This window comes from Ursus americanus, chromosome 2 (assembly GCF_024610735.1).
Source record: "Ursus americanus isolate L20-20 chromosome 2, mUrsAme1.1.p, whole genome shotgun sequence".
NCBI classification, from domain to species: domain Eukaryota; kingdom Metazoa; phylum Chordata; class Mammalia; order Carnivora; family Ursidae; genus Ursus; species Ursus americanus.
Window position 1 is genome coordinate 69,273,675 of NC_142128.1, and position 107,671 is coordinate 69,381,345.

A 107,671-nucleotide genomic window follows, 5' to 3' on the forward strand; every position below is an offset into this window, starting at 1 on the left:
TTAATTCTACCCAGTTTGGTTTAGCACACATTCCCTGATCACCCACCAAGGGTAGGGTGGTCTGCCAGGTGGTGAGAAATTAAAGAGGCCTAAGGCATGAGTAGGAGAAACAAATATAAACCCAACCACCTCCACACAAGGAGCCTACCACAGTCCACAGTGCCCCAGAGGGGTTTCATTCTGCCTGCACCCAGCCCCTATGCTTGTTCCAGCCACCAACGGCAAGTGTGGGCCACATCAAACCACTCCCAGGACACTTCAAAGCTGAAAGGGACTTTAGTATCCAATCAGCTAATTTTACAGATTAAGGACGCTGAGGCCCAGAAAGGGGAGGTGGCTCTTCCAGGGTAACATAGCTGCTTAGCGGCAAAGCCAGGGCCAAAGCCTAGGTGTCCTCACTGTGGGTCTGGTATCTAGGACTCAGACGGCTCCTCTTTCCCTCACAGCTGGCAAAAAGCTCCCATCTGCCCCTCAGCACCCCAGACTTCCCTCCCTCCCACCAGCTTCCCACTCCCCACTCCCCATGCGGGCCTTGCACACCTTGCCCCAGTCTGCCAGGTCCAGACAGCAGTGGGGCGGGGAGACCAGGTAAGCAGTGGCTGCGCAGGACCCTCCCAGGCCCAGCCTCGCTGCCACCCCTGGTTTCCTTCTCCTCGGGGCGCTGGGCGGGGGGGGGGGGGGGGGGGGGGGGGGAGCAGAGCTGGAGCCTGGTAAATCCTGTGCCGCAAAGATGTGCATCCCTAATTAACATTTCCAGATTGGGAGTGGGGACAAAGGCCTTTATCAGGTTTTTAAGGTTATTGTTGTTGTTACTAGCTTATTGTGTATAAAGTGCTTTCTCTTTATAAAACAACAAGATGAAACAAACTTAGCCCCTCTCCGGACCCCCGAGTTTTGTAATACGAAGAGGGGCGAAGCAGGGCTGTGGGAGTTTTACAGGCCACACCCAGGCAAGACCCTTCCCCGTTTCTGCCTGGAAGGTTGACGCTCCCTTTTCTTGTTTGGTCGGGTTTGAGAAATGCCTTCCTCTCCCTTGCGCGGGAGCCTCCAAGCCCAGGCGAAGGTGGGCCTTGTTACCTTGGCGATAGCGAGGTTGGGCGGAGAGGCGGCTCCCGCAGCCAATAGAGACCGGGAGGGGGCGGGACCAGCTGGTCTGCGGCGGCGGCGGGGCTCACAGGTTAGCGGACTGGGCGTTGGGGGAGGGGTACGGGGGTCTCGGGGGCACCCGGGGGTCCCAGGCCGGCCCGAGACCCCTGATTAGGGGGGCACTGGCCTTGGCTGTCGGACCAGGGCTCCCAGCCTGTGCACCGAAAGTTTTCATCGGGCCTTGAGCGGAGAGGAGCTGCCGGGCGGGCGGAGGCGGAGATGGCGGAGGGCTGTGGAACGCGCCGCGAGGGTCGGAGCCGGGCCTGGTCCTAGGAACTCGAGGCCCCCGGCGGCCGTGTCCCCGGGAGGTCCCCTCTTCCGGGCGCTCCAGGTGGCGATGGAGAGCCAGAGACTTGGAGAGGGAAGGCAGTATTTGGCCACAGGGTTTTAGGAGGCCCTGGAATGCTGAACCCAGCCCCTAATCCGATTCCTACGTCCCGGCGGCGGGAGGGCTAAAGGGCCGAGAGTGCTGGCTATGGTGTGGCCACCTTCCCCTTCCCGACTTCCTATCTCTTATGCAGGTGTCCGGTCTGGCTGGCCTCCCAAGCCTGATCAGCATGAAGCTCCTGTGTTTGGTGGCCGTGGTCGGGTGCTTGCTGTTGCCCCCAGCTCAAGCCAACAAGGTGAGGGGGGTGAGCCAGCAGCACCTCTCGCGCGACCACCCTGCCGGCAGACGGGGCTTCCGCAGAGGTGGCTGCTGCTCCAGCCCTGCCCCTCACTCATCAATGGACCGTAGTAGTTTGGGGAGTATTCTCTCGGGCGCCCGACTGCAGGCCTGCGTAAGGGTGGAGTGAGGGGAGAGGGGTGGAGCGCAGAGCACACATTCTGGATCAGACGAAACCTAGGTGAGATTCCAGCGAGGAAGTTTGTGTTTGGAGGAGTTATCTAAGTTCCCCATACCTTCCTTTGCTCCTGGGTTAAATCGGGGTGGTTATAATGTCTACTACTCTACTTAAGGAGAATCAAGTAATACAGTCTGTGGAAATGCTCCTTAAGTGTGAAGTCCTACACAGCTGGAAGTTTCTGTTACACGGAGGGTGACCAATCCAAGCGCTGGGACTCCTGAGAAATTTCCATTCTTTAGGGGTAAATGACCCAGAACTGCACTTGGGCAGCTCTATGGAATTTAAAATTCTGAAGGTCACCAAGGCTTTAAGTAAGATTGAGTCTGAGGGTTTGCTTCCAGCCCCTCTGGGGAATTCCTGATTGGAATGAAAGTATTTGTGGTGTTGTCTCTTAACCCATTTCAGAGAGGAAGAACTTTCTAAGGGTGTTCCCATGGAAATGATCCACTTTTTGTGTACCCCTGCCCTTTACCTTCCCCTAATCCTAACCTATGTAGTTGGAGATGGGATGGAGTTGGGAAGGGGCTCACCTTTGCTGGACAAAGGTGCGCACAGCAGGTGTGGGGCCCAGAGTCTAGAGCGCTGTCACTTTGCTTGCCACACACACCCCTGCTCCCAAGCACCCTACTGGGGAATGGCAGCCCTAGGCAGCTTTCTGTGAGTCTCCTTTGCCACCTGGACAGTTTCTGTCTTGAGGGTCCTGTGATATTAGCATCCTTTTTGCAGAAGTCATTCCTTGCTGAACTTGGGGATGGGAGAGGTCAAGAGCATTCACATATAGAACAGGGAACTCACAGTTGAAGGTGTTGCTAGAACCTTAAGCCAGGGGCCCTGCCTACTTGCCTACCATGTACTTTCTCTTCCAGAGCTCTGAAGATATCCGTTGCAAATGCATCTGCCCACCATATAGAAACATCAGTGGGCACATTTACAACCAGAATGTGTCACAGAAGGACTGGTAAGGCGCTGTGCAGGCTGGCTCGAGGCTGCTACAACTAGTTGAAGTTTACAGGTGTTTACTGGGGTTCCTGGACCTCTGGAGGATAAGCTGACTTCTGCATTCCCACTAGAGCCTACAAAGGACTTTTTGGTCCATGGTCACACAGCCAGTTGGGCACAGGACCCAGGTGTCTTGAACTCTAGCCTAGGGGTTCCTGGTCAGAGAAGTGGATTTTGTTATTTTGCTTTGATTTGGGTGTTTATGAATAATGCAAAATGGTAGCAGAAAATTAGGAGAGGTAGGTAGTATGCCCACATACGATGGAACCTTTTGTGTACTTTTGCAAAGCTCTGTTACGTGTGTTATTCTGTACCAGTCTCATTAACGCCTTGTAAGGTAGATGGGATAGGTAGTGCTCCCTTTTTAGAATTCTAGAGACTTCAGTTATTTATACTCCTGGAGTCCTGAATTCATTTCTGGATGTTTCCCTTTAAAAATGAGAAAAAGAAGCACAGATTTGTTCAGAGAAAGGAGACCAGCTTAGTGAAGGGAAGTTTCAACACCATATCCTAGAAGGAGTGGCTTAAGGGAGGCTTGACGAGGAGAGGGCTTGGGGACATCTGGTGGCTGGCAAAGACCAGGAGCAGGGCTGGCATGCTCTGGGAGGTGGGGCACATGGGAGTGGGAATCAGTTACGTTCAATGTGGTTTTTTGGTGTAGAATTGGAGCCAGTAGAAACAGCTTCAAGGGTAGCTTCAGGGAAACAGATACAAGTGCGAGCCAAGGAAGCATTTCTAATCCAGGCTGTTTTAAGAGCCGGGAAGCCCCATCCTGGGAGGGATCTGAGCACAGATGGGGTGATTCTTTGCTAAAGACACTGTGGAAGGGACTCGCATCACACGGAGGGGATGTCTAGGTCAGGGTCCCTGCTTGGTTGTGTGTCAATATCGTCAGGTGGGCTTTGAGAAAATACAGATTCCTAGCACCACCTGCTCCCAAGATTTGGGGTTTTGTTGTTTTCTTTCTTCCCAGCTTTTCTGAGATCCGTTAGACATAGCACTTTGTGTAAGTTTAAGCTGTACAACCTGATGACTTGATGCACATACGTATTGTGAAATGTTACCACAATAAGGTTAATATCTCTGTCCCTCACATAATTACCATGTGTGTGTGTGTGTGTGTGTGTGTGTGTGTTAAGAACATTTAAGTTCTACTCTCTTCACCACTTTCAAGTATATAATATAGTTTTGTTAACTATAGTCATGCTGCTGTACATTCAATCTCTTCCCCCTACAAATCGGATTCAGTAAATACTGGGGAGCAGGGGGGCAGGAGTAACATTCCCTTAACATTCCTTAGGTGATTAGGATGCGGTTGGTTCAGAGCAGCTTTTGGGAACTTGGAACTTCTCCAGTTCTGAGATAGTCTGAGTGATTTTCCGAGAGGCAGGCTAGCTAGATGTGCAGACTCGGGATCCGGCCTGCCTGGCTTCAGATCCAGGTTGGCCCCCTGTTCATTGTGTGACAGGTGACTTCTTGTCCAGTGTACTTCAGTTTTCTCATCCGTAAGATGGATGGCAGTATTTTGAGTATTTGTGTGTGTGTGTGTGTACGCGCGCGCGTGCTGGTACATGCCCTTGTCAGTAGGGCACTTAGGACAATGCCTGGCATGTCGTAAGTGCTGTATAAATGTTAGCTAAAATTATTATATATTATCATGCCTTGTTAGAGGCCGCATAGATAATCATTGTCAGACTTAACAGCACAGCCCCTGAAAACTGGAGCTCCTCCCACAGCAGAGACTGTTTCCCTCTGGTTTCGCCTGTCCTGATGGATTCACAAAACCCTAAGATGCGAAGTCCTGGGAGGAGCCCCTGTGACCTCCTTGTATCTTGCGGTTATAGCTCCAATAACATGAGTAAATAAATTGACAGACGGAGCCCGCAGCAGATAATAAGGCTACTTCCCACAGGCAACAGCAGGTTTTCGTACCCCTGTCTCTGGCTGGGGTGATAGGATGGCCGCAAACCCAAGCTTGGATGCCTGCGGAGAAAGGAGTCCCATCTGGACCTCTCAGGCTATAGTTTATCTTCTTCTCCTTAGAAGTCAGAATTAGGGGATTGTTTAATGAATAAGCTTAAGTTGAGAACTTGGAGACAGTCCCATTAAGGGTAGTAGGTGGAAACTGAGGCTGGGCAGGATTCTAGGACCCAGCAACAACATTGGGAACACCCCTATAGGGGTAGGGAGGGGGACTTGACCTGTGGTCTTCCAGCCCTCTGGCGAGGGCCAGAGGAGACCAGTTATGTCTTCAGGTCTCTGCCACTGTCGCCACTCTACTGTCACCTGGGTCCGTGGATGGGAGAATCCTCTTACCCTTTGTTCTGCAGAGCCAAGCCAGAACTGTCTGAGCTGCGGGACTCACAGGTCATGGCCTTTATGTTCCTGCGTGGCTGGTGTCTGCCGTCTATTGTGCTAGGGGTTCTTAACCGCATGCCCGTGGGAGGGCAGAAACCCTAAAGATGCTCTGTTGGTGGGTCTGCCGAGGAGATATGTTGCAGAGGTGGTCCCAGAGTAGGAAAGAACCAAGTAGGTTAGTTCTGTGTCTTTCCGACTTCTAGAGATCAAACCTTTCTAGAGACAGAATCTGTGTTGGAAACACAGCATGCGAAACAAAATCAGACCTGGTGCCAAGAGGGACTGGTCCCTCAGCCCCTCCCTCCGCCCCCTTCTTGCCCAGTGGTTCCTGGGGTGCCCAAGAGAAAACAGCCTGAAAGACACTGATGAATTCAGCCTCCGTTTATAAATGAGGAAACGGGGACCCGGAGGGGATAAATAAATTACTTACAATCTCAGAATACGCGGCGGAGCGGAGAACTAAACCCAGCTTATCTTTCTCTGTAGACCTCTCCCTTAATGTCCTCTGACCAGTCCTTGGAGTCTTTCGATACCACTGATCCCCAGAAAGGTAAATGAAATCCTTAGAGCAAGATCATGTTTAGGGTTTTACTGACTCTCAAGAGGCCAGAGACAGCAGAAGGATTTCAGCTTTTCATTTACTATTCCCCTAACCCCTTTACAGCCTATTCCCGTGAGTGGCAGGATTCCAGTTTGAAGAACCTGGGTTCACTCCTCCCAGCGGCCCCTGACACCCCACCTTGCTTGCCCTTGGCAGGGAGTGTGCACATCCCAGTACAGCGTTCGAGTGGCCTTTGAAACCAGGACCCCGTGTGCCTCAGAAAGGGAGGCATCTGGACCTCAGGAGGCTTGTGGGGACTTCCTGGAGAAGAGAAGGTCCCAGCAGTGATGACCAGTGCTGTCCGTGAACCTGGCCTTGTCCATCAGCTGCTCCCAGACATGGCAGCGTTCGGGGTCTGGAAATGGTGCAGTTAGTTACAGTGGACGATGACCCACTCACGCAGTGAGGAATGATGTGGTGAAGTTGTTACCCAGAGGTGGAACTGGAATCCTCAGGGGTTAGGGGAAATCGCGTATGCTACATACTGGATTTTTAAGGGAACCAGAGGCTTTTAGAGGACACCTCATTTTTATTTCAACACCTGATCTTCACATCACACATCTTTGATGCTTCTGCCAGAAACCCAGGCTGAGTCTAGAAGGACCCTGGGATAGCTCAGAATAGGCCTGGTTGTCTTCAGACACCTGAAAGACCTATAATACGGGTTGTTAACTGTAGTCACCCTGCTGTACATTTGACCTGCTGACCATAGGTCAAGCCCCTCACCCCCATCCCTGCAGGGGTGTTGCCAATGATGTCGCTAGATCCTAGACTCCTGCGCGGCCTCAGTTTCCACCTACTACCCTTAATGAAACTGTCTCCCAAGTTCTCCCCATTGACTCTTGCAGGATTCCTGTCAGAACTGGAAGGGCCTTAAAGGTCATCTGGTACAACCCTTGTATCCCAGAGAGGAGGTCATAGGCCCAGAGCCCCAGACCTGGATGTCCATTGCTGTGTAATGCCTGGTTTGCCTCTGCGCACCTCTGAGAGTGTGGTTGACTTTCCCCAGTGGTAATGATAAAGGTGCATTCTCGAGGTCATTTGCTTATTGTGGTCTGTGAACTGTACCTGTTGAAACCTGCTGATCCGAAGAAGGCTGGGACCGGTCAAGAGGCCCAAGTAAAGAGCTGAGCACAGGCCCAGGGCCCACGAAGATGGAGCGTCACATGGAAAGACGACCCAAGGATCGGGATTTGGGTCCTGACCTCATCGTGGTGGCGATGCCACTTTGCCTTCCTGAGCTCACTTCCCTCTTCCTATACGTGGCGCCTTTGATCTTTAGTTCGCCTTAGTCGGCCGCGTAGGTAAAGGTGGGCTAAGTGGGCATACCGTTAGAACGGGATGCATTTGGCAGGAGCTTGTTCCCTGAGCTTGTCCCCCCAGCCCTGCTCTGCCAGCACCGCGCTGGGTGCTGGGAAGATGGAGAGGACTTCTGTCCTCGAGGAACTTAGCATCCCCCAGGGGAGACCATACAAATAAAGCTGGGATTACAGTGTAGTGTGGTCAGTGCTGTGATAGAGGTGAGTGTGGGTGCTGGCTGCCGCGGGCAGAGGTCAGATCTTTGGGCTGGATCTCGAAGGATGTGTAGAGCTCGGAGTGTGGGAAGGGGAGGTGGCAAAGCCACGTATTCCTGGCAGAAAGCAGATGTGTCAAGGAGGGGAGCATGACTCATTCAGAGAAGAGTCCAGAAGATCAGCAGAACTGGAGGTTGGGGAGTGGGGTAAGGCATGGCAGGGGATGGGCCGGGACAGGGAGGCAGCCTGGAGTGAGGTGGAGCCGTGGGGACCCCAGGGGGAGCAGCTCATTTGGCCTCATGCTAGAGGCCCTGTGGAGGTCTTGACTAGCTTTGGGCTTTAAGCAGGGGGTGACGTAACAGGAGTTTACTTTTGCTGATACCACTCGGCTGCCTGGTGAAGGTAGTATAGACATAGGGCCAGATAAGAGGTGCGAGGGCAATGGGGAGTCCAGGGCATTGGTCCGAGGACAGAATGTTGAGACCTTGAGCTAAGACAGGGCAGTGGGAGGGGCACCTGGGTGGCTCAGTTGTTAAGCCTCTGCCTTCGGCTCAGGGCGTGATCCCGGAGTCCTGGGATCGAGCCCCACATCAGGCTCCTCCGCTGGGAGCCTGCTTCTTCCCCTCCCACTCCCCCTGCTTGTGTTCCCTCTCTCGCTGGCTATCTCTCTCTGTCAAATAAATAAATAAAGTCTTTTAAAAAAAAAGACAGGACAGTGGGAGCCAATAGAGAAGGTGGGTCTTAGACGGTTTTAAGGAGGTAAAATCACCAGCGTTTGGTGGATTCATAGGTGAGAGGAAAAGGGAGTGTCAAGGGTGATTACCAGGTTTGGACGTGGTCAGTGGAGTGGACAGTGGGGGTGCTCTGGGGACACAGCCCCAGGCCTGGGGAGCTGGGGCAGAAGGGTTGCCGTGGAATGCGTGGTCCCTGTGGGCTGTTCTGTGGTGACTAGCGGGCAGCTGGATGGAAGGGTGCCGGGGGGTGGTCCTGACAGGGATTCTAGCCTAAGACTCCTGTCTAAGCCTCACCAGTGCTGACTTGGAAATCTTTGGACTGGGTGAGCCCACGTGGGACCAGGGTGGGGGCGAGCACAGCACGAGACAAGAAGGCAGCTGAGGGCAGCTGTTTGGGAAATGTTGGCATTTTTCGTGGCCACACCGCAGGTGCACTTCAGAGAGCTGGTGCTGGTGGGTTGGGAGGGGGCTTCTCCCCATGCCCTGGGAGCCCCCTCACCTCTGCCCCACTGTCCCCTCCTGGGTTGCCAGCTGCCAGTGGCCCTGCTCCCACCGTCCCATCTGTCTCTGTTGCAGCAACTGCCTGCACGTGGTGGAGCCCATGCCGGTGCCCGGCCACGACGTGGAGGCCTACTGCCTGCTGTGTGAGTGCAAGTACGAGGAGCGCAGCACCACCACCATCAAGGTAGCCTGGGGCTCGGGGCACGGGCCCACTCCGCTCCCTGGCTGCCCGGCACTCGCGGTCTTTTGCTATATTCTGGAACATTCCAAGTATCGGCGGGACTGGCTTCTGGGCTGGCCTAGTCACAGACACGGGCCTGCTTCCCATACCGTTTTGGAGCCAGCTCTGTCCTTTGACAACTGTCCAGTGGCTCCCATTATATGGGGGGCCGGGAACCTGGGAGAGGTGCTTCATGTCACTTTTTTCCTTCTGTTCCTTCCAATTTTCCCTTTCTTCTTTCTTCCATTCATTCCGTAAGCCTCTTTCAGGTGCCTTTTATGGTCTGGGCACCATGCAGGATGCTGCTAATAGAGCAGTAAGCCCGCCCTCCCCGAACACCCAGTCTCACTGAGCTTCCAGAGTGGCCTCAGACTCCTGAAAAGCCCCCCAAGAGCTGTGCACCAGGGCTAGGTGTCTGTGTGGTGGGACCTGGGCAGGGGGCTTCAGCCCCAAACCTCGTTCTCATAGGCTGTTGGGTGAACTCAGGGGAGAAATAGTAAACAAGGCCCACCTTAGCGAGTGAGGGCAGGGGCCTTGTCCGTTCTTCTGCCACTGGGTGGGCTCCACAGGACCATGGCTCACGCTAGCAGAGCTCGTTCACCCGGAGCCTCCCCCCGGGGTTTCCTAGTCCGGGTTCTAACTCTGAGCCAGGCCCCGCGTACCGATTTCTAACTTAAGCTCTTTGTGGCCAGGTTTTCAGCTTACTTCCACTGGTCCTATGGAGAGTCTAGAAATAGCATCGAGAAAGGAATTGAGTTTATCGACACTGCCTAGTGCATCCCGTTTCTCCTTCTGAGGCTCTGCGGGGGAGGCGATGCTCCCTGCTGTCGTCCTGCCCAGACCAGGGAGCTGGCAGCTCCTTCCCTGTGCTGCGGTCCTCCGTGTTCTCACCTTTCTGATGGGAAGCAGCTGTCTGTCCCCTACCGCTCAGTCGTCGCCCCATGAAGCTGTGCAGACTCAGCTCCTTTCATCCTCCCGCCTGAGCCAGCCCCTCCTGGAGCGTCTTCCTCTTGCTCTGAACATGCTCCAGGGCCCCCACCCTCCGGGGACCAGATGGCTGAGACTGAATACTGAGCCAGGTGTCGCCTCTCCCTGTTTGGCAGAAAGGGACTTCCCGATATGGGGACCTCATCAGACATACTTCCTAATCCCTCAAGTTTCCCTCCAGTCCTCCTCCCTAGGAGGCTCTCCCACCCCCCAGCTTCAGCCTATTATAGACTCAGCCTCCATTCCCCTTGCCCTTCCCTGGTACAGGCAAGAGGGCTGACCATTCACCCTGTTTAAAGAGGCATGAACACTGGTGCCCCAGTCAGGGAGGAAGTTGGTCCAGTTGAACTTGACCCTTGACTGAGCTGAGCTGAGCTTTGCCTTGAAAATCCCAAGGTTTCTCTCTTCCTTTTATTACTCATCACAGTCCATTTGGGGCCAAGGCTGTGGATCAGAAGCCAGTGATGGCCAGGCATTGTGGAAGTAGAAAAAGCATGTGAGCCAGAGTCAGTAAATCTGAGTTCAGGTTACATCTCTACCGTTTGCTAACCTTGGAACTTAGGCTGAGTAGTTTAGGCTCAGGGTTCTCAGTCAGGTGAGTACTGGCCGGCCTGTGGGCATTTGGACTCGAGTGAAGGTGCTTCTGTGGTCCCAGTAACAGAGGTGTATTATGACACCATTATAGGGGCTGTGGCTGCCGAGTGTCTTGGAGAGTCCTGTCCTAAATGCCCAGAGTACCACACTGGGAAACATTGAATTAGCCTCACTGATTCTGTCTTTTCTGTAAAACAGAAGTTACTCCAGTATGAGGCTCTCCATGTACGTAAGAGGTTTGTCATTCTGCCACTGGCTGTCACCTCCATGCAGGGTGACTGACAGGAGGCGGAGATGTGTTCTCCAGCCATCCGGGCATACCTTCTTGCCAGCCTGTCCCCCTCCACCCATCGGCGTGCCCTCTCGGGACTGGCGCTCCCCACCTGTCCGTCCTGCACTTGGCAGTGGGGAGTGAGCCCTCGTTCCCTGGGGCTCGGCCTCAGGCCTCTCCACCAGCCGGTTCTTCCCTGCTCTGACTTTGTGTCCCGTTGCTTTCCACCCTTTCTTAGAGACAGCCAGGTAGGACCCACTTCCACACTCCCCACCCCAGGGAGCATCTTGGGGTGTCAGGATCCAGGTGCCTTCCTTCATGATCTGTTGTTTTTATGTCCACTGCCCTTGTGGGATCCCCTCAGTTTAGGGCAAAGCTGGTAAATATGTGGAATAGGGCCCCCGTGTCCCTTCTGTCTTTGCCTCCAAGCCCTCAGCCTCTGGGCCCTTCCCCAGTGCAGCGCTCGAGGTAGCCACTGCCGTCCTGGCCCAGGGTGTTGGTTCACAGGGCAAGCTGGCTCTCTCCCTCAGGTCATCATTGTCATCTACCTGTCAGTGGTGGGGGCCCTCTTGCTCTACATGGCCTTCCTGATGCTGGTGGACCCTCTCATTCGAAAGCCAGACGCATACACCGAACAGCTGCACAATGAGGAGGAAAATGAGGTAAGCAGGTTTCTGGGTGCCGGTACTTCTGCTCACAGGGGGTCCTGGGCTCCCAGCCTGCGAGTCCCCAGGGCAGAACCAGAAGAGCATGCTGGAGGCCTAGGTGGGGATCCGTGTGCCTTACCCCCCATACCCCAATTTGCTCTTCCCCTGTTCAGTGTCCTACACATCACCCAGGCTCCAGAGTTTTCCTCAGTGGGGAACCACCCTTTGGACTTCCAGGTGAAGCAGGAGGTGGCCTGATGTCTGGCATTAGGGCAGGAGGGAGCCATATGGTCCTGGTGGACTGCCTCTCTGGGCCGAGGGGAGATGGACCAACCAGGGCCAGGCACGTAGACATGCCTCATATCCTGGTTGCTCAGATACTGGTGTCAAGCTGGTGGTGGACTGGGAGAGAGCAGGTTCATTCTTTAGTGATTCTGTAGACCGCTGTTGAGCTTGGAAAAAAAAAAATCAAACCAAACTCAAGGGGTACATGATAGCAACCTCCCGATGTTGGTGGGAGAGAACTTAGTCTCAGCCCCGGTAAAGCCAGGGGTACAAGGACCACAGTTGGGAGTAAGAGAGGGAGATTGAGCAAGATCTGAGGAGTCTTCTTGCAGATGACACAGTTGATAATGGGTTGGGTGTGCTCCCTCGTAAGTGAGTGTGTTTGGGGTCACTAGAAATCACCAGGCATTGGCTAAACTGCCACCAGGAGGTCACAATTTAGAATATGTCAAGTGCTGCATTGGAGGTGGAAAAGGGCGGGTACCCCGCCCAGAGGGTCCGGGGCTCAGATCTCCGTGTGCAGCCATTGGGCGTCGTGGATCTGGGCCAGCACAAGCACGAGGACGAGGCCGGGGAAGGAGGGAGGCCTGGCCATCCATGGGCCCTGTTGCTTCTCCTGGGTATGTGGCTGGACCGTTCCCAGTCTGCGTGCAGTCTCCTGCTGCCATGAGCTTGGCCAGAGGGGGAGCAGAGAGGATGAGCCCTGGGAGCTGGGGCCTGGGAGGTGGTGGCGCTGGCAGTTGGGTGGTCTGTGTTCAGGAGGAAACCTTGCGTGCCTACCTGGTTATTAATGTACAGTAATAGCAGCTCTGATGGGGAGGGGCATGGCTAATAAACACGCGGTGATTAGGGGTAATGTGGTAATTGCAGTCCTGGCTGGGGGGTAATTGAGAGATGCGGCCCCGTGATTACACAGGCCGTGCTGCGATTTCTCTGGAATGCATGGCTCTTGGGCATGGCCTTGTTGTGTCTCCTGCCGTCCTGGATGTGGTGCCAGAGGGGAGGGCGGCCTGCCGTCTCTGGGTCTGGGCCCAGGCCCCTCTCCCCGAGGAGACCTGGGGTGCTTCCCACTTTGAGGCTTAGGTCAGAGCTGCCTCTGTGTGAGGGGGCTTTAAAGGGAGAGGGGGGGTTAGACGTGGCCCTCCAGTTCCTGAGAGTAGATCCCGAATCCAAGGCTGTACATTCCTTGGGTGCAGATTTTGGCCATGTAAGGAGGATTGTCCTGTGAGGAAGTGCTATCCGGCCCCATATCCTGGGGGCCTGCGGGGGCCGTGGGGGCCTCAGGCAGCTCTCAAGCTGAAGCTGGCAAGCCCACGCTACACACTGTAGGCGAGATTTCCTGCCCTGGGAGAGAGAGGTGGGAGGGATGACACCCCCTCACCTCCTACCCCGATATTCCAGAAAGCAGTCTAAGGTGTTCAGTCTGTGATGCCCTCACCCGAGGTGCAGCGTCTCTGCGCAGATATGGGGGGCGGGGCAGAGTGCAGCTCCCGGGCACCTGGAGGATGGTTAAGGGAACTCCTTGGGGCAGCCGGGGGTGGGGTCTGCTCACCCGCTCAGCACCGTTAGCACGCACTGCCCCCAGTCCTGGCGCCTGGCCCAGCTCCCCATCCCCTCACCCTGTGATTCTGTGTGGTGTCTCCAACCTAGCTGTCCCTAGGTCGTCCCTCCTGGGGGTTCAGCAGCTCCGTGTTTCTCCTGTGCACGGGGCTTCTCTTCTTCCTGCGGGCCGCGCTGCGTGAGTTACAGACCTCCTGTCTGCCCTCGGGGCTTGAAGCCCCAAGACAGAGCCCAAACCAAGTGAATGAGCCAGGACCATAAAGGCAGTGGGCGAGATCCAGTGTTAGGAGGTGGGCAGTCAGGGAGCAAGTTAGGTGCTTTGGGAAGCTCTTTGTTAGACAGGGGCTGGGGACTTCTCCTCTTCCTGTTAGTCTGGGAAGGAAGGCTTCTTGGCCGAGGCGGTCTTCAGAGCCAGCTCAGAGGATGCGTGAGAGAGTGACAGCTCAGGTGCTGTAGGGACACTGGGGTCAATAACGCCCAGAGATCTCATCTCTCCAGAGACCCGTGCCCCTAGCCTTGGATGGTGAGGGGGCTCTGCTGACCCACCTCTTCCAGTGCACATAGGGAAGGGGCGTGGGGTGGGGTGCAAGGAGAGCAGGTCCCAAGGCCACCTGGCCAAACAGCGGCAGAGCCAGGGCCGAAGCTGCATCTCTGGGTTTATTAGTGGTCTGGGGAGGGTTTCCCTTAAGAAGGAAGCAAGAAAGATGGGCTCTCCCCTGGGGTAAGGGATTTAGCTTTCACTCCAAAAGGAAGAAAGTTGGAACGGGACCTCTTAGGTTCTTTGGAAGTTTGCCTAGGCCCATATAACTCAGTGACCTTGAGGAGGAAACTGTCCAGGCGCCAGTGCCCCTGCCCCACCCCCTACCCCTCAAGTCTGGGATCCAATCAGAGATGAGATCTGGGGATTGGACCACTTCCCAGGTTTGGGGGCCCTTGGCTCCATTCCCCCAATTCCTGTAGCCAAGAGCTCTCATGCCCTGGGGCGAGAGGTCTGGAAGAGGAAGGGAGGCCTCCCCCACAGCCCCAGCCCCAGCGCCAAGGAGGGAGATGAAAGCCTGTCGTGTTCCCTTTGAAAGTGCTGGCAGGCCTCAGTGGGCCCTGATTGCTGAGCGCTGCCTCCCCTGGGATTCCGGCAGCATTAGGCTTAATCCCCAGGCTCAGACACCCTTTGAAAGGAGGAAGCAAGCGTGTTTGCTGGGACAGAAATGGCAAACAGAGCTTTTTAGATGTATGGGTTTGGCCCTCTTTGAAGAGGGAGAAATAAGGGTTTCCTTGAGGCTCTGGGTTTCTCTGCTACTTGCAGCATGGGCCCCCTGAGCTCTGAGGGGTCCTCAGAGATGTCAGCCCTCAGGGGCCTAGAGTTCTAGGGACATGCAGGGAACAGAAGAATGGTGGTGATGATGAGGGCTCCTGGGGTCGTGAAGGAGCCGGGGTGACGAGTGTCCTTTTCCTCCATCTGGAATGGCTGTAATTGTTCTCACCTCAACATCATTGTGATAACGTGTGTGTCAGCTTGCCGAGTGTCTGTTCGTCCTTAAGAACGAGACATCTCTGTGGGGTCTGAACACAGCAGCAGCGTGGTGATTATTGGAGGGAAGGCCTGGGGCAGCAGGAAGAAAGGCCTGGCGGTGAGGGGCCGCGTGTGGAGCAGGGTGGCTGCAGGGCTGGGGGGCGCGGGGGAGGTGAGACCGGGGCGTGTGCGCCTCAGCCAGCCTGGCGGCCTTGATGCTGTGCCCACACGTGTTCTGTCTGTGGTAGCTGAGGCAGCAGGCGGGGTGTCTGCGTGGGGGCACGGCGTCATGGGATGTCCTAGGAAGATGGCTGGCAGCGTGTGGGAGTCTGGGAGAGCTTTGCAGCAGAGAAGCGGTGGGGTTTGGCTACAGCAGGAAGGATTTGGGTTAAACCTGGAAAACTGAGGGAGGCCATGTAGTCCCCGTTTTGGAGGGGCTTTGTACCCGGGCCTTTCCGAGCTGTGTGACCGGGATTCTTTTCCTCTGGGCCATGTTGACGGTGGTTGTTAGCTCTGGCCTGTGCACACCAGGATTTGGGGCCTCCCAGGCCCGGAGAGGAGGGCCTGGCCTGAGGTCCCTGATTCCCAGTGCCTTTACAGGCACTTTGTGCTTACTCCGATCTCGTGGAAAGGTACCGGCTTGCTTCTTTGTTTTTGCATGTTGGCTCTCTCTTCGGAGCAACGAGCCAAAGAAGCAGCCAACAGAGTGCTGGGATAAGAGATACACAGACATGGGTTCCCACCCCCACGCAGCCCCTGCCGTGCTGTGTGACCTTGGGCAGCAAGAGGACTCCTCTCCCATGGCCTCAGTTTCCTTGTCTGCAGACAGGAGTAATGTTACCCAGGACCCCCAAGCCTAGGGATAATCCACGTAAAATACTTAGCAGAGCCCCTGGCACACAGTGACCCTTGTCATCGTCATGGTACTCTGGTCCCCGTCGGGACCCAGGCGCCTTCCTCCTGTCCAAGCTGCCCTGCCACCTCCCTGAGTCGCCCCGAGACCCCGCATCAGAGGGAAGGGGCTGGAAATGGTGTGATTTCTCTCCCGCCTCCAGCTGCTGTTCTGCAACAGATGAGGCCCCACTCCGGGCCGTCTCTAGAACAGACGTGGAAGCTTTAATACCTTTTAATCAGACTATTAGCAATGGAAACACGGAGGCTCTCAGCAGCAGCTTTCCCCCACTTAGGAGCTGTTTGTTAAGACTTTACATGAAGGGGAGACAAATGATACTGTGGTCATGCGGTGAATTTCAGCATGTTCCCTTAATGCTCTGCTCTTGGCTTCCTCTGGCTTCCCCTCCTCAAGACGGTCTCTTGAGCTGCGGAGCCGTCAAGGAGAAGCTGGGCTGAAGCCGGCCCATCCCTCCAAGCCTGCCTCGGGCTCCCACCCCCGCACTCCTCATGGGACCTGGCAGGGGCGAGATGAGAGGTGGGGAGGGAGAGAAGCCCCCTGGGCCCCCAAAGCCAGGATAGCCAGATCCCGGTGGGCCCACAGCTTCCCCAGTGGGGCTTCAGTGCCCACCTCCCCTACCCGGCCACGCGGAGGCTTGCCCTTGGGCCCTGGTAGCACCCAGCTGGTGCAGCTGAACCAGGAAGGGACGGGATTGGAAAGTGGTACTGTGCCATGGTCCTTTTTCAAAGGCAGCTCCCTCTGGCAGCAGTCTGCCAGCTTTCTCCCCCTTTCTCCCGCCTCGGAGACCCCAGAGCTGGCATCTGACGGGAATAGTTGCTGTGAGTTGAGCGCTTGCTAGCTGCCAGGCACCGCCAAAGCAGCCCCCATCTCACGGACAGGGAAATAGGTTACGAGCAGGAGCTAACTTGCCTGGGGTCATATTCCGGTAGGTGTCAGAGCCGAGAGTCAGAGCCGGGTTTGTTTGAGTCCACGGTGTTCTTAACCCCTGAGCCGAACTGCCGGGGAAGAAGAAAATGAAACATTTCTCGAGCTCCTACTCCGTGACGGCCAGCATACTAAGAACTTTATATATATGATTTTATTTAACCTTGCGTAGCCATCTCCTCATCCTAAACCATGTTTTTCAAAGTATGGGTCACAAGCCATTAGGTCATGAAATCTGTGTCATGAGTCATGACCCGCATTTTAAAAACTGAAGGCGAGCAGCGCAAATATCAGAATGCCTCCTACTACGTGTCTTATAAAACTTGTTTATTGCGCATGCATAGGTTTGTGCACGCACACTGGGCCATCAGGTACATGTTAACGCCTGCTGACAGAACAGTCAAAAAAGTCTGAAAAGACGGGCTTTATTAAATTGAAGCTTGGAGGAATAGTCACTTGGCCAGGGACCCAAAGCTACCAGGTGGCTAAGGCTGTCCCTCTGTCCCAGCTCCTACTGTAGGCCCTGTGGGGGAGGTGGGAATGTGAGGCAGGGAGACGATGGCCCCTGGGAGTCCAGGCCTGGAACCCAGGAGTCTTGACTTTGGGCTCAGTGCGCCCCCTTCCTGACGCTTTCGGCACCTGCGTCCTCGGTGTCACTGGGATCCTCAGCCTTGTGGGCTAAGGAAGCCTTCCTCAGGGTTCTGGACCCGGGCCCCTGGGGAGGCAGTGTCCCCCACGAGACAGTGACTCAGACCTCTACAGCGACAGTGAACTACCTCCCAGCCTCACCCCTAGCCGGCCACCTCTCTGCAACTGCCAGCTCTCTCTGCCTCCCCTACCTTCGTCTAACACACCCCTCCCTTCTCCCCAGCCTGGCAGCTGCGAGGCGACAGAAGCTGTGCCAGCGCGGGGCGTTAGAAGCAAAGTTGCATTTACTGGGCGGCCTGGGCTTAGAAAGGTGTGCTAATCCCTTAAGAGATGTGTGGCAGGAGATAAGAGGCAGGGAGAGCGAGGGAGGAAATCCCCACGGGGGTGTGGGCCTGGCCCTCGGCTCTAATTCCCCCCAAAGATCAGGTTGGGGTCCTGCAGGAAATGCATGGGCTCCGGAGCTTCAGAGGTAGAGAGGTGGTAATTAGGGGAGCTGCTGCCTTTGACAACAGAAGCGGTTCTGAGAGCAGAGGGAAGGGGATCGGTGGGGCACAGAGAGAAGGAGCCGAGCTATCCTAACCTGTCAGAGAAGAGTGGGCCAGGGCAGGCTCTGGAATGGGAGTGCCGGGTTTGAACTCTAAACTTCCATCCCTGCCAGACTCCCTGAGTGAGTGACATCCCTTCTTTCCCAGGGGCAGTCAGCTGGGTGTCCCAGCCCCTGGCAGAGCAGCTCCTGTGCGGACTTCTCGGTGGGCCCATCTTCCCCACTGGCACCCGTGTGCTCCCTGCCCAGGGCAGCCAGGCCCTAGCCCCTGGGTCTCCCTGCTGTGCCTGGGCTGTGGCTGGCAGGGCAGGGGGGTTCTGCAGCCTGATAACCACCCTGGGACACACTGATGCCTTTCCTCAAGCCACAGATGGCATCAGGGCATCTGCGCCGACCCATGAGGTCCTGAGGCCAACACTCAGTATTCCTCCTGAGGGCCAGAAATCAGCCAGTGGGGCAGAGCCAGGGACCCGACTTGAAGTATAGCTGTGTGGTAACGGCGACCCCAGATCATACTCCTCCCAGAGCTCCCCCTTTCCCAGGCCCCGCCCCACAGGTTCTCCAAACACCGAGGCTGCAGCTGGCCTGATGCACTGGGCAAGGCCCTACGGACGACAAGGCCAGGCCCTCAGGCAGCCCCCAGCCGTCGAGGAGGTCCAGCCTCCCGGTCTGTGGGGAGCTCAGCCTTTGGGATTGCTCTAAGGGTGTTTTTTCCGGGTCAGGTTTCCGAGACCCACCCTGGCTCACAGTGCTGAATCTATCTCCTTTTCCATCCCCCTGCAGGACGCTCGCTCTGTGGCAGCCGCCACTGGCTCTCTGGGGGGCCCCCGAGCGAACACCATGCTGGAGCGCGTGGAGGGCGCGCAGCAGCGCTGGAAGCTGCAGGTGCAGGAGCAGCGGAAGACGGTCTTTGATCGGCACAAGATGCTCAGCTAGGTGGGCTGGCAAGGTTGGGCCAAGGACCGTGGGCCGCGGCTGCCAGCTTCTGGGGCTGGACGGAGCCGCAGGCCCCTTCCCCACCCCTCGGTGCCACCCTCCCCAGGTTTTCTCTTTAGAAGCCCATGGCCTTTTTCCTTCTCCTCCCTCTCTTTAGAAAAGGTGTAGTCAGCTGTTTGAATCTGGGCAGAATGGTGGGGTCCCTGATCTCAGGTTTGCCTGCTCCAGTCTTAGGGCTGGAGGGGGTGGGGCAGGCCAGAACAGAGCAGAGACGCTTCAGGTGGCCTTGGGATTGGAACAGGCTGTACCTCCTTACTTCACCCCTGCCGCCCCTCCAGCTCCAAATCTTAGGAATGTTCTTACCCTTTGCAAGATGGAGCTGGGTCATCAGGAACTCAGTGTGTGGGAGGAAAGCAGTCAGCATGTGCTCCTTCTCTGCCGCCTTCCTCCCGACCCCCATACCTCAGCCCCAGCTCAGCTTGGTTCCAGCCCTCAGGACGGCTCTGATGGGACTGCAGACACAACTGAGCTGCACTGTCTTCAGGGCACACCCAGACACTTGTCCCCCCCCCCACACACACTCTTCCACCAGTGCACGGCAGTGCCGTTGCGCCTCCCTTCCTGTGGCCCCGGCCCCTCACTCCCACCTCAGGTGGCCTGGGCCATCCCCCCGCCTCCCCAGGTCTGCAGGTGCTGAGCCAGGCTGTTGGTGGGACCACGCAACCAGGAGGCTGAGCGGTGGCTCTGAATACCACAGCTCCTGTCCTGGGATTGCCACTCATCTCTGAATTTCATTGTACCAGTGCATGGAGAGAAATGTTTGTCCTTCCGTTGTCTGTAAACCAAGGAAGCCGTCATTAAATTGTCTTATTTCTCTCACTTTCTGGATTTCAAGAGATCTAGAGAGCTGGGAGTGTTCTGCAAGTGATATGAGAAATGCTGTGTCCCAGAGAGGGGACAGAGAACATGGTCCTTAATAGGCCCGGGCAGAGAAGCAGAGCCTAGACAGTCTTGGTGGCTGTGGCAGGGCCCACGGTGGGGGCCAGGCAGAGGCCCGGGGCTCGCCAGGAGTCCCACTCACTTGACCAGTGGGGCTCGGCTCATCACGAGCTCTATCCACTGGCCCTGGGGAATTATCCTGAGATGTGATCTGTGTTTCATCTTTGTGGGAGATCCCCCCTTAGACTCTGCAGGGTGCCTGATGTCAGTATCTTACAGTAGAGTAAAAAGTGCTCACTGCAAAATCCATACGTTTTCCCTAACGAAAACCCATGGCTGTTCAGAGAGGTGGGACAGCCAGGGAAACAGACCTGCTTGGGAGCAGCAAGTGTGCGTGCCATGAGGGGGCCCTCCATCCCCCCCCCCCCCCCGGCAAGTGCAGCGCGGGGTGCCTCCAAGACCCTGGCGGACACAGTGCACCTAGGGACCAGGTGGGTCGAATTGAAGTTTCTGCCCTCAGGGGTTGTGTGGACAAACAGGTGTTGAGAAGCTCCCTGCGGAGCCCCATGCTGGGTTCTTCCTGAGAGGTGGGGGCCAGGAGAACAATGTGAGGTAGGGATTTCAGTTTGCCAAGATTTGCCCAAGTTCAAAGTCCAGTACGCGTACTAAAGGGGATGGGAGGGGGTGACATGCAGATGGGGCTTCCAGGAAGAGCAGAGACTTGGGAGTTGGCCTTGGAAGCAAGCAAGGGACACAGCTGAGAAGGGACCAGAACGATTGTGGGATCCTGAGCAGATATGATGAGCCAGCATGAAGCCCGTGGTAAGTGCTCCTCAGGAGATAGCTGCTGTCGTGAGGGGCTGGGCCAATCTCTCCCCCTAATACCAGTCCTCCATTTAGTCAAGCAAGTGGGGCAGTTAAAAGCTCGAACTCTGAGCCGGTAGCCTGGGTGCCACCTACCGGCCAGACAACTGTGAGCACGTTTTAAAGCCTTATGTGTCTTTGTTTCCTCACTGTGAAATGGGGCTAATTACCTGCTTCCTTGGGTTATTGTAAGGAATAAATTGCTAATGCGTGTAAAACACTTAGGACAATCTAACAGTTCGCACGTAAATAAGCACCCAGTGAGTATTGGCTATTCTTAATCACTTCACTATCATTACTCATACAACATAACCCATCCATCCGGTCAAGGTTCTGTACATTCGGCAGGGAGCTCCTACTCGGTGTAACGGGGGCTCCTAGGGCTCCAGGGAACTCTGACCCCTTCAGCTAAATCCCACTCTTGAAGTTCTGCTCAGAACTCCCCGGGGGCGATTATTTGGTAGCTCCCTCGGCCAGTGACATCTCTGCTCCCTAGGCATTGAGCTGAGCTCGGAGTCAAGGCCAGAGGCAGGCCGACCCTGCGCGCCCCGGGCTCCTCTGATTACTGCATCGGGGCGGACACGGAGCGCAAGGCTCCAGGCTGGGTGTCGGGAGCCCTGGTCCCGCCCTGGCGCTGCTGCTCCTTGCTGGGTGACCTCAAACAGCAGGCCTCCTGTCTGAGCCTGAGCGTCTCCAGGAGAGTGAGGACACCCAGCCTATTGTTTCCTGAAGTACAGTTCACGTGAGCATGGCGATTGTAGGGGTACCCCGAAGAATACTTTTTATTCTAGTAGTTCCGTAATTATTTTAATGAGTATTAGGGAAAACACGCAATCAGCACATAAACTTCGTGAGTTCAAGGAAATTGGTGTTAAGGACAGGTGAGAAGGGGGGAAGCGAGTGCATATGAAGAAAATATTAGCAAAACACTCAGTACAAATGGCAGAAATTTGGAAGAAGCTGGGTGCTGATGATGCTGGTTTGGGCCCCCTGAAGTGGTCGCTGTCTCAAGCACCTTCAGACCTGACATCTGTAAACCACCAAATCTCCCTAGATTTCAGTCTCCCACTGGTTGAACGGGGTGGGGTCAGGAGGGGGGTGAATGAGCAGCGAGGGAGGGTCTTCTCCAGCTTCTGCTGGTGCAGTGGGGCCAGGGGAGCTCAGAGCAGGCACCAAGGGGACCCACGCCTGGAAACCCTGGACCTGGCCGCCACCGAAGGACACTATAGCGTAGTGGTCAGAGGCATAGACGCGGGAGCCAGGCCGCCCGGGTCCCAGTCCCAGCGCTGGCTCTAGCCAGCTGTGTGAACTTCTGCAAATTAATCTGTCTTCGTTTCTTCAACCAAGAAGTGGGAACAGCAGCTTATCTCACCGGGTGTTGGCAGTGCTTGGTTGCGTGTGTGAGCGGAACAGAGCCTGCAAGAAATAAGAGCTCAGGGGTGTTTGTAACCACGTGAGGGAATGGAGTGTCTTCCCCTGCTGCTGAGAGGGGTCCCATAGGCTCCCCAGGGACTTTGTGCAAAGAAACAGTACGGGATTCATGGCAGAGGTGAGGGGTGACGAGGCAGGGGCTTGTTTGCCAGAGCGGGGCACTTGCTTTGCAGAAGGCTAAGCTAGCTGGCTGTGTGTCTTGGGCAAACCCTGCCCTCTCTGGGTGCCAGTTTCTGTGGCCTGGGTGGCTTCCAAGAGGCCTCTCCGGCTCTGGCATTAGGCAGTTTTGTGGAATAGCCTTCGCCGCCCTGAAGTCCCCAGTGGACACACGGCAGCCCCCAGTCCGGCAATGCGAGTCAGCGGCCTGCCCAGCCCTGGAACTGTGTCCCTGGAGGGCCACTGCACCCCTCTTAGTCCCCATTCATCCCTAGGAGTGCTCAGTGATCACAACAGCTCCCAACACCCAAGCTGGTGTCATCAAACCACTCCAGAGAGAGGGGTGTCTTCCCCTAAGCATAAGGCTGCCCCCACGAGAAGAGACTCCCTGTGCCTTCCTGGGCTTTGCACCCTGCACATTCAGGAGGCATTTCCTAAGCTCTAATTCAAGTCCCTCCTGCGGCACTGATTTCCATTTTAGAGGCTCTCGGAGCCTCCCTGCCAGCGGGGGCCAGGTGGGCCGTCCCCCCCCTTGGCCCTCAGCTGGGCAGCACCCGGAGAGGACAGCATCTCCACTCGCCCTTGGCTCCAGCTGGAGCTGCATTTGTCTCGCTTGGACTCAGGGCAGCCAATCACAGGAGGCCAAGAGTGGCCCTCTCTCCTCCTTGGGAGTGGATCCCAGATCAGAGGAGCCCCCCACCTCCACCGCCCTCCTCCCTCCCCTTCTGGGTGTGTCGCCGTTTGAAGCTTAATCAGGAAAGTGTACCTGGCTCCTGGTGCTGTGGCAGGGAAGCCGGGCCAGAGGCTGCCGAAGGCACCGCAGGGCAGGTGGGCAGCACCGGAGATCCCTCTGTCCCCCTGAAGGCCCACGAGCCACAGATCTCTGTGAGCGGCAGCAGCGGTGCTGGCGGAGTGCTCCCCAGAGAGGTAACTGTGCAAAGGTCGGGGCTGAGGGATGTGTCTGAGTTTTGTCCCGAAACAGTGCCGGCCCCACCCGGCCTGGAGGAGTGAGGCTGGGAACAGTTTACTCAGGGCTTAGTCACCCCCGATGGCTTTCCTCCCCAAAGGAAAGGAAAGCAGAGCCAAGCCACCTGCTGGCTGGTGTTACGGCACCCATCTCTGAGGGGAGATTAGCTGTGTTGCCAAGGGCTTTGCCACCAACTGGGAATTTTTCCGTGGACTTGATCTTGGGAGAGTCTACTGCCACTAGGTTTAGCCCAATGCCTGATGCCTGCCAGTGCCCAGAGACTAAAGTATGGGTTTTCTGGGTGGAATCAGCTGGGGGAAAGGTCTCCTGGAACTCAGCTAAAATGTGAAGGGTCTGGGCAGGGGAGAGCTTGGTCCTGTGTCTGAACATGGGAGCAGGCTGGAGGTGGTGCAGGGCAGTGGTTAGGGGCATGGCCTAAGTCATGGCCTGAGTCAAATTCCAGATCCATCACTTAGTAGCTGTGTGGCCACAGGCCATTTGCTTATCCGGGTCTCTGCCCGGTCACCTTTGAAGTGGGTCAGTAATATCTACCTCACAGCACTGCTGTGAGAATCAAATGAGAGAAGTGCTTAGACAGTGCTTAGCACAGAGTAAGTTCTATAGAAGTATTTAGTTTTTTAAAAAATTCTGCTATTTCCTAGAACTGTGATCTCACTGAAGCTCTCCAAGCCTCAGTTTCCCTGTCTGCAACACAGGGAAGAAAAGTTAGCATGAGGGGATTAAATACATTGCTAGCACATAGTAGGTGCCCAATAAATTGCAGCCCCCTTCCCTGTGAAGTGAGCCAAGATCCTGTCCCTGTTAAACACTGTCTTTCTTCCGTTTGGCTCCTATGCTTTTTATCCTGCTGCCAGAGGAGCAGTTTGGACTGAAAAGTTTTGTATTTTCAGGCCCGGAAGGTCTGTATAGCTGCTCCACCACAGGCCTGAGACAAACTAGACTGGCCCGTGAGCGCCTGTGCCCCCGCAGCATTCTGTGGATCACGTGGGCGGCGTTCACAGATGACCACGTGCTCGGCCACTGAATCGCCCCTCCACTATTAGGCTCCTTCTGGGGCACCTCCCGGGTGTCAGGAGCAGCACTGGCCCTGCAGGATGCTGGGGTGCAGGAGGCACCATCCTGCCTTGCTCCTTGAGAGACCAAGATGCAAACATGGAGCAAGATCATCGGCAAGGTCATCAGCAAGCAGAGAGATTGGTCCCCAAACCAATGATGGCTACTGAGGGACCGACACGTAAAGGCTTCAGGATGCAGGGGAGAAAGAGAAAGACTAGAACAGAATGCGAGGGGCAGGAAAGTCTGCATGGACAAGGACAGACTCCAGCTGGTTCCAGAGGAGGAGTTGAGTTTGGATGGGTGGAAAGGCAGGGCTGATGCTCTGGGGCGGGAGTGACCTGGGCATCGTGGGGAGAAGGCAGAGGCTGGTGTGGAGACATGGGTCACACCGGCGGTGGGGGCTGATTGGGTGATGGGCTGAGAGAGAAGGTCGGAAGAAGAGGAGGACGGCACACTGCTGAGGACCTTCGGTGCTGGGCAAGGGAGTGTACGCTTGTCGGAGCCATACGTTGTCTAGATGGGGGCAACATGATCGAAGTCACGCTGAGGAGGCACTGGTTCTGTGCCCCTGGAGGATTTGCGTGGGGCAGGACTAGAGCCTGGAGAGCAGTTTCCAGCCACAGCGGCGGCAGCAGATGTCGCGGGGCACTGACCAGGCAGGCAGCACCCCACGACGTTCTCCCCCGGGGCCTCCCGGACCCGCCCAGTGACCCTAGTGACAGCCACCGCTGTCCCCCACCCACAGAAGAGAAGATACGACAGGGTGGCTCGGGCTGCTTGAGCTGGGAAGTGGCAAAGCCAGGATCCCAAGCCACAGTTGGCTGGCCCCAGAGTCCCTGATTGAACGCCAGGTTTTGACAGGATGCAGAGAGAGAGCACCAGCTGTGTCTAAGACAGGGCTCAGTGCGTGGAGAGACAGATCCAGAACCCTGGTGACCATGCGTGCCGGGAGACTTTGGGACCTCGGCCACCAGGGGGAAGAACCTGGGGTGGGGAGGGGGGAAGACACCTTCCTCGCAGGGACATCCCGACATCAATGAGATCCCACGCGTGGAGCATCGCCGGTGCAAAGCGACATTACTTTGCGTCCCCTCCCTCACTGCAGACCCTGTTCCTGGAGCCCGTGGCGGAAAGTCACTTCCCACCTACAAACTCTCTGAATCTGACTGGGAGGGGCATCAGGGAACCTCAGACTTTTGTTCTGTGGCCCGAAGGGATTTCTTTTACCCATGAAATACCCATCGCCTACAAGGGCAACTCTCTTCTGTGGCAAAGGGGACGAGAGTCTCTTTTTCCTCTGTTCCCTGAGTTGGCAGTGATAGGGGCCCTGAAGCCCAGGTCTCAGCCTGAGGTGGGTGCTGGGCTGAGGGCAGGCGGCCCAGGGAGGCGACCGCCACCCTCATGGCTGAGTGGGTGGTTCGGGAGAGCAGCCCTCTCGGGGGCATCCCCCGTGGTGCCCCCTCAGCCCGCGTCCCCAGCCTGCAGCCGACTCGTCCCCCTCGGGGGAAGCTCAGGCCCAGCTCCAATTTCCCGGTCCGAGCTCTCCGGCAGAATTGCCTGGTGGACGCTCCCCATGCTTTAAGGCATCCCTAGGATGATTTTCCTTCCTCGTTTTTGTCTCGGAAACGAGCACTGATTAATCACAAGAGTTCGGAGATGCTCTTGAGCACCTACTCGGTGCCGGCAACGGTCCGAACAGGAATCAGAGCAACTTGCATTTGGAAGCCGCTGGTTTTCCTTCAGCCGGGGGAATCAGGTTAAATACTGGGCTCCCATCAACATTTTGACCAGGGTCCCTTCCCTTTGCCTTTCATTCCCCAGCTGCCCTCCTGCAACCTGAACACCACCCCCACCCCCACCATGAGGTCGTTGGGCTCCTTCGAGCTATTTCTGCTCACACCCTCTCTGAAGGCTGGGCAAGGAGCAGCTTTGTCTGACGCTAAGGTTTGCCCACTAGTCACGTTAGTACCTATTAGTTGCTTTGGATGCGGAGGAGTCCAGATGTCCTGGCTTCTAGACTGTAGCGTCTTTCTTCTGCATTTTGGGTGTCACTGACAGCAGGGGGCAAGGGTGGGAATGTAGGTAGAAAGAGCAATGACTGGAATGCTCTTTATCTCTTTTGAATTTTGGTTTTACTCAATCTCTTAGGCTGTTAAAAGAGACTCACCCCTGGACAGAATGATGATGCCTCACCAGTCCCAAGGCGTATGCCAGTTTCTCTTAAGTGCCAAGTTTAATATTGATCAGCTGTGTGACCTTAGGAAAGTTACTTTACCTCTCTGTGCTTCAGTTTCCTACCTGCAAAATAAGGATTATTTGAGTACCTACCTTGAAGTGAGGATTAAATCACTGGCCGTGTGTGTGTGTGTGTGTGTGTGTGTGTGTGTGTGTGTAAACAAGTACACGTATCCGTGTCATTTACAATAGTGGCCAACACATGGAGGAAATCTTATATACAAGTTAGCTATTGTTTTCTGGTCCAGCTGTGCTCTGAGTTCCAAGCTCTCAACGGCTCCTGAGCCAGCAGGTCCCTGTTTCTGAAGGTAAATCTAGCAAGTCCCTTGCTGATAAATGCAAGAATGAGGTTTTCCCGAAGTTCATAGCAGGATTGCAAGGATATTTGAGAAATCTTCCCAACCCCTTAACTCTCGCCCTTCCAACATGTAGAGAGAGATGGTATCCAATTGGTGGCTGCTTCTTCTAAAATGACCTTTTATAATGATAATCCTTTTACATTTGTCTGGAACTTTATCGTTCACAAAGTGATTTTACAAACTTAGCCATTTGATCACCAAATAGATCAGGCATACATTCCTGCTCCCACGTCCCAGTTCTGGGAAAAATCAGGAACAGAGCTGAGGTTGTAGCACAGTGCGTTTTCCTTCACATCATGCTGGGTGTCTTTACCTTCTCCTCTCAACTCCTTTTGCTTTCACTTCTCTGGTGGGATTTCTCCTTGCAAGTACTGTAGTGAGTGGTGCTTACTCAGGAGCCCAAACACCTGGATATGAATCTCAGCTCTGTCCTGTACCAGCTGTGTTACCTTGGGCAAGTTACTTAACCTCTCTGAGCCTTCCCGTCCTCTCCTGTAACACAGGATATGGTCAGCGCTGGCCTTCCTGGCCTGTAGGGAGAGCACACTGAGAACCGTGTCCGGCACATGGGAGAGCGCTAGTTATGTGATGGGCCCTGTTACCGACATGCAGTCCTTCCTTCCTCTGCCAAACTGGGGACAGCAGCTGCGGCTGTCCTGTGCTGAGTGCCCCCTGACAGCAGGCTTCCTGGAAGGAGCTCAGGAGATGTTCGGGGGTGAATTGACAGGTAGTAGGACACATGCTGTACCAACCTCACCCAACCCTGGTACATTGCACCCAAGCTGTGTGACACTGAGCAGCTCTCTTCTCCTCTCTGAGCCTCAGTTTCCTCTTCTGGAAATAGAAGTGTGAGGGGGCGGTGAGGGTTACACAAGACAGGGAGAGCAGAGCAGCAAGCGAAATATCAGACATCAGAAGGCGCCTAATCCCCGTTAGGCTTCCTTTCTGCACTCCTTTCCTCTTCTTGGAGATCCCCAGCCGAGTGACGCCATGCTTGAGCCCATGGCTCCGTCAGCCCGTGCCAAAGCTCTGCCATGCTGTTCTCTTGCTGGGAGTGGTGCACACAGGTTGCTCGGGAGCAACCAGAGCTTTCCAAAACCTGGGGCGGGAATGGTGGCGTGGTGGACAGTGTGAGGCTAGGCCACAGCAGCACTGCCTTGTCCGGTACCGGGGGGGGGGGGGGCCAGAGGGGCTGAGATCAGCCTGCACAAGCTCCGCTTCTGCCCAGAGGATAAGGCCATTTCCAACCCTCCAAAAGCACTATGAGGGTGTGTGGTCACTGGGCCTGGCTGCCCCTTCCTTGGTCAGATCCAGTGAAATATCATTGAGATGCTGAAATGATACGTTACACAGGTATTTGGGGGTGTTGCATATGAATATGGTGGGAGTGGTGAGGTTATCCTTCTAGAAACAGTTATAGGCTATAAGACACACTTCCAAGGGAGGTTATGACATTTCTTACTGAAAAAAGACAAAGTACAGGGATGCCTGGGTGGCTCAGTCGGTTAAGTGTCTGCCTTCGGCTCAGGTCATGATCAGTGGGGAGCCTGCTTCTCCCTCTGTCTGTTGCTCCTCCTGCTTGTGCTTTCTCTCTCTCTCTGATAAATAAATAGAATCTGAAAAAAAAAAAAAGACAAAGTACATATTTATCCTGGAGATTTAAGGTACCATTCCCTGAAATGTATTCCATTCGATGTTAGCAGGCTTGAGGGAAAAAGAAGTGTTTTGATGTCCATTTGGGAATTTCTGAGTTAACCAAAAACAGCTTTCTTTACTGCAGGACTTTCTCTGGGATGCTAATGAACCCTGCGAATCTCCCAGAAAGGGAATGAAGGGGGCTGCATTTCTCAAAGTATTTGACCATGGAGCTTCTGGGAAAAGTTTTATTGACAGCCTTGCTGGAGGCTGGAGAATGTGCAAGACGACAGCACAAAGCCAATGAGTTCTGTCATTAAAAATATTTTTTTAAATTAACTCGTGTCTACACCCACTGTGGGGCTCGAACTCACTACCCAGAGATCAAGAGTTGCATGCTCCACCGACTGAGCCAGGCAGGGCCCCCACTCTGTCATTTTGAGTGCTTGGTTTCCTTATGAATTCTCCCGGGTTTTGGCAGCAGGGGTGGCGGGGCTCTGGAAGAAGTCTCGAGTCAGGTGCTGAGAAGCACCATCTTGGATCTGTCAACTGTAGGAATCTCTCCGAGTGGTGGGAGGAGCAGAGGACCATGAACTCACTTTCCCCAAAGTCACTGCTGAAGCCGTGCGTTCCGTGTTCAGCCAGCGTCTGACCTCAGACTCCCCCCTCTGGCTCCAGTCCCAGTGAAGACAGTGAGAGAAGCCGCAAAGGTAGAAAATTATGTTACCTGCTCCTTAAGTGGTAAAGCCTGTTGGAAGTTCACATCTCCCTTTGTTTGATAAAGGATGGTTCAGCCCTCCCCGGGGATTCCCAGTGTCAATCAACAAACATTTACTGAGCACATACTTTGGTCTTAAAAATGAAGTATGAGACAGGCCTTTCACTTACAGTTCACAACCTGGTCGGGAGGTAGTGTCAGGAGGTTCTCTGGGGAGAGCGCCCGCTGGCTGCCTGCTGGCCACCAAGAGTAGAGTGGAGGGCGGGGTGGGGAGCTCGGGCTGAGTAGCCAGTGGACACTTGGGAGAGCGCTGGGACAGGGGTCAGCAGGCAGTGCTCATGAAACCGTCAGCAAGGAGTTATAATAATGTGCCGTCCTGGGGGGTTGTGACATTAGAGCCTCTGGCAGCATGTGACAACAGGGAGCTAATGCTGGCGGGGCAAATGCTACATGCTGCACAATTAGGAACAGCAGGGCTTTGGAAAGGAGGCCCAGGACACCCCCACTGGCAACTTACTCTCTCTGTCGCAAGTCGGATTGAGGGCTGTGGAGTCCTTGGTGTAATACCTTGTTGACAGTCGGCCCTTAACAAAGCAGCTGTGCACGGTGTGGTGTGAACATATCGCGGTCCTAAAAGGGGCAGCTCAGTGTCTTGCATCATGAAGTGAGCTTCATGGAAGAATCTCGGGTGCCTCTCGCCAGGCACATCTGCTCTGCCATGCCAGGGAGAAATTAAACCAGCGCGGGGCAGAACGGTGAGGCGCTGGGGGGACGCCACGGGCAAGGGATGCCCTCAGTCCCACAGAGGAGCTAGGGCCCCTTTGAAAAGTAGGCAGTGTTGCCCGCGGTGCTATTTTGTGGCTGCTTAAAGCACTCTATGGGTTGGTTGAACTTGACCCAGTCCATAATCAACCACCACTGCTAATGTATGCGGGGGGCGGGGGAGTGGGGATCGGGGGACTTCCTATACCAACTTCCGAACCACATTTCTCTCTAGTGAGTTGCCTAATTCTGACACAACGTGCTATTTCTTGTTCAAAACAAATAACAAAATATGCTTGATTATACGTACTTCATGTATCTGTATATAATGAAAGTTTAGGGGATGTGAATTGATCCACAGACTCAACTAAGAGAGTCAGTGCATGTTAACAGAAAACCGAGTGACTCTTCGTTGGGGAGGGTCTTCCTTTCCCCCCAGATTTCCAAAAGATCTGGAAACACAGTTCCCAAGGGGAGTTACACCTGGAAGTTGGTTAAAACTTCACAGTCATGAGGTCCCCACCTGGAATTTCATCCATCAGCTACTGCCATTGCTTCTCATCGCCACACGGTGGCACTGTTAGCAAATGGTTCTGCCCCGTCCGGTGACCTGAGCGGAAGGGTTAGTAGCACGGGGCTGCAGATCAGATCCTGTCCAGGCTGCCGATCTTTGAGTGAGGACCATCCCACTATTCAGGGTGTCTAAGCTCAGGCAAGGGGCTCTTCCCCGGGGTACGGCTCCTGGTGTTTGACCCCGTCTGATTACATCCCAGTACTTGCCTTCCCACCAGCAGAGCTCCACGGCCACCCTCCTGAGAATATCCTCAAGGGGGCGTTCCCTTCCCAAGGTTGACCAAGGTGACCTGCGAAACCTCCGCCACCAGCAGGGACGCTCAATCGCAGCACAATTATTCGAATCTGTAGGGGAACATCCCCTCCAACAGGAATCATAAGTTAATAAAATACTTGTGTTAGGTCAGAACAAGCCCCTCTGATCTTCTGGTTCAAATGTGAAGCCGCGGGGAGACATCCTGAGGGAAGGGGTGAAGAAGGGTATGGTCGTTTAGATTTGTTAGTTTACGAAATTACTAACTGTGGAAACTCGGACAGGACCTTAACCTTTATAAGCCTCGGGTTCCTCATCTGTAAAACTGGGTGATCTTAGCACTGACCTCACGAGAACGGTGTAGGAGTTAAATGGGATGGTCCATGGAAAGCACGTAGCACGGTGGCTCGCGCATCATAAATAATAAATAACAGCTAGAATTATCATTACTGTTATTTCACTACAGTGTTTTGTTCACTGCTCTATCCCAGGGCCCAGAGCGACCCCTCGTGTACAAAGGGCCCCAGCAAGTAAGTGCGGAGTGAACGGTTCTCTTGCCTCTGGGTGATAGCCTACCGCACTGTGTCCTCGGCGTCTGGTCTGGGGTGGGGGATCCGATGGCAGAAGAAGAACACAGTGCAGCTGGGGGTGTGTCCTCATCTGGGCTCCCTGCCAGGTTATTAGCTCTCTCCTGACAGTAAAGAGAGAAGTGGCCCAAGAGCCCTCAAGCTGTGAGGTTTCTTGTGTGTGACTTTTCTGAATGGTTTTATGAAAAGAACGGAAACAGTTTGTCTGAAATGTAAATAAGTATTGAATATTGAGTCAATACAAATACATATTAAGTTATATTTGTAAAATTGTCACGAGATATAAATAAACTTCTGACCCTCTATCAAATTAAATTTGAATAATTAAATCAAATTTAAGTAGACGGGGGTCACGTGGGAAAGTACAGTCTGGATTCCATGTTTTTACCAAAACAGGGCACTGCTAGCAATAATTTTCAGCAGTGTTATGTACCCAGCACTGGGCAAGGGGCAGAGGGCATTACCTAGGAATGAAGGGCTTACAATGAAGGGCTTATAATGAAGGCATAATCCCGAAAGTCCATGCTGGGAGGTGCTGAGCTCAGGCAGTCAGCATGGGCGGAGCTCCCTCAAAGGTTGGCAGGAATGGGGAAAATCAAGGAAGCTATGAAACAGGTCCCAAGGCCTGTCAGTAGAAGCCAAGGAGAGAGCTCAGGAATGAGCAGAGAGTGACAGGAGGAGACTGGTCCTGACGGAGCTGAGAGTCTGTTGGAAAGAGATTTTCTAGAACCTTCCCTCAAAAGCAGCGGGGAGCCCTGAAAGGCTGCTGAGCAGGGGAGGGATATGTGAATTTGTCCTGATGTCTGGCGCATTTGCTTCCACTCTTGAGAGCAGATGCAAATCTCCATGACGTTTAGAATCGCTGTTGATTCTTCCTGGTTTTCATTCAGCATAGAGGGCAGAGCCAGCTGGGGACAGAATTGGGACCCAATTAAGGACAAAGATGAGAAAATGCAGAAGGAGACTCCCTCAGGAATCTGAGTCACCAACCTCCCCCTGTCAGGGAGAGAGCTAGCCCCTTTCTGTCTCATCGAAAGGCCCTGCCCGGTGTCCAAGGCCTCCCGCTGCCCCATCACGCCCTGTGTGGGTACAGCTCTTGCTCATTCCATCTTCCATGAGGAGGAGGACAATGATAGAGTAGTGTGACAGGTGCTTAGACAGCATTTGTGGGACAGTGAGGACACACACAAGTGGGGAGAACAGGGCCTGAGAGAATTCCTGGAGGAAATTATACCCAGGCTGAATCCGCTAACTACATGTGATGAGGGTCGGGTGGCGTTTAAATTCAATGCAGAGCACTTATTTCTGAGATAGCAGCTTCCTGGAGCCTGGGAGAGGCCGTGTGTAACTGAACCCTGCCCTGACAAGCCCAGCTTGCTGCCTAGACCCCCGGCCAGTTATTCAACAAGCCATTGTGCCGCGTCTGCAGCAGGCCAGGAGCTGGGCCAGGCTCTGCGCACACGGAAGTGAGAGAATAGACACTTCCGGTCAGTGCCGAGAAGGAGAAGCCCAGGACGGGGTGGGAGGGTGCAGCCTGGATCCGCAGGCCCTGGGGCACAGAAGGCTTTGGTACTTGCCCTGGAAGTCCCAGCAACACCCAAGTCCCTTGGAATCGGATTCATTTCCTCAGGAAAGAGTTACCCCCTTGGTAGGCTTGTGGTGGCCACTGTGCTAGTTCAATAAACAGTCTTTGAACCCCTTAGATGGAAGGCCTTAGAAGGTATCCATCATAAGATCTGATCCCCACTCTCAAAGGAAATGACATCATCAGGCCCTTTTTTTTTTTAAGTTTTAATTTAAATTCCAGTTAGTTAACATACAGGGTAATACTAGTTTCAGGAGTACAATACAGCGATTCAGCACTTCATATAATGCAAGGTGCTCATCACAAGTGCGCTCCTTAATCCCCACCACCTGTTTCCCCCATCCCCGTGCCCCTTCCCGGCTGCAAACCAGCAGTTTGTCCTCTGGAATTAAGAGGCTCTTTCTTGGTTTGCCTCTCTCTTTTTTTTTCCCCTTTGCTCATTTGTTTTGTTTCTTAAATTCTCCATGAGTGAAATCATATAGTATTTGTCTTTCTCTGACTGACTTATTTCTCTTGGCATTATACTCTCTAGCTCCATGCATGTTGTTGCAAATGGCAAGATTTCATTCTTTTTTACAGCTGAGTAGTATTCGATTGTATATATGTAGCACCTCTTCTTTATGCATCGGCTATCCGTGGACAGACACTTGGGCAGTTTCTATAATTTGGCTATTGTAGAGAATGCTGCTGTAAACTTCGGGGTGCATGTATCCCTTGGAATTAGTATTTTTGTATTTTTAGGTAAATATCTAGTAGTGTGATTGTTAAATCGTAGGGTCACTGGGCACTTTTTATAAGCCGGCCCAGGAGGTGTTTTTTGGTTACTTTTTCTCATTTGATTCTCACATATTACTCTTAATCTCCTGTGAGGGATGTTGAGTTATCTCCATGTGTGGAAAGCAGGCCGCAGAGAGGTCCCCCAGCCATGAAAGGGTGAACACAGGTTTGAACCCTGCTCTGCCCTTAGCGACCTCAGCAGCCACACCGGGTCCCCTCAGGATGCTCACGAGCCCCTTGGAGGGTGGGGGTGGGGTGACTCAGAAGAGCACATAATACAATTCCTAATTGATATGTTCACTCCCCTCTTCTCTAGAAACATTTCCCCGAGCTGAGCCGGCACACTCCTCACAGCAGCCGACGGTTTGTGGCCCGGGCAGCGGGGGGATTCCCCAGATGGTAAGGAACAAGAACCCGGTGCCCGTGGCCCCAAGTATGAAGTCCCAGGGTTAGTGCCCGTGGGAGGTGCCCATGCTGGGCTCAGGAGGAGGCGGGGCGCCGAGGCCTGCTGCCCTGCCCATGGGTGCCACGGAAGAAGGCAGGGGTCCCCGGAGTTGTGCGGCGCCGCGGCGGGATCGGAGAGGGTGCCGCTGAGCCTCTGCCAGGAGCCACACTAGGCCACGGCGATGACTCCTGGCAGGGCGATCTCGGAGGCCATCCCAAAGGGCGAAGAGGAGCCCTAACCCATCCTGGTACCCCAGGGCTGCTGCTGGCGATGTGACTCGTCCCTGTGGTCGGGCCCACGCAGACCCCAGGCAGGGGCGTCTCGGGGAGGGTCTCACTCTGGGTCCAGCTCCACGCGGCACCATGAACAATAACTTCTGCCGGGCCCTGGCGGACCGGCGGCCCCTGGCGCCCCCCAGCTGCATGCAGCTGGGCGTCGTGCCCCCTCCGCTCCGGGCGCCCTTGCCTCCCGCCGAGCCCCTGGGCAACGTGCCCCTGCTGCTGTACCCGGGCCCGGCCGAGCCGCAGTACTACGATGCCTACGCGGGCGTGTTCCCCTACGTGCCCTTCCCCGGTGCCTTCGGGGTGTACGACTACCCCTTCGAGCCCGCCTTCATCCAGAAGCGCAACGAGCGCGAGCGGCAGCGGGTCAAGTGCGTCAACGAGGGCTACGCGCGCCTCCGCGGCCACCTGCCGGGCGCGCTGGCGGAGAAGCGGCTCAGCAAGGTGGAGACCCTGCGCGCCGCCATCCGCTACATCAAGTACCTGCAGGAGCTGCTGAGCACCGCCCCCGACGGCGCGCCGCCCTCCGCCTCCCCGCCCGACTGCCCCGGCGACCGCGAGGCCCGGGCGCCCGGCTCCCTGGTGCCCGAGTCGTGCGAGTCCTCCTGCTTCTCCTCCTCGCCGTTCTTTGAGTCGGAGGAATCCAGCCACTGAGCGGGGACCGGGGCTGGGTGGGGGGATCCGCCAGGGCCGTCCCACTCCCGAGAGCAGCCCGGGGACTGTCGGGTCACCCGCGGTGCGGCGCAGGCCCCTGGCGTTTGCGGGTCCGCGGCGTTGCGGTGTCTGCGACACCGTCCCTCCGCCACCGCCACCACCGACCCCATTCCTTACAGCTTGGGGTAGAGGTGCAGGGATGGGGATAGAGGGGCACCACAGAGAGGGGAGGAGCCCCGGGGAAGTTCCGGGTGCGCGCCGTGCCCGCTCCAGGCGGCAGGGGGCAACCCAGGACGGCCGTCCCTGGGTGGGCCTCCCGCTCTGCCCCAGCCCCGCGCTGCGGAAGGTCGGAGCTCAGCTCCAGCTTGTGCACCACCCGCTGTGGCGGCCTCTTCGACCTCGACCTATGTCGCCACGGGTGCAGCCCTGTGTCTGCGACTCCCCAGGAGGCCGGCTGGTCTTTGGATGGGATGAGCCGTGCCCTTGCTGTCCACGAGATGGCCTCAAATCCTAGCGTCCACTTTGGGAGCTTGCTTGCCACCCCCGGCTCCCCCCCACCCCAGAGGAACCCAGACGCCCAGACAGGAGGCCAGACTGCTGCTTGCACTTCTCCCAGATCAGACTTGGGAAGAGGCCAAGTGCATGCCTTGGTGACGCACTCTGGCTTCCCTGATGGAGGGCGATTACCCACCCCCACCCCTGACCCCCAGTGTAGCCTTTTCATCCTTTCCCCCCCAGGTTGCTTGAGGACTGCGTTAATTTTCCCCTCAGACTGTATCCCTCTGTGGGCAATGGGACCATATGGCGCTGTGTTTGTACCAAGAGCTAAATAAAAGATTTGTTGAGTTTTGTGATTCCAGATCAGTCTACCTCACTTCCCTGGTGCCCCTTTGTCACCCCCACCCACAACTCGGAGCACTTACTGCGGGTGGTGTGGGGCATTCGGTCAGCTCTGCATCCAGCTAACGTTTACAGAGAGCTTAGTGTGTCCCAGGCACAGTGTCAGGGAGGGGCCGGAGCACAGTGAGGTGCTGGAGGGGTTGCGGGAGGAGGGTGCAAAGCACACAGTCACTACCCACTGTGCCCGAAGTGTGCACGTTCAACGTTCTTCTGAGGGAGACTTTCGCCCCGGTGTGGACGAGTTAGCTTTCCTGACGGGGTGTGCCCGGGGTGGCGAGGTCTGGCGTGACAGCTAGCTGCAGGTCCTGAGATGGTGTTTGGGAGGGTGCCGTGGGGCGAGGGAGCGGGGGAAGCTCATCTTGGCACACGGGAGCATCTGCAGTTTGAGGCTCCATATCATAGGTTACCCCCTTCCTGAACTCTCTATTGCCCCAGCCTTGAAGCTTTCCATCCTGTCTCCCACTGCCCCCATTCCTAGGCCCATGTGAAAGTTCCTTCTGCCACCCCCCTACCAGCCTCCTTAGGGACATATTGGGATGTCACTGGCTGGGCTGGGAAGGAATGACAGCTGCCTGGCCTCAGGAGCTCAGGCCAGGCAGCAGGGAGCCAGTGGAGGCTAATTTTACTTGCTGGGAGCAGGGAGAGTAATCCTCCTGCCCCCGCCCCCTGGCTGGCTCCGCCGGGCATGCTGGGCCCAGCAGGCTCAGCCGGTCCAGTCCCCAAGGCGGGGGCACTGGGGACGCAGGGCGGAGAGGGCAGCGGGGTGGGGGAACAGGAGACAGCGAGGCCGCCAGGGAAGCCATGGAGCCGTCCTCACCCCACGATGAGGGCCTGAGGAAGAAACAACCCAAGAAGCCCGTTCCTGAGATTCTGCCAAGGCCCCCCCGGGCCCTGTTCTGCTTGACCCTCCAGAACCCCGTGAGGAAGGCCTGCATCAACATCGTGGAATGGAAGTATCCTTTGGGACCCGCAGGGTGTCAGGGAGAGCCTGTGTGATGTGGGAGAGGGAGGCAGGGCATGGTCACAGATCACAGACTTTGGGGGTAGGGGGACTGGGGACTTGGAGATGGGGTGAACTGCCACAGAAGGGGTGTAAGGAGCCTTAGGGAAGGAAGGCTTCTGCTGAGGGGGAGGGGAGCAGCAGGAGGAACTGGTGGGGCCGCCGCCTGAGTGCTGGGCCCAAGGCCTGGTGACAACCATCTGTGGAAGGGACCCGGATGTCTCACAGGGGCAGATCACAGGTGTGCCCAAACCCCATGATCATGGGGCTCCACTGAGGGGTTTGAGGCAATGGTCTCATTTTGATACAGGATGGGAGAGAAAAAAGCAGATTCTCCCCCTTGGTGGGAGGGTGTGAAGGCAGAGAGATTGCCGAGCGAGGGGCGTCCAGCGGAGGACGGGGTCAAAGGAGAAACGGCCTTGAACAAAGGGCTGCTGTGAGGCGCTCCGGGCGCAGGGTGATGCCTTGGCGGTTTTCACTCAGACATAACACTCTGGGGACAGGGACTTGCAATCCCTTTCTCTGTTTGCATTAGCTCTGAGAGGAAGAATGATGAAAATATCTGGGTTATTTGGGGAAGGGAGGAAGGAGATTGGGGGGAGGGGCTGTGTCAAGTGCCTTCTCACAGAGCGGTCAGGAATATTTGAAATATTTCTGTAGGGTTCTGGAACACTGGACTCCCACCAGCTGTTCCCCAGAAGAAAGGGGAATAAGGGCTAATTGGAAGGATAAGGAAAACGTGGGCCCAATTGGAATGGCTGGGGTCAGCGTGGGCCCTGCTGCCCTCAGCTCCACCTGGTGACATGGAACTCCCACTGCCTCTCCCTCCTGGCCTGTCTCCGGGGGGGTCGGGTTTCCCCCGGTGGGTTCTCTCTCCTCCATCCTCTGCGCCTCTGTGCCCCTGTGGCCCACCTCTTCTCAAACCCTGGCAGGAAGAGAAGCAGGTAGTCAGTCCAGACCTTCTGCATAGTGTGCCTGCCACCCTGCGGCCCGTCCCCACCTCCACCACCCGCTTTACAGTGGCTCAGCCTATGGGTTGGGTTGGGCTGCTCGCCCACAAAGGAATGGGCCTGGGGGTGCCCCTTGGGAAATAACTGTGAAGGGGGTGGGTGCGCCTGGGAGGGAGGCGTGAGTGGGTGTGGGACGCGCACACCGGCACGTGAGCTTGGCTGGGGAGGGGGCCGGGTAGGCTGCTGACTCAGTCGGCCTATCCATTCCTTCCTCAGGTTGGGGGGGATTTGGGTACCACTTCTGCAGCCTCCCCTTTCCTGGTCCTGTCCTGTGGATACCCAACCCCAGCATCCCTCACCAGTTCTCTGAGTGAGCCCCCCAAGTTGTCTGGCGAGAATCTTAGAAAATCATGGCTCCCCGGGGGTGGGGGGGGCAGCTAGTTGGGGGATGGGCAGGTGTTTGCCAAGAAGCATTACGTCTTCCTAGCCCTTAAAGCTGAGTAGCCCTCAGCCAAGTTCCTATCCCATCTAAGTGGAAGTTACCTGCTCCCGAGGAGAACCTGGCCATTTCTATAACCTACAGGAGAGCAGGGAAGGAGCCGCAGGGGCCCAAAGGCCTGCATTGTACCACTCCCCTTACGGGTACCAGTCCCACGCCTCACTCAAGGGCGCTCCTTAACCCTAACACCAGACCCTTCGAGACCATCATCTTGCTCACCATCTTTGCCAACTGTGTGGCCCTGGCTGTGTACCTGCCCATGCCGGAAGACGACAACAACACTCTGAACCTTGGCCTGGTAAGAGAGGTCCTCCTACCCCCCTCCTGCAGCCCCAGGCTGGGGGAGGCCGGCTGGTGGACGGCATGCTGGTGGGTGGTGCTGGAGCTCCCATCCCCTGAGGGCACAGACCCCACCCTCCCAGCCACCTGCAGGGCTGACGGGCGACTCCACAGCTTTGCAGGGTAAACCTGCTAATTCTGGATTCCGTAAGGTTACCATCCAGCACTGAGCGAGTACTTACCGTGCCCAGGCACTGTGCTAAGCACCGGATGCGAGGAAGCTCAGAAAATCCTCACGATAGCCCCATGAAGTGATGCTGTCTGACAGACGCAGGAACTGAGGCTCAGTAAGGTCAGCGACCGAGCAACGGAGGCCGAGTGCTACGTTCCCTTTCCTGGATCTCATCCAGAAGGAACTTGCCTCCCGGGAGAGTGGGATCTAGGAATTCCAAGAGAGCACATAGTTTAGGGCTCTATACCACGTTCCCCTTGCCCCTTCACCAATAACATGGACACAGAGCCATAAAATGCCAGATCTGGAAGGGATTTTCCAGCATCCTGTTGTCCTATCTCCTCCCCTCCTGGCTGGTTTACGGGTGAGAAAACGGAGCCCTACAGAGGTGAAGGGCTGACCTGACCCAGCAGCTAGATAACAGTAAACACGGTTACCATTTACCATGAGCTTATTGGATGCCAGGTTCTGTGCGAAATAGTTTACTGTCTTACTTAATTCTCTTAACTGCCCCCCGTGAGGCAACACCATTAAATCCATGTAAAAGACAAGGAAACTGAGACTCAGAGAGTTTGGGTACCTTGCCCAAGGTCACCCCACATGCAAGTCCTGTCATAGGGTCTCAAAGTCAGGCCTCTCTGACTTTAGGACCTGCTCTGGTGACCGCTGTGTTGCCCACATGGTGACAGCTTGAGGACTTCTAGGGGAAGCCCTTGTAGAAACAGTGCTCTCAGGCATTTACTGTCTAGGCCCCCGAGGAGACAGGACAATGGATCCACCATCTCAACAGGCTTTTTCCTGCATTTATATCACGGGGGGAGGGAGGGGGGAGGCCAATTAACATGCATCCAGGGCCTGAAAGAAAGGTATTTATCTTTGCTTCTCCTTTATGCTGGTTTCCATGGGAATCTATCTTGAGCTGGTGAGAAGCTGGGATTTTAAGCGTGTGCTTGGCTATAAACAGAAAAAACTCTGGTTCCGAGTGTGGAAGGAGAGTGAGGTGAACTGTGGGCAGGGCCCATACAACAAAGGCTGGGAAGGGGCGCTGAACCTTCTACAAGATAGGCTTCGTATTTAGTGTCCCTTAACCCAGGAGGGCTGTGGGTCCACCCCACTCTTCAGGATTTTATATTTGGTGCCTTCTTTCTATTTCAACTTCTTAAGAAGTTTGCTACTTTCAAAAGAAATTGCCCTCTGGATGGGGTTAAATTACACCTTACTGGGTCTGTCATCTTCCATCTTGAAACATGGCTGCCTTAAAAATTTCTCATGGTCCTGTGTGCTTTCCTTTAGCGTGTGGGCTGGAGTTACAAAGCCTTGGGTAAGGTCTAGCTAGAGCTCACAGACACAAGATGATGAGTTTCCTGGAAGAGGAAAACCTGACCAGAAACCTTTCCAAAGCAGTGAATATCACTTCACATGTCAAAGTTGGACTGACTATTAACAGTCGGTGAGGGATCCTAATCTGATCGCTTTGGGGTGAAGCCCAGAGAGGGTAGGTGAGAGAGTCACAGAGCCAACTTCTAGCTGTGGACTCTTCATTCCGTTTGTCAATTATACGTTCATCTCCATGCGATCCAGGAGGAGAGAAATGAGAGGAGTTAGACCAGAAGGAAGGGACATCAGATATTCATCTCTCTCTTACCTACCGGCTGCTTTGTAGGTATCAGAAAGGTTAGGGACTTTCAGGTCATCCAAAATAACCCTTAGTTTATAAGAAGGGAGGCCCACAGATCAATTCATTAACTTTCCCATTCATTTAATAAATATTTATTTAGTGCCTATTATACCCCTGGCACATGCTAGGGATATAATTGGGAACCAAGTAGACATAGTTCCAGTCTTCACAGGGATTAACTAATCAAATCAATTAAGCATAATTATAATTATTACACAAGTAGTTAAAATGAGATGGAAAATGTGTAAGATTTGGGACACCATGATATTTTACTGGAGAAGGACCTGGTCCTTCCCAGAGGACGTGATGTTTACCCTGAGATGCGAAGGATGAGAACAGGGCCAACTTCATGAGCCTGTGACCTATACAGTCGCTCTGGGGCCTGCACTTAGAAGGTCGCCATGCTTGGGGTTTAATGATCTGTGGTTATAGTGCTGCAAATTTAAATGATTTAATCTTTGAATCCTTATTCTGTGAGTGAAGACCAATGGAACAATGGTATCCGCACTAGTATTTAGAGCCGGGGCCCCACTCACAGTTCCCCCCCTGCCACCTCCTTCCAGCTTCCCACCTCAACGGACAGACACTGCTCAGTCTCTCCCCGCTGGCGTCCTGGGCCAGGGTCAGGGCTGGGTACACGTGGGTCTTGGGTGTCTCAGGACAGGGCATGGCAGTGGCTGTCCCCACCCTGGGCTGACAGGACCACAGCCCATTCAGTGAATGATCGCCTGGGGGAGCTTATGGCTTATCCCCCAACCAGATACTTAGTGTCTCCTGGAGCAGAGGCGGCCATACCCTTGTGTGCTGGCTGCCCACGTTGGGTGGAGGCAGCAAGCCCGCGGGAAGGGAGATGCCTGCTTCCACTTCCCCACCTCTAGCCCAGGGGCAGGACGTCTGGCCGCTGCATGGTGGTGGACTGAGCATGCAGTGGGTCATGGAGGAGGACAAGGAGTGCTGGTGGGGGTCTGTACTTTTCCCCCACAACAGTAAATGGGCAATAAAAAACACCATGACAGGTCGAAAAGGAAACCATGGGAGGAAGAAAAAAGCTTTATATCCTAACACCTTTAATGGCATTTATTTCCTACTTTCTGAACAATTTTTCATTTTTCATTTTATACTGGCCCATCGATTATGTAGCTGGTCCTGGAGGAGGGGTTGGGGCACCAGGGGAGAGGCGGTAGAAGCCTCAGCAGGGAGCCCCCTGAGCGGAGTGCTGGAGGCAAGAGGTTGAGAAATCTCTCAGGCCACCATGAAGAGGGTGGACTGGGGTGGGAGGAGAAGGGAAGCAGGGAGAGGAGGGAGAAGGAGGAGAAGTTGTGCGGGCAGGCAGGGGGGGAGAATGGAACTGAGGCATGATGGGTACGAGGATGACGGAGAGAGATAGTGAGGAGATGGCTCAGCAGGACTTGGTGCCTGCTGGATGTGGGGACGGAGGCATGGGGGAGGGGAAGAAGAGGCAAGGATGACGCTCGGGTTTCAGAGTAGGTGACGAGCAGATGGCGGTATCACTTTACCAAGACAGGCGGCACCCGGGGAGGAGCAGGCGGAGATGGGAGGAGGGACACAGGGATTTTGGTCTCGGTCCTGTTGAGATACAGGCACCGCCGTTCACCAGGCGATGGGCTTTGCGGGTCTGAGCGTTAGACGGGTGCGAGGTAGGGGGCAGGGCTGGTCAGGGGACAAGGAAGGCTTCCCACAGTTGCCTGTGTGAGAACAGAGTCAGGAGGCAGCCGGCGCCCTTGATTGTGGGAAAGTGGACCTGCTCCCCAGCAAGGTCTGGTGCCCCCCCAGGAGCTTTCTCGTGCTCTCCATCTCCTCCCCCCACCCCAGCTTTTGCTGCCGGTGATGGACTGGAGTTGAGGTACCCCCCAACTCTGCCTGTTCTGTGTCAGTGGAGAAACCCGGGTCTTCCCTGAACGGGAGGACACGGAGGCTCAGAGAGGCCAGGGCAGTTCTGGAGAGACACAGGGGCTCAGAGGATGGCAAGAAGAGGACGGGGGATGCTGATGTCCTGGCCGGCCGTGTAGCATCATGGCGGAGGGGGAAAGGGGCTCTGAGATCAGCCAGGTTGGGGAAGAGTGGGTTCTGGAGCTACCCGAGTATGCTTTTGAGTCCAGGACCATTCATATACTAGCTGCGTGATTTTGGACATGTTATATAACTTCGTGCCCTCAGTCCCCTCGTTTGTAAGATGGGGGTAACATCATATACTTGAGAGAAGTTACTGGATGAGTCAAGACCTGGTGTGTTGCGGTGCCCCTTTTATCGACATAAGGAATTTTCCTACGCAGGTACCACAGTGCCTCAGAGTGGGATCCCCAGTGACAAAGCCCCGCTCACAGAGACCCTTGGGTTGTTCTAGATTCAAAGGGTATGACCAAAGGATTTTCAAAAAAAAAAAAAATTCCTCTTCACCTCACCCGCTATCTGTCCCTGATTTCTCTTAGATTTTTCATTTTCACTCCTTGAAACATCCAACTTATCTGAATGGGTTTCCTGGCCACCCCAATCCAGTCCTCCAGCAAATTCTCCTCCTCCTCACGATCACCAGCTTAACAACACCCAGTAGCTGTTGGGCACTCACAATTGTGCAGGATCTATTCTAATGCTCTGTATGCATTATCTCATTTATTGTCCACAACAGACCCGCGGGAAGGTAGTACTATTTTTCTCATTTTTACAGAAGAGTAAACTGAGGCACGGAGAGGTTAGATCACCGCACATGCCCAGCTGGCTGTGTGGGCAAGCCTGTCCCTTGTGTTGGGCATCTTGATGTGGCATTCTTGATATCAGGAGAGGATGACCATCCCTGCTTCCCTGGTGAGTGGCACAGGAAGGAGTCCCACGAGAGCAGACCCCAGCCCCCCACCGTAACCCTGCTTTCTCCTGATTGTGCAGCTGCTGCCTGCCCAGGCCAGAATGGACGCTCAGAGCATCCGGCCCCAGCCTCTACCTGGGCTGGACTCCACTTGCCCAAGAGAGAAGCCTACCTTAGGCTTGGGAAGCCTGTGTCTAACCCAGCCCTGTCCCAGAGTTCTCCCAGGAGAGTGAAGGCTGGGGATGCAGATCACAAAGGGGCACCATTTGTCAGAGAAGCAGGAGGATGGACTAGACACCGAGTCGCCACGGGGGCCAGTAGAAAGGCAGTGGGATTTCCAAGGGTAGTTGAAAGCCAAGACCAGACCGTAGGGCCAAGCCAGACCAAAACCCTCTCAAGCCAGCTCTGCTCCTTGAAGCCCCACTTGCTCCCTGAGGTCTGAGGAATGCTGCTCCTAGGGGGTACCCCTGACTGGGTGAAAGGGGACTTTGGAAGGGTCACCACTCCAGCCTTGACCAGCCTGAAGGCACCCATGTGGGCAAGCACCAAGGATCAGAGTTACTAATTATTGGGCACAGACTGGGAATTGATTGCTTTTGCTACATTATTTTACTTCATCCTCAGAGCAATCCTGTGTCCAAGCATGCGTTTCAAACAGTGCAAACGTGCCTCGGATTAAAATAAAGAAGGAACACGTGTCAAAGATTAATTCAACCGAGAAGAGAGCAGGCAGGAGGTTAAAGCTGATTCAAAGAGAATTCGAGGAACAGAAGTATATAATATTGGAGAAAGAAATAACGGAATAAGATTACCAGGTTAGATCCTAAGCAGACTGATGTCCCACGGGGCAATGAAACAGGAACCTGTTCGGGTTATCTTTTCTATCGGCAGAAACCATTTGTATCTCCACAGGACAGAACTGTGAGAGTTGAACAGGCACCTTCCCCCAGCTCAGTGGTTTTCAAGGGCAGGGAGGGAAGAGACATTTGGCAATGCTGGGAAACTGGTGGGGACCGTCCCCACATTACAGGCATCTAGCAGGTAGAGGCCAGGGATGCTGCCAAACATCCCCGATGCCCAGGACGGCCCCCTCCCACCAAGAAAGGATTGTCCTTGAAATGTGAATAAGGCTGGGGCTGATAAACTTTGTCCTAGATCATGAAATAGTCCTTGGCCAGGCCTGTTATAAAATGCTCCAACATGACATTTCAAGGACATGGCGACCTCCCTTTGCCTAATTTCTAAGTTCTGGATGATTTTTGGCACACTGGTCAGGTAGGCCTTGGTGGTGCCCAGGGCAGGACCAGTCTGGAGGGATTCAGCCTTTCAGCTCGTCCCCAGCCTCCGCATCCCTGGCCTCCCCATCCCCGGCCCTCGGAGAGCAGTGGGCCCACCCCTGCCAGTCCTCCCGCGTCAGCAGACTCGGCCAGGCCCCAGTACATTCCTGGGGTTCAGGTTCCTGTGCACAAGGCAGCAGCCTAAGCCTCTGGCATCCAGGGCACTTGTCTTTTTATAGGGTCTGGAATGTGCCCGCCAACTCCTGCGGCCAGCAGACCACTCCACCTCGCCGTCTGGGGAGGCTCTGGCCTCAGATGGATCCCAGCTCTGGTCTTGCTCTTCGGAAACCTGGGACCTGCTGGGCCCAGGTGATCGGGCCTGCGTCACCGTACAGGGTGCAGCCAAGTAAAATGAAAGCCCGCCTTCCAGCCTTCCCCTGGAGCCTGCCCTCTCCCACTGCAGGGACTCAGCTCCCCTTCTGGGGGCTTAGCATTCTGTACCCCTAATCTGTGCCCCTTGCACAGGGCAGGGCTGCAGATGGGGAGGTAGTGAACAGTGGACGCCTGGAGGAAACCCTGGGCGCCCTGTCCAAGTTATGCAGACTGTGGGGGAGTCGGGGGAGAAAGGGGCTTTCACGTCAGACAAACCTGCCTCCTACCTGGACTTCTGGCAGCTCCCTAAATTCTCGGAGCCTCAGTCACCTCACAGGGGACGACTTAGTGACACTTGCAGAACTCTTACATCGATGAGGACAATGACATCATGTCCCACCCAGCACACAGGGGTTGCACAGTTTTCATTCTTTTCCTTCTCTGCCCGACCAGCGCTCCCAGACCACAGCCAGGGGGCCATGGCAGACCTGGGCAGGGTGGGGTAAGGGGTCGGTCAGGACCTGTTAAACCCCTCCAGATGTCCCAGGCATGCTGTTTCTCTCCCTCCCCAGCATGGCCTACTGGCTGAGCCCACTGACCCTGGAATCAAACTGTCTGGCTTCACGTTATGGTTCTGTCACATAGTAGCTGTGTGATCCCCGAGAAGTCACTTAACCCCTCTGTGCTTCAGTTTCCTCATCTGTAAGATGAGGGTAGGAGTACCTCCCTTGTACGGTTCTATGAGGATTAAATGTATGTATGTGGCTAGAATAAAGCCCGGTACATAAGTGAGTGCTTAATAAGTCTTAGCTATCATTATGATTACCTAAGACAGTACTGGTCTCCCACCCCCTCCCAGCTTGGGCACCCTGCTTTCCCCTCATCCCACCTGTCACCACCACCACAAGTATGCAGACTCCTCCTGCGACTCTGGGCTCCATGGTCTTGCTTGGGTAGAAAGCCCTGGCATGTCTGACCCAGCAAGACCTGGGCGAGCCTGTTCTCCCGCGTGGGAAGGGAAGGGGAAGTAGGATGGCAGGAGAGACCCACTCAGATCACATCTACTTGGGTCACAGTCCATCAGGCTAAATATAGCCACATTCCTCACTCCTCATCGGGTCATTTTCCAAACCTGGAGGCTGAGGTGGTCATGGAGATAGACGCCAAGACCCTGGTCACCCCGTGAATCGTGCAGTGACTGGACACCAGGCTGGCTTAGTAGAAAAATCGTTGACTCAGTCACGGCAGGTGGGACAAGCCCTCTTGGCCTCGGGCACCCTGCTTCCCTCTCTAAGCCCCACTCTCCTCATCTGGAAAGTAGGAAAAACAGCATAGCAAGGCTGAACCTTCCTCTACATTTGAGGTGCTCAGGAAATGTCATCCTTTATCCTAGAAATCAACGTTCTCTTGATTCTGAGCCTGCGTCCCTCTGGATGGGGAGAGTCTCAACCTCAGTTATTCTCGGCACTCTCAGTTACCCTGCCTGCCCTGGGCTTGGGCCAGGCCCTTCGTCTCCAGCTGTGCTAAGGGTCCCGGGTCCCAGGGGCTCTGTCCAGCCCGGATGAGGCCATAGTGTTCCAGTCCCATGGTCCCCTCAGGCCCACCCTCCACTGTCTCCATTTGAAGTTGAAGGGGCAGGAATCCTTGGCAAGGGGGGACCCTGCTTTCTTGGGGGGCGCCAGGGCCTCCTCCCAGACCCTGCTACGTCTTTAGGGCTCAATGAGGAAGCAGACCCCAGACCAGATCTACCCTAGAGCCTTCTCAACCCTAGGGGAATCTGTTTTGCCTGTGAGACAGCCCTGTCTCCTCAACCTTTTTCCGCATGGTGGGTTCAGGCTTTAGAAAGCAAAGGCCTGGGGCGCTGGCACAAACCTCTCCTGAGGCAGGAGACCCAGCACTGCTGTCTGCTTAAGGCAGCAGGCGAGTCCAGGAGGAAAACAATCATTAATGTTATGAAAGTATCTGACAGTAGCAGCACCCAAGCAGCCTGCTTCGAACACTGGCTGTGAGGCCCGTAAGCGTGACGGGCTGTGTGGGGATGCCCGTATGGAGCCCGGCCCCATGAGCCTGAGCCCTCTCCAAGCACCCTGGGCGCCCTCTCGCCCAGCCAAACTCACTTTGGCTCCTTGAAGCAGATGTGCCTTAAAGAGTTAACAACCAATATGAAGGAGTGCCCTCCCGCCAGGAGGATTCAAATCCCAGCTGGTCACAAGGGTTGACCCGAAGGAAGGAGACTCAGGCCCAGGTGACGGGGAGGGCAAAGCTGTGGCAGGCCTCCTTCCCAGGGAGCCCTTTGACTGGGCCATTCTGGCTTCTCTATCAGCCCTGCTCTAGGCTGTTATGGTTCTTTCTGAGCCCTCCGAGGGGGCCGCCGGGAGCCTGGGAGACTGGAGCCCAGTCCGGTCTTCCTGCAGCCCCAGTGTTGGGGTGGGGATGAGGAGGAAGAGGGTGTGGTAACAGCTGCCTCTGTGGTCCCAGACAGGGACCAGCCAGCTCCCGCCATCTTCCCTCAACGCCCAGGACATGCCAGGGGGAGGAGTAGTCCCTGCGGCACGACTGGCTGACCCTTACGGCTGCAAGACAGCCTGAAAATAGAGGCAGTGGGAGGGTGAGGGGGGTGCAGTCTGAGCTCTGCCTTTTTCAGCTCTAACACCCCCAGGAGCAGGTGCGAGGCCCGTGGGTCAGAGCCATACGCCAGCCCTACCTCCGGCCAAGAGGGGCCCCTGGAAGCCCCAGTTAGAGGTCTGTCTGTGGAGAGACAAGAACTCCCTGAAAGGGACATGTGGCAATGAAGGCCATTGAAGGAAGCTGATAAGAAAGCTCATCTCATGAAGTCAGACTGGCTCACAGTCCTGCCAGGGGGTCGGGAGGGTCAGGGGATCAGAGGTAACTCCCCGTTTCAGAGCCTGGCATGTAGTGTCCCTTCTTAGGAACAGAGACCCCAAAGCTACACCTGTCTTGATTCTATACCCAATCCCAATGCATATATGGGGGGTTTCCCCACACCACCAAGCAACGCTCTCATGCCAGCTGGGTGTCCGACAATTCGAATAAATTCTGTTGCTGTCTCCCTGGATGGAACGTCAGATCTCACAGGTTAAGGGCTCATCCTACAAGACAGACACTGCCACCCCCAACTTCAGAAGCCAACAGCAAGTCCAGGTTGTTTTCTGTGCTCTGACTGACAGGCTGTGGCTGGGAGGTTCCGATGACCCTCTCCTTCGGTTTGATTGGTTTGCTAGAGTGGCTCACAGAACTCAGAGCAACATTTTACCTGCTAGATCACTGGCTCATTATAAAAGGATGTAACTCAGGAACAGGCAGATGGAAGAGATGTGTACCTTGCCCTCAAGGTATGGGGGAAAAGGGCACGAAGCTTCCATGCTTCCTGAGGGCTCCACTCTCCCTGCATCTCCATCGTTCACCAACCCAGAAACTCTGAACCCTGTCCTTCCGGGTTTTCGTGGAGACTTTATGACGTAGGCACGATGGATTAAATCATTGCCCATTGGTGATGGATTCAACTTTTAGCCCCTTTCCCCTCCCTGGAGGTGAAGGGGGTGGGACTGAAAGTTCCAACCTTCTAATTACATGGTTGACTCCTCTGGTGACCAGTCCCCAACCTTAGGTGGGTTCCACAGGCCATCACTCATTAACATAACAAAAGACCCCTTTGTCATTCTCATCACTTAGGAAATCCCAAGTGCTTTAGAAGCTCTGTGCCATTAGCAGGGATGAAGACCAAACATGTATTTCTCCTTATAAATGCAATATCAGCACCTCCCTTTAAATTATGCTGCAGGAGAAAGGGTGATTTTTTATTGTTTTTTTTCATTCATTCAACAAACATTTCTTGAGCACTCTGTGCCAGGCAGCACGGTTTGCTCTAGAGCAGAGATTCTCAGACGATTCGTGGGGAAAGACCCGTTTGTTGCTTCCGATTTGCCGTCCGCTGTGGACTGGCAGGGGGTCCTGCTTCGTGGGACCACCTCACCGCGTGCCCTGTGAGACTCCCCCAGTCCAGACTGAGCCTGTAGTCCGCCCACGTGCTGGGAGGCTGGGGCGAAGGGCTGTAACGATTTCCAAGTGCTTGTTCTCCGCGGCTGGACTTGTCTCCGCAATACCAGCCGTTTGTGGACAGCCCCGGTATCCAGCCTGGACCTGGAGAAACAGTGCACTAAGGACACTGGCTCATTCCTGTGATCACAAAGATTGGTGTGACGGGTACTGTTCTAGATGCAGGTGGCCCAGCAGTGGCCAAAGCCAAGGCCCCGCTCTCATGGAACGTCTATTCAGGCCGAGGGAAAGAGTTAAAAGAGAGAAAGAGTTATATGGTGCACTATGTGATGATCCTTGCTAAAAAGGAAAACAGAGCAGGATAAGGAGATAGAGAGGGGCGGGGGGCGAGGGGCATCAGGTGCACCTCGGTGATACGGCGGCATTCGAATTAGGATCCAAAAGAAAGAGGCAGAAAGTCAAGAGGTTATCTGGGAAGAACATTTCGGGCAGGGAACAGCAGGGGTAAAGCCCTGAGCTCAGCACATTTTCATCTGGGTAGGGGGGAGCACATACTTGTAGAGGCAGGGAATCAGAAACCCCGGTGGGGGTGGGGGTCCAACCCCAAAACCTCCCCCACCCACCGCCACCGGAGACTCCCTTCTGCGCGGGGAGATCCTTGCCCCCATACCTGAATACCACTCCTGAGGGGGAAAGGACATCTCTCCGGTCTACGCGGCAGAAAAACCTTGGAGAATCCACAGTGGAGAACACACAGTCTCAAGAGGGCTGCGGTCTGGTGAAAGGCAGTGAAGAACAGCATAGTGTTACAGGGGAGGTGAGGACACCCAGGACTTACTCTCCTTGTGCGGGGTCAGAAGGACCTTCTTAGATCACAGGCCTTGCTTGGGTGACAGGTCGCAGGTGAGGGGCTGCCGTAAGCAAACCCACGGAAGCTGGGGAGAGCTAGGGGACCTGAATGTCATTCCACGTGACTAGTGGGGAGCGAGCAGGCCACGGGTGAGCCAGGGGGTCAGCAGGGCTCGTGTCATAGAGGGCCTTGCATGCCACGGGAATGCATTTGCATTTTTTCTGGGAAGCAGTCTGGGGCCGTTGGAGAATGCAGGCCGGCAGCTGGTCAGATCTCTGTAGAGAGGGGACCAGGGTGGCAGAGGGCAGCAGGCTGGGCAAGCTGGGAGAGCAAGCAAGACCAGAGCTGTGCAGGAGCAGGGAGGAGATGGATCCAGAACCGTCAGGAAATAAAAGGTCTGGACTTGGTGGGTGTTGGGATCCAGGGAAGCGTGATGGGAAGGGCCCAGAAGGACCCTGGGTTCCCGGCTTGGGCATCTCGGTGCCATTGACTGAGACAGGGACAAAGGAGGGAGAGCAAGTTCAGGGGCACGAGGAGCTCAGCTTTAAGCATGTTGAATTCAAGGTGGGACAGAGCCAAGACCGGGTGAGCCACCCGCAGACATGACCTCAGACAACAGTTCTGCGGAAACCGCGAGAACAGGGCGGACGCAGAGAACAGACATCCACGAGGGGCCCAGGTCTCTCATCAGAATAGCTGTGATTTGCTGAGTGTTTGGAACTTGCGAGGCCGTTGTAGGCCCTTCCCTGCAGGATGCCGTTTATCCCTCACATGACCCTCCCAGGTAGTGGGCTCATCTCAGTTTTACAAGTGAGGAAGCCGAGATTCACAGAGGTTGGGAGCTTGTCCACAGGAACGGAGCTGATGGGAAACTATATGCCGCATCCTGCTGCCTCCCCCCTGCGACAGCGGCCGCTCAAGGGGGTGCTGAAGGGGCCTGGGGGGTTTAGGGAAGGTCGATGACTTTGATCTTAGGGAAAGCGAGCCGGGCCTTGCCTGCTGCCTCCCGGCCGGCATTGAATAAATATCGGTGGCTGGAATGTGCGTCACTCCTCTGTGAGACTGAGCCCCGGCTGGCGGGGCCACGGGGCAACCCAGTGTGACACGGATAGCACTGTCCCAAAACTCAAGAAGGGACATATCCTGCCTGCGTCTCCTCCTGGCTGAGGCCCCGGTTACGTGCACACACGGGGCTCCTGTGGAAGCACCTTAGAAGCCCAGGCGCTCCAGGACCGGGCTGGGGCTGCCGTAGGGAGAGCTGCGCCTTGGAGCCAACAGGCTGTGGAAGCCGAGTGACCCCGTGTGAGGCCCGCGGCCCTCGACCAGCAGCCTCAGGGTCTGGCGGCGGCCGGACAGGCAGTGGCAGGTGCGGGAGGCTCTCCGGTGGACGTGGCTAGCCGCCCAGCCTGTGAGCACTTTGCCTATTTTGGGCCCTGTTTTCCCTCCCCTCAACCCCACTTCAACTGTCTTGCCCCTGGGGTTGCAGCCACTTAAAAATGTAAATGCTGACTTGACTTCACCCTCCTCCCTACGCCCTTCCCTCGCCAGCGTGCCTGACTCCCAGGAAGCCTGCCCGGCACAGGAACGGAAGGACCCAGCCCATTCCAAGGAGCCCCCGCATGCTCGCCCCCCACTCCACCTCAGCAGGGAGCTGGCCAGACTGCCCTTTGCTGCTCTTCAGGGAGTGAGGTGGCCCATGATTCCCACCTCATGTTCAGTTAAACACAATTCCTATGAAGAGCCCACTGGGGCGCCTGGGCAGCTCAGTCGTTCAAGCGTCCGACTCTTGGCTTTGGCTCAGGTCATGATCCTGACCCCAGGTCTTGCGATTGAGCCCCATGGCAGGCAGGCTCCTCACTCAGTGGGGAGTTGGCTTGAGGATTCTCTCCCTCTCCCTCTGCCCCTCGCCCTGCTCATGCTCACTTTCTCTCTCTCTCACAAATAAATAAATAAATCTTAAAACAAACAAGCAAAGCAAAACAGGGCCGCTAGTAGAATGGTTTGCATTTAAACATACATTCTCTGGAAGGAGAAGGAAGCTTTGGGATTACAAACTGGTGGGAGGAATTAGGCGTGAGGTTAAGGAAAGTAGGCTCAGTCCCTTTGTGCCTCAGTTTTTCTCTCTCTATAGAAGGGGAAATTACACTCTCAGGAAAAATCTCTGAATGACAAGGTGGGAGGCCCCTAGGACCATATCCATACCAACGGGCCATTCGGCAACCTCTTCCCTTGCTTCCCACACTTACCACTTGGAAGTAAAAATAAATTCTCTTCCAAATCATTAATAGGGTGGCCCGTCTCCTGACCTGGCTCCATCCAGAAGGAAGGAACTTTGAATTCATAGTATGAGTTATGCCTCCATAGTGTGCTGATGGAGAAGCCCTGGTGGGGGGAGTGCTTTCCTGGGGGTGGGTGTTGGTGACTAATGGTAAGAGCAGGCTTGGGGTGAGGCACAGCCCCCCTCATTGGTCAGCTCCAGAGGGCCAGCCAGCTTCTCTCTACATGCCTCCCGGGGCCATGCTGTGCTGCCAGTCCCACCAGCGGTGGGCTGGGTGGACACCCCCTCGGGAGACTGTGCTTATCTGGGGAGCCCCGGAGGGGTGGGGCACAGGGCTCTTGGAAGCCCCCAGACCAGGGTTTGGACGGCTGCAAGGAGAGCAGCTTCAGCCCAGAGTCTTGGCAGAAGCGACTCTGCCTTCTCGTTTAGAAATAGCTCTCCTGGGCCCCGAGGAGGGGGATGGGTGCCTGGGCCCAGGATGGGGTCACTGAGAGGATCAGAGGATCAGGCTCCAGGAGCAGAACCCGGAGGGGTCAGCAAGGCCTTCTGGAGGGCGGCGCTGAACTCAGACCTCCACCTCTTACCCGCAGGGCCTCCTTCCTACCCAGTGTGCCCATTCCCCTCACCCTGAGTGACAGCGGGGGTGCCCTTTAAGTGGCCGCCCACAGACAGCTGGTGTGGGGTGGCAGGACACGCAGGGGAGGTTACAGAAAAATCAGACCCTGGTAGGATCCGCCAGAGAGGGCCATCTGGGGTCCTGAGAAACGCTCCCCACCCCCCCACCGCCGCCGCGCCCACCATCGGTCCTCAGGATGGTGTGAGAAGAAAGATGCCCAAACCAGAAACCGCCTGGAGGCCTTCCCTTTAAGGGCTGTCCAGACCATCCATTTATTCCTCCAATTCTAGGCCCGGGAAGAAGTGTAATGAAAGAAATGAACAAAAATCCTCACACTTTATGGAGTTTGTATTGAAGTGGGTGAGATAGGAAATGAACAAGATAAAAATATAGAGGGTATTTTTAGCTAGGAAAAAGTGCTAAGAAGACAAACTAAAACAGACAAGAGGAACAGAAAATGTCAGAGGTACTTGTTGTCCAGGAAAGGCCAGGGTGAGGGATGACTTTTGAGTAAAGACCTGTAGGAAGGGAGGGAGCTGGCAGTGTGAGGATGTATGGTGGTGATGTGGGGGATGGGGGTCGAGGAATTCCAGGCAGAGGCAAATGTCCTGAGGCCGGGGCATCTGAGGAACAGTATCCTTGGAGGGGAAGAGTCAGGGTGGCTCAAGGGCGCATTCAGGATGCACAGAAGAGTGTTGTGACTCTGTTTGCTTCCACAGGAGAAACTGGAGTATTTCTTCCTCATTGTTTTCTCGATTGAAGCCGCCATGAAGATCATTGCCTACGGCTTCCTATTCCACCAGGATGCCTATCTGCGCAGCGGCTGGAATGTGCTAGACTTCATCATTGTCTTCCTGGGGTGAGGCCCCAGTGTGGGGGGTTGGGGTTTGAGGTCGGGGGGCTCTCTGAGGCCACTGTGCCCACCACCACCACCAGCATCCCAGAGGCAGGATGGAACCCCAGCACTGTGCCATGGGGCAGCCTCTGGAAGGGCCAGCCCGAGCAGAGATGCGGCCAGTGTTGGGGGAGGGTGAAGCATGGCCCCGCCAGCTCACACCCCTTCCCCAGCTAGGCACTCTACGTTCCTTTATTCTTCTCGCATCACGCACAACTGGAAATGGCGTACGTGGTGTCAGCAGTTTCTGGATATTTATAATTTCTCAACCTTTATCATCTATTCATTTCTTCCATGCTCTTATACTAAGTACCTGTTATTTGGGTTCCAAAGATGGACATTTAGGAACCTGTACGCGTCGGCTAGGGCGGCCGTGACGAAGTCCCACAGACGGGGGTGGGGGGGTCACACAACAGCGATTTGTTTTCTCACGGTTCTGGAGGCTGGAGGTCGGAGATGAAGGTGTTACCGGGTTTGGTTTCTCCTGTGGCCTGGGACTGTGGATGGCCCCCTCCTCCCTGGGAGCACGTGGTCTTTCCTCTCTGTGCGCGCTCCCCCGGGGGCCTCTTTACGTGTCCAGATTTCCTCTTCTTCCAACAACACCAGTGAGACTACATTGGGGTCAACCCTCATAGACTCATTTAACTTAACTCTTTAAAAAGGCCCTGTCTCCAAATAAAGCCGCATTCTGAGGTACTGAAGGTTAGGGCTTCAACATACGAATTAGGGGGGCACACCATTCAGTCCATACGTAACAACCCCCATTGTAACGGGAGCATTTATCAAGCCCTTACTATGTGTTTGACGTGTAACATCTCATTTAGGGTCTTCGAGCATCTCAGGTTTCCCATTTAAGGAGGCTAAGGCTCAGAGAGGTCAAGCAACCGGCCCTCGGTCACAGAGCTGGCCAGCAGCAGTGCCAGGATGCAAACCAAGACGATCTTGGCTCCAGAGGCTATTATTTAACCACAACGCTGCCTTTCAATTCAATAAACGTGATGTTGATTATTTACTAATTACGCTGTGCTGCGTTAGGCACCCTGGGGAACACAGAATTCCGTGCATCAGCCTCTACTCTTAATTGGGCTGCCTTGGTGGGAGGCCAAGACGGACGTCCACGGAATAATAGAGTGTCGGAAAACAATACCACACAGTGCACCATTGTTCGACGCGGCAGAGTGTCCCAGGGGTTCGTTGTCAAAGGGAGGATTCATAAAGAAGGGTCGGAGATGGACTTCAAAGGATAACAAGATTTTGAGTAAATCGAGAGGAGGAACAGACGAGCAGGGAAGAAAATCAAAGGGCATTGTCGGGAAGTGCAGCATGGGGAACGCTCCCGGGGAGACCTAGCTTCCGGCTTTCTCCTCTGGGTCCCCACGGAGGGCACCGCTGCTGCTGACCTTTAGCCCACCGTGGGGTGCACTCAGCTCCCAGGCTGGGGACCGTGAGTGCCTGTGGCCCATGGACCTCAACCCCCTTCGGCACCCAAGTAGGCATCTCAGATGGATCCCGTACTCTTTTCCTGGCCTCAGAATGTTTTCTTTTTTTTTTTTTTTTAAGATTTTATTTATTTATTCGACAGAGATAGAGACAGCCAGCGAGAGAGGGAACACAAGCAGGGGGAGTGGGAGGGAAAGAAGCAGGCTCATAGCAGAAGAGCCTGATGTGGGGCTCGATCCCATAACGCCGGGATCACGCCCTGAGCCGAAGGCAGACGCTTAACCGCTGGGCCACCCAGGCGCCCCCTCAGAATGTTTTCTAATAAAATTTTCCAGACAGGCATCCCCAGATCCCGGTTAGCGGTTGATGGGTGTTGTCACCTCTCCCTTAGGCCTTTCCGCAGATCCCCTGAGCACAGATGGGATACGGGGTCCCAGAGCCATGGAACAGGGGCTTATCTGACCACAGGACCCTCTTCTCTCCCTCTTCTCCATTCTAGGGTTTTCACCGTGATTCTGGAACAGGTTAATGTCATCCAAAGCAACACAGCCCCGATGAGCAGCAAAGGGGCTGGTCTGGACGTCAAGGCCCTGAGAGCCTTCCGCGTGCTCAGACCCCTCCGGCTGGTGTCAGGGGTGCCGAGTGGGTGCCAGTGCCCCTGCGGACACCCTTCCTCCTCTCCCAACCCGTTCCCCTGCCCGGCTCTGGGTCCCCCCCTACCTTGGTGTCCCAGAGGCTTCCCAGGATATAGAGAGAGGGAGGGCCAGGAGCCCAAGAGGGGAGATGACCCCCCTTTTCTCCTCCCTTCTCACCCTCTGCAGGCCTGCAGGTGGTCCTCAACTCCATCTTCAAGGCCATGCTGCCCCTGTTCCACATCGCCCTGCTCGTCCTCTTCATGGTCATCATCTATGCCATCATCGGGCTGGAGCTCTTCAAGGGCAAGATGCATAAGACCTGCTACTTCATTGGGACAGGTGAGCTCCCAGGGGACTGGGGAGGTGGGAGTGGCCCTAGCGCAACTCAGAAGGGACAGCCACCTCAGCCGTGAAGAACCCCCGGAACTCGGTTATTGCTTCCCACACCTGTTACCCTGAGGAATGGACAAGGGAAATTGGAGGAAGGACAGGGTCAGTGATCAGGGCAAGTGGGCCGAGGCCTGGGCCACAGCGCGCTCCAACGCACTCCCACCCCAAATCAGTGTGGTAGCTTTGGGCTTTCTGGGCCAGCTGTGGATTGAGATGCAGCCTCAGGACAAGCCTGAATTTCTATTTGTACTTTTCTTTGCAGCCATTGTTTTAGCTTTAATCTGAGCAGCCCCTCAGAGCAGGGGCCCGCAGAGCCGTGTTTGCAGGGGATCTCAAGAAAGCACCCGAGAGCCGAAGGGCCATTTGTAGGGTCATCAGAGATAACATATCTTGAGGCCCGAATGAACTTGAGCCAAGGCTTCCAAACCAGCTGTTCCCAAACTGTTTGCCCCAGGACTCTTTATGCTCTTAAAAATTATTAAGGACCCCAAAGAGCTGTTGTTGATACGGATTTTATGCATTGATATTCATTGATATTCATCGATAAGAAAATGAGGAAAATGTCATAATATTAATTCAGTAATCATTTTAAAAGAACAGTGATAAGCCCATTACTTATGAACATATATATCTTATGAAAAATAACTATATTTTCCCAAACCAAGAACATTTAGTGAGAAGAAAGGTCCTGTCTTACATCTTGTCTAAAACTCTTTAATGCCTTGGCCTGAAAGAATCTCCTGGATTCTCACAGCTACTTCTGTGTTCAGTCTGTTGTGAAATCACATGTCATGTAGAGAAAACTCCACTCTGCATTCGTTGAAAGATAGGGAGATGAAATAATGTCTTGGCATTCTTACAAGAATAATTTTGACCTGGCGCACCTGGGTGGCTCAGTCAGTTAAGCGTCTGCCTTAGGCTCAGGTCATGATCCCAGGGTCCTGGGATTGAGTCCTGCATCAGGCTCCCTGTCCCTGAAACGGTGTGGGTTCCACTCTCCAAGACTCAGTGCTGGCAGTGTCTGTCTGTCTCGGTCGGAGCCTAGCTTCTACCAGGGTCTACAGGAACTGAACGCGGCACAAGAAAGAGGTGACTTCTATTAGGACAATCCCTCCCACCAAAAGCCCAGAATCTAACTCACCAGAATAGCCCAGGATGGACAAGACCGCCAAGATCTACAGTGTCTCAGGAGACTCCTCACTTCCCCAGGCCCACTGACAAAGGGACAGGCAACACAAGGTCCAAATGCAAGTCAAGATGGTGAACTCTGATAGAGCTTTTGGTGGTTCCATTCCTAGTCCCCTCCCGGTTCGGCCTCTTCCTGTTCCTGTAAAAATCAATGTCCTATAATGAGCATTATCCAGGCAGAGAGGAGGAGGCTTTCTATTACAACCTTCAAACCAAACTTGGAGGTCTCATCTGGTGTTCTCATGAGTTCTTGACCAGTGTTGGCCAGCAGTGCTCAAGAACCTTTCTGGGATGGGAGCTGCCTGACTTGAGGGGTCAGGGACCCACTCAGAGCTCAGAACTCATCAGTGTTCTCCTCTCCCATCTCCAGAAGACTGAGCCAACATGGTCAATATGGGTAAGGTCGGGCATTCCAGCTCTGATGAGCTAATTGAATCTCTGATCACAATAGGAGACTAAAACATCCTGAGATAAAAGGGGATCCAGGATGTCATCCAAACCGAAGGATTTTAGAGACAAGAAGAGCACCATCCAGGGACACGGAGGGGACTGCAGCCTGTTGGGAACGGCTGCTAAGAGCCAACCCCCACCCCTAGAGCTTCACGTCTCGTGCAGCTCATCTCAGTCCCGCTGGGACATCTCCATGTCAGCTCCCAGAAAGAACTCAAGTCAGAACATGGAGGCCCCACCCCACACCTCCACCCCAGCCACACAGCTGCCTCCTTTTTTAAATCTCTGTGGGTAGACATGACGTTCACGTTATGCCTGCGAACGTAATAGGTGGCACTTCCTAGGAAAGCAATCCTCGAAGCCAAGCCTCCGATGAGCCCCTGGGGCCTGAGATACCATCCCTGCTGGTATCTACGGGCATGTAGATACCCGCTGCAGGCCCGTGGCCCCAAGCAGTCCCCCTCCTCCAGCGCCATATGCTCCCCGGGGAGCACTCCTTCGCGCTTCCAGCTGAGTGTGTTCTAGACGTATTCCTCAGTGATTGCAGACTACTCTTCTCTCATTCTTGTCCACCTACGCCTCTTATCTGATGCTCACACTGCCTTCTGCCATCAGATATCGTGGCCACCGTGGAGAACGAGAAGCCCTCGCCCTGCGCCAGGACGGGCTCGGGGCGTCCATGCACCATCAATGGCAGCGAGTGTCGGGGTGGCTGGCCGGGCCCCAACCACGGCATCACACACTTTGACAACTTCGGCTTCTCCATGCTCACCGTGTACCAGTGCATCACCATGGAGGGGTGGACCGATGTCCTCTACTGGGTGGGTCGGCCCCGCGGAGGCAGAGCCCCCGCCCTTCATCCACAGGCTCACCAGGGGAGGAGGTGGGGCCTGATGGTGTCCTCTGCTCCTTCTCACCCCTCCCTGGGAAGCCTACACAGGGGGCATGGCCCCCTTCTTGTCCCTAGCTGTGTGTGTGTCTCAGCAGCAGTCCCCGAGGTACAACCTGTCTGTGCAGGACCTAAGAAGGGGCTGAGGAACGGAAACCAGGAATCCATGGGTTCTGGTCTCGATCTCCAACTTTTCCCAAAGCCTGCCCGCGAGTGCCTCATTCCTGATGACCTAGGATGTCAGATTTCCCGAGGGATGAAGGCCCTTGAGTCTCTTTTTGCCCCTGGGCAAGGCTATTTTCCGATATCAATATTAGTAGGTATCAGTTTCCTCGTCTAGAAAATAAAAATACTACCTACATCATAGGGTAGTTATGATGGTTACTAGGCAGATAAACTGAATTACAGCAGTGCCAGCAACATGGTCAATGCCGTTTTAGTTTTCTTGTTGGAATGTATTTGTTTGCTATTATCCGGAGCTAGGTTGCATTTCTTATTTAATCCTCCAACCATGGAAGGCATTGTTCCCACTTTACAGATGAGTAAACTGAGGCTCAGAGAGATTCAGTAACTTGCCCGCAGTTATGGAGCCAGTGAGCAATAGATCCAAGAATTGAACTCTCATCCATCTGGCTCCGATCCCAGAACTCTTAACCACAGCGTGACCCTGCCTGTCGAAGGAAAGGTTGTCAAACTGTCAGATGCTTTGCAAATAGAAAGGATTAGTACGAATAGTTCTTGTAAGCTCTTATTATGGGAGCAAATTATCAAACATTTCAAAGGCCTGTCACATGTGTTATTTCACCTCTACTACAAGTCTATGAGGGGCAAGCGCGTATCATCATCCCCGTGGACAGATGGGATAATGCTCAGAGATGTTAGGTGACTTGTCTAGGGTCACAGAGCTTGTTCATGAAGGAGCTGGCCAAGCTCAGTCCGAGACTTTTTAGTGTCTCTTCTACTTTGAAAAATCTTAGCTGTAAAGAAACCAACTGGAGAGAGAGTGTCTGAGAGACTCCCGCCAGGGACGTGGATGGCTGGAGCGGGAAATGTTTCAGTCGTGTCTGGGCCAAATGGACATCAGCAAGGCTCCTTTTGAGAAGTCCTTCTAACTCCAGGTCCTGGGTCTTCGGAGGAGGGGAGAGAAGGTCCCCTCACTGGGCCCAGATGGCCTCTCTCCTTCTCCCCCAGGGTCAAGTAGAGCATGAGTGCCCTGAGTCCAGAAGCGGGACCTAAGCCCTCAGGTCAGTGGATGGGACTCACACTTCTGTCTGGACCAGGTCAATGATGCCATCGGGAACGAGTGGCCCTGGATCTATTTTGTCACCCTCATTCTGCTGGGATCCTTCTTCATTCTCAACCTGGTGCTGGGTGTCCTGAGCGGGTAAGGAAGCTCACAGGCAGCTGGGAGAAGAGGGAAGAAGGGGAGAGGAAGGGGCGCCTGGGTGGCGCAGTGGTTAAGCGTCTGCCTTCAGCTCTGGGCGTGATCCCGGCGTTACGGGATCGAGCCCCGCATCAGGCTCCTCCACTATAAGCCTGCTTCTTCCTCTCCCACTCCCCCTGCTTGTGTTCCCTCTCTCGCTGGCTGTCTCTATCTCTGTCGAATAAATGAATAAAATCTTAAAAAAAAAGGGGGGGGAGAGGAAAAGAGGGATGGAGGGTGAGAGGGAAAAGGGGCAGCTGGGGTGGGAGGAGGGGGAGGAGCGGAGAGAAGAAGGAAAAGAGCCAGAGGGAGAAGGAGAGTAGGGGTAGAGAAGGAAGAGGAGCAAGACGAGGAGGAGGAACAAGGCAGGGAGACGTGGATTAGAACCTTTGCTTCTCCCCGTTGCCAAAGCACGCTCCCGGTTAGCAAGGGAGATATAGAAGATAAAGGTAGGAGCCCCTTAATTTTTAATTTTTCTCCCTTCTCCTCAAGCCTTCTCCCATCCTTCCTTCCTCTGTCCCTCTGCGTCCACACTCCCTCTGAGTGAAGCCCCCGCGATCCCAGCCTCCTGCCCCCGGATGTGCACGAGCTGATGCTTGGTGTTAGGAGTCAGTGTAGCCTTCAGGTGAGGCACACAGACTCTGGAGCTAGACCGCCCAAGCTTAAGTCCTTGCACTGCTGCTTGGTGGCTGTGTGACCTTTGCCTAATTACGTAACCTCTCTGTGCCTCCAGGTCCACATCTGTCAAATGGGAATAAATTCATAGTGTCATTGGAAGATTAAATGAGTTAATACATATAAAGTACTTAGAACAGAATCCAGCACATTTGGAGCGCTAAGTACCAACAGTCACGTTGGTTAATGAGAGAGGTTCTCTCTGTGACGGCTCCACCGGAGCCACAGTGGACAGCCTAGAAGTGACCGTCCGCTCCCTTCCCCGTTGCCATCACCCCACCCCAGAAGCTTCCCTCCAGGCATTGTGTAGACAGAATTCAGGGGGTCCATGAACTTTAATAAGAAAAATTTATCTTTCTTTTTTATCAACTCTAATTGAAGTTTCGTGTTTCCTTTCTTCAGGTGTGGAGACACCACGCCACGGTAGTGGTATTAGCTCTATGACTTGTCCCAGTAGAAACCACAGGTCCCATTACAATTGTTGCAAACAGTGCCTACACTCATGACTACTTTGAAACTATAACAGTTGTTAGGTCGGCAACTAGACCTTGCTACTTAATGAGTTAAAAACATATGTGGTACTTTATCACAATTTCTTTATATTTCAGTAACTGTATTTTAATATAATCGATTCCTTTGTGATGAGATGGTCTTATTTTGTATTTTACGACATGATTCTGAGGAGGGACCCATAGGTTTCATGGGACTATGCAAGGATCCACAGCACGAAAAGCTACAGGGGCCCTGCCCCCCACCCCAGGAGCCGGTACTGATAGCTGAGGCGCTCACGTCACAAGCCCATGACTGTGCTCCCCCCCTTCACCCTGCTGAGTGGCCGAGGGCTGCCTCTGCTGGTCTGAAGACCCCTCGCTGGCCCTCAGGTCCCTTCCCTCCAGTGCTGCCACCTGGAACTCTCAGGAGAGTTCCCTCCAGGCCTTAGGTCTGTAAGCACAGCTACATTTCTACGGTAGCTTCCAGGTCAGGGCAGCGCGGAAACTGTGAGAATCCGTGGCTGATTCTGTGAGGGCAATGGGCTGTCGTGTCGTTAACCCCTAATAACCAAGGTAACCCCAAGACGAGGTAGGATGAAATATCAGATGGGAGGAGCAGAGAGCAATGAGAAAGGCGGACCACATGGGTGGGGACGGCGAGGGGGTGTGAGAGGAGCTGCCCCTCCGTCACCTGGAAGGGCACCTGGGCCAGAAGGCAGGGGCGGACCCCGCCACAGAATGTGCTCTCTCTGTCCTGGGGAAGCTCAATCCTCCCCCACACCCTTTCTTTTTTCTCCTCCCTCCCCTGTCTCCCCTGTTCCACGGCAGCGAATTCACTAAGGAGCGGGAGAAGGCCAAGTCCAGGGGAACCTTCCAAAAGCTCCGGGAGAAGCAGCAGCTGGAGGAGGACCTCCGAGGCTACATGAGCTGGATCACGCAGGGCGAGGTCATGGACGTTGAGGACTTGAGAGAAGGTTCGGGCCCAAAGGCATGGTCGGCAGGCCCTCCCCACCCCTGAGCTGCCCCTCGCGGTCAGCCTCCGTTGGGAGCACTGAGTCAGGTAACCTCCTGCTGCGTGGGAGGCCCCTGGAGCAGGTGTAACGTTGCCATCTTGCAGGTAAGAGAACTCAGGCCCTTAGAGGGTGAGCGACTTGCCTAAAGCCTTACACCTGGAAATGATGGCAGCCAGGTGTGCCCAGGGCGCTTCCCGGAGTGCGAAGTACATGCCGCCCGTCCATAACCACCCCCCTGCAGGTGTGGGCTCTTTCTTGGGCCGGGAGCACACAGGGACCCAGGCCCGCCTAGATGCCACAGGTGTCTCCAGTCAATGGCCGCTTCCCCAGGTGTGCCCAGCCTAGGTGTGTCCAGCCCAGAGGGGCCCGGAAAGACTGGTCCACTCTTTCTCTCCTGTTCCCAGGGAAGCTGTCTTTGGATGAGGGAGGCTCCGACACAGAGAGCCTGTATGAAATCGAGGGCCTGAACAAAATCATCCAGTTCGTGTGAGTTTCCCCCCTTCTCCTCAGTCTTCCTAGCATCAGAACTCCCAGAGATAGGGAGTTAGAACCCATTTACTGCTACCCATTTACTGGGCTTTAGAGTCATGTTCCTGTCCCTTAGTGCAACCACAGGGCACTCGGCAGATGACCTAATTAGATGCTACCTCGGGAAGAAAGTGGGAGCCTGCCAGGAGGCAAGGAGAGAATTTGGCTGCTACCCTCTGATCAGAGTGGGGTAATTAGTCCTGGAAAGCTCTGCTTGGGAAAAGGGATGGTGTGAGCTGCAAAGAGGTAGCACTGAGAGCTTTGCAGGAAGGAGGCTGGCCGCCCCAGGAGTCTGCAGACAAGGGGAGGCTCCAGGCTCGAGTGCCTTTGTCTCAAGAGGAAGATGTGTGCGTTTGGTTGGCTGCTTCCTCTTACAAGTTCATACATCCTTGTGATTTTGAAAGATCAAACAATAGAGAAATACATCAAAGAAAAGATGAAGGTCCCCACTACCCTTCAAAGAGGTAACCATGGTAACAGATGTGTATCCCTCCAAGACCTTTGCTATGCTTTTATCTCTCTTACACACACACACACACACACACACACACACACACACACACACCAGGTTTTTTGTTTTGTTTGGCTTTTTACATGATAGGGTTCTTTATGTTAACTGCTGTCACTACAGAGCCTAGAACAGTACCCAGCCTACAGGAGGTATTGCCAAATACTGGATGAATAAATGAATATAATATACATAGTATCTAGTAACTTATTTTCAACTTAAAATGATCTATTTAGGGCAATTTTATACATACACACATATCTTTTTTTTAAGACTTTAATTTTTTTTTAGAGCAGTTTTAAGTTCATGGCAAAATTGAACAGAAGGTACAGAGATTTCTCATATCCTCCGGCCACCACACATGCACAACCCATTAACCAACGTCTCCCACCAGAAAGCTGTGGTTTACGTTGGGGCTCACTTTTGGTGCCGCCCACTCTGCGGGTTTGGGCAAATGTACAATGACATGGATTCATCCTTCTAACATCATTCAGAATATTTTCACTGCCCTAAAAATCCTCTGTGCTCCGCCTACTCCTCCCTCCTCCCCCGACCCAGCAACTAACGACAGATCCTGTTATCGTTTCCATAGTTTTGCCTTTTCTAGAATGTCGTATATTTGGAATCATATAGTGTATGGCCTTTTCAGACTGGCTTCTTTCACTTACTGATAGATCTTTAAGTTTCCTCCATGCCTTTTCCATGGCTGGATGGCTCACACACCTTTTTTGGTATATCTTTGGGTGTAAAGTATTCCACGGTCTGAATATGCCATAAAATATTAATCGTTGCAGGTTTTGGCAACACAAACAGGGCTGTAGAAACCATTGTGGATAAATAGGAACATTTCCACCAGGCAGATTCCTAGAAATGGAATTGCTGGGTCAAAGCGAATATAATTTTAAACCATGGTCAATGCTGCCCAATGGTTCTCCAAAAAGACTGCCGTGACTGTGACAGTGCCCTTTCCACACACCCTCACCAACACCAGATACGATTAATCCATTACAGAATGGCTTTTATAATGAGTGAAATGGGGCCTCCAGTGTGCTTTAATTAAAATTACAGTGTGGGGAGCCCCCGTCATATGGCGGGCACTGTGCTAAACATTGTGTTAGCATTATCTCTAATTCCCTCTGAGGCTGGCATTGTTATTATTCTCCTTTGAAAAAGGAAGAACTTCGCTTAGTAAGAGGCAAGATTTTAAATCAGTCTGGCTCCGCAGCTGATGCCCTTAGCATCTCCCGTGTGGCCGGAGGAGAGAGTGGGTGATCAGACGAAGTATGGCTGGAGTCTGTCTGAAAGCAATCCCAGAAAGGTGGGAGCTCAGAGGAAAGCAGCTCTTTGCCTCCATCCTCCCGTGTCTCCTCTCCCAGCCGCCACTGGAGGCAGTGGAACCGCATCTTTCGCTGGAAGTGCCATGATGTGATCAAGTCCAAAGTCTTCTATTGGCTGGTGATCCTGGTCGTGGCCCTCAACACCCTGTCTATCGCCTCAGAGCACCACAACCAGCCTCTGTGGCTGACCCACTTGCAAGGTGAGACAAAGCAGAGTGAAGCCGGGAGGAGGATAGATGTGGCCAATGGCCAAAGCCAGCCAGTAGCTCCTCGGGCTTGGCAGAAGACTTCAGGTGGATATTGACATTGTTTTCTAGAAATTGTAGGCTGGTAGTACTTTTTTCCCTCATGGCATCACCAGAGGCAATAACAGCAACTCATGGGGAAGCCCAGGTGTCTAGGTAAATGATTACATTTCGGATACCAAACATAAGGATTACCAGCAATCAAGAACTCCAAGCGTCCAAGTTCAAATTCTCCCAAAACAGCTTTCACCAACTGGTTATTGCATGCCTACTGTATGTAAGGCATAGAAAAAGAACTCAGATGCAGAGAGAATGAATATGCTGCTCTCACCCTCCAGGAGCGTACTTAGCCAGAGGGTAAGTAGCCGCTGATGAATAAAGTCAAGTCCATTTAGGGATGGCAACAATAGAGGCAAATACGAGGTAGCAAGAGAGGGATTACAGGGAAGGACTGTCGAGCTCCCTAGATCTTAAAGAATAAGTAGATGAGCCCCCCAGCACTCAAGGTGGGGAGGATTCCCACGGAAGGAAGAGCATGTGCCAAGACGTGAAGATAGAGAACAGTATGGTGAACTCAGGGAGCTGGAAGAACTTCCTGTGTGGCTGAGAGCAGCAGGAGGGGTGTTCATGCATAGAGGCCCTTAAACTCTTGAGTAAAATGTGGGGACTTTAAACTTCAGGTGATGGGAAGCTAATGAGAAGTTGTCAGCAGGAATATAACAGGATCAGACCTGAGTTTCTGGAAGATTCACTTTGGTGGAAGTCAAGTCAGCCTCATCCCCGCGGTAGATGTTCTTCTGCATGTGGAGCTCTGAGCTGCGAAAAGGCAGAGGCTAAGAGAACAGGGAGTCCAGTCCCAACGCGGTGGACCAAACTAAGTGCCCTCCCCACGACAGACACATTGCCATGCTGCCTAAGTCATAATAACAATATTCCAAAGATAGGCAAGGAAGTCTCTAGATGGCAGAAATGAAGAAACCACTGAAAGCCAGAGCAGTGAGCTCATGAATTGATTTCCAGGAACATTCTAGACCTAGAGCTAAACCCTAAAAGGTGGCAGTTGGGTTCTTAATACCCATGCAGGGACAGAAGACAGGGCCCACAGCCTGGGTGAGGTGAGGAACAGCACTGACCCCCTGCATAGAGCAGAGCCTAGGGCTGCCCCTACGTGAGGGAAGCAAAAATCTCACTGCATTGGGTCAGGGAAAGAAGGTGGAAGTTTATCCCTGCTGGAGGCTTTAGGAATAAGGAAAAACGTCTCAGGTGAAAAACTGAAATCCAATCTGTGCCCTATGTAAGTATGGGGTCCAATTTGCTCTGTTCCACATGGTGTAGGGATCCTAAGCTCGCACAGTAACATAAAAAACTAGTCACAGGCAAGTGAAACCCCTGCAGGGCCCAGCAGAAGTAAACATGAGCCACCCTTTAGGGATACTTCTCAACCCAAGGCATACAGAATTCCTGCAGGGAAAAGTGTTTCCCAAAGAAGAGCTCACAATAAAACAATCGCACCCCCAGTAAGGAAGAGGGCCACCCTGGGGAAGAGTTCTCAAGCACAAGCAACAGGAGTTAGCAGCCCCAGGAGCTTGGGACAGCAGAACAGTACAAAAGACACTACGTATAAATGTTGACAAAGATAAAGGAAGGAATATAACTAGAAAAGAAGGCTGTCTTTTTCTATGGGAAAGAGATAGGAAAAATGCAACAGAGTGGGTACGTGCGTGCATTCATTGCCCCAATCTTCTTGAGAGCCCCTTGCCTGTGCCAAGCATTGCCAATGCAGCGTCAATGCCCGAATGTGGACAAGACATGAATGTTGCCCACCAAAAGGAGTCAGAGATTTGAGGTTCCTGGGCTATGCAGATAAATGTATGGTAGTGCCACTTTCTGAGATGGGGAAGGCAGTCAGTGCCTGGGTATATTTGGGGGTGGGGGAGGATGGGCAGTACTCACCCACTTAGTCTTGGGCATTGAACTTGAGGTACCTTTGAGATATCCCAGTGGAAACGTCAAAGAGGCAGATGGAAGAACAGGTCTGGAACTCAGTGGGGAGGTCTGCGTTGAACAATTGAGATCTGGGAGTCACTGGCAGGGATGGCCATTGAGGCTATAGTCTTAGAAGACATCCCCAGGTCACCGGAGGGTACTGTATACTAAAGGCGCAGCTCAAGGTCAGCGTCCAATGGTTAGGTAAAAACTGCAGCTGCAAAGGGAGCTTGGGAAAAACAGGAGAAGTAGAAGAAATCCAGAAGGATATGGCGTCACAGAAGCTAAGAAAAGGGGCTATTTGAAAAAGCAAGGCTGGTCCGTAGCGTCCAGTGCTCCTGGGAGGTCAGGAAAAAAGAGGGTTAAAATGCTCATTGGATTCAGTGACCTGGAAGTCATTGGTGACCCTGAGAGAGTTTGTTGGTGGAGTGATTGGGTGGACCCAGTTAGGTATGAGTTAGAGAGCCAGTGGGGCAGGGCAGGGTGGGAAGGGGTGAAGGGATCCAAGTAGATGATCCTCTGGGAAGTTTGGCTGTGATAGGGAGGAGAGAGCTGGGGCAGGAGCTATGGGGAAAATTTGAGAGACTTGGGCATTTAAAAATGGTGATGGAAGAATCCAGTTGAAAGGAGCAGTTAAACACAGGCAAGAAAAGGGATCATTGACAGTGGATTCCGTGAGGTGGGGGTCGGGGCGGGGGAGGCAAAGCATAGGTGGACAGGTTGGCTTTGATAGGTGGAGGGCCCCCTCCTCCAACAGGAGAGAAGGACATGTACAGTAATGAGAGTGGGGCAGCGCTTACTTAACTTAAGTGAAATTAAAAGGAATTAAAGTCTTGTGTTACACATGGTAGGGCTTAGCCTTTGAGAAATTCACATCAGCGTTCCCTCCACGGGCAGACGGTGGCCAGGTTGTGAGGGTTCGGAGAGTGGAAAAGGGGTGAGGTTCTGGAAACACAGCGTGGGTGTTGGGGGAGGAGGGCTCGGCCAAGGCAGAGGCCCGGAGGCAGGGCTGGGAGAGAGAGACAAAGTGAGAGAGAGAGAGAGCGAGCGCGATGCTGAGGCTGGGCCACCCACCTGCAGACGTGGCCAACCGGGTGCTGCTGGCGCTCTTCACCATCGAGATGCTGATGAAGATGTACGGGCTGGGGCTGCGCCAGTACTTCATGTCCATCTTCAACCGCTTCGACTGCTTCGTGGTGTGCAGCGGTGTGCTGGAGCTCCTGCTCGTGGAGTCGGGCGCCATGAGCCCGCTGGGCATCTCCGTGCTGCGCTGCATCCGCCTCCTTAGGCTCTTCAAGATCACCAAGTGAGCGCGGGGCGGGGGGGGGGCAGATCACCAAGTGAGCGTGGGGCGGGGGGAGGGGGATGCAGATCACCAAGTGAGCACCGGGCAGGGGCGGCTCGGGATGGAGGGGAGCAAGCGGACAGCGCGCCTGGTCTGGTGCGCAAGGCCTCATTCCCATGGTCTGGGGTCTGGGTGAGTTCACGTGCGGCCCCTTGCCCAGGACTTCCCTCCCTCCTAGAAAAAAATGACTTTCCCCTTTCGACCTCATTCCTTTATCCCACCCCCTTCCCTGTTACCCTCTCGTGGCAGGGCAGGGATGCAGGGGGGGCATGGAGAGGAGGGAGGAAAGAGGGCAAGAAGAGCATGGGAGAGGGTGGCAGGAGAAGAAGATGAGAGGAAAGGAGAAGCAGGGAAAGGGGATGGAAATGAGGAGGGAGAAAAAAGAAAAAGGAGGGAGGGAGCACGGTGAGGGAGCAGAGACGCGCTCATCGGTTTCCCGGGTTTATTGAGCACCTGCCCGAGCTGGGGACTGTGCTAGGCACAGGGGGGCACGGGTGCATGGCAGAGAAGTGTCCTTACCCTCATGGGGTCTACAGTCTGGTGGCGTGACCGGAAGCTAACCGGCAGTCGTACTAAGGAATAGGAAATGATAAAACACGAGAAGTGCTTGGAACGACAGAACGAGTCGGTGGGCAGCATCAATCTGGGGGCCTCCCGCCTGGAGGCCGCCCCTTCTCCTCTGCGTCCTTCAGGCCTGAGCCTTTGCCCGAGCCTGGCCAGACCCCAGGGACTCCGTGGAGGGGGCGCTGGCAGGAGCCCTGCTCCTCCCCACCTGTGACCCTGTGCCCTCAGGTACTGGACGTCTCTGAGCAACCTGGTGGCGTCCCTGCTCAACTCCATCCGCTCTATCGCCTCCCTGCTGCTGCTGCTCTTCCTCTTCATCATCATCTTCGCCCTGCTGGGCATGCAGCTCTTCGGGGGCAGGTATGACTTCGAGGACACGGAGGTGCGACGCAGCAACTTCGACAACTTCCCGCAGGCCCTCATCAGCGTCTTCCAGGTAGGCGGTGCTGCGGAGGCTGAATCCCACTTCTTGTCCTTCAAGATCAGGGTGGGCTTCCCCTCCTCCAGGAAGGCTTCTCTGATCTGCTGGCTTGAGTTCAGGGTCCCTCTCCAGGCCCCCCTCTTCCCCTGTGCTTCTGTCCATTGTAATAGTTGCTGTTTGTCTCCCCCACCCTCCGGAGGCTAGGAGCTGTGCCCAATTTGCCCTATTTGTCTTTGTCCCTGGTACTAGCAGAATGCTGGCCCATAGCGGGATCACTGATACTGAATGAATGGAGTCCAGGGGCCTGCTTTCTCTCCCATGCTCTGCTCATGTCTCTGAGCACAGAGTCAGTGAGCTCTCCCCGAACAAGACTGAAGAGCCCCAGAGAAATGCCAACCATTTCTCACTGTGAAGACATGGCTCAGCCAATGCTCACCAGGAGCCTTCCAAAGGAGCGCGGCTGTGACTTACCCGAGGCCTTCAGAGCCGTGGCCTTCTCGAGAAGCTTCTCTGTGTCGAAGCCAGCAGTCACGAGCAACATCACCGTGTTGGCACTAGTGAGAAGGGCAGTGTGTGGCCATCAGCTGGTCTTACAGACGACTTCACCATCTCTTCCGTTCACCCCATGACTGGTCAGGCATCATGTCTGACAAGGCACTTGACATTTCACACTAGTTTCGAAGGCTGGGCTGCCAGGAGGCCCGGGTGGGTGCCATACAGTTAAGCCTGGGCGTTAGGAACAGAGCACAGGGAAGTGGTGACCCCACAGTCAAACTCCTTGGCCCTGCAGAGGCAACAGTAAGATTTCTGAACCTCCTGGAAGGAAGAGGTTCCAGGAAGAGAGCAGGGACCTTTCATCCTGGCCGTGGATGAAGAGAGGAAAGGTCTAGGGGACTTTGGGGCCATGCACTCACAACAGAAGACTCTCGAGTCCCTCTGCTTCCCCCCCCCCCACCATGCTCCCTCTCCCCCTAGGTCCTGACAGGGGAAGACTGGAACTCCATGATGTACAACGGGATCATGGCCTACGGCGGGCCGTCCTACCCCGGGGTGCTCGTGTGTGTTTATTTCATCATCCTTTTCGTCTGTGGCAACTGTATCCCTTCAGGAGCAGGGTACAGAAAAGAGCTGAGGGAGGGGATGGGAGAGGGTCTGAAAATGGGGGGTCAAGCATGCCAGGCAGCAGGCCCTCCAGTTGGCAGGGAGCCCCCAGACTCCTGGTGCAGGGTGGGGGGCTAGGACAGAGCAGATAGCAAATGCAGGTGAAACTGTAGGATAATTCCTTCCACCGGGAAAGCTCAAGGACCACCGAGGTGACTGGGCATAGGTGGGAGGATTTCATCCCAGAGAGGCTGGTGAGCCTGGACCAGGCAGGAGGAAGGACAAGGTTTGGCGGTGGGGCCATGAGGATGGTGGATGGCCTGGTCCAAAGGTTTGGGAGGCAGGCAAGGAGGAACAAGGGAGGAGGCAGAGCGAGAATGAGATAAGCAGATGGGAGGGTGGGGTGGATGGGGCAGAAAGAGCCAGGGGGTTTTGATGTCTGCACATGGAATTTGGTATTATGAGTAGAGCGGATGGGGAGGGAACTGGTTTTCCTTGAGCTCATGTGTGCCGAGCATGACTCTCACTGACTGCCTCACTGGCTCCCCTCACAGCGCTGGGAGGGAGCTGGGATCAGTCCTGGATGGGAAATGGGGGGGGGTGCTCAAGGCCCATCATGGGCACCCCTGTGCAACCAGGCTCGTCCATGCCCTCGGGCCCATGCCATCCCATGCAGTAACTCTGGCAAGGGGCTCTCTGACAAGCCCACCAAGGGAGTGGGGTTAAGTCCTGCCAGCCCATGGGCAGGGTGGGACTCCGGCCCCAGAGGGTTCCCTTTCATCCTCAACCCAAGCCTCCTTAGCTGGATGCCCTCAGATATCCTGCTCAACGTCTTCCTGGCCATCGCCGTGGACAACCTGGCCGAAGCAGAGAGCCTGACCTCTGCCCAGAAGGCCAAGGCGGAAGAGAAGAAGCGCAGGAAGATGTCCAAGTGAGTGCTGCATCCCCAGCAGGGAGGGACCTGGCGTGCTTGGCAGAGGCCTCCCAGCTCTGGACAGGTGGCTCCTTGGAGCCTGATGAGCAGGGGCTGGGCCCCAGTGACACCTGCCCCAGTGGGCAGGCTTCTGCAACCAGCATGTCTAGGGAGGGCTGACAGCCTGTGAGGTGTCCCTGGGTGCAGAATTGGAGGTGGCCTCTGGAAATGCGATGGCAGAGCCAAGCAGGTTGGACCAGGGGACCCCGGTGGCGATTCTAGGAATTCAACCAGCCCTGCCACTGAGTCACTGTGCTTCTCGAAGGGAGTCATTTCCATCTGCTGAGCCTTGGGCATGTCACGTGTGAAGTGGTGGTTGGCTTCTCGCGTCTGTAACAGTTCTGTCTTTGAGTTTGTTGTGTAACTTTCCTTAGCCTGAGACCCTCCTCTAAGAGTAGCAGCAGGACTGGTCTGCCAGACAGTGTTTCTTAAATTCTAACCGCAAATGAATCACCTGGGGACCTTGTTAAAATACTGACTCTGATTCTGGAAGTCTGGGGTGGGGCTGGTGTTCTGCATTTCTAACAAGCTCCCGGGTGCCCGAGGCTGCTGGCTGGAGAGCCTTCCTGAGTGGCTGTAGACAAAGGCCTGCTTCCTCCAATGCCCACGCCTCCAGGAATGGTATGCCCATTCCTGGTAGAGGCAGGATGGGATGAGAAAGAGAGAAAGACCAACAATGAAATCCAGATACCTCCAAAGAGTTGAGCCCCAGCTTAGACCAAACCATGTTCCCACACTGTGAATTCTTTATGAAGCAGGTGCAAAGCCACTTTCCACCTATGTACCCATCAATGAACACTGAGTGTGGCTGACCAGTGAGCCATGTTTAGCCACGGGCCCAAGCTGGGCATGCCCTCTCGTCACAGAGAAAGGAGTTGCCTGGGCATATAGCCCTTCCCTTTTGGCAGCCTACACTGTTCCCAGCTCCCCCCACCCCAGAGCCCTTGGTGCTGGTTCCCTCTGAGGATGCCATCAGACTAAGCAGATCCCTGAGAACTTTCTAGCTGGGCTTCCACTGTGGGCTTCCTTGGTTTTTTAACTCAGGGGTCTCCCAGACAAGTCAGAGGAGGAGAAGTCAGTGATAGCCAAGAAGCTGGAACAGAAACCCAAGGGTGAGGGCATCCCTACCACTGCCAAGGTGAGCATGTCAAGTGGGGTATTTTCAGAGACAGGATGGGGAGGGAGTCTGCAAGTCCTCTGGGTCACCCCCATGCCTTAGGGTGCTGGTGGGTGGGTAGGGAGGTGAAGAAGGGCTATCTGCCTGGTTATCAGCCAGGTGAGGGCCTCTGTCTCTACTTTACTGGAGAGAAAGAGAAAGGCTACTCTCCCACAAGGAATCCTTGGTACTGAGAGGCTCAGTTGCCCCAGTCTGGGAACCAGACTTCCTCAGAGCCCCAGCTTCCCACCCCAGTCAAAGTGTCTCCTGCCCCCTTAACACCCCCTGCTCCATTGTGAGGCCCAGACTAGATTCCCACCACTTCCTGCTTATTCCAGCCTGACTCTGCTCAACCCTTCTGGAAGCTGAGGAAGCAGAAGTCAAAGGGTTGGGGAGCTGGGCCCCAGAGAACCAAGCCGGGGGTGCCATGCACAGGCTCAGACAGGCTGAGGTCTTGGCAACTCGTCTGACCTTTCTGGGCCTGGCTTCTCATTTGTAAAACGGGAATGATCCTGATATTACCTGTCCCCAGGCTGTGGGGCGGATTGAGCTAACGCCCGCACTAACCCTCCCGGAAGTGCTCAGTAAGCGGAAACTGCAGCTTTTGCTTTCATTATCTTCATTGTATTCCTTCCTACAGCTGAAAATCGATGAATTTGAATCTAATGTCAATGAAGTAAAGGATCCCTACCCCTCGGCTGACTTCCCAGGTGAGGGTCCTGGGACTGTCTGGGGTGTATGCTGGGGTTGATTTCTCCCCAGGGACAATCTCTTGCATGTCCCCTACCTGGACCCTTCCATGACGGGATCATGACACAGAGACCTCCCTTCTGACCTAGTTACAGATATATGCCATCTGCCAGCCTGCCTCTCTCTACAATATGCATGAAAGAAAAACCACATGTTCTATGTTCATTTAATTCAGCTAGTATTTATTGAGTGCCCATTACGTTTTTCAGTGCTGAGGACTCCATTTCCAAGTTTTCCATTCTGGCCACGCAGAGTAGACCACAGACGAGGACATGTCTATCTATGTGGTGTAGGAGTTGGACAGGTTACTCACCATCCAGTGTTCGGCAGGGCTGGGGGCTGGACTGACACAGGGATAAATAGAGCCTTGATTTACACTGTGGGAAAATCGAAATGAAGGAGACAAGGGTAGAGTGTGCGGGAGGGTAATACACAGCCACAGAGAAACTATAAACATCTCGCAAATGCAAATAACCAGTGGCTGCCACAGAAAGCCATTCATTTGTGCCAAGGAGAGAACACCTTGGGAAGAGCAGAACCAGGCTGGTTCATGTGAAAGAGCCTCCTGGAAGAGGCCTGGAGCCCCAGAGCTCTCAGCTCACTCATGGGTCCTCGGAGCACCAGGTCACGGGTGCAATTTCACGGCTATTTGTGGAATCGACTGATTAGCATCTGTTTGCCCCAGTGACTCTTCAGCTCCAGGGGGACGTTTTGTGCTCCAAATGGCACAGCGAAGGCACTCAATAAGTAGAATGAATGAACACGTGAAAAGACTTTGCAAAGTGGTGTGTGGGGAGCATAGAGCCAATAGAGACAGGACTAATAATATTTCTTCAAATGTCTGCCAGAAATGAATATTTAGGTTTTAAAATAATTCATCTCGAGCTGTTTCATCTAATGACCGTGACCTAGCAGATGAGCATGGCTAGTGTGCCAGGGAAGGTGGCTGACCCAGGAAATTGGAGGTTAAGAAAAGGGAAAAGGGTTGGAAAGAAGGGGGGAGGGTAGAGGGGATGTGGGGTGGGCAGCTGGAAGAGAGCTCTTACCAAGGAGGTTGAATATGTTTATCCTGCTTCTTTCCAAAGACAATTTGGAATGGCTTAGAACAAAAGATATATACAATGAAATTAACAAAATGGGCATGGACAAGGAAATATACTAACTCTAAGAATTAACAGTCTCTTCCATTAAGCATAAGATGTGTTTCGGGGTCCTTGACAGCCAGGGAAAGATGGGAAGTGTCACATTAGAACACTTATTGTGAGGAAGGAGAAAGGGGGTGAAGCTGAAGCCTGTGCAGAGAGCAGAATCCAGTGGCTCTTTCTGGGCTTCCTCAAAGGGCTCTGCCAAGCGGCCAGTAGGGGTAAGGATGCGGTGGCTATGGGGTGAGGCAACAGGAGACTGGGCAAGACCTGCACAATGAGGGGCACCCCGACTTTTGACAGTGCCGTCTAATCTGATCACTGGATCCTTGCCTCCCCGCTTGCCCCAGCTGAGGAGCTCGGGTAGTCAGCTCTCTCATGAGGCCATGAGACCTAGCCAATGAACCTAGAGGGTCCATCTCTTCCTCCTCTACCCCTCCCACCCTGGTATCTGCCTCAGTAGTGGAGACTGGCTGAAGCTCAAGGAATATTGTTTTTTTTCATGCTGGCAGTTTCTCTCTGAAACGATTATTTTTAGAATCCTAGCCCAGGAAAGGCACTCAGAGTCTATTTATTTCAACAAGCCTCCTGCCCCTAATCAATTTCACAAATTGAGAAGCTAAAGCCCAGGAAGGACAGCGACATGCCTCCTCGGCACAGCAAGTTAGGAACAGAGCCTGGACCACAGCTCAGGTCTCATCCGAGTCAGGGGCCCCCCCTCTACTTCCCAGCTGCGAGCAACTGAGATGGTGTGAGTCTAGCCCTGAGACAGAAGATGAAGCGGCAACGCTCCTTGTCTTTGCTCCTGGCCCCACTTCTGGAGGGTTCTGAGACTGACAGTTTTCCCTGACATTTCAAAACCTACTCCCGGAGGGGAGAGGGAGATGCCAGGTAGGACTCTGCTGGCATCCTCGTGTCCCGCATCGGCCGGCTACTACCTTCACCTGCTGGCTGCCAGGGGTTCATGGTTGCATTCAGAGCACAGAAGCCTGGGGAGCAGTAAAGTATGTAAAGATGCCCCCCATTTCTCTCTCTCCCTTCCCCCCAGGCGATGATGAAGAAGACGAGCCTGAGATCCCCGTGAGTCCCCGGCCACGCCCCCTGGCCGAGCTGCAGCTGAAAGAGAAGGCAGTACCCATTCCAGAAGCCAGCTCCTTCTTCATCTTCAGCCCCACCAACAAGTGGGTGGCCCTTTGGCTGCGGTGCAGAGTGATTGGTGGGGTTCTTGAAAAGGGCTGTTTTCTGCTCTAAAAAGACCCCCTTCTCCTGATTGTCTGGGCCTACAATTGCACTGCGAGAAACTGACTCCCTTAACTTAAGATCTTGCACCCTGTTTAAAATGCGAGTATCTTTGGGAGAAGTAGTGCTTCAAACCTTAGCTTACTTACATCTAAGAGGGTTTGTATATTTTGGTTCCTTTCTGAGGGCAAATTTAGCCAGGACAAGGGGATGAGAACCAGGTGAAGCTGTAGTTCTTACTGGCTTTGCAGTTTTACACCTTTCAAATATACACAGACTCTAGTCCTCATGGAGTTTCATCTGCATCATGGATGGAGATCAGCCTGCCCCGTTCGTTAGGCTGGAAACCACAGGGTGGTGGAGGAGGATGGGGGCGGGTGTTGGGAGCGGTTTGGCTGGGAGAGGGGATGACGGCTGCAGGAACAGAATGCAGGGCAGGGCCCTGCACATCCAGCCAGAGGACCGTTCACATGCAGGCTCTCCTCCTCTGCTGATCCAGGAGGGAGGGTTCTAGGGTCTTTCTGCCAGACAGATGCTGGAGAGGCCCGGGTGCCCGAGAGCTCACAGCTCTCCTGCCCCCTCGCCGTTGCCCCACAGGATCCGTGTCCTGTGTCATCGCATTGTCAACGCCACCTGGTTCACCAACTTCATCCTGCTCTTCATCCTGCTCAGCAGCGCCGCGCTGGCTGCCGAGGACCCCATCCGGGCCGAGTCTGTGAGGAATCAGGTGATGGCAGGTCCCTGCTCTCTGCCAGCACAGCACCCCTCCCCACCCCAGGCCTCAGCCACCTGCACACCTCACTCTGGTGCTCAGAGTTCGATGTATGCTCTCTGTGGCCGTACTCATCAGAGTCTTTTAGAGTTTAAGTCCCTGGAGGGCCAAGACTGCCCAAGCCACTCCTTCTGAATAGTGTTGTCACAGCCTGCAGCACAGCCAGGCTCTGGCTGCCTAGTTGTAATGATGACGGTGATGGTGGTCGTTGTGGTGGTAGTGGTGATAGTGATGATGACGGTAATGATGGTGGTGGTGGTGGCGGTGGTAATGATGATGGTGATAGTGATGATGGTTGTGGTGATGGTGGTGATGGTGATGGCAATGATGGTAGTGGTGGTGATGATGATTGTGGTTGTGGTGGTGATGATGGTGGTGGTGGTGGTGATGGTGATAGTGATGATGATGGTGGTAATGGCAGTGATGGTAATGGCAATGATGGTGGTGGTGGTGATGATGGTGGTGATGGCAGAGGTGATGATGATGGTGACAGTGATGATGATGGTGGTGGTGGTGGTGGTGGTGATAGTGATGGTGGTGGTGGTAATGGTGGTGATAGTAATGGCAATGATGGTAGTGATGGTGGTGGTGGTAATGGTGGTGATAGTAATGGCAATGATGGTAGTGGTGGCGATGGTGGTGGTGATGATGATGGTGATAGTGATGATGATGGTGGTGGTGGTGGTGGTGATGGTGGTGATAGCAGGGGTGTTGATGATGGTGGTGGTGGTGGTGATGGTGGTGGTGGTGTTGATGATGGTGGTGGTGGTGGTGATGGTGATAGTGATGATGATGGTGGTAATGGCAGTGATGGCAATGGCAATGATGGTAGTGGTGGCGATGATGGTGGTGATGATGATGGTGATAGTGATGATGGTGGTGGTGGTGGTGATGGTGATGATGGTGATAGTGATGATGATGGTGGTGGTGGTGGTGGTGATGGTGGTGATGGCAGTGGTGATGATGATGGGGATAGTGATGATGGTGGTGGTGATGGTGATAGTGATGATGATGGTGGTAATGGCAGTGATGGCAATGGCAATGATGGTAGTGGTGGCGATGATGGTGGTGATGATGATGGTGATAGTGATGATGGTGGTGGTGGTGGTGATGGTGATGATGGTGATAGTGATGATGATGGTGGTGGTGGTGGTGGTGATGGTGGTGATGGCAGTGGTGATGATGATGGGGATAGTGATGATGGTGGTGGTGATGGTGATAGTGATGATGATGGTGGTAATGGCAGTGATGGCAATAGCCATGATGGTAGTGGTGGCGATGATGGTGGTGATGATGATGGTGATAGTGATGATGGTGGTGGTGGTGGTAGTGATGGTGATGATGGTGATAGTGATGATGATGGTGGTGGTGGTGGTGGTGATGGTGGTGATGGCAGTGGTGATGATGATGGGGATAGTGATGATGGTGGTGGTGATGGTGATAGTGATGATGATGGTGGTAATGGTGGTGATGGTAATGGCAATGATGGTAGTGGTGGCGATGGTGGTGGTGGTGATGATGGTGGTGGTGGTAATGGTGGTGGTGATGATGGTGGTGGTGGTGATGGTGGTGATGGTAATGGCAAGGATAGCAGTTGTGGTGGTGATGGTGATGATGATGATGGTGATGATGGTGATAGTGATAATGGCGGCGGTGGTGGTGGTGATGGTGTTGAAGATAATAATGATATCATTGTTCAGCCCTTCCTCTCACTGACTTCTGTCCTGCTACCCTGTCACCAGATCCTTGGGTATTTTGACATCGCGTTCACCTCTGTCTTCACCGTGGAGATCGTCCTCAAGGTGAGTGAAGGCTGTAGGACAGCCTGAGTGAGCAGCGTCTACAGGCCAGGAAACCAGACCTGACGCAGCCCCAGCTTACACATGCTGCACTTACTCAGAGGCTGGGTTGCGGGGATGAGGGAAAAGGCAGAGGAAAGCAGAGAACATCAAGGAAGGACTTACCACACCCAGGAGAGCAGATGGGGTTGCTGCTCGTAAGCTTGGCAAGCAGGTGAGCAGGTGGCCAGGTGGGGACATGAAGTACAGCCAACCTGCCGCCTGTGCACCTCTCAGCACCTCTCAGTGAGCACATCCTTCTCTATGCAGCCTTGGGCATTCCCTCCCGAGGGAGGCACGGTTAGCCTAAGAATGGACCCAGGGAGCTGTGATTTGTTCCTAGATCTTTGTGCCACATGAGGGAGAGGGCTCTCTCCAAGAGTCCCCGAGAAGTGACCTTTGCCCTGGGTGGGTTTCTGGCCCCTCTGTGCTATCATGACCCTCCCTCTCCTTACCCACAGCACATCACTGCTCTCCCATTCTCAGGCGGACACACAGAGTTCACACCATCACCATGGAGGGCCTGGGAGGCAGAGGGAGGGCCTATCTGTGACTGAGACGTAGTAGCCCCAGCCTTCACCTTCACAAATGAGGCGGACAGAGGGGAGCTTTGCAGGAGGAATAGCCCAGAGCAGGCTGCAATATGAATTCAGAACAGTTCCTTACATCAGGGCCCTTGACTACTAAAGATGTTGAGCAGAGGGGGGACCTTCCCTGAGGTCCCAGAGGGCTCCCTGGAGGTGGTGGCATTAGAGTTAGATCTTGAGGTTGGACAGGACTTCATTAGGGAGAGATAACAGGATCAGTCCAGGAGGACAGAACAATAGCACATGCATTGTGAGAAGGGGTTTGGGACGTGCTCAGAGAGGAGAAAGTGGTCCCTTTGGGCTGGGACATAGCACAGAACACACGGGAGGCCTGGCTTCAGAGGCCGGGAAGGCGAGTTGAGATGAAATCACCTTGAATGCCAGGAAAAGCTTCAAGCTCATCAGACTTCAAGGGCATAGTGTGTTTGTGCAAAGGGCCTGGGAGATTATCACAGAGCACAGGAAAGAAGCTGAGAGACCAGCGAGAAGGTGGGGCCATGGGGACGGGAGGGGTCAGGGGCCTGGTGAAGGTCTTCTTGTCCTCGAACACTTGTTCAGCCCGACTCAGCAATCCTCAGGGCAGAGGCGACTTCTGAAGAAGCCTTCCGGGGAGGAGGAAGAGGACTTTTATCATGTTCTGCAGGGGAGAGTAGGGCTGGGGCTTCCCCACTCTGTGGCCCCAGGGGAGAGGAGGGCTGGGGCTTCCCCACTCTGTGTGAGATGAGCTCAGAGAGCAAAGTGTGGCATAGCTGCCTGTGAGGAGTCCTGTTTCCAGAACTGGGAGCAGAGAATGGGAGGAAAGACACCGGGGACACAGCAAGGAGTGGAGTGAAGGATAGAGCCTCTGGCAGCTCTCTGCCTCAGCGAGTGTCTTCTGAGCAGACAGGTGGCTCTTCCTTCGAGAGGCCCTGCTCTGTGGGGACAGGCCTGTTCCCAAGCCCTCCACCACCCAGGATGCTGCCTCCCCCCCCAGATGACGACCTACGGTGCCTTCCTGCACAAGGGCTCCTTCTGCCGCAACTACTTCAACATCCTGGACCTGGTGGTGGTGGCCGTGTCCCTTATCTCCATGGGACTTGAGTGAGCAGTGGCAGGGGCCGGCCCGGGCCGTGGTCCCCTCCTCAGAGTGGAGCCCCACCCACTATGTGTTGGTGGGCACCAAGCTGCAAGGGGAGGGATTCCTGGGGCTGTGGATGGGGGTCCGGGGTCCCCCGGGGTGTCACCAACTGGACTGAAGGGACAATGCTAAGTGGGCAGAGCGGAGTCATGAAAAGTAGGCGGGGATGCGGAGAGGATAAGGCAGTCGTCCAGCTACGCTTCGGGGACAACAGCCCCTACCTTTGGGTGGCCCCCAGTCTGATGGGAGAAACAGCCCGTGGCCAGCGGTGGGGGAAGCCCTTACTGTGCCACACGGCCCGCCACCGGGTAGCAGGAGGTGGTCTTACCCTGGAATGGAACACGCAGGCAGGAGGGTGGGGACCGATGGCAGGGTTTTCAGACGGACAGACGCAGATGTGGAGGGCTAGCGGCAGGAGGCCGGCGAGGCCGGAGCAGGCTGCCCTCAGCCCCCACCCCTCGACTGCCCTCCCCCAGGTCCAGCGCCATCTCCGTGGTGAAAATCCTGAGGGTGCTGAGGGTGCTCCGACCCCTCCGGGCCATCAACAGAGCCAAAGGGCTGAAGGTGAGAGGGCGTGGGCAGGACCCCGGGAGCAGGAAGGAGGGGCTGCAAGGGCCCGACTCTAGAAACTTCAGCCCGACCATTGTGAGGGCGTGTGTTCCATCCGCTTTGCCAAACGGTGGGAGGAAGGGGGAGGCTGGGTAGCCCTGCGTCCCCCCCCCCAACGTCTCTCTGCCTTCCCCCACCTGGGAGGCAGCAGGAGACAGCAAGGGTGGGAGGCAGCCCACCCGGTCTCGCTCCCCAGCATGTGGTGCAATGCGTGTTTGTGGCTGTCCGCACAATCGGGAACATCGTCCTGGTCACCACCCTCCTGCAGTTCATGTTCGCCTGCATCGGCGTCCAGCTCTTCAAGGTGAGCCCCGCCCGCCCGGGCAGCCAGCCTCCCTTCCCCAGCTCTGGGGCCAGCTGTCAGGCCGAGGCCAGAGCCGGTCCGTTCCCTGCCTCTAAGCAAAGGGAGCCCCGAACTGTGCAGACAGTTGTCCTTGAGCACACAGGGGTGTGAGGCTAAGCCACATGGAGTCTGGATGTGGTTTCCCAGGTGATGCCCCTCCCTGGCCCCCGTGGCTCTGCTGGCTGCCATGGCCATTGCACCTGCTGTCTTCCTGGCTCTCCGTGGCTTCTCCTTGGGGATGGAGCCCCTTCCCCCACCTGCCGGGCACTGTGAGCACCCCTGCCCCCCCATCCTGCCAGGGCTGTCTAAACATGCTCCCCACTCCAGCCCCATGCACTCCACTTTCTTCAGTCAGCCAGGCTACCGCACCCCATGCCCGCTGCTGCTATATCTGGCATCATTCATATCTACCAGGACCAGACCGTCACCCTCATCTGGGAACTGCCTCATTCTGTTCTCACCCTCCTGGGAGGACGTGGCTCTGTAGTTCCTCTCTAGGAATCAGCCCTGCAAGGGTGTCCCCTCCCACCCAGCCGATTTCTGGATGCCTCTGCCTTTCACACAGAAATTGGCATCCCAGTACCTCCCCAACACCCTTGACACTGCTCTCAGATGCAATCTGCTCCTGCCCCCGGGGCATGAGAATCGTGATGAAGTCACCTCAGTCAGACTTAGACAATGGCATCATCTTAAAATCATTCCCTCTTTCAACAACATTTATGGAGCCTTTTCTCTGGGCCAGGGCCTCTGCTAAGGCTGAAAAGGCGTCATGAAGCAAAACTCACAAGTCTCTCCCTGTGGGCAGGGAGCAGGCTTTGGGGAGAGCAGTCAGGGTGGGGTTCCCAGATGACCTGAAGGGAGATGGGCCCTGTTGATTACTGTTCTGGAGGGGTGGGGGGTTACCTAGGAAACTGCATCGAGATTGAGATAGCTTAGCCTCAAAACAGTGCTTACTGGGATCTGCATGGGACCTTCTCCTAGCTCCAGGAGAGGGCTGCCCCCTTCCCTCGCCCCCTGCCCCCTCTGCTGCCAGGCCAGGGGCCCTGGGTCCTCCTGAGGGCAGAGTCTGTGTCTGACTCATCCCTGACCCTGGCACCCAGCCTGGGGCTGGCGTGTAGTTGGCCCACAGGACACGCTCCTTGCAAGAATGAATAAGCAACCCCTTCCTTTGGCTCCTGTGTCCCTTCCAAGCAAGAGCAGCTGCCCCGTGACCCCCAAACACCCTGTGCTTTAGTCTCTTATCAAAAGACGACCCATTCCGATAATGGTCAGACATCCGTTACAAGGGGCATCTTACCTCCCGTTTTACCCCGTGGAGACTTGTCGCATACATTCCATATTACACAAGCGTTTGCTTTCTAGATTCAAGTCCCCAAAAACCTGCCCAGTGGCATCTGTGTGCCCTCCCTGCTTCCCCCTCAATGTCACCAGCCTCCCTGGCGCCCCTCTGCTCTGGTGATTGGCAGGGGGCATGTGGCCGGAACGGCAGCCACCTGCAGCGGGTAGGACACCTGTGCCTTCAACAAGTCCCATATCCTTGACTGAAACACTTCCCTCTGGGGGCCTTTGGGGGAACCCGACTAGATTCCAAGGATTCCAAACTTAATTTAGCCACATGAAGACCTAGTAGTCAACTCCTTTTTGTCAAACTCTTCCGTGGGTGCCCAGTCTGTGATGTAGATAAAAAAAAGAAACTGCCCTGCCTGAAATCAGTGTAGGGGGCGCAGTGCTGGACCTGTGCAGGCCCTCGGGCAGCGGTGTGCTGGGAGACAATCTGCACCATCCCGGCCCCATTGGGCTGCATCCCTGGAGCTCTCATTCCCACGGCAGCCCTGCGGCCACCCCTCTGGCAGGCGAGGGAAGGTGGGAGGTGGGGCAACCCTTCCTCTTGGTCTGTAATGGGGAGATCCCAAGGGGGCGTCCTATAGCGGTGGGGGGCGGGGTGCTGCCTGCGGGAAGAGCAGGGCCAAGCTGCATTCATATCTCCCACCCCTCGCGCCTGGCCTGGGGCTCACAGCACAGGCTCCTGCTAAGGAACTGGCTTCTCAGCCTTGGCAGCCTCAGGCCCGCTGGCAGAGCCCACAGGGCAGCTGCGGGAATGGATGACGGGAAAGAAAAAAGACTATTCCGGGGCCCTGCCCCCTCTGAAAGGAGCAGACAGGATCCTCCTTCCACATGCTTCCACTATTCACCTCCGTAGCTCATTGAATGCTGTTTCCGTAACAATGTGTGTTTCTCCCTCCCTCCCTCCCTCCCTCCCTCCCTCCCTCCCTCTTTCTCCGGGACACAGGGGAAGTTCTTCAGCTGCAATGACTTATCCAAGATGACAGAGAAGGAGTGCAGGTGGGCTGAGCGCTGCTGGCTGAGGGCACATGGTGGGATGGCCACTGGATGGCGGACCTTGTGGGGGGGGGGGGACCTGGGGAACCTGAGTCCCTAGGCTCAGGAGGGATGTTCTAAAGTGCCTTTCCGTGGGTGACTGTGGGAGTACCCAGCAGTGTCTCCTCTGGTCCCCGGTCTGGACCTTCATCTCTCCTGCACGCTCACTGCCCAGGGCCCGGAGGATGTGGGTGGGGAGGAGGTGGCCTGGCCACGCACAGTGGTGTGACTGAGCCTCCCCACCTCAGGGGCTATTACTATGTGTACAAGGATGGGGACCCCACGCAGATGGAGCTGCGTCCGCGCCAGTGGATACACAGTGATTTCCACTTTGACAACGTGCTCTCGGCCATGATGTCACTCTTCACGGTCTCCACCTTTGAGGGATGGCCTCAGTGAGTGAGGGCTGGGGCCTGGGTCCCACACGGGCACGGTGGCGGGGGGCAGTGTCGGGGAGCCGTCTCTCCCTTCTGCAGCCCTCGCTGCACTCTGCCAGGCCGGTGGTAAGCGCTCAACAGACCCACCAGCTTGGGGGGCTTGGAGGACGAGAATGTTGACTGGCCACTCCAAAGACATCGTGACCTGGGGGTGCTGACAAAATGTCCCTTGTCCCCCAACACGTGTAGGGCTCTCTGGGGAGCCCTACTGATCAATTAGGGTAGATGAGGCATCCCATGGAAAAGCGGGCCCTTCCCAGGACCAGTTCCAGCCTTTCCTGGCAGAGTCCTGACTTCCCTCCTGTCACTTGATGGTGCAGAAAACTCCCTTGGCTCCCCATGGCCTGTGGGGTAACACCCACCCTTCCGGGCCTGGTGCTCTGCCTCATCACCCCAGTCCAGCCCAGCCTCTCCTCTGCCCATCCCAAGGCTACTCTACCAGGCCATCGACTCGTACAAGGAGGACGTGGGCCCCGTCCACAACCACCGCGTGGAGATGGCCATCTTCTTCATCACCTACATCATCCTCATCGCCTTCTTCATGATGAACATCTTCGTGGGCTTCGTCATCGTCACCTTCCAGGAGCAGGGGGAGACCGAGTACAAGAACTGCGAGCTGAACAAGAACCAGGTGCCCGGGCTGAGGGGCAAGGTGGAGGCCCAGCAGGCCTTCTGCCAACCTGAGCCCTGGGCTTTAGCCAGTGAGAGCCCCAGGGCAAACGATGACCCCAGAATTACATTTCTGGCCCAGACCCAGCCTCCACACACCCTCCCCCGTGTCCGACCCACGCCAATAGGAAGCAACACAAGTTGGTGGTGTGGGAGTCCGCTCCCGGAGCCCTCACCCTGCCCAGAGGAGGCCCTTCAGAGCCCTGGCTGGGGCTAGAGCCATGTTGGAAATAGGCTGGGGGAACGTAGGGGGAGCCCACGGGCCCACTGGGACTCTTCCCCTAAACGGGCCGGCAGAGCCCATCAGCCACGAGCTCCTGGCCACAGCTGCTGCTGGCTGACCAGGACGCAGGTGCCCTCAAGGCCATGCAGTGAGTGTGAGAGCGGGGCAGGGGCCCTCCGCGCTGACTGCCGTGTGTTGTCTCAGCGCCAGTGCGTGCAGTACGCCCTGAAGGCCCGCCCACTGAGGTGCTATATCCCCAAAAACCCGTACCAGTACCAGGTGTGGTATGTGGTCACCTCGTCCTACTTCGAGTACCTGATGTTCGCCCTCATCATGCTCAACACCGTCTGCCTGGGCATGCAGGTAAGGCCCCTGGGACCGGGGCTGGCGGGCGGCGCCGGGCAGGGCAGGTGGCGAGGGCAGGGTTCCGCCAGCTGCCCCCCAAGATACTTTCCCTGGCGCCTGCTAGGTCCCGGACACTGTGCGGTGAGGGGCGATGGGGGACGGAGAAGCGCCCGGGGCCCAGGCCTTGTCGCCAGGCACCCGCCCGTTTATTAAGAAGGGATTCACACATACGAATCACTGCACGGTTCTGTGAACAGGAGATGGCTAAGCAGAATGCGAGGCAGCGTAGGAAGGAGAAAGTGCCTTCTCGGTTTATGCTCTGCTCTTCCAAGTGCGGGTGATGGAGTTGGTGGGAATTTTGGCTCCGGTCTCAAGAAAAATGGATTTAATAGTCACAGAACAGGTGTCTCTTAGGAGTTGAGCATACTTCATAGACAGTATCATAATCAGCAGCATCGTTAGCAAACCTTAATTAAGCATCAGCTCCCGTCAGGCCTGTAGAAATAGCACGGCGCCGCTCGGCTCCCTGAGACACGCCCAGCGCAGGACTCCGCATTGCCAGGTGATGAGGACATGGAAAAGGGATCACGGAGCCAGCCGGCCCGGGTCCTACAGAGGATCGTGAGCAGTGGCTCGAGTTTGGGTCTGAACTAGGCACAGACTTAGGCAGTCCTGCCAAGACACAGGGTAGGCTGGGGGCAGCCATCAGGTCCTTCTGAATGAGCTGGGAAGGTTTTGTGGGAAAAGTGGGATTTCGTCAACTTTCCAGAAAGGGTTAGAGATTCCCGGCAAATGTTACAAGGAAATCAATAAAGGAGGATTGCAGTGGTGGGGCCCGGGGGCTAAGCGTCTGGCTTCGACTGCCTCGCCTTCATGGGGCAGGGGGTGGGGGGTAGTGTGCCCATACCTGGTGAGCTCAGTGGCCCACCAGTACACCTGCAGCCACTGCTGACACCAGCTCTGGAAGCAGTGGTCTTCTCGCCTGGCCCTGTGCTCAAATGACTAGATGGAATCTGTCCCCAGAGCACTGCTGGGGGCCCTCCCCTCCTGGTCAGATCTGGAGGTGAGCTCCAGCCTCATAGCCCACGTGCAGACCAGCCTGCTCAGCGCGACCCTCGCGTCCTCCTCTCACCATCTCTTAGAGGGGGAGAGGGATCCATCAGACTCAGTGGAGTTCAGGGGTGGCTAAAGCAGGCAGCTAGTGTTCTGCGATTTCAAAGAAAATGGGCAGGAAGCCCGAGGAAGAGGACTGGGGGCAGCGTGGGAAGAGCATGGAGCTGTGGGACACAGCCCACAGGGCGCGGCAGCCGGGCCCTTTCAGCCCCTTGTCCTGTGCCTCTCCGCAGCACTACAACCAGTCCGAGGAGATGAACCACATCTCAGACATCCTCAATGTGGCCTTCACCATCATCTTCACCCTGGAGATGGTCCTCAAGCTCATGGCGTTCAAGGCCAGGGTGAGCGCTGGGATACAGGACAAGAGGAGCAGGGGAGCCTGGTGGGATGGGGGCCTTCTCGTGCAGCACCCCAACCCAGTCTTGTTCTACCAAAGGCCCCTTTGTCCAGCACTTCTGCTCCCACCCTGCTCACTCCTTGGCCCGTTTCCACCTTTAGACGCGGGCATACGAGGTATTCAGCCTGCCAGAGCTGGCGATGACAATAGGTGTTGGCTGCCTCCTCCCGGTGCCCTTTCTGAGCTTGACTTCCCTGCCTCCCCTTAAGCTTCTGAAGAAGAGGCCCAGGGCTGGGGGAGTATTTTGCTGTGTCTTTGGTTCCCCAGTCCACTCCCACTGCGTCCAGCCCGGCCCGGCCACCCCCTGGCAGGTCCGCACTATCGAGCCCCAGACAGGGCTTCGAGATGGGGAGGATGAAAGAGTTCTCCGTCTGCACCAGGACCCCAGATCCTGAGTTCTCAACCATTCTCTCCCTCCCCTCTGACCACACCATGCTCTGGAGGAAGAAAAATACAGAGCCAAAGGGAGAGGGGTAGCAGGGTGTGTGGGCACACGGGAGCCCTAGTGGAGAGTAGAGCCACGCGAACCCCACCCTGGCCTGGCTTGGCCATTCTGCTTTACCTCAGCCGGGGCCCACCACCTGCTGGCCACCCAAACTCCTTCCCCCCAGAGCTCACCCCGATTCTCCCATCGCTGTCCTTCCCAGGGCTATTTTGGGGACCCCTGGAACGTGTTTGACTTCTTGATTGTCATCGGCAGCATCATCGACGTCATCCTCAGTGAAATCGACGTGAGTATCAGGCCAACAGAGCCATCACGGAGGGGGGGCGGGGGAGCAAGCACTTGCTCGGTCCACAGAAATGGGTGGGGTACCCACTGTGTGTGCAGCACGGCACCCTGGGGATTTACAAAGTTGGAAACGCCAGGAGCCACGAGCCTACAGAGCGGACGGATAACTCAGATTGCAGGCGGACATAATCCATGTGCCAGGCTGCCCAAGGCTAGAGCTGTTGGGGAAGGGAAAGGTCTTCTCTGGGTGGTGTGATCAGGGAAGGCTTCACGGAGGTGGTACACACTGGAGTGGGTCCTCAGAGAAGGGATGCTGGTGATCAGAGGCAGAGGGAAGAGCAAGCAGGGCTTGGGCAGGCAGGGCCGAGTCGGAAATGAATGATAGAAGATTCAGGGCACTGCGCGTCCGGTTTGGCAGAAGCACGTGAACATGCGGAGGAGGGAAGGGGGAGGTGCGGCTGGAGCGGAGGCCTTGAATCTTACCCGCAGGCCATGGGAAGTCATAGGTTTTTGAACAGAGCTGTACAAGGATTAAAGGTTTTCTTCTAAAAAGGTCAGCTGGAGGCAAGGGGCAAGAGGTAAGAATGACTAAAATGAGAGCGCCCAGTTAGGGAGCAGGTCATTTATTTCCTTATTACGGGATATTGTTGAGTACCTCCCACCCGTGCTAGAGATACAGCAATGAGCAAGAGCATGGGGGCAAACAGACAATTAAAAAAAATCTCGAACATGGCAGGTCTGCCCAGTGTGTATTACAAAGTAAAACCAAGCAGGAGAAGAGCTTAGAAGGGAAGGGAATGAAGAGTTGATGTTAGGGTATTTGAGCGACGACCTGAATAAAGCAGGGGAGTGAGACTTGCAGGCGTTGGGACAGTGTTGTAGGGGAGAAAAGTGAGTGAGTGCAAAGCCCTGAGTCTGAGGAGTGGCAGGAGGCCCTCGTGGCTGGAGTGGAGAGTGGTGGTGATGAAGGTCAGATACAGAAGGCCAGGGACCAGATCACGCAGGCCCTTGGAGGCCATGGTTACAATCTCGCGTTTTATTCTGAGAGAGAGGAGAGCCATTCGGAGGGCTTGAACCTGGTCTCGCTTTAGTTCTAAAAGGATCCCCCTGGCTGCTGTGTTGAGAGCAAGCCGTGGGGGACACAGGCCTGGCCCAGCAAGGGCAGTCAGGAGGCTGTTGTGATTACCCATGAGAGGTGATGGAGGCTAGGGGGTTAGCTGTGGACGTAGCAAGAATTGGACACATCCGATCTGTTTGGAAGGTTGAGCTGACAGAATTTGCACATGGCCCTGATTTAGAGTGAGAAAGAAAAAAAAAAAAACTGAAGGTGACTATAAGGATTTTTGTCCAAGGAATTGAGCTTCCTTTTACTGAGATATGGAAAGTACTAGAAAAGCAGGCGTGGGGCAGAAACCAAGATTTCTGTTTTAGACATGGTAATGTAGGATGCTTATGAGGCATCCAGATGGAGACACCGAGCAGGCTGGGATTGATGAGTCTGGAGCTCAGAGGTTAGGGCAGGTTGGGGGTGTCTAAATATGAAGATGGTATTTAAAGTCGTGGGGAGGGGGTGACGTCTGCTGAGAAGGGAGGAAGTATCTAGAGAGAAAGGGTCTGAAGGCTGAGCCCTGGAATGCTCCCATGTTCAGTGATTGGAGAGACAAGGAGGAACCAGCAAACAGACTGGGGAAGCATTGGCCACTGAGGCAGGGAAATGAAAAGAGAGTGGTGTCCTGAGATCAAGGAGAACAGAAAAGTCAAGGAAGATGAGAGCTGAGCATTGACTTGACTTTGGCAATGGGGAGATCAGCGGGGACCTTAGCAGGAGCAGTTTCATTGGAATTATGGGAAAGAATGCCTGGTTACAGTGGACCGGGGAGGGAGAGCATAGAATGCAAGGAGGGGCAATTCCTTTGGAGTGTTTTGCTACAGAGAGAAATAGGATAGAGGCTGGGGGAGAATGTGGAGCCAAGGAGGGTTTCCTTGAAAATGGGAGAAATGACAGCATATCCTCAGGCTCTGGAAATACCTGGTAGTGAGGACGTAACTATAGGAGCAAAGCCTTTGAATAAATGGAAGGGGTTAAGACCCTGTGTGCCAGGCGAGAAGCTGGATTTAGGAAAGGAAGCATCCACGGTAGCAAGAGGGGACATAAAGCAAATGGGCATAAAGCAATGAGAGTCAGGGCTCAGATGTCAGGAGAGGAACAGAAAAGCTCTGAGGCAACAGGATTTGGTGGCCTGGGGCCACAGGAAGAAGGAGTCTGGGGTGACTCAGCACCCCCCAAAAAGAAAGACTTGGGGGGACACACTCACCATGATTCTGTTCTGGTGCTGTGGGTTTGGGTGCTGGGTACACAAGTGGAAATGGGTAGCAAGTTGTTGGAAATGCAGGAGAGGAGCCGAATGTCACTCTGCAAACAGCAGAGCAGTGGTTCCATGAACCGGGCTGGCCCCTGATGCATGGAGGCGACGGTCGAAGCCTCGGGTGGGACTAGCCAGCTGCGACGGAGTTGAGATCCCACAGAGCTCAAGCCAGCAAAGCCACTCGGTTTGCCATTAGGAAGCCATCCGTTGAGCAGGATAGACTGTGGGGTTGAAGCCAATGATAAGGATAGAACAGTGACCAGAGAGTGAGAACAAATGGCCATGTGTACAGGAAACAGCTTTTGCAAGGAGTTCAGTGGGTAGTTGCTAGAAAGCGGTGGGTGTTGATTCATTTAGGGAAAGGGAGACTACAGGCAGAGCCAGGGCAGGGGAGAAATTCACAGCATGAGAAAAGATTGTTGAGGAATGGATTATTCTGGGGGGTGACAGCAAAGGACACAAGTCAGACCACTGGAAGAGGAAGAGTGTAAGCAGAGGGTGTAAGAATTGTGAAGGGTGCAAGGGAGCAGGGACATGGGGAGGAGGGAAGAGGGCGTTCATCCTGGGCAACATGTGAGTGTCCGAGGCAGCAGGCAGAATCTTCCACTGGAAGGGAGGACAGGACAGTGGGCATGAGGGTGGGAATTGATTCTTGAGGCATAGCCGAAGTGATGACTCCATCTGCAGGAAGAATGATGGGGCTGGGGTGGGCCTCGTGAGCTCGGTTTCTCCCTGGAGTCATGCTCTGCTCGGTGGCCCGGGAGCTTGGGGAAAGGGACCAGACACCAGGTGTGGTCTGGAGAGTCGGCACATTGGATGGAACGTCTCGATGTAAGCACGGCCATTGTCGAAATGGCAAGACAAGGGTCCAGGCTGAGCAGGGAGGCATATGGCCTCAGGTGCTGGACCAAGAGAAGTGGGGTGGAGGGGATGAGGCCCTGCGAGTGGAGTGAGAAACAGCACTGGGGGCAGGCAGGAGGTCCCAGCCAGAGAGGTCCCTGTTTGAGCTCTTCCAAGTCAAGCTCTCCAGGCTGGCCTCCCTGCAGATTTGAAGCCGGCAGTCACTGCAGGGTGAAAGAGGGGAGCAGGGAACAGGGAAGAAGAGATCCAAGAAGCCAAGGCTGAAATCCAAAGCTGGCTGCCCTCTGGGCACAGAGTGCCTGCTGAGCTGTATCGTAGGAGGGGCGTGGAGAAGAGCACTCAGCCTTCTGAGCCACCCTAACCCTGGCTGTGATGGGCTTCTGTTCAGGGGTGGCTGGGGGACTAGCCCCAAAGCCAGAGGCCTCCCCCATGGGTAGGGCTTCCTTCTGAACATCCCACGGCCTAATTATGAGCACTTTAGACTCGGCCAGCCTAGGGGTGAACCCTGTGGTGAGTGGAGAGGTGGAGGAGAGGATTGGCACTAGAGACCCCTGAGATGGGGTGGACAGTTGAGGAAAAGCGTGGAGCCTGTGAGGAAGAAGCCCTCAGCCTGAGATTCCTTTAGGCTGAGCCCTGGCAGGAGCAGAACCTTCTGGGCACTTGGCTGCCTCATTGACTGTCTGGGGGAGGGCTTGGCCTGGGAATCCTGTGCGCCCCCATGTACAGAAAGACAATGGCAGAACTCTGTCTGCTCAGATCCCAAGAGGGTGGGGCAGACGAAGGGCAGGGTGGGTCCCAGGCAACACCAGCGTGCACGTGTGCGTGCGTGGGTGTGTGGGTATTGCGTATTTCCACCTATGTTCCATTTCCACTGGGGAATAGCGTCCCAAAGGCCCCAGGGTTTGAAAGCAAAGTTAGAAGAGAAAACTCTAAACAGCCAAAATAAACAGCCCAAATGAAAGGTAATTACTTTTTGAAGTTCGGAGTCTGTGTAGAGGAAGCCTGGATGAATCAAAACAATTCTTTGGTGTGGGAGGACGCAGAGGGTGTCGGTCATTATTTGATTTTTAGGAGCAGAAGTACCAGTAACGTTTCCTTGAAGTCATGTTAAGGCTTCAAATTTAAATATTGATTCCTATTCCTGACATACAAACCAGAGAGCAGACTAGGGCAAACACTGTCTGTCAGAACTTTCGCACTCATAGAAATCTTCTGCACCATCCAGTACGGTAGCCGCTAGGCATTCGTGTCCAGCGGTCACTTGAAATGTGGCTGGTGCAAATGAGGAAATGAATTTCTCATTAGATTTAATTTTCACTGTAACTCAGTCTCCTGTGCCTGGAAGCTACCACATGGGTCACGCAGGTCCAGAACACTGGTGGTCGTCCTTGGCTGCCTATTAAAATCCCTGGGATGCATTGAAACGTCTGAAGCCGGGCCCATCCCCTAGAAGCTGACTTAATTGGCCTGGGTGGGGAGCCCAGGAAGGAATCTATTACATTCTCCTTGTGATTCCCAGAGGGCCCGCAGGCTTGAGAACCAGTGGCCCGGGGGGCGGGCAGGGGGGGATGTTGCTTGGCTGGGAAACCCGGTGTACTGGGAACCAGTTCACCCACAGATAATGGGAAGATAAAATAATGGTTTCCCCTGTCCTGTGACTGTAGGACAAGGGTTTCTCCTGAAAGGTGGCCTAAGAGAGAACCTGGGTACATAGGAAAGACTGCTGTTCTCAGACATGCAGCACCTGCTCTTAAGAACCCGGCCGCTGGGATGGCAGCCTTGGCCGTTGTCACGGGCCAGGGGCGGACAGACGTCAGCTGGGGCGGCGGGGGAGGTGCTCGGACTCCCGCAGAGGGCCTTTGCCCCTGGAGGATGGGACTTCCCTAAGGGCCTCGGTGGCACAAGCGAGCTAGTAGCCTCCCTGGACAGGGGTGTGAGTCCACTCAGAGTGATGGGCGGGCACTGCCGTGTGTCCCCTCAGGGATGTCCCCAGCATCTCATAACCCAGACACATGGGAAGAACTTGGGCCTCTTGTCAGCTGTAGGCACATCCCGGGGACGGGACAGGACCTGTCCCCGTCTGGTCTTTCCTCCTTGCTCCCTTGTCCCCAGCCTGTTGCCTCCCTGTCCCCACAGCTTCGTCCTCACCCCCACCCACCCCCACCCCTGATTGGCAGCCACTTGGGGTCTTCATGCCCTGCCGCTCTTTTTCTCTCTTTAACTCTTCTGTGTGTTCTTTCTGACGCCTCTCCTCACCTGCCCCCTCCCCCATGTCCCTCCTCCTCTCTCTCCTCCCCTGCCCCTCCCCTGGTCTCTTCTCTCCACAGACATTCCTGGCCTCCAGCGGAGGACTGTATTGCCTGGGTGGAGGCTGCGGGAACGTTGTAATTCCGGGCTGCATGAGCCTGCCCAGCACGCCCGCCAGCTCTCCGCCCTGCGGCTTGCATGCTCAGGCCTGGCCATGGCTTTGCATGGGGTGGACCCGGCAGGGCTTCCTTCCCTAGAGCAGGCGCCCTGGAGGGTTCGGGGGAGGCCGGGAGCTGGGGCTCTGTGGCAGAATGTGCATGGACGCAGTGGCTTTCTCAGAGCCCTGGGAAACGGGGTGAGGGGTCTCTCTGGCCCCCTCTGTTCAGATGGGAGCATCCAGAGAGGACGGTGACTGCTAGCTGGTGCAGGACCTTAGTGACAGTTCGCTGGCACAAGGTCTTTGGGGACACAGGAAGCCTGGCAGGGCTCTCCCCTTCCAGAGTTATCCGGGTGTCTAAGGCTAGGCTTGCCTGGCTTAGGACAGCCATGTGCCGGGTGGGGTGGTGGAGTGGCCATGTTGAATTGATGGGGACAGAGCAGTCACGCTCTAGGGAAATGGCACTGAAAGTGTCCTCCGCTCAGTGGCAGATTGAGGAGAAGGTGAGATGAGGCAGGAGGGCCCAGAAGGAAGGCTGTGGGCCTGGCTGCAGCCGCACGGGGGCCCAGGGTGGAGTCCCTGCTGCCTCTCCGGAGAATGGGCTTAGCGCACTCTCCGCACACCCCCCTCCTTTTGGCTCAGCAAGCCCAGAGCCCTGAGCCTGAGGAGGATGGGGCGCTAGTGCCTAGCAGGGGCCATGAGGCGGGGCTGGGACTCCTCTCCACCATGGACATCTCCCCGGCACACACACATCGCCCCTCCCGCCCCGCCTGCTCCTTACCCCTCTGAGGTGCCACCTCCAGACTGACCTCTGGGGCTGCTGGCCCGCAGGACCCCGACGAGAGTGCCCGCATCTCCAGCGCCTTCTTTCGCCTGTTCCGGGTCATGAGGCTGATCAAGCTGCTGAGCCGGGCGGAGGGAGTACGCACGCTCCTGTGGACCTTCATCAAGTCCTTCCAGGTGGGCCTGCCCCGCCCACCGGACCACTGGGGACCTGGAGAGGCTGTGTGCGATGTCCTTCTCGCCCAGGGCAGAGCCCCGGGGTGGCCGCGGGGTGCGCAGGGAGCTCGGGGCGGGTAAGGGCTGCAGAGCAGCGAGCGCGCTGACCCGCCCTCGCCCCCAGGCCCTGCCGTATGTGGCCCTGCTCATCGTCATGCTCTTCTTCATCTACGCCGTCATCGGCATGCAGGTGAGCGGCGGGCAGGCCCAGGTCGGGGGTCTTGGCCACGTGAGAGGGGGGCATCTGTGGACCCTAGAGAGAGGCCTAATCGGCATGGAGGCTGGACCCTCCACCCTCCCTGCCTCTTCCATCCTGGCCACCAAGGTGTCAGATGCAGGACTGAGGAAGGACCCTAGGCACCTTGTCCCCGGTGACTGCAGAACGGGTCGGCTGGGAGCCATCAGGGAGGAACCTCGGCAGGCGGGCGGACAGCAGGGGCCACCGATAAGGGCCTCGGGTGGTCTCAGTCTACCCTCCGGCGAGCCCTCTCCCCCCATTCCCCGCATGGAGTCCCTAAGTTGGCTTGTGCTGGGAAAACCGGCCCGCCGTCCTGCTTCCCTTTGGCTTGATGGGAAGAGCTTCACCCAACCTTGAAAATAATCCAATTAACTTGGCTTCGGGTCTGCCGTGGCCTGTGGTGAAGGGGATTTGGAGGGGGTAGGGGTGAAGGAGGGGAGTAGGTGAGGTGGGAGAGGATGGTGGGCCTGGGCTGAGGGGCGGCTGCGATCTCGGTCCCAAGGCGGGAGCCTTTTGTGATTTGCAGATGTTCGGTAAGATCGCCATGGTGGACGGGACCCAAATAAACCGCAACAACAACTTCCAGACCTTCCCACAGGCGGTGCTGCTGCTCTTCAGGTGCGAGGCTCCCGCTGCCCGCGCTCCCGCCCCCCTCCGCCTTTGCTTTGCTCTATTCTGCCCAGAGGCAGGGCCCCGGCTTCCTGGCCCTGGGGCCCATGGAGCTACACAGTGCCCTGTGCTCCATGAGCCGAGGCTCTGCTGTCCCCGTCTTGAAATGTTTAATCGCTCTAAGAAGTCAGCTATGCTCCCCATTGCACAACCAATGCCATCCATTTTTTAAATCAGTTTTAACGAGTGGCCCCATTTTGCACTGGGCCCCGAAAATGACGTAGCCGGTCCTGAGTGGAGAATGGCCTGTCCCCCTGATCTCATCCTGCTGAAGCAGGAGACAGAGGCCAGAGGTCGTCCCTCCACGGGAGCCGTGGGGCCTCAGTGGCCTGTGACCTCGCCGCAGCTCGCTCAGCACGGCCTTCTCCCTTGCGGTCCCCCACCAGTGACTTGAATCATGGGTTGATTGTGCCCCTGCAGCCAAGAGACCCCTTTTCTTTAGTTTAGCTCCCGCGCGTAGTGCCGCATAGGGAGCAGGGGAGCTGCAGCACAGAGGGGAAACTGAGGCCCGCCTCACACTGAGCTCCTTGGTGAACCTAGGGGTCTGAACTGCCTCTTGTGGTGGGGGGGCAGGGGGTTGGAGGGGGCAGCCCCCGTCTGCCCACCTGTCCACACCCTGCACCTGCCAGGCTGCTGGCCTCCTGAGGGGCGACGCGAGGGGACGGGCCGGCAGGATCGCGCCTCTTCCAGGTGCGCGACAGGTGAGGCATGGCAGGAGATCCTCCTGGCCTGCAGCTACGGCAAGCGGTGTGAGCCCGGGTCCGACTACGCCCCGGGGGAGGAGTACACGTGCGGCACCAGCTTCGCCTACTACTACTTCATCAGCTTCTACATGCTCTGCGCCTTCCTGGTGAGACGCCCGCGCACGAGCCCGCCCCCTTCGGTCAGCTTCTGTCCCTCGGGGACTGGCCTCGGGGACCCAGGACACAGGAGACTCTGGTTAGATGGCCATCCTGGGGGTGACTTGATTTTCTGAGAGCTTCCTCATGCTCCGGGGGGTTGCCGACAAGTTTTACCTGTTTGGGTTAGCCATTAGTAACCAGCAGAATTTAATGGGGCTCTGTCCTAAACAGATAGGGGCTCCCAATAAAGCCACCTGTCCCTCCCTATTCCTCTGAAGAGAAAGTTGCCCCCCCTGTGAGGGGAAACAGGGTCCTGGAGGAGGTCCCTGATGGGGTTAGGAACAGAGCGTGGATTGTTCTCAGACTCCAGGGCTGCTGTCCGTTCTTGTGGAAGGCCAAGGGCCAGCGGCATCCAAGGGGCTGTCGTTCCTTCACTCTTTCTTCTTTCCTGTATTTGGTCAAAACTGTTGTGTGAGCATCTGTGTGCCCCTGGGCTCAGTGCAGAGGGTAGAAACATGCTGAGACCCAGCCCGGCCCTGAAGAAGCTCACTGGGGCCCCGGGGAATCCAGGTGTAAGCACATCTTGCCGTTCAAAGGGACACCCCCTATGCACCGACAAGGCCAGAGCAGTAATGGGGCCATGGCCCAGTGAGGACACTGAGGGGGATCATCCCTCTGGGGTGGGGGCAAGAGGCTGAGATTGGAGGTGCTTGAGCTGAGTTTTCAAGGATGAGCGCCAAGATCCCCATCGGAGGACGCTGCCGGCGCGGGAGCCAAGGGTGTGACACAGGTGGCTTTTGTGTGGGAGGGAGGTCATTCAGAAGGGCTGCAAGGAAGGGCCCAGGGAGGAAGGAGCTCTGGCCCCCTTACCCCGTGGACGTCTCCCGGCCCCCGACCCAATCCCCATTATCGCCGGCTTTTCCATGCTGGGAGCCCTCGGTTCTCTTCTTGCAGATCATTAACCTCTTTGTAGCTGTCATCATGGACAACTTTGACTACCTCACGCGGGACTGGTCCATCCTGGGCCCTCATCATCTGGATGAGTTCAAGGCCATTTGGGCAGAGTATGACCCGGAGGCTAAGTGAGTCCAGTCTATAAGATCTGTGCGTCCCTCAACTGTCCCCCCTTCCATCCTAGGCCCTGTCCTGGAGTCCCCTATAGGGAGTCACTCTCCAGTTTCATAAGAATGAGTGGGCTTCTTCTCCCTTCATTATCTGAGGTCCCAGATCAGAAAATAGGAGTTTCTTAGGGTTGGAAGGGACCCCACAGCCGCGCAGGGCAGAAAACCCCTTGACTCTGTTGGGAGATGGTCACCCAGCTTTTGCTTGGCCACATCCAGGAGCAGGGAACTCAGTACCTCAGCGGGCCCTGGCTAGTCGAGTTGTAGTCCGCGGACCAGCAGTGTCCTAGCTTGATGAAAATGCAGAGCCCCCACCCCCCACCCCAGACTGACTGAATTAGAATCTGCGTTGCTTATTGACCTCAGGGCTTGCGTATTCATGTTAAACCTTGGGAAGTACTACTGCTTTACATTCTTTCTAAAAAAGGTAATAAGCTCATATTTGATGAATGTTTCCCAGGCATCAGGCACTATGCTAACCACTGCATACATTATCTCATTTAATCCTTACAACAACCTATGACACAGCTCTCCAGCTCTCTACCAGTCTCTGGAAGTGAGCTTCCACCTCCAATGATCCACACCCTCTACTTCTATTAATAAAACCCAAGAGCCCCCCCAGTCAGCTCAAACAGAACCCACGGAAGGCTCTGCCATGGGGAAAATGAAGTCCAGATTCCACACCAGGATGGAGATCCCACATCTGAGGAATTCTGCTCTCAAAAAGACATCTGCCCCCAAAAGGACAGCCCATTCCTGGCGATGGGCAATAGTGAACCCAAACATTGTTTCTTCTTTAAAGGGGGAGCTCAGCTTCTACTTCCTTGGAAAATAGGAAGTGTGCCCCTGTGGCCTGGCTCTCTTCCCCTTTTCCCATTCTCTAAGCAGGGAGGAAGGGTCTTGGGGGGGGGGTGCTGCAGGGATACAAGTCTGTGTGTCCTCCTGCAGGGGCAGAATCAAACACTTGGATGTGGTGACCCTGCTGAGACGGATCCAGCCCCCTCTGGGCTTTGGGAAGTTCTGCCCCCACCGGGTGGCATGTAAGGTAACCAGCGCTGCCGGGGAGGGGTGGGCTCCGGGAGAGGAAGAGGCTCAGGTACCTTGGGACAGGGAAGCTGGTGAGGGAGGGCTTCATTGGATGAGTCATTTTAGAGCAGTCATCTCCTGGGTCCCCAAGTCCCTCCCTGAGGACCTCAAGTCTCAGCATTGTCCCCCCAACTCATCTTTCCATTCCCTCATGAAGGGCATCCTGAATCACCCACACCCCCAGCCTTCATGTCCCTTCCCCTCCCAGTCCACGGACCAGGCTGGGATGACCTGCCAAGCCGGGCCTGGTCCCAGCTCCGCAGCCAGTCACTGCCCTTCCCTCGCAGCGCCTGGTGGGCATGAACATGCCCTTGAACAGTGATGGCACGGTCACCTTCAACGCCACTCTCTTCGCCCTGGTCCGTACGGCACTCAAGATCAAGACAGAAGGTGAGGGCTTTCTGGTGGGCGGCCCCCTCCCTTTTCTCAGAGGATGAGTTTTCCCGTACAGATTCTGCCAGATTCTCGGAGTTAAAGGTTGGAACCAAGAGCCATGGGGAAAAGTAGAAGGAGGACCCCAGACCATGACCACAACACTCTCATGCCTTTCAGGGCTTAGAGAGAACTGAAAAATTCTCTACAGGGCAAAGATCGCTAAGGATCTGTTTCCACACAGCTATGTCTGAACGGGGCCAGAGAAGTGGCAGTGTTAGCGTAGAGGTGAGGGCCACCAGAGGTTTGGCTCTGGGTGGGAGCAGAGGAGTTCCTCAAGTTGCACTGGGCCGGCAGTCCACACTCCGCTCCATTAACCCTGCAAGTCCCCCGCTGCCAGGAGGGCAGACATGGTGGGAGCAGGGAAAGGAGTCAGGGTGGGGGCTTGGTATTGTTCCTGAGCCCTCACTTAGGGCTCGGCTCTATCAGAGCCATCCCGAAGGCCATCAGGACCTCTGCCAGTGTCTGAGACAGCCCCAGGGAAGGTTTTCTTGGGAGGGCAAGGAGAGGAAGGCCAAGAGTCAAGAACTGGAGAAACTAAGTTAGGGCAGCAGGAAGGCTGCCTGCGGGTCCTTGGAACAGACCAGAGGACATGGGGATTTGAGGGCTTTTGAGGGGAAAGGGAGAAGAGCAGGAGATGACAGACAGCCTTCAAAGGCAGCCATACTGAGCACTAGAAGCCAAGGCTTATGGGGAGTGAATACATGACCCAAGGGTTGGGCTGCCCCATGGGGATGGTGATGCCCTCCCCCATAGCCAGTGCTCAGCCCAGTAGCTGCCAAAACCAATCAGCCAACCAACCAACCAAACAAAACCTCAGCCAACATTTGTTGAGTGAGGTGTTCCAAGAATCCTAGGTGGCTTTGTCAAGTGCCGTGGCCTTGAGCTAGGTGAGTTTAGGGCTGCCTCTGTCTGTCCCTTGCCCCCAGGTAACTTTGAGCAGGCCAATGAGGAGCTGAGGGCCATCATCAAGAAGATCTGGAAGAGAACCAGCATGAAGCTCCTGGACCAGGTCATTCCTCCAATTGGAGGTGGGTGCTGCTTTGGGAGACCAGAGTCCAGAAGCCACTGAGGAAAGGAGGCAAAGGACTTCTCCAGGAAGCCCTGTGGGAATCTGAGAATGGCCCAGACCCTTTGTAAATACCTTGGATAGAACCCTTGGTGGCCATCAGGGCAGGTTATCAGCCTTAGGACAGAAACTGCCCACTGTCCAAGTCGGCAAGGAGAGGAGTGTCCTGAGTTGCCCAATCCTGGCTACCCCTGGCTCCCACTCTGAACCCAGTTCAGATTCTTACCCACCTTCAGGACATCCCTTGTTGGCTCCTCTGCAGATGATGAGGTGACTGTAGGGAAGTTCTACGCCACGTTTCTCATCCAGGAGCACTTCCGGAAGTTCATGAAGCGTCAGGAAGAGTATTATGGGTATCGGCCCAAGAAGGACACCATACAGATCCAGGTAAGCCCAGCCTGAGCTCCAGCACTCCACTGAGCCAGGTCTCCAGGTTCCAGCTCCCTCTTCCTGTCTTTGAAGGCCAGTGATGGAAGCAGAGAGGGAATGAGGGAGCCATGTGAGTGAGGAGAAGGGCCAGGAGCTCCTCCATCTCTGGATGATAGGACCAAAAGAAATGGGATTTGTTCAAAAGAGAGATTTGAGTGCTTAAAATGATCCACTGTTATGCAAAGAAATTTAAAATTTTGTTTCATCTCTTCTGTTTTTTATTTCTATTTTTTGGTGTTAATTATAATGCACACAATGTACAAATTCAAAAATACACATGCATGTGGGCTGCGTGCTCAAAAACTTATTTCAATTGCAATTTTCACTTTAAAACAATCTCACAATTTTAAAAGTTGCATGTATAATACAAACACCTTTTTTTCTGAACCTTCTGAGAGTAATTCCCAACATGATGTTCCATCAATCCGGAACATTTTCATATGCAACAAGGGCATTCTCTTCCATAATTCTCTTACAAAATCACAATGCAACCACCAGAATTAGGAAATTAACATTGAGACTTTACTACCATCAAATCCTCGGGCCTCATGCCAGTTTCACCAGTTGTCCCAATAATGTCCTTTATAGTAAAAAGATCCAAACCAGAATCACCCATAGCATTTAGTTTTTATATCTTCGTAGACTCTTCCATCCAGAACAGTTGCCCGGTCTTTCCTTGATGTGACCTTGACACTTTTGAAGATTGCCAGGATATCCTTCAGTCTGAGTTCATGTGCTATTTCTTCATGATAGATTTAGGCCACACATCTTGGACAGGAATGTCACAGAAATGTTGCTGTGTTCTCATTGCAAGCTGTCAGATGATACTGATCGTGATTTGTCCCATTTCTTTGATCAACTCAAAAAATTACATGAATGACGTGTTCAATCAAAAGAGATCATTTGTCTAGAAGACTGTATTGAGTAAAAAGATTTTTCCACCTGGAGGCCTGGGAGGGTGTGAAATCACCCATGAGGTTGAGAGAAGACTCCTTGGGAGCCATTAGGGTTTGGACCATCCCAGAGGTCAGATCAGGGCCTCATGGAGCCCTGGGACATCGAAGGTCCAGAGAGAGTGGGGCTGGAGCTGGGGCTAGAAATGAGTGAGGCTGTGGGAAGCAGTCTGGTCTTCCTCACTGGACTGGAGGAGTCATTGAGCTTCCATCCCCAGGCCGGATTGCGGACCATTGAGGAAGAGGCAGCCCCAGAGATCCGCCGCACCATCTCAGGAGACCTGACAGCTGAAGAGGAGCTGGAGAGAGCCATGGTAGAGGCTGCGATGGAGGAAGGGATATTCCGGGTGAGTGAAGGCTGAGACCACCCCATGTGTTCTGGGCACAGGGAGCAGCAACATCCCATAGAAATAAGGGCCAGGAGCCCAGCCATACAGGAGGGGAATTTGGAAACCGAAAACACCCACAGCCCACATCTCTTGGGATTCAGAATCAATGACGCAACCTACTGGCATTGTCAAATATAACATATACTCTCTTCCCTTCCTCTACCAAGCCTCACTGCCATCCTCATCTCCCCTAAAGCCCTAGTTGACATTCATCTCTTAGAATCCCTTCCTTACCAAATGCTCCGCCTGCTTCCAGTTACACTGGTCTTCAATCCTTTGCTCTGTCTAGTGTTTTTTTTATGACACTATACAACTAAAAGGTCCTTAATGACCACCTAGTTAAAACTTTTTGTGTTATCCCTGAGGAAATGGTAACCCAAAGAGATGATATGAGATATCCAATATCACTTAGCAAGTTAGTTTTAGACGTGGGACTAGAACCAGTTCTCCAGACTCCCAATGCCAGTGCTCCTTACGTGACGTGTTTCCCTATCTGGAGTCTGTGTCTCCTGTGTAGTTCCTTAGTTGTGTCCTGTCTACCCCATTTAATTGAGAACTCTCTGAAGAGGGAGATCGTGATCCCTTTTCTGACCTTATAGCCCAGTCCATTCTCCTCTGGCCTTATAGGGTTTGTCTTCTCATACCATCACTTGTTCCCAGTACGTCATGCCAGGATGGCAGCCCCATGCACTCTCAGCTCCCATCCCCAGTCACTGCTCTCAGCCCTTACACTCTCCTCCTTGCCCCTAGAGGACTGGAGGCCTCTTTGGCCAGGTGGACAACTTCCTGGAAAGGACCAACTCCCTGCCCCCTGTCATGGCCAACCAGAGACCGCTCCAGTTTGCTGAGATAGAGATGGAAGAGCTGGAATCACCTGTCTTCTTGGAGGATTTCCCTCAAGATCCGAGCACCAACCCTCTTGCTCATGCCAATACCAACAATGCCAACGCCAACATTGCCTATGACAACAGCAACCATAGCAACAGGCGGGTGTTTTCCAGGCAGTGGCAGCAACTGCCAGCTTTGGATGTAGGGATCCTGGGGTAGGGCTGGGAAGACCTGGTTCGTGGGTTCCAGGCTCTTTGGGAAGGGCCCATCTGAAATGTATAGATTGTCCTTTGCTTGCCTTTGTGTCCTTTGGGATCCATCCTCCACCTTAAGGCAATAGGCAGGCCTGGACTGCAGAGACTCTGTTGGCCAGTAGAGGGCAGCATTGGCACAAATGCCCTGTGGTTCCTTTACTCCCTCCTCCACAGCAGGTCTAGGAGCTGGGACCCATGGAACATAGCAGGTTTGGAAGAGAGAGTTACCACAAAAAGAGTTACTACAAAAAACTGTGGAAAATTAAAGTTTAACTGTTGGATTTGGGTTCCGGGGAGATTTCACTGCTGAGCGGGTCCTCTCTCTCCCACCCTGAGCTGTAGACTAAATATAATCTGTGATTACGAAAGTATCACGAAAAACAGCAGGATGAGGGGGAGAGCTTCTCAGAAATCATCACCTGTGGGCTGAGGTCCAAGCAGAGCTTCCGTTCTAGATAGGAGGACCTGGAAAGGCTGTCACACACCGTCCAAAATGGGCAGGCAGGACAGATACCCCGTGAGCAGTTACTCCCCCGGCCAGGGCTGCCTACACCCCCTTCCATTCAGAGCCCCACAGGGCCGGAAGGGCGCCTGTGCCCGGGTCAGCAGGGTGCCAGGTGTTCTGGGGATACAGACGCGCCAGACCTGGGATCTGCCCTGAAAGGACTGTAGTCTTCTTGGGACACGTGTCCTGGGACATGACTGTGACCAAATAATCACAAAGGGCAGGTGCCCTGAGAATGCAGGTGTCCTGATTGCCAGGGGCTGGAAAGGCCTAGAATGGAACTAAGCAATGTTTCTCAGCCTCCACTGAGCCTCCACATGCCAGCCTCCTCTCCACCCATGTTTCTCAGCCTCCCCAAATTGCAGTGCCTGGGGTCTCACCGCAGACTCTGGGGATGGGAGAGCCACTACTGGTTTTGGAAGCTCCCCAGGTGATCCAGTGTGCCACCTAGGTTGAGAACCAGTGTCCTCGAGGGTGTGAGACTGGGGCTGGGCCTCGGAAGATGAACAGAATGTGGAAAGGGTAGCAGGAAGGGCATCCATTGAGCAAAAGAGAAGAGGAGGGGATGTATGTGGCTTCTTTCTCTTAGAGGGCAAGGACTGGCTGGGCAGAGAGCAGTGCGAGCACCAGCCCTACAGTCAGGACAACACCAATGAGGGGTCCAGACCCTGAGGGGCCACAGAGGGGCATGATGGCAGGAGAACCAGCAGCCTGCTCGGGCTCACCAGCCTTGTTTCCGTTTCAGCGTCCACTATGAAAGGGAGTTCCTTGGAGAGACAGAGACGCCTGCTGCCAGAGGAGCCTTTGGCCAACTCCGAAGGGTCCTGGGTCAGTCTTTTCTGTGCACCCTAGAAGCTGAGCCTTCCCCCCAGACAGGCCTGGGGAGCCTGGCTCTCTCCTTACACTTGGGGAATCTGGCTTGGGAGCCTGTCGCAATGGGAGCCAGCTGGGCCTGGGATGGAAGAGTTGTCAGGGCCAGCTCCTCATCCAGGAGGAGGAGAAGGGTGCCGTCTAGGTAACTGAGTGGTGGGAAGGGGGCGTGCCAGGAAACTCACACCCCCTACCCCACCCCTCCAAGGGACAGCCCATGGCTGCATGACCCCTTGGCCCTGGGGACCTGCAGCGGATGGTCTAGCAATCTCCCAGCAGGTCCTAGACTGCTGTGTGTGACAGCAGAAGCCCTGACGATGCCCAAGTTCAATGGAGATGAGGGCAATTGCCCTGCTCCCCAGAGCACGTACACACACACACACACACACACACACGCACACTCACACTTCTGCATGCAAGCACACAGGGACACACTGGAGAAGAGCTTGAAGGTCTGGTCAAACTTTGGCCCCGATCCCCCCTCCAAGCCCACAAGGACAGAGACTAGGGCAAGTACAGGGGCAAGGGGACAATGCAGGGTCCTGCCCGGCCTGGACTTGGTTGGCGCCAGCAACACCTGCCATAGCCCCGAGGCTCTCAGCGAGCTCTGAGGGTCTGGCTGCCCGGCCAAGTGGAGCTCTGCTGACTCCGGGGCTGTGGCAGGACTCAGCAGCCCCTCTTGCCCTTGCCCTGTCTTGCCCCCAGGACCCCACAGCAAATCCTGTGTGGAAGAGCTAAAAGGACAGCTGACCCAGAGAGAAATTTCCAGCTCCCAGGCATCTCCTGCCCCCTGCCAGGTAATGGGGCAGAGGCCTGGGAAGAAACTCTATACAGAGGAGGGGGGCCACCATAATTTGCCCATTAATAACAGAAAGGGCCGGACCCCTGGGTCCTCCCCTCTCTGTGGGTCTTGGCTGAGGCTTCCTCTGAGGAGCTGGAGTTTCACCGGATCCCAGGGGGCTCCAGCATCCCTGTTGGGGTCTTTGCTTTCGTGCATTTGGAACAGCATGCCAGGGCCGAGCCTCCCCTGCCTGAGGCGAGGAGGAGCCCTACCCCGGGCGCTCTGCCTGAGGAAGCATCCCACAGCAGTAGGACCAAGGAGAGTGGTTCCCTGTGCCAGACTCCGGCAACAGCACAGCTGATTCAAGAGGTGAGGTGGGGGCGGCGACAGAGCAGTGGGCGGCATTCAGGGATGGCCCTGGGCTGGCCTGGGCTGGCCAATAGAGGCAGAGCCCTGAGGCGGCTCCTCAGGAGAGCCCACCCAGCCTTCTGTCCTCCCCGCAGGCTCTGGTTCGAGGAGGCCTGGACACCTTGGCGGCTGACGCTAACTTTGTCATGGCGACCGGCCAGGCCCTGGCAGATGCCTGCCAGATGGCACCAGAGGAAGTGGAGGTGGCAGCCACAGAGCTGCTGAAAAGACAAGAGTCCCCAGAGGGCCTGGCCAGTGCCCTGGGACGCTGGAGCCTCAGGTCCTCGCTGGGCAGCCTGGACCAGCATCAGGGCTCCAGGGAGACCCTGATCCCGCCCAGGCCGTGAAGGCCCGCACAGCAGCAGCATGGGCTTAGAGCTAGCGTGCCCCATGGTGAGGGAGGGGCTGCTGGGGCAGAGAAGGGTCAGCCCACCACGGCAGCCCCTCTCTCTCTCCGCAGTTCAATGGATGGGCTGAGTAGGGGTGGTCGGGAACCACTGAAAAAAAGTCAGGAAGAAGTAGATTGACAGGCCTTTCTTCTACCAGCAAGAGGCACGGTTGGATGGAACCTCTAACGTCATTCAACTAGGCCTCATCCGTGCCAGTGTTGGCTGGCAGAAGGCCACTCCCACCAGCAGGACATTAAAGTCTCCAGGCCTGTGACATTGGCACCTGGCCCCCGCTTGTCTCCTTTTTTGGAAACCTTTCCTACTCTTCTCCTCACTCTTCCCCCTTCCCCATTCCATTTCCCAGGAGCCCCGCTCATGGGCTTGGGAGTCTGGGCCTGGGAGGACAGAGGGGCCATCTGGATTGCGTTCCCGCATGCGGCAAAGAGGGGCCCATCGTGGAGAATGTGGATTCTCCTGAAGTCTGTGGCCAGTTCCACTGACTGGGGCCCTGTAGCCCCAGGAAGGACTGGTGGCCTTACAAGCCACGGCCCCACATCCCACGTCACGCCAAGGCCAACCTTCTTTAAAGCCTCGTGAGGCTGGTCTTTTTTAAGTAGTTAAAGGGTTTTAAGGATGTGGCGGTGGAGGCCCAGGGAGGTGGCGTGGTGCCCCTCTGCTCACACAGCCAGCGTGCCAGAGGCAGGTGAGGTGGCCCAGCACTGGCCATGGCCGAGGTGACTGCTGGGCCGCCCCACAACCCCCTGGGCTCCTCGGGCCAGCCCCCGACTGCGAGTGTGCAGGGCAGGGAGACTCCCACTGGCTGCAGGGCTGCGGTCCCGGCACAGGCTTCCCCCACACCTCCCCTCAACAGCCTGGTGTCCTCCCCCGCAGAGAAGCAGAGGCCACCCCAGGGTCCCTCCCTCAGCAACTCTTACCAAACTGACGAACTTGCCGGCCTTTGTCTCTTGCTCTCCTGCCTAGCTCCTGACCCCAGGGAAGCCTGGCAACTCCCCCAGGCAGCTCCTGGATTCTTCCCCAGCCAGGTTCCTGTCTCCCTCTCGCCCCTCCCCCCTCTGTCTGTAGGTCACATTCGAGGTGTTTCCATCTTAACATGTCCTTGCCGCCATTTTGGCTATCTACCCGAGCTCTGTCTGTCTGTCTGTCTGTCTAGTGCATTCCTGAAGACCAAACTTCTTCCCTGGGTTGTCTCCTTGTCCACATTTTCATTCCTAGTTCCCATTTCTCATCCCCCTGCAGTCTGCCTTCTGGCCGTTGTTCACCAGTATCTCCCACAACCTTGTGGCCGATCCAGGGGACCCCAAGTCTTTACCTTCCTTGATTTCTAGGCAGCATTAGGAACAACGTACCTCTCCCTCCTTCCTGACTTGCCTGCACCCCGGCCCTCCTGAATTTCCTCCGGCCTTTCGAGTGCTCCACCCCCACGCTTCCCTGGGAGCTCTCGCCTGGCCCAGTTACCTCTCAGGTGGGGGATTGATTCCTCGGGGTTCTGTGTCCTTGACCCTCTTTCCACTTGGGAAGTGTCCCCAGATGCTCTCAGCCACTCACATCTCAGCTGCATCTGTGTTGATAATTCCCAATTGCATATGGCTAGCGCAAACCTCCACATCTCTATATCCTTCTCCCTGACAAGGATGTCACGTATGTCCTGCCTGTGCCCAGAGTGCATCATGTCCAAATTCAGCCTCACTGTCCTTTCCCCATAGGCTGCTGCTACTCCGGTGTTGCTCATCTCAAGGAAACCCGGCCCCTGTTCAAACCAGAAGTCTGGGTGTTGTCCTGGGCCCCCAGCTTGTCCCCACAGACTCGTCCTCCTAAGTAGTTCCCAAGCCTGTCTCCGTGCCCACGGTGACTTTCCTGATACGTTCAATCAATGTTTCATGCCTCTTCTTTTTTCTTTAAGATTTTTATAGATTTATTTGAGAGAGAGCACAGTGGTGGTGGGGCGGAGGGAAAGGGGCAGAGGGGAGAGGGAGAGGGAGAAGCAGGCTCCCCGCTGAGCAGGGAGCCCGATGCGGGACTCGATCCCACGACCCTGAGATCATGACCTGAGCCGAAGGCAGACGCTTAACCAACTGAGCCACCCAGGCAGCCCCGTTTCACACCTCTTCTATTCCAAGAGCCTCTGGACTGCCCTCCTGGCCTCCTCTCTTCCCTTCCTCCCAGTCTGTCTCTGATCTTTCTAAAAGGAGAAGCCTATTATCTTATTCCCTTGCTTACAAGCCTTAAAGGCAACCCCAAATCCTCAGAATATAGGGCAAAACCTTGCCTCTGCTCAGCGCCCCTGGGTCTGGCCCTCATGCAGGGCCCCTAGCTGGCCTCCTGCTCCCAGGCCAGCCCCGCCAGGGGGAGCTGCCCTCATCTCTGAGTTCCACTGCGCCGCTGTCCCTGGAAAACTGCAGGAACCCTCAGCCCCCTGGATCCCTCCCTAGTCATCTTTCAACTCTCAGCTTTGCTATTGCTTCCTGCAGAAAGCTTTCCCTGAACAACCCTCTGAAGCCTGGCCCAGAAACATGGCGTGCCTTCCCCTCCCCCCCCCCCACACCCCAGTACAGCGGGGATCACTATTGCTTGTTTCTTGTGACCCTAGCCAGAGGCTAGCTTCACGAA

The 107,671-nt window shown here is 55.1% G+C and overlaps 3 protein-coding genes and 1 long non-coding RNA gene across 12 annotated transcripts; 3 read left to right on the plus strand and 1 right to left on the minus strand.

Moving 5' to 3' along the window:
• The first annotated feature begins 1,120 nt into the window (after nucleotides 1-1,120).
• TMEM9 (transmembrane protein 9) lies at nucleotides 1,121-33,989 on the plus strand. 3 transcript variants are annotated; one of them, XM_045787704.2, is made up of 7 exons: nucleotides 1,189-1,477; nucleotides 1,668-1,769; nucleotides 2,858-2,949; nucleotides 8,774-8,882; nucleotides 11,301-11,432; nucleotides 18,585-18,737; nucleotides 33,972-33,989. In XM_045787704.2, exons 2-6 carry the CDS (start codon nucleotides 1,704-1,706, stop codon nucleotides 18,735-18,737), a joined length of 552 nt encoding a protein of 183 aa, XP_045643660.1. In that variant the 5' UTR covers nucleotides 1,189-1,477; nucleotides 1,668-1,703; the 3' UTR covers nucleotides 33,972-33,989. The 3 variants fall into 3 exon arrangements, with proteins under 3 accessions (XP_045643659.1, XP_045643660.1, XP_045643658.1); XM_045787703.2 differs by lacking the exons at nucleotides 1,189-1,477; nucleotides 33,972-33,989 and adding an exon at nucleotides 1,121-1,177 and having other exon boundaries at nucleotides 18,585-19,616; XM_045787702.2 differs by lacking the exon at nucleotides 33,972-33,989 and having other exon boundaries at nucleotides 18,585-19,616.
• Nucleotides 33,990-34,125: 136 nt separating this feature from the next.
• Nucleotides 34,126-35,894, plus strand: ASCL5 (achaete-scute family bHLH transcription factor 5). The gene has a single exon (XM_045787701.2). It carries the CDS (start codon nucleotides 34,463-34,465, stop codon nucleotides 35,033-35,035), a length of 573 nt encoding a protein of 190 aa, XP_045643657.2. The 5' UTR covers nucleotides 34,126-34,462; the 3' UTR covers nucleotides 35,036-35,894.
• A 690-nt stretch (nucleotides 35,895-36,584) lies between these two features.
• CACNA1S (calcium voltage-gated channel subunit alpha1 S) lies at nucleotides 36,585-105,325 on the plus strand. Of its 7 annotated transcripts, none has more exons than XM_087857331.1 (44): nucleotides 36,586-36,888; nucleotides 38,577-38,682; nucleotides 53,524-53,663; nucleotides 55,639-55,781; nucleotides 55,961-56,113; nucleotides 58,418-58,623; nucleotides 59,972-60,075; nucleotides 62,109-62,254; nucleotides 62,698-62,779; nucleotides 64,706-64,866; nucleotides 67,978-68,203; nucleotides 69,035-69,242; nucleotides 70,203-70,342; nucleotides 71,122-71,259; nucleotides 72,346-72,439; nucleotides 73,098-73,167; nucleotides 75,398-75,530; nucleotides 76,186-76,315; nucleotides 78,103-78,162; nucleotides 79,759-79,865; nucleotides 80,379-80,466; nucleotides 80,708-80,815; nucleotides 83,145-83,197; nucleotides 83,482-83,628; nucleotides 84,100-84,301; nucleotides 84,767-84,925; nucleotides 86,254-86,364; nucleotides 87,068-87,151; nucleotides 92,705-92,761; nucleotides 93,613-93,741; nucleotides 93,905-93,970; nucleotides 94,545-94,636; nucleotides 95,261-95,537; nucleotides 96,484-96,611; nucleotides 97,599-97,695; nucleotides 98,024-98,126; nucleotides 99,098-99,199; nucleotides 99,500-99,624; nucleotides 100,838-100,966; nucleotides 101,759-101,994; nucleotides 103,341-103,423; nucleotides 104,171-104,262; nucleotides 104,472-104,615; nucleotides 104,750-105,325. In XM_087857331.1, exons 1-44 carry the CDS (start codon nucleotides 36,737-36,739, stop codon nucleotides 104,999-105,001), a joined length of 5,763 nt encoding a protein of 1,920 aa, XP_087713457.1. In that variant the 5' UTR covers nucleotides 36,586-36,736; the 3' UTR covers nucleotides 105,002-105,325. The 7 variants fall into 7 exon arrangements, with proteins under 7 accessions (XP_087713468.1, XP_087713457.1, XP_087713474.1 ...); XM_087857348.1 differs by having other exon boundaries at nucleotides 36,587-36,888; nucleotides 95,378-95,537; XM_087857335.1 differs by having other exon boundaries at nucleotides 36,587-36,888; nucleotides 70,203-70,323; nucleotides 71,145-71,259.
• Nucleotides 48,849-51,141, minus strand: LOC123785766 (uncharacterized). Its single transcript, XR_006777747.2, has 2 exons — nucleotides 49,731-51,141; nucleotides 48,849-49,204 (listed from the first exon to the last, which is right to left on the minus strand). It is a non-coding gene; the product is annotated as an uncharacterized LOC123785766 (long non-coding RNA).
• Nucleotides 105,326-107,671: the final 2,346 nt, after the last annotated feature.

Coding starts and splice junctions, on each gene's coding strand:
- CACNA1S (XM_087857331.1), top strand. CDS start 36,737: ATGGAGCCGTCCTCACCCCACGATGAGGGCCTGAGGAAGAAACAACCC. Junction 58,624..59,971: donor GGACCGATGTCCTCTACTGG/GTGGGTCGGCCC, acceptor TGTCTGGACCAG/GTCAATGATGCCATCGGGAA. Junction 73,168..75,397: donor CCCCTCGGCTGACTTCCCAG/GTGAGGGTCCTG, acceptor CCTTCCCCCCAG/GCGATGATGAAGAAGACGAG.
- ASCL5 (XM_045787701.2), top strand. CDS start 34,463: ATGAACAATAACTTCTGCCGGGCCCTGGCGGACCGGCGGCCCCTGGCG.
- TMEM9 (XM_045787703.2), top strand. CDS start 1,704: ATGAAGCTCCTGTGTTTGGTGGCCGTGGTCGGGTGCTTGCTGTTGCCC. Junction 1,770..2,857: donor CCCCAGCTCAAGCCAACAAG/GTGAGGGGGGTG, acceptor TTTCTCTTCCAG/AGCTCTGAAGATATCCGTTG. Junction 2,950..8,773: donor AATGTGTCACAGAAGGACTG/GTAAGGCGCTGT, acceptor TCTCTGTTGCAG/CAACTGCCTGCACGTGGTGG.